At 49.5% G+C, this 142,643-nt stretch overlaps 1 protein-coding gene and 1 long non-coding RNA gene across 2 annotated transcripts; one reads left to right on the forward strand and one right to left on the reverse strand.

Annotated features, from left to right (window-relative positions):
- Window positions 1-291: 291 nt before the first annotated feature.
- LOC148056471 (uncharacterized) lies at window positions 292-68,181 on the forward strand. Its single transcript, XR_015703320.1, has 10 exons — window positions 292-451; window positions 8,273-8,436; window positions 9,082-9,302; window positions 10,464-10,702; window positions 11,231-11,347; window positions 11,760-11,844; window positions 35,939-36,053; window positions 36,224-36,302; window positions 67,280-67,387; window positions 68,021-68,181. It is a non-coding gene; the product is annotated as an uncharacterized LOC148056471 (long non-coding RNA).
- Window positions 68,182-81,366: 13,185 nt separating this feature from the next.
- Window positions 81,367-118,376, reverse strand: LOC104021321 (heparan sulfate glucosamine 3-O-sulfotransferase 3A1). Its single transcript, XM_087751143.1, has 2 exons — window positions 117,805-118,376; window positions 81,367-82,759 (listed from the first exon to the last, which is right to left on the reverse strand). Exons 1-2 carry the CDS (start codon window positions 118,374-118,376, stop codon window positions 82,141-82,143), a joined length of 1,191 nt encoding a protein of 396 aa, XP_087607269.1. The 3' UTR covers window positions 81,367-82,140.
- Between the last annotated feature and the right edge of the window lie 24,267 nt (window positions 118,377-142,643).

Here is a 142,643-nt window from a genome sequence, read left to right on the forward strand (position 1 = left end):
GAGTGCTACTTTGCTGGGTGTGCTGTTTAAAAGGGTCATTGGAGTTTTATGCTGGGAATAAGGAGCGTATGGACTCGGAAGCATGCATGGGTTTGCAAAAGTGACTTTGAAAGGTCTTTCAAGCTGCAAAGACAAGCAGTTGGGGCCTTTGGAAATGCCTGAGGCAGGGCTGTAGCCACACGCGAGTCCTCTGGACAAGCTGACATTGACTTACCGTCTGAACTTGCATTCAACATGCTCTTAAAATTCCCACTGATTTTCCTTCCCGCAGAAAGAAGCACTGGAGCTGAGCATCCAAAACCCGTCCGTTGTCTTTGCATTGCCTCCGTGAGCAGCAGCAGGGATGACAGCCAGGCAGCAAGGTGAAAAAAGACTCGGCGAGCCTTGCGGCACGTGGCTCAGCCTGACCCTTGCTCTGGAGCAGCTGAGGACGTCCAGGAGAGATTAGCAGGTATGAGAAATTACAAACAGAATAAATTTTTTGGAAACAAAACTGAGAGTTGCTGTGAGAGGCATTGTTAGTGGCTGCTAATCCACTGAGCGGAGGGAGGAGAAGCTCCAGTCTAGCCCAGTATAGAGTATTCCACGTTTCTGTTTTATGTCCTGTCTGTGCAAGTGAGGGGCCTCGTGCGCTCATTCCTATGCCGTTCCCGTGTGGCTCTGTCTGGATTGCTGCCTGCTTTGGCTTTATAAACAACATGGTAGGAGCTCAGTGCGTGATTATTCTCAGAGATATTATTGCAGCATTAGCTCCGTTTACTCGTTTTCCATTGCACAGCTCACGTGCAGGCTCCTTACCAAAGGATCCCGGGCCGGTGGCCTGCCTGGGTCTAGCCTGTGTGATGGGGCAACCCCAAAATCCTGGTTTGTAGACTGTTGCTACTGGGTGCAACCCTCTGTGTCCCAGAGTAGGGGCTTGTATGAGAGCAATGCTGCTGCAGGAGTCCTTCAGAAGAGTTTGAAGGACATGGGAGAGCCTGTGAATGTCCACCAAGGGACACCTTGTTTTGCAGTTGCTGAGCACTGCCAGCCGACTGCTGGGATTGGTGTGGACCTAGCACAGAAAAGACCTCTCCCTGCATCAGTGAGTGGAGCATGGGAGGAGGCAGGGAATTGGGATCAGCTTTTGCAACTGGAGACCTCTGATGGCAGTGCTGTTAGTTTGGGCTTCGTCCGTGAGTTTGGAGGGCAGCGCCTCTGGGCGAGACACAGCGTTATTGGAGGCTAGCGAGGGGTAACGCCATGAGCAGAGGGAGGGATGGGATCTGTGCCTGCCCATTGCACAGCTCAGTAAATCAGAGCAGGGCTGCACTGCGGCCGGGATTCCAGCGCCGTCTGGAAATTCTCCGTATGTCCATCAGCACCTGCACCGTTGGGGAGTCTGAACCTCAGGCTTCCAACCGGAGGGGTAAACATTTAGGACCTAAACCCAGGATGACAATAACCAGAGCAGAAACCTTTCCATTCCATTGCAGGTCAGGCCTGGTTTAGGCATTTCAACCCAGAATTTCTCTCCAGAGTTATTAGGGGGGCCATGCCTGCTCATGGCCCTTCACGTCGCCCCATAAAACCCTGCACACGCGCTCGGTCTCTGTCCACCCCCTACTTCAGGCTTGTGTTCAAGACCCTGGTGGAGAATATGTCAAAAAGGCAGACAAATTAGCCTTGTAAAAACCGGACTAAATTGATAGTGCATTTATTGCACTCTGATGTTAACCCTTGGTGTGCTGTACTGGGGGCAAGCACACCACGTGCTGTGGGGTTTTCTGAATGCCCTTGGCCTCTGCCGCTGGTAAGATGGGTGCTGCCAACTGCGCTGGCCCACGTGGGCTCGTGGAGATGGGGTTCACTACCTCCTGCCTTCTTGCTGCAGCGGTGTGTTGTAGCAGCGGTGGAACAGATGGCATTGAGTTTGTGTTGGGCATTGTGTTGGAGACCCTTGCCATACCCTGGAGGGGGCGCAAGCTAGATCAAACTGTGGATGGTTGTTGCCAGCTTTCCCCGTTGTGTGAAAATGAGGGGCACAGAAATCCAGGCAGAGCCTTGTGGGTGCTTAGGGACTGTTTAGGCACCACATCCCTGTTGAGACCAGTATGGGTTCAGGGAAAGAAGAGAGGAGAGCAGCTGAAAGTCAAATCCTTCTTGTGTTTTGTTCATCTGAAGCCCTAAGGACTTTGTGAGTTCGCTTTCAATATCTGTCTATTAAAGCAGACCTTTTTTCCATAGAAATTGCTCTCAGGTTCTTGATCAGCTCGAATAAGCACAATGCCTTCCCTTGTCAGACAGGCCCACTTCAGCTGTAAATCTGATGCTGAGAAATTAGATTTCTCTCCTGCTCCCGAGCTGTCATCAGAAGAGTAAGATGACGGCAATCCGTGGGGAGAGCTGAGCGTGGCATCGCTGTTATGCGTCTGCCTGTGCAGGCACTGGGCAGGGTTTCCTTGGCTCGCCAGAAAGGGAGGTTTGCCCTTCAAATTCTCATTTGATTTGTGGTGGATGAGCTGAAAGAGCTGTGGACTGAAACTGGGAACTAGGAGACGTTTAACTCTGCTGCGTTTGGCTCAGCCAAATGAGATAACCTCACAGCTAGTATTGCTCTTGTTTTAGTGGAGAAAAAGTTTTCCTCTTTCAAAAGTCCTGGAAGAGATGGTGTGGTGTCTCCTCTGTGCAAGGTGCTAACACGGTGGTGGTAACATGTCCCAGCCATCAACTGACCCTTCTTGTCTGGGAGCCAGAACTGTGTTTAAAACTGCTAAGGGATGGCTCACAGTGTCCATTATTTACTATGACAGACTGAGCACCACCAGCTGCTGATGGCCAAAATACCCCGAATCAGGCCCTCAACTCAAGAGACAGCTTATAAGAAGCTGGAAAAAAATACATTAATGCTGAACTCTTTGTTCTGCTTTTGATAGCCTTTACTATTCATGTTTTCAAGCTTTCCTCTGCAGCCGTAAAATTTAGAAGAGCGTTTAAAAAAATTAAAGCTGAGATTTTCTTAAAATCACATGTTTTCAGACGCAGGGGACTTGAGAGTAAAGCTCCAGATATAATCCTGAGATTTGGCAGTGCTCTTTGTATCATATTAAGTGATGGTCTACAGCACTCGTTAATTACTGCAGGCTGAAAAACAATTCCGGCTCCCAGCAGAGGTCTTCTGCTCATTCTCAGCATATAAGTTTCTCCAGTTCTTCTGGGTAAGAGGGAAATATCACTTTCTAAAAGGCGTAGGTACAAAATTACGCAGTGATGTAACCTGTATTTGGCTTCAACAGTATTTTTAACTGTTTTATTCAAAAAGTGAAATTTGAGTATATGCAACTAAAATGATCTACAAATCTGTTTCTGAATAATCATACAGGTAATTTGGTCTTTATAAGCCTCCATGTCTAATCCAAAATCTGTTGAAGACCAGCAGAAGAGAGCAGGCTGCTGGTTAAAGTAGGTGATAGCGATCTGGGCTTCGTTGATGGACACATCCAGGATCAATCCACATTTCTCCTCCCAATCCACTGCAAGCTGGGCTTTGTGCAGGTACCCAGGAGAGGCGGTGTTACCTGGCAGGTACAGCACCAATCTGAAAATAGCTCTTTTTTTAATGTTCATTAAAATTGGTTTATTTTTGGACCCTAGGTCAGTCACTCCCCTGCAGTGCTGTTCCCACTTGCACGCTCCAAATTGTCCGCTCAGACACCGAAGCGTTTGGGGCGGCACCTCTCTGTCCCAGGTCTGGCACGGGGGGACCCTGCTCCAAGCTGGGGCAAGGTTTGTAATTGGGCCGGGCTCCCTTAGTCTCCCTTAGGATGGATTTATGGCAGCTGAATACGTTGTCCTTGGCCACAGTGGAGACAATCCGTAGGTGCCATTGGAGATACTGTCCCATGGTGGTGGAGAGGGGCAGGACATTGCCTCCTGGGCAAGAAGGATGTTATGCTGCAGAGCTGTCAAACACAATTCTTAGGATGCAGAAAAGTGACGCTGGCCTCTCCTCCTTCTCCAGCCAGCTCACAGCCAAATCCCCATTATTTTTACAAGCATCCTCCACCTGCTCCTGAGCCTGACTCCACCATTGCCAAGGATCTGCACTGGCTGTCCTTCGTCGCTGAGCAATGGTCCCCATCTATAGATGTTGCCTTTTGCTTTTTGGCAGCATGCAGGGGAGCAGCGAGCTCAGAGCAAAGGCAAGAAGCATTTTCACAGCGGACCCCTGGCAGGGGGACGCCTCTTCTGTCCCATGGAGCTTTCAATACTGGAAAAGCTGCAGAAAAAAGGCGATTTATCTGGACTGGGGCTGGAGAGGAGAGCGTTCACCTGTTCCCCTTTTATCGTCCCTGCTTTTGCGCCACTGCCCGCAGCCCCGTCCCTGGCAGGGCTGACTCCAGCAGCCAGCGGGTTCGCGGGGCTTTTTCTCTGCGCGAGTGCTGACACGTTCCAGCAAGCTGCCACACAAACACAAACATCAAAGGGCTGGCATGTGTGTTTTCTGAAGCAGCTTTCTAGGTTTTACTGGGCTGTAAAATACAGTGATGAGGATATAAAAACAAAGCTGTGATGGACTTAGCAGAGAGCCAAAGCAAGCAGGGAGAGAAATGATGAAAATGAGAAAAAGGGTTATGAGTGAGGAATGATGTATCAGCTCCATGTCAGGAGGAACAGATTTTGGAATAACTGTGAAGAGCATAAAACTGGTTTAGTCATTAAGAAAAAAAACAGAAAAAGAAGAAAAAAAAAAAAAAAAGAAAAGGAGAAAAAAGCCTGATAAAAATGAATAAAGTAGGGAACTTCAAAGCATAAATTTCCCGACTGTGTGACACTGATGTTTTGAACAGTTGTTCTGTGTGAGATAGCAGCAGTGATTTTAATGAACTTTAAAGAGCAGTATAAATAGGAACAAACAAAGAAAGGCGATTGCATTAGCACAGAGCTAGGCACTGAGCTAATTGCCTGAACAGGATTTAAATGGCAGGTTATTATTTTTTTTATTTATATGTATAAACCTATTTTTCTATTTGGGCTTAAGAAAATAGAATAAAATAAACTCAAGCATCTCAATTTGGATTTTCAAGGGAATCAAATGCATGCTTGATTTCCATGAAGTACTTGAGCCGCCAAGCCAAAGGGTGGTGAAATGGGTGTAGCAGAGAAAGGGGGAGCCGTTTGTTGGCCTATAAGGGGGATGGGTGGGTAGGAGAATTTATTTCAGTTTGATGCACAATCTCCCTCTGATGTTTCAAATGGATTTCACAGTGCGGCTGCATGGGGACTCGGAGGATCAGAACCATCAGAAATGGGAAAAAACAGGTCACCTTGTACTTGGAGTGGGCCACCGTATTCTTATCCTAGGCTAGAGATTTTCTTATGCTTTGGATTTTGAGATTAGAGCATTTGTTTGTACTCAAGCCTGCTTCTTGCTTTTACGCGTGCTGTAGCTCAGGGCTAGACGCCTCCACTGCTGTCGGCAGTAGATGTGCAGAAATGCCTGCCAGGGGAGGCAAGGGTGCTTTGATGTACGGCAGCCCAATCCTGGCCTTGGATACTGGGAGATATCATTGATGCCTGCTTTCCTGGCTTGATAGACTCACCTGAAAGAAAATCAGCTCCATCATGGATCAGATTTACTTGTGGGTCTGACATTTCTAGTCAAACTTCTCTCACCTGTTCTCTGGTTGATGGCCTAAGAGCCACCACTGTGGAGACAGGGAAAGGGAGCCAGCCCTCAACATTTGCAATGCTGAAAGCATCCTGGCCTGTATAATAAGTGGGTTGCCTTGTTAGAGAAATTTGTGGTCCTTCAAGATCTGCTAAGGAAGTTAATTAAAAATTATAATCTCTAATTGGGTACATGACTGGAAAGCCAACGTCCTGGGTACCTGAGTGGTACAAATTCAGATTGCAATCACTGCTTTCTAATTCCCATCCCAACTTCCCCCTCGAAGACTCCAATGTTTTGACCCACTGCAAGCAGTAATGAGCTCATCAGCTCTCCCCAAGGCCATCATCACTCTGCTGCTTGTAAAATAGGTTTCTTCTGCACTGGGGAAGAAGTTCACACACCACAGCCACTGCTCTCACTGTCGCCTTTTGCCCCACGGTGCAGTCAGCCTGCCTCTTCGTGTGCCATTTCTCCCTGGAAGAGGCACTTGCCGTGCAGCGTATTTCTGTGCTGACCTGCTACGATCCTTGGATTGTTTGCCAAAACCCAGCAGCCGAAAGAGGGAATCATCTCTCTGATATGTTAACCACAACTCTGGTCGTGGGTCAGAACACTAGAGTCTGGAGAAAATCCAGCCTGTCTCCATCAGCTCTTCCAACTGCCGCCCCCCATCACCATTTTCCTCCTTTGATTAAAGAGCAGTGTGGATTCAGAAACCCCCAACAAAAGCCAGCCTTCAGTGGAAATGTGATTAATCCTCACTTGACTCCATATTTGTTTTAAATTAAAATTCTGGAGGAGTCCATGTGCTTTTCATATTTATTCTTCCTCACCGCGAGAGGGACTGGCCCAAGATGGACATTTCTGAGCTGCTCAGATGGCTACGTATTAGAGTGATTACAGTTATCAGCACTGAGGTTAAGGGATTTGGGTTAAGAAAAGAGGGAACTGGGGAAGGAAAAAGCAGAAGGAAGGCAGAGGAAGAAAGGAAAAATGCTTCAGTACCTTTGCTTGCAACCTAGAAACAGCTTGTGTTTGCAGTCCATTAGCTCCTGTTGCCTGCTTTATTTTTAGTGACCGTAGTCTCAGATACCAGAAGTCCTTTATAGCGTGTGCACAGTTGGAGGAAACAAGTCAGCTTAAAGCAGAAAAGAGGCCCCACGATTTTGCCAGCTTCCAGAAACCAGCCTGAATTGAATGCTTGCTCAAGGTTGCTGAAGGTTCAGAGAACATAAAGGCTCTTGCAGCGCTGATTGTAGAAGATTTAATGGGTCAGTCTGTTCTTTTTTGGCTATGCTGAACTGTGTGGTTCTGAGCCAGGCACTCTGACTTTTTTAGTGCCAAACCCCTGATACAGTCAGTGGGGCTGACTTTTGGGAAGTGCCTGGCCTTGCTTGCCTTGAAGCTATTGATCGCCCCTCCGAAGGTTTCAGGTGGGTCACTCAAAACGGGGACATCACAAATCACTTTTGCAGACCTGTGCCTGGGTGTGCTGCGCCTGGGTGCTTCTGTCGGCTGAGCCGCGGGTCCTCATGCCAGTTCAACGGAGATCATGCCCTGGGTTTTCTCATTAGCATCAGCAAGGAGGATTAGTTTGATATGGATTTATTCGTAAGGACTAAGCACCTTTCCTCCATGTGTCCGAACGGTGATGCGCAGCACTGACTTTGCTTTTACCTGATCTTGGTGCCATTCCGAGTAGGACCTGTTCACAAACCCCTCTCTAATGTTTCCATAGCAGTCCTACGGTGGCAGGATACAAAGATTTTTTTAATGCTATACTGAGGGACAGTGAGTTAAGAACAAATGATTTGTAACAGGAGACCCCGTCCACCCTCCTCCAGCCCCCCAACCTGTTCTGGTCTGCAGCGGTCGCCGGAGCTGCGGCTGGGGAAAGGCCAAGTCTGCTCCGTGCTCCGGGCTGAAACGTGCCCCAGACGGGTTGAGGTTTCTGCAAATGTAGGTTTTTCTGAGCTTGTGCAAATTCTGACTTTACAAAAGCTTGTAAATTGCCCACATTTTCTCAAGGACAACCATAAGAACACCCCCAATAAAATGCCTGCTCCAAAGTGGGAAAGGAGGTGAGGAATTTTTAAGGAAAAAGTTGCTTGAACTGTTTAACTTAGCTGAAGAATGTTATTTTTGCTTCTGTCCTCATCCCAGAAAGGGGCAGGTCGTTTTAGATATAAATTAAAGAGAAAATATTGCTGGAGGCAGATTGTTCACCTGTAAAATCTCATCTCAAATCATTTAACTTTGGCAAAGTTGTGTAAACAAGTGACAGTGAGAAGCATTCAGCAGCTTTAAAACTTCATAGTGTATTACAAATATTCATAGGCAATTACATCAAAATAACAAGTTTTAAAGAATATTAAGAAAATTTATGATTAGAATAGGCCAGAATTTAAGTTGCTGCCTTGTGTAAATGTACATAGGATTGCCTTTCATTTCATGGTCACCCACTATTTTTTTTCAGATACCCTATCAGAATATTGTCAAGTGTTCAATGGTAAGAGGTGAATAACCTGGGTAAAGGATGTGCTATCATCAGATGTTTATGCTGCTCCTGAGAAACACTCCATAGTTCACTGACAGTAGTATCTTGGGACTCTTTATCAGGAATGTAATAAGCCAGATATATGGCAAAATTCAAAACATATTTGGTTTGGACCTCTGAGATCTGGAGCTCTGCGATTCACTGCCAAGGCAAAGCTGTCCCAAAATTGACCTGAAGAAACTTCTTGCACGTTTTGGTGAGGTCCTGGAAGTTCAGAATAGCAGAGGTGAGAGGCAGCTTTCATCTGCTAAATGGTCTGTGCTTTTTTAGAAAAAGCAAACAGTGAAATTAATATTGAACCTGATAAATTCCCAAATATTTCATTGTCTCTTGCTCTTTTTTTTTTTGCAGTCATTACAATCCTTTTTGCCCCATGAAAACTGGGTCTGTTCCACTGGTCAAAACAAAGCAGTTCTGTATTATTCTGACACCAAAAACATAATAACAAAGTGAACGGAAATCAGATTTTCTTCAGTGGATTACTGAGAGGCAAATTTAAAATGGTATTACAAATAATACCTCATAATTACAATGGGAACGATGAGCACCCTTAATCATGCCTTGCAGCTATGTTTGTTAATAAGAAAGCAAAGTAGTGTTGTGACATTTTTCATATTATTTTTAATGTAGTCTACAGCTTTCAGGCCAGATTTTAAGATGGAGCAAATAGCCTTCATTGCCTCCAATATAAATAGACTGCTTCACACTGGCCAAGCCTCTGACCTTGTGTTGCTTTAAAAAAGCTCTTTTCCCCCCCGAAGTCTTGCAGTAGGGAAGGAGAGCGGATCTGTGGGACTCTGGGTCATTTCAATTGAAACTCTGTGCATTAATCATAGGTTTGACGCACTAAATATTTCTAATTAACATCCAGCTTAAAACCACATGTGCTTCAGCCCACGTTCAAACGCTCGAGCTGCACAGGTAACCTCAGGAAAACCACGAACAGATGGCAGGACATGGCTGAACCAAAAATCAGGCGAGGCATTTGTCCACTTTAAGCGAAGCAGAAGCCCGTGCAGCAGTTGTGATTTCAGGCTGCTGGAAGGGCTGTGTCCCAGCACCTCGGGACCGTCGTGCCCCGAGGAGGAGGAGGTGAGCATGTCCCGTCAGCGTGCGTGTGCCATCGCAGACCACTCGCCCCACTCGGGTCCTTGGCTGGTGGAGGAAGGTGCTCATGGCCAACGTGGCCAGCATCAATTTTTCGGTGGGGGGGAAGGCATTACAGTGGTCAGTAAGTGGGCAAGTGAGATCAGTAAGGATGGGGTTGTTGATATCTTTTTGGGTACCACCAAATCTTTCCCCTCTCTCAACTCACAAAAATAAGGTTTGCCGCAGTCAGGCTGGGAGCTTTGCTGGTCATACACCTGCTCTGGTGGTGAAGTCTGCCTCGTATCCTTTTAGTGCTTTTAGTGCTGTTCCTGGAACCGCAGTGTCTAGGGAAAAGTGTTTGAAAATTGCACGTCATTAGTATGCCGAAGAGGAGGTAATGTATGTAAAGCATTTGACCTCCTTCTGGCTCCTGTGGCTGGGACAAATTCCGATCTCATTTGCAGCAACGCAAATCCAGAGTATCTACATTAAGCACGTTAAGTTTAGTGGAGTTACTCTGAGTTTATACTACTGCACCTGGTGAATGGAAGATGTCACTAACAGCCTTTTTGTGACCCAGGGGAAGGAAGTAATGAAGGCAACCTGCAAATGAAAGGATGAAAACAGTTCCCGACAACAGGACTTTTGCAGGGGTGTGAAATTTATTGGGAGCTGCTGCATGCTCAGCATTTTTTAAAACCAGCTCACGCTTTTGGTGCTGGCAGTATGGAATTAGGAACCTTTCTATAGGCATCGAGTTTTTAAACCATGTCAAAGGCTACCTGGGGCCTACCTGGGGAAGAGGTGGATTATGGATTGATAGAGCAGTTTGAAAAAAGTTAAAGCATGGGGAAGGGTGAGTTACTCATTTCTCATTTTCCCTCCTTTTTCTGAGAGGGAAGAGAAGATGGGGAAGACTTGAAAAAAACAGAAAAGAAGAGAGGAATGAACACTAAAGCCAGTTTCATGCAAAATTAGTTGGAGGAATTAAATGGCCCACAAAATAATGTCACATTTTTTAATTCTCTCTCTGCATGTGTAAAACACTGGTGAAAGATCCACCACACATTTCAGTTTGTCTAGTTCCCCCCACACACTCCAAATCCAGTATCACGAACTATTCTCAGTATTAAAGAGTAATTTTATTTTTTTTCAAATATACAGAAAATTCAAAACATCTGGAAACTAAGGACTTCTTTGTGTGCAGCGTTTCCAGTCTGAATCCCAGCAAGCGCGGGTAACCTGTGCTTTCCTGGCGGTGGATGTGGCAGAGAGACCTGATTAACATGATGGAGGAGCCTGGCTCGGCTTTCGGATGCACCTTGGAGATGGTTGTGTTTCTTCAATGCTTTTTCATGGGAGACAGCCAGATGTAGAGTGTCAGCTTTCTCAGAAAACAGTTGGTCTGTCGCCCACATGCATTGGATGTTAATATATAGATTATGAAAATTTATGTTAATAAATATAAATTTATGTTAATAAATATATGTTAATAATTATATGTTAATATAGTATTTTATATATATAATAATATAATAATGTTAATATATAGATTGTGAAAATATTTAAGGTTCCAGGGAGAGCCTTTATTCATCCATGCAGAGAGGTACGAAGGCACCTTTGGCTGTGTGGCATGGTTTATCCATCTCGCTGGAAGCCTGTGTCCTTGTGGCCAAGAGGAGGGAAGAGTTGCTGTGCGGAGAGAGGCAGCTCCTTTGCCCTCGTGTGAATTGCTCTGGTTTGGGTCCCGGCAGCCAGACTCACGCGGACCCCTCACCTCGTCACTGGGCAGCCCTGTCTCTGCTGGGCACGTGTGGATTGGCAAAAGGAACTGTCTTTTCATTTGGCATGGGGGAATCCTGCTGTGAAATGAAATGTGGTGAGTAAGAGTTAGCTGATGAGGGCTGAAAGGATCTTTTCTCATTCACCAGGGCGAGACTCTTCTGCCTAAATGTAGATGCCGCCAGGTGACCAAATGGGCCCCAGCTCCCTGCAGACGGAGACCAGCCCTCCACGTGGTTCCTCACCTCCTACGGTACCTGCCCAGAGTAAGCAGATATTAGCCCCGAAAGTGCCTTTTTTTGTCTGTTTCACGTTTCCTTTCTTCTTCCAGGCTGTGTCTGTGGTCAGTCATCCTGTGTGCTGATTTTCTCCTCTACGTGTCATACCATGAGGTTTCATTTCGGGGCAGGCTGAGTCCTTGGCTGCTCTCTGCGCGCTGCTCAGGTCTCATTCCAGAAGCGTGTAAAGCCTCTCGTTTGTCATTATTAGACTTAATTTGGACAAAAATGCCACAGATTAGATCTTTCTTACAGGACCTGGTTGTCAAATAGTTTTAAATCACAACCTGGTTTGTCACTTTACTTTAGATTCTTAGAAAATCCATGCTGTGATTTACAACTTGGTAAGTCTGGGGAACGCACACTGGGATTTTCATGCATGCTATTGCTTTCTGTGCAGGAGGAAACCCATAGCTGGTGAAAAACTGAGGCTATGTTTATTAGGAGGTTCTCGAGCTCTTTCTGCATATCCTTGCTGATCCCAGGTAAGAAACATCCAGCTGAAACTGATGCAGGTGTTCAGGGAGAAAAGGGATGTGATTAAAAATATTTCCTGAGCGCCAAGGTAGAAGTGGTTCATGCTAAGCAGCACGATTCCTGTATCCCGCGGGATGCCTTGCCGTGTACTGGTGGAGCATTCCTCAGTGTGAACAGTGAGAGTGAGTGTGGGAGAAGGAGGGAAACGACATTAGCTTGCAATAATCAAGTGTATGAAAATTAGTAGGCGTTTGCCATGCAAGCGTTGTTTGACTGAATTTCCTCTTAAAGTGAATTTGACAAGCCTGGAAGACAGCATTACACACAAGTGCTTCTGTTTGCTCTCTGTGCAGCTATTTGCAGCAGCTGCCAAAAACTCGACGAGCTCTGGGCAAGGGTAAATTTCTTCCATGTGCTGATTTGTCGGGTCTTGTACTGCAGAACATGTCAGACACTGGCAGCTGCCCATCTGCAAAAGGGTTTGGTGGCTCCTGTGCCATCAGTGGGCTTTTAATGTAATGCTCTCAGAAATGAGGTGTGTCTGGGCTGGGCCCTCATTCGACCAGTCCTTTGTATTTTTTTACAAGGTTGTTATAATACACCTCCCTCTCCCTAATTTGTTGATTCAGTCGTCTTTCTTTACAAAGAAAATAAAAGAAAATAGTCAGCAGTGCAGAACAAATGACAGTTTACCAACAGCCTTCTGATGTTGAGCCAATGTTACGTGCTGGGTGTCTGGAGCAGTCCTCCAAAACTGAGCCAGTGTGCTCTTAAAAGAGGGGAGACGATTCTTCACCAGAAAGTAGAGTTGGTTTCTGCCTTTGCGGCATGATTACTTAACTGACTTCATTAACAACTACCTGATTGTGATGAACGGGAAACAACTCTGCCGGTCGGAGTCAGATACGGTCCAGCCTGTATCACAGACCCTGTAATTCTAAGAACTGAAGTTATCACGAGATGCTTTAACGTGAAGTATATTAGGAACAAGCAAGCCTGAGATCTTGCTGTGCTGCTGCCAGGAGGTCCCATACAGCTCTTGAGTTTATGTGAAGGCCACAGCTGCCAGGACTTAGTTTAAGCAGTTATCTCAAGGAAGTGATTGGCTCTTTCCTGCCTGTGTCTGGCCCAAATCCAAAACCACAAACAAGACTGAAGAAGTAGGTGACTGTGACCAGTTTTATTATTTTCCCTTCTGTGTCCATCTTGCTGGATTAGCTCGGGTTGGACAAAGCAGGACAAGGGCCTGAGCCTCTCGGTGCGTGTTGAAGGCGTTGTTGGAAGGGGCTCTAATGCTGACTAGCAGCAGACTGAAGAGGCTGAGCTTCTGCTGATACCCAATTAGCTGATTATCCCAAAGGGAATTGAAAATGAAGGTTATCTTTCAACTTGTGATGAGCTTCCAAATAAATATTCAACATGCATTTAATAAGACAGTTTTATGCATTATTTAAGTATCAATTGATGGGTAGAAGACAAAACACTACACTACTGATGCTGAGGTCTGAAAGGCAAGGGTAGAAATCTGGTGAATGAGTCATCAAAGGAGATTTGTATCACTCATTTTACTGGATTATTATTTACACAGTAATCATGAAAAGAATTTTAGCAAGAATTCATTTCTGCATTTTCATTGTTTGGGGATTTTTTTGTTTTTAAAGCATGAGATGAGCAGGGGTACAAAATGAATGAGAAGATTAGGAAAAAGGGGACGTCAAGGCAAGGGTGATCCTGCCTCCAGATCAGGGCAAGATTAGCAATTCTGGGGCCAGGGTGTAACTTTGTCCCTTGGAGTTTTGTGCCTGGTTCAGAGAGAATAACTCTCTCCTGTCAGGGGCTAAATCTTTTTCCTTGAACTTGGAGGGTTTGATTCTCCTCTTGCTCTCGCTTCTGGCATATTTCAGGATGGACTTTGCTGGAGGCAAAAGCCCTTTCTGAGAAGTGAATGTGTTATTGAAGGATAGTCCAGCTCCTCATGTGCAGTGGGAATTTTTAATGTCGTAGACACTCAAGGGAAGTCTTGACTATCACCTCATTCAGACTGGTGCTGGATAGATCTCGCAAGGTACAGAGCAATAATATGCCCTATTCACATGGAGAAATTGTGTGTGGCTGGGGGCTCCAGCGTGCGCTGCCCCAAGGACTGATCCCTCTGCTAGGGATATCTAACATATCTGACAGCGATGCCCGTTTTTGACCTATGCTTTTCCCTCCCTAATATTTTTGCTCCTCCAGTCCAGGTTACCCGAAACCTTGATGAGATGCTTTAGCTTGGTCCCATCCCTGCCAGAAACCCAGGACTTGGACCAACGCACCATGGTTTCAACATCATGGAAAGGTCATTGAAACTCTTCTCCTGTGGGATAACTGAGAGCAGGATCAGCCTGGCAGTCCTGGGAGACGCCACTTGGTTAATTAAATAAACCAGGGACCTCTGAGAGAGGAGCGAAAACAAGAGTGAAAGGAGGAGAGTGGGTTTTCTCCCCGCTGCGTCTCTGCCTCTCCAGTGCTTCGTTCTTCAGCTGCCCAGCGGGGCCGAGCTCCTCCCGGCAGCTCAGGGTAGGCTCTGTTTTCCTTAACACCCCCTGGTATTCCAAATATTATTTTATGCATTCTTTTTTTTTTTTTTTTAAAAAGAAAAAGAAAAGGTGCTAAAATAAAAGCAGAGGGCCTGTCCTGATTTGTGGTACTTCCTTTTTCAGCTCTCTCTGTTAACAAATTTATTAATCTAGTTGGGATTATTTGCCTTTCCTCTTACAAAATGTTTTTCCCTCCAAAGGAAAAACTGCCAATGTATTATTAAAGGAAGGTCAGATCCCAGTGCCCTTTTCCTTCTTAATTCAGTGTTTGGAGAGAAAACTTAAAGGGTGTTTTTTTAAAAGGATGCTGTTGAGAAATAAGAACTTGAGTTCAGTTTGCCTTTTGCCTTTAATTTTCCACTTTTCCCTCCCTCTTTCACTCCGTGCAACGTGACCTATTTTCTGTAGATATATGGTTTTCCAGCCTAATTTATCTAGTACTGAGTATTTGCATTTTCATTACTTTTAAGAAAGATTGTATCTCCATTTTAATTGAAAAATCACCTGTTTTATTCAAAATATAAATAATTGCCAAATGTTTTCACTGATTTTTATGGAGATTTGTTTTAAAGCCTTTATTTTGCATCTAATATTTTGATGCTCCCTTTAATTTGGTGCACATAGCTATATTTCGTAATATCTTTAAAAGATCTCAAGCATATCAAAAAGGTAGATTTTTCAAAAGAGCTCAGAACTAGAACACTGAATAATTGTTTTTTTTTACTTTTGGTTGTTAAACTAAAAAATGTTTCTTAATTTCTTTCTGATCACACTAAAAGGAAGATTATTCAGCAAAATAAAGTGAATACCCTAAATGTTTAGTCTGATTCATTTTGCTTCAGCTGCATGCTCTGAAACCATTCAAATCCCTATTGAAAAACTAAATGCTGATGATTTTTTGAAACAAATGTACTTAGGAAGGAAAACTTTAAACATTTCAAAACATCTTCAAAATGCTAAGTAGAAACATTTTTTCTTTTCCCAAATATACCTATTTTTTTTTCCCTTAAAGAAGTTATGGCCTCCTTCTTACCATGTAGTAGTTACCATGGGGTGGTTCCCATCCCTAGTTACTGATGGCTCCCTAAAACATCACCAAAGAAAAAGAGATGCCTCTGGAAGGTGATTCAACCCCTCTGCCTTTCTCCAATAACCATAGGGATAACACTCCTAAATTATGTTCCTTAACATGTTTAAGGCCAGAGAGGACAAACCTGGGCCTGTGGATGTACTATGTTAAGCACAGCGTATATTGTGAAGTGCTCAAAAGGTTCACTGGTATGTTTAGGGTGTAAATGTATTGCGTTACGTGGCAGAGGCATTGGGAAACAGTGGGGTTCATAAGTGACAGGCATTAACACCGTGAACAATATGTAGATTAGTCTATATTAACAACCACGTTCATTTAGATGAAGTTGATGAGCCAGCAGAGGAGGCTCCTCCACGGAGCGAGTGCTGTACCAGCGACCTTGGGTGGGGGCAGGAGAGGTCATACTGTGGAAGATGACAATACTGTCAAGGGCTTTTGATGCTTTTAAGGTGCTGCAGGTATGTATTAACACCAATCCTTCATTAAAGTCTAAGCAGGGTCCTTCTGTCCTCTTAATGAGGTATGTTTTGCTATTTCTGCTGGATACCCTATAATACCACATAGTGTTTTGTCTGGTGCGGGCAGTTCAGGAGTGGGTGAACTGATTCTCGCTGGAAATACTTAGAGATTCAGATAGTCTAAGGCATGATGGAAAATACTTAAACACAAGGTGTCGCATTTTTATTGCGGGATCTTTGTCTTAGTATCTGTAAAATGCGAGTTTGCTGCTTATTTTGGAAGAAGGGCTAACAGTGTTATCTCTGAGCATGCTAAGCTGACTCAGTGTAATGTAATTAATGAGGCCATCTTCCATTAGAGGACAGTGGTAAGAGCTATTGCTAATTACTTCATGGGCATCAGAGAAATGTTGCTGAAACAGGAGCTCTGCCTGGACGATGGTGTAGGAAGATGTTGATTCTTCGCAAGTCACCAGCTGCAGCATTGTGCGCTTTCGGTTATCGCTGCAGAAACTGTGCTGCTGCTGGCCATCGAGTGAGCCCAAAGAGAGCAGACAAAGCTGCTGCTGCCTGCCCAGAGCACGGCCCCCAGAGGTCTTCGTTGGCTCAAGGAGCAGGTCTTTGCTCACACCAACATAGCCTCTCTCCACTGCCAGTATTTCCTTCGGTCATGCTGGGACTTCTGAGGACAACCCGGGCCGCCTGAGGACAGCCTGGGCTCAAGCCGTTGCTCCTGAGTGAAAATGCGCTTGATGATGGACAGTTTTGTTCTTCGCAGTGGCATGAATGAGACTGGAAGGTCCGTGCTGGTAAGCTGATCCAGAAAGCACTGAAATGTGATACAGGGTGTTGAATATAGAGAGCAGTACTGGCTTCCCTCCATGTCAAACGCAGGAGAAAATGCTACTGTTTTATAAACTTTCCCCAATTTCCCCATAATTGAACTTACGAGTAGAGTGCCCTGGAAGAGACTCTTTATTATTCCCGCATCCATTTGTTCAGAGACATGGATGTATGAGTGCTGGAAACATCAAGGGCCTTATCTAACCTGACCTTCTGAATAGCAGACTATAAAATTTTGTCCATTAACCTCACCACTGAGCCCACTAACTCATTTCTGGCTAAAACATCTCTTCCACTCTTGGTCTGAAGAGACGATGTGGTGGATAATCCACCATTTCCCTTAATAGTTTCTTTTAACAGCTAGACTGTCTCTCCATTTAAAGCAGTAATTATCCCTGCTGCTCCTGTCATGTACCTGATCCACGGGTCACTGTAGTTTGCAGTCTGCACACATGAAGGTCAGGACTAGGCTGGGAGGTTGCTGTACGTTGGGAGGGAGATGGTTTGGGTAGAGGGGATGGTATAAAGGAAGCCTGAGGTGTAAGGTTCAGGTCTCAGGAATATGACCATATTTTGAGTGGCAGCCCTTAGCGCTGGGGTTTACTGGTGGCTCAGTGAGGGCTCAGGCCAGAACCAGTGCTGCTGTCCCGGGGGGATTGCAGGGATGTTGGCAGAGCTGGACAGGGTCCCGGGGGAATCGCGGGAGCTCTGCAGAGCATGGCTACTTGCTGCTTCAGCTGTGCACGGCATCAGGGCTGATTCAGCAGGTTCCTTGCTGGGTTGCCTTAGTCAAAGTAGATGAAAAACTACAGTGTTCCACCATGCCCTGCCTGGCTGCAGTGCTTTTCTGTCTTTGTTATCACAAGCCCTAAATTCACTCACAAAATCATTCAACTCCTTGTTTATCTGCTTCCTCAAGCTCCATAATTATAGCTGCTGCTGAGAGAGCAAAGCCTGGTTTGGGAGACCACCAGCACAGCCCGCGGGGAAACACCGAGCCCCCTCTGCGTCAGGATGTGCTTTCTGCAGGGTGGCTGTGTGAGTCAATGGACAGATGTGCCTTTCTCTGGGCTGAACAAATATGGCGAGGCACAGCCTGCTCCACGCTTCTGTAGCATTGCCTGAGCAAATGAGCAGCAGCCCGCTGGCTCCAGCAAGGTGAGCAATATTTCACTGGGGAAAAACTGTGAGTGAATATTGTGACAGGCAGCCTGGCAGCTGGAGGTTGCCTCCTGAACAGCTTTGGATTGACCATCTCTGTTTGCAGAGTGCGTTTTTTCAGGGCTTGTCATTTTTAAGGGCATTGATTTTAATGTGTTTTCTTTGGATGGCGATTTGACAGCGGTGGAATCGGTTCCAAGAAGGAATGGCATTCTTTGGACTTTCACCTCAGCATGCCTTGACTGGAAGCTCTGACTGTCAGTGGTACCCAGAGAGAGTTTTGTTGATGAAAACCGTTCCTTGGACCCCTCCCATGCAAGTGTTGAAAGAATGAGCCATTTGTTTGGAGAATTGTCGTCTTCCCCATGGACAGGTGCCATTTTGAGTGAAACCATCTCAAACACCGCACACAACTCTCACGGACATTGCACAGCACTGTGGCAAAGAACAGACTTCGAAGTTACAAACTGAGCAGAGATTGCCATATATTTGTGAGCTGATGGATAACTGACATCAGGAAATGTTTGCAACTGGTTGCTCATGAAAGCCTCTGAGGAGCTCTGGAGCCTGTGATTCCCTCCCTTCCGACAAACCCAATTTCTAGCAGGTTGGTGTTTGCAGCTGGAGCAATTTCACTGGGTAGTGCTCATCGGCAAAACACAAAGTTTATGACCCTACAAACGGCACGGTGGGTTTTGGTCTTCGCTTGGATACATGTTGGAAGATACCTCAACTGTAAGAGGGTGAGCCAAGGTCTGGATGAGAGGCAGGCTTAAAGAGCTCAGTCTTTAAGTTTGGCTTGCTGAAAATAAAGTTTGGAGGCAATGTGATCATGGTAGGTAATTCTCTGCACCAGGAGAAGATTTCTGATGTGTAACAGAGATAAGAAGATGGAAGTTGAGGTTAGGTTAGAAATAACACAACTGTGGAGCAACACAGTAATTACCCAGTGGAGCAGCTGACCAAGGCAAGGGGGAAATTCATTCTAGTGTGGATGCTTCACCTTGAACCTGGATATCTTCCTGGAAGGGATGCTGTAGCTCAGCCATTTGTGAGCTGGATAACATTACACACCGATGGGAAAAACGAACTGAAAAGCAGTGTCCTGGATCTTTTCACACACTGGGCAGCTTTCCCTCGTGTTACTGAGCTCACTGCAAAAATCGTTATTTCACTGCTGAAAGGCAGTAGCTGCTCTGGGCTCCGCACCTTTTTAAAGTTACTTTAATTGCAGTGCAGAGGGCTGGGTCTATGCCCCTTAAATGGAGAGAGCTGGTTACCTGTTGCAAGGACAATCCAGAGCACTTCAGTTTGATGCTATAAGTAGACACGTTCGGCCTCTCTCCAACATGTTAGGGGATAGGTGTGGGAAATACAGATATGTGGTGTGGCTGGCCAAATTGGAAATCATGAAGTAAAGAAAGAGTGATCATGCTAAACAGAAAAGTTGCTGCCTTTTTTTTTTTTTTTTGTCCTGGAAAACACAATAATATTGGGACAACTGAATTGTTTCATTTTACCCCAATATTTTGCTTCATTTTGGGGTTATTTCTTTAAAACATGATTAGCTTTTAGACGAGCAAACAAAAATGTCACTTTGAAACAAAACAGTGAAAAGTCTGGTTCTTAAAACTGGCAAAATGAGCTGGTTGTCAGCTCCGTGCCAGGTATCACCTTCACTCTCGCTCAGCTGTCTGTGCGTTGAAGTCTGCTTACGCCTGCTGATGAAGACCTCGGCGCAGCCAAGGCAGCAATGGCATCGAGTCCCTCGGGAGCAGGGTTTATACTGCACACGTTTCAAGGCTGTAGTGAAACTTCGGGAGTGCGAGCGATGCTGTGTGGCCAAGCAGGTGCCATCAACGCATCCAACAGTCGCATATGTACTTTCTTGGTGGGAGCAAGTGTTGGTTTTATGTGGCAGGACTGTCCACAGCCCCTGTTCCAGACACATGAGGCAGCAGAGCTGCACATCCAGGACTAAAAGCCATTTCTGTACAGTGTCTGTGGTGTTTTTCTCCTGAAAGGCTTAGCTATGATAAGGCAAGGTGGAATGGGACATAAATCACAATCAAATAGCTATGGTATGATGCTGTGTTTTTCCTCTTTCTCTTTGTGATATTCCTCTCAGTTCATCAGTTTTATAGCTGGGGCTTGGAAGGGCTCTGTGCCTGATTCTTGTTAAAAGTTGCAGATATCCGTTAATGTCGGGCAGCTGCTGTGGCTGTCATAGCATTTCTGGGCTGCAGGTCAGCGTAAAGGGATTTGGATAGCACGGTTCCATCTGAGGGGCTGTCTTGTTACTTCTGGTATATTGGATGACTCCTGGAAGCAGTTTTCCTGGACTATCACAAGGGTTTGTAATAAATCTTAATGAGGCACCCCTGCTATGATAAATCATTTGATTCTCTAGTGGGATCTTGGCTTATGGTCCCCAGGGGAGAGGGGAGGAACCCCAAAACCTGTGTCAAGACGGTGCCAGTGGTTACCTGGCTGTTTAACATCTAGCTAGAAAACATTGCAGCAGTCACCCAAAATCCCCAGGACGTTGTCTGCTGTTTGTAAGTCAGTGTTTACATCCCAAGGCAAACAACTGCTCTTGAATGGGATGCTTTGTTTTAACCCAAGTCCATTAGCTGGAGGGATTCTTCCCTCTCCCTTCCTCTTGTGTTAAAAGGATCCAGGAGGGATTTACAACAAAGTCAAGAGAAGAGGTGACAGAGCCAGAAGTAAAGCCCACCTGAAAAAACGCTGCTGCTGCTGCTTGCACTTTGTTGGCGAAAGCAACCAAGGCTCTAGCTGAGCACTGGTGCAATTGGGGTGAGACTTGGAAAACACATAGAAGGCAGCAGCTGTCCTCATGTGGACCTCAAACTGAACTAAAGCAAGCTGAAGACCAGAGTGGACCAGTTTCCCAAAGGCATGTGACACATTAGGCCAGTCCTGCACCTTCACCACCACCCCTTCCCCCTTCCTTTCCATGTTACGTGTTGTTCTGGGTGTTTTCTTACACCATTTTTGCTGTCAGCAGTAAGCAGACACATCCGAATGCGGGGAGATTTCCAGGCAAGGAGGTGCAGGAAGCACGAGGCAGTGGGCTTGGAGAGATCCCTGGGAGCTGTCAGAGGTGTAAATTAACATCATTGCTAATTTGCCTTTCTCTCAACAGAGATGGCAACACTCATGGGTGTCAGTCACTGGTATGATGGAAGACAGAACCTGTCAGAAACATGTCCATGTGGTCTCTCTGGCCAAGACACTTACAGGGTAATTTTTAATTCATTAGTGTACGACCTCTTGATTAAAACATTTACATGGTTTGTAACTAAAAAAGGTCCTAAAGGATCAGATCTAAAACCTGTTGAAGCAGACCTAAGTCTTTAACTGACTGCAGCAGGCTCTGAATCAAGCTTTGAAGTAACTGTTGATTTGGAACCATCTAAAGAGATGGTGTAAGTGCTGGTAAAATACAGGTTGGGCAAAGGTGATGGGGTGATAAATCCCAAGGAGAAGAGGTTAGGTTACAGTGATCTGCATTGCTTAGTTAAATGGATTCAAGCCAGCAAAATTATCTTAATTCAAGCAGCTGCTTTTCTGTAATCCTGTAAGTGGGTTAAACTTGTAGGATGGCAGAGATTCATCCCATTAAACTTGGGGACTTAACTGTGGCATCTAAGGTAGAGTGTCATCACCCTCAACAGCGGAGAGAGAGAGAGAGAGGAATGACCAGAGGATGATCTGCATTTTAGTGGTCTCACTGCTTTGGCAGCTGCCTTTCCTCACTCTCTGGATGAAGAGAGAGCTGAGGGAAGTGCCTGCTGTTTGGTGGGAGCAATCTGGATCTACAGCTCGGAGGCAGGGAAATGGAAAGAGCCTGAGAAATACTGTGGGCATCCCTGTCAGTAGGAATTCTAGTGAATTGCTGTGATTAAAAGGGCTGAGGTACCCTTGGATTTGTTTGGGGGATTGTTTTAAGATGAAGTCTGATAAATTTATGGAAGGGATAGTATGACAAAGCAGCAGAAGTCCTAGGGCTTGAAAAGCATAACAAATCTGTTGGTATCTCCAATGGGTTTGAAAAAAGATCAGATCCCTCTTTATTTGTACCATATTTATATAAATTTGGTGTTCCCTGGCTCCTTCTGTTCACCTTTTGAGATCAGGAAGGAATGGTTTTCTCCCTTGGTGCCTTATTTGGTTTCTGGTGGGCTGGGGGAGCTCGTCCAGGTCTCTGTAGCCCTGGAGCCCGCAGCATGGCAGGGGGTAAGCAGCTCACTTCAGACTTCCTGGTGGCATCACGTTCTCTGTGGTGCCCGACTGTTGCACTCAGTCTCCAAACCTGGGGTGAAGAGGGAATTTTCCATTCAGGTTCATTTGGTAAGGGCTGCAGGGGATTGCTTGGTAGTTATGGCATTTTTTTTTTTCTTTCTTTTTTTGGTCGTGTTTGTTTTGCCAGCCTAAATAACAAGATCTGCTTCCCATGTTCCCCTAAGAGCCATATTTAACAAATTGCCTGCTAATGCCCTCCGTGTGTTTCCTCGGTCTGAGGAGGAGCCCTCAGGGGAGAGAGCCTCTGCCACACCATTTCTTCCGGACTTCATGTGAGAGATAGGAAAAGAGACGTAAGGGGGTGATGGTAAATAAGGTCTATTTTGAAGGGGAAATGGAGTGCAGGCCTGGGGAGAGACAGACACAACTCATACTACTGGAATGCAATTGCTGATGGACTGGTTAAATTTAAAAGGCAACGGCCCAGGCCCAGATGTTTGAGAACTTCAGCATGGCTTGAAACTGGCATAGCAATAAAAGGGCTCTTGTTTGAAAATAGTTTCTTTGAGGTTAAAAAAGAACCCTTTAAAGTGAGCTGCACCATCTGGCATTGAAATCCATGGGTCCCAGGCATGGTGATCCAGTGATGCAGCTGTGGAGTGCCACCATCCTTCATGAGTGACAGATCTTCGCCTTGCCACTGTCCCTGTCCAGCACCAAGAGGGATGCAAAGCCTCCATGACTGGTTGAGCGTTGCCATGCTGCTATGGCTGTAGCACAGCATCTCAGATGGTGACGGAGGGGTGGCAATGGTCCCCGTAGGCAGGAGGAGGGATGTCGTTAATGGGGAGGAGGGGAAGCCACTGTGTTTGTCAAAAGCTCTGGCACCCCCTAACTCCAGGCAACCATGTGATAGACATTAAGTACAGGAGAGTCTGTAGCCATCCCATTTACGTCCCTTGCCCATCGTTAGGTCCAAACCAGACCCAAAACCACCTAACAAACTGAAATTGTTAATATGGAAGACGGAAAGCATGAAAAATTGCAGTGAGATGCCAGCTGAGAGTTGGGGCTTCTTTTTGGTGCCTTTAGTTGCAAATGTCCTAACAGTCCTGGGAACTTGGTAACACCTCCTGCTGCCCTTTCATATGCATTTTATTTTTTGAGGTGAGCAAGCTGAAGCGGTTGCAGTAACACGCTGAAAGTGAAGTACAAAGGACAGACAAATATTGCTGTTTCCTATGGAGTAATTCTCCATTAATGGTCCCTTAGATGCCAGGGAGGAGCTCCTTTGGTGATATTGCAGTAGAACTGTAAGGTCAGGCTCAGGAATTTGGCTGCAGATAAATGAGACCATGGCAGAAGAGGCAGAGCATGTCAGACCCACCTCCTACCGGTTGCCACAGACCTCCGGACTTACCGTGGCAGAGCTGCTTCTGCAGCCAGCAAGCTCCACTTTGAAATCGCAGCCTCGCCGAGGTGAGTGGCAATATTCCCATCGTCTTTCGGGGGCAGCACTTCGCCCCCACGCTTTCTAATGTGCAGCTGGATCTTTCCCAGTGATCCCATTAAGGCTCTTCAGGGAACAGCGGGGAAATTATGTTAAGAAGATAATTATAGAGTAGCCCGGATAAAAAGGCAGGTCAAGAACAATTTGAAGAGTTGGGGAATGACTTCAGTCAGCTGAAGAGGTGTCATAAGGTCTCTATTCTCTCCAAGGCATTTACTCACCGCCTCGGATGAAACTTTAGCTGCAGCTTTGTACATGCTTTTCTGGTTTTCAGTATTTCCCTGGCACAGAAAACTCCCCTTGCTGTATGTATACCAGGTACTGGCAGAGCTGGAGTTAGCTGAGAACAGTTGGATTATAGGATTTAGAGACAGATGGGACCTTTTTCATTATATTTTTTTATGATTAGCTCACAACATAACATGTGAGGCAGTCACGTATTTCATATTCACACAACAAATTATGCATCTAGTATGAAATAGCTCTCGTTTCCTTCTCTGAAATAGAGTACGAATTTCCATCTGGAATATATAATGTGGTTTCCATATGTACAAACAGAGACTTGTTACAAGTATCAAAGCAGAAAGAACGTTTTGGATGATAATGTGCTGTGAAAGTGTCTGTCCGGGGAATGCATGAGAGCCATCAGTTGATTCACAAATCTTAAGACAGAGACCTAGCTCAAGGGTGGGGTTTAAGCCCAGTAGGATCTATGAACCCTGTGCCTTCTGGCTAAGGATGCTGAATTTAAGACATTCTTGAGTGGACCGTAATGCCTGAAGTTCAGTCTACCCAGACCATATGAACAAAAGGTCAAACCCACTTTTAGATCTGGAAAATACTTGGTTTCTCAGTTTCCAGAGCTCAGCTTGGGTGGGTGCTGAGTGCCTGCTTGTGTGTAGATGGCAAGTGTGTCCTGGAGAGGGGGCTCAGGTTCACGCTGTCACCGTTAACCTCCTGCGTGGCACATCGTTCCCATTCTGGGGCCAGTCCACCACCAGTGCCTGGACCAAGCTGCTGCAAATTGTTGCTATAGGTCTGTTCTGGGAGCATCTCCTGCTGGTGGGTTGACAGCCCTGATGGTTGGTGTCCTTCAGCGTGACTGGCGCCAGTGCTATGCTGAGGCTGCGGAGAATTTCTACTTTCGTTACTTCCAAGTCAGACAGGCAGTCTGGCCCCGCTACAAGCCAAAGGTGCCCCGCTACCAATTTAACATCTTAGTTTCTGGTTAGTTTCCATTACACATAGAACATGTCACAGTTTTCACCTTTTTTTTTTTTTTTAACTTATCATATCCTCAAAGCCTGTTCCTGAAGGGTGAATGGATTATTTATTGCACAGTGCAATTTTGTGAGTATCTATGGAAATGGCATCTGGTCTCCAAACGGAGACCTTCTCCCCCCTCCAGGTCCTTAAGAGAACATGACAGTAATTGAGCAATAATGAAATGTTTCAGGAGGAGTGTCGGAAAGTTCAGAGTGGTGTGGGGGAGTTATAAATCTGGGCTGAATTTGGCTTGAGGAAGAAACCCCGTTATAAACTTATTAGCTGCTGACACTGTGCTTCTCTCACCTTGCACAAGATGTAAAGCTCACCTCAACACCGTCACACTGCCTTTCACTTGCACCTGACTCAAGGTGCTGCCGTCTCAGGCACCACTCTTTGCTTCCCAGGAGATCAGTAGCAGAGGGATCAAGCACACGCTCCCATGCATGTGATATGCTCTGGCCAGACCTTGATGTGTTGCTCCTACCGGGACAAACCTTCTTCTCGTTGAACTAGAGTTTGGATTGCTAATTCCTGCAATAAGAACCTGGGCCAAGCCTTTATAGGTGCAATCAGTACATCTCCCTTTTGAAGTAATTTGTCCCAAGAAAATATTGAAGCCGTGGCTTCAGTTTTGTCCAAGCTAGCTTTTGGGTACCTAAATGGAGACTTTTATCCAGCTTCGTAGTCCTCCATTGATTATTCGTGTTGTTTCTAATTTGTGTCTCTCAGAAAAGATTGCTCTTCCCTTTCCTCTTCAGAACGATTGATGGTTTTAGAAATAAATCTGGAGTTTCAAATTCCAAGCTGGGAATCTTTTAGCACTGGAAAGCTATTTCTGACATGTCAAATTCTGTCAAATTCTACTCTTATCTTGGAATAAGTTGCCTCCAGCTTTCAGCCTAAAATTTGGTGCCTTACCTAAGGAAATTGCATAGGCTGTTGCTACAAACAGTGGTGGGAAATTGGCACTTGCAAGTGGTGATTCATCTCGCCTATTTTACCTACATTTCTTGGGACTGGATGAAGGTGTGTGTTTCCATGGTTGGCAGAGGTGTCTGTGTGGTGAGTTTGTGTTAGACATCCCGCTCTGAGACTGTGAGGACGGACTTCACCTGAACAGATACAATGATTTGCAGTGTAGACATCCATATCTGAGAAGATATCAAGGTGTCTATCACCCATGCAGAGAAATAGGTACTTGTAAGGTGTGATTTATCTGGGCTGTCTAGCTCAGATGGAGAGGGGCATGCAAATATTGAATACTGTTGCTTAAAAATTATTTCTGACGTTGTCTAGGAATGTCATCAGAAGGTTTGTGTCTTGATTAATTTTTGACATCTATTGTGCAGTCATTTCTTGATCCGTGTGATGTGCAGTGTGCAGCAAGTGGTGGACGCTAATCAGAGTATTTTGTTAGTATGTAAAATGGCTGGTAAAAGCCTATGTACTTGACAGCTTTGCAATCGATCAAACCCGTGGTCCTATCAAGGAATGAAATCAGGTCTTCTTGACAATAGAAGGAAAATAATACGGTGCATCGCTTCCAAACTGGTACTTAGGTGTCCTGTATTCAGCCAGAATAACTCAGAAACATGTAAGGAGACTAAAAATATTGGTCTGACTGAAAAATATTTTCTTCATCTGGCTTTGTGAATCTTGTGAACTCTTGTTTCTACAGTCAGTGGTTACAAAATACTGCTAAGTGTCTTTTGGAGAGAGTTATGAAGGGACCGCACATTTAATTAATAGTGGTTGCATATGTCTAAAAAAATTCCTGCAAAAAGTGACATTTTTAAGGAGATCTCATGGTGAAATTGCTCTGGAGGCAAAGTTAGGGTTTCCCAGTTTCATATTTAATTAACTTAGTCTGACTTTTATAGGGCTTTGCGTTACGCATTTCGTTCTTCGGTAAACAAATGGCAGAAAATTAAAGCAGAGCAACTGCCAATGAACAGTAAATTTAATTGAAAAATAGTGAGTTGCCATGGGGTGCCGTAGGGTTCTGCAAAGATAACGTTATTTATCTTGGAGAAGTTCCTCTAGCATTTGTCAAAATGTGATATATAAAAGGAACAAAGGGAAAAAATACAACATTAGATAGGAAAGGGCTAAGGCCTTATTCCTCATCCTGAATTTCAGACTGGAGTTTGGTGGAGTGAAAAACTGATTTCCTGCGCTCCATGGCAGCTCAGTACAATTTCCATCTGATGCATCGCTAAGTGAAGTGTTGTGCCAGGAAGAGAAGTGACTGGAATTTGTAAGGTCCAGATGAGCAGGAAGGAAGATGAGCATCAGTATCGCAGGAGGGGAGAAACGTGTGAAATGATCTCGGTTCTTTCACGGTGAAACAAAAGACTAGATCTGAGTGCTCTCTCTGGTTTTCACATCTATTTCAAGGGAAATTAAGTGTCTGGAAGACAGAAGAGTGAGTCCTTGAATAAAGGTGCTGAATAAAGACAGCAACAAGATGTCTTAATCTTGGGTTAAAAAGATACATTTGTATCACCAGATTTGGTCCTCTTTGTGAAATACTTGAAATTCAATCTGTTTGAATAACTCTCTGGGCAGTGAGCAGCAAGAGCAAATTAAAGACATTGACTGACAGTGAACTTTTCATCCAGTTGACAGAGTAGGCAGAGTTACTCTGGATTTTTCAACGGAGTAAATAGATCTGAAGCCGAGGGTGCCTGCCTGTGGGTGAAGACAATGTCCTGGGCATCCCAAACCCTCCCTGCTAAGCTGTGGTCGGTGGATAAGGCCCCTTTCACCCTGCACACATTTCTTTGATTGCGATGTGTAGCAGCTCCTTTTTGCAACATCTGTTTTCCAAGCCCATCGTTTTCCAGCAGCTCCCACTATGCAGCAAACCCACCTTATTTACAGCCTTCTCATTTGGAGGGCTCAACAGAGCCCAAATTTGGCTGACATTTGCAAGGTTCCTGCTTTTCATTTTGACCCATTCTTGCTTTATTTTTAGCTGTTTTAAAATGACACATGTTTCCGTCTTTTAGGTAATGAGATGCTTTCCACTTAATTCAATCACTAGTTAATTTGATCCTCTATTTAATTTGTTCCAAACGTCTGGAAGCAAAGTTCTGTATCTTAAGTATATGTATATATTATATGTATAGCTTCCATCCTTTGCTCTGATCATTCTGCTTGCTCTAAACAAGCCTTATAATTCAATCTTAGGCTATTGAAACTTGCCATTTAATTAATAAGAAAAGCCAAAATCGAAGCAAGATAGAAGGGAAAGAAAAGGTTTAAGGAATGAGTCCTGGTCATAAAAGATGACTATGACTGAAAGTTGCATCATGGAGTACCTGCTATTGGCTAATAACTCTGTTAAGGGCTATCAAATCTGTGAGGGTGGGGATGAATTGATGGATAGCAAAATCTTTTAGGAAAATGTTAAGAATGAATGTGAACAGCCCCTTGCGTGGAACAAGATTTGAGGCTCGTGGTGATAAAACGGAACATAAAACCAAAAATGTTATATAGTGAAGTTTCATCTGTCACCCCAAGGCCTTTGGAGCTTGGAAATCAGACGGCGAGGGAAGAACGCTGCTGCAGCCTGTGCTAAATCCGTGTCGTCTCCAGCGCTGTCAGGAGCACCCGCCAGCACTCCATAAAGCTTTCACTTCCATCCCCAACAGATGCCCGAAAAACCCCTCACCAACCTGGTTTAATCAAACACTCACCTCAGTGATCAACCTCTGTGCTGGCTTTTCTGGCTTTAGTATCAACAGATCGGCCCATATGAGTGTCACATCCAGCTGGTATTTGGGGAGTGGATCCGCTTTCGGCTGCCAGAGCTGTATGTATTTGTGTGCAGGAGGAGCATGCACAGCCCGGCCCTTCGGCTGCGGTGGCCACAAGACGGGCAGTCTTGCGTAATGCTTCCCAGTTTGCTCTTGTGATCATCTAATGGGGTTTGTGAAGGCAAGGGAGGGCAGATGTGATGGGAACCTGGGGCTTTTTGGCCTTTGGGCCGTGTGGATTGTTGGCATGGGGTGGATTTTTGCACGTCTTGGTCAGAGTGGCGTAGCTGTGGGGCAGCAGAAGTCCTTGTCAATGAATCTTCACATTATTCTGCCAGGAAGCTGCCAAAAATCTCACCATGCAACTCGCTTATTTTCAAGGTGCTTTGCATGCTGGAAAGACTGAGTGTGTGCCTGGGTGTGAGCTCGGCTTGTGTTTCCCATGTCTGAGCAGTAGCAACTGCCGGGATGCTCCTGCAAGATGCCAGTTTGCAGAGCGCCGGGGGACGGAGGAGGTGATGCCCATGCGAAACAGATTATTCCTTGGCAGGGAACCCAACTTTCATTATTTTCCATTGAGAGGTGAAGGCAAATGAAAGCCAAGTCAGCTGGCAGCCCCATGAATACTGGGAGCCGCGCTGCTTCCCCTGCATGCGTGCCCTCTCCCTCTGTCTGCTGTAAAAGCACTAAGTGTGCTCTTCGCTGAAGAGGCACAAAGGTTGCGTGAGGTCTGTTAGGGGTTTTCAAGGCTGGGAGAGACTGTGGGTACGGCTGTAGCAGGGTTTCTTGCGCAGATTCTGCTGTTGCTGGCAAAAGAGGTTTCCCGCGTGCAGCTTTGGGTGGCTTCCTCCTGCCCACAGTCTTGGCCTGCCGCGGGTGGCCGTCCCCGCAGCAGAGGAGCACCTGCTGCAGCAGTGGAGCATGACGGCGTGAGGTGTTTGCAGGGATGATTGCAATGCTGGGACAGGAGGGAATTGGACGTCGCAAGCAAGTGAGAGGCAAAACCACCCAAAAGGCAAGGGAAGAAGTGGGGAGGTAGCGAAACCACAGATCTGGTTAGCAAGCAGTGACACGGTGTTGGCTGGGTTTCAGTTCCCCCACGAGATGGAGACAGCGCTGCTGGTTTCGGTTACTTTCCAACTGTGGTGCAGGAACAATTTGTCTTAATAAATTGCGAGGAATAATGCAGTGGGACAGAGCTCTTGAGAGGGCGTGAGGGTTTTTATGGGAACCACGGGATGAATATTAACAAACAGATCATGTCGTTATTGCTTACTCTTGGTTTATGACCTGGGCTCCATGGCCCTTCGTGGCCTCTGTGCCCCAAACTCTAAGCTGATGCACTCTGATCTCTATCGACCAGTTTCTTTTATGTTGTCTGTGGTTTACATGCTGGGGATCCATCGCTGTGCCGCAGCGTGGAGGTGAGCTGATCCCTCCATCTCACCAAGTAGCCACCTGGGGAAGCATGCCATTAGCGTGAGCATCAGCGTAACGAAACTCCTAACAGAGAGAAGAGGCTTTTTCCCTCCTTCACAGAAATAAAAGCATCATCTATGCTGCTTTCAGCTCTGTTGCTGCTTTCCTGAAGCCAAATGCTTCAGCCTTCCTCCTATGCCACTGTCCCTATGGACTGGGATGGTAGCTTCAGGGCAGCGCGGGACATCAGGGAGTGCACTCTCAGGAGCCCAGACAGCATTCCTGACTCTGCCACTGCTCTCCTCTGCAGTCTTGGTCATGTCACTTCACCGACGCGACGTGGGGCTGTGGTTTGGTGTGCCACGCACAGACAAGCCCAGGGAAGTTGTTTCTGGCAATTGTAATGCAGCTGGCAGGAGTTGGGGTTTTGCTGGATGCTTTGCATGCACTTCAATATAACTGGTAACTGGAGAAGCATAAGAAGCACAGGATCAATGTCAAAGATTGCCAACAGCAAAGGGAAATGTGCTGAGAAATGGCATGTGAATGCCAGCACTTTGGGGCCTTTATTTACGACAGTGGCTGGTTGCAGTAACAGGCCAGCTTGCTCTCATTCTGGCCTGTTTTTATCTTGATTTCAGTTGTTTGGTTTTTTTCCTTCCCCCCCCCCCCAAACATACGCTGTGTTCCCAAGTAGCACAAATGAGCTGCTCTTGTTTCTGCTGTTGTTGTGGTGTTGTGCACCTTGAGAGACCCAGCTGTGGTCCAGGGACTCATCCTGCACCCACCATCACTCTGTGGGGCTCTCCACTGTCCATGCAATAGGTGCAAGAGGAGACCCTTCATAAACATAAAGAGCCACCTTCTGTTCGTCTCTCATATCTTCCAGACCTGTCTCATCTGCTTTCACCTACATCTTAATCTCCCTCCTCTTCCCACTCGGATGGAAAGCAAACCTAACAGAAAAAGTGGTGCTAATGATCACGACCCCACTACTATTTTATTTCCAATTGGCAGCTCATGCAAGCAGCCCTATTTTCTGTTCTAATAGGAAACTTTATGATGTACCAAATTACCCTGTAATAGCCTGCGCTGAGTTGCCTCCTGAAAGGTAAACGATTTTGATTTTTTATGATCAGTTATTATTACTTTTTTTGCCTATTCCATAAAAAAGAGGGGGATTGCATTAAAGAGACCCTAAGGTTGCAAACCGGAGCCGCTGGGAGCCAGGTGGTGCCTTAGGACTGCTGCAGGTGTAGGGCAGCGCTGCCGGACAGCGGCTGGTGGCTGCTGGATGTCACCTCCCCGGGGGCCTGGTACAACCACGCTACAGCTGATAGCTCACCTAGACGCTGATGGGTGGAAGAAACCGCTTGGCAGGCACAAAAAGGGAGGTTTTGAGGGCATGCAAAGCCCAGGCGTTAATTCTGCATGTTGTGGAGTGCCATCTCATGGCTCGATATGAATTAACTGGGACTCCTGCAGCTCCGTACTGTCCACAGGGAGCCGGGGGCAGCTGCTCCTGCTCCCTTTAGGCTGGTGGCCCAGTCAGGGAATTATCCAGAGAGGCTGGCAGCAGCAGGAGATGGGAGCACTTAATCCAGAGCTGCTCTCCTGTGCTAGTTGCGGAGAGCTCCTTTCCTGGTAAATGGCTTTGTTATAATTAGGGTAGCTGAGCCCTTGCGCAACCCAAGTTGGAAGTGGTATGACTCTGGAAGTCCCGTTAGCATTTTCCACCGTATTTTGCAGTGGAGAAGCAGCAGGGAGGTGTGGGATGTGATCCAGGGAGGGATTAGGCAGGAAACTTCCCACGGGCATCAGGGCATCCATTTTATTTTAGCTGAAATTAGGTGCCTAAATATCTTTCTGGCTCTGCATGAAGGTGACTGCAAAGATCAGACCTAAATCATTTCAATGTCTGCTTGTATTTGTAAAAATATGTGATTTTGTAGTTGGATCTGGCTGGTGAACTGGAGACTTAGAGGAACTGGAGCAGGAAAGGTGAAGTCCTACCTGGTAGCTATTTGTTCTGTCCCGCGGTACGGTAAGAGCTGATGTTGCTCGCTGAGGAATTGCTGGCCCATATTGGTCTGTATCAGGTGCTTTTAATCACTGCCTGTAGCCATCACATTTCCATCAGCTGATGTCAATTCTGATAAATCTGACTGCAAAATAGGGAACGATTTATGTGAAAAAGATTTAAACTCGGTCCAGTGAATGCACTTTTCATTTTTTCATTATGCATATTTTTCCAGTAACTAAAAATTGTTTGAAAAATCTTCTGGATCTATCACCAGTTAGTTCAGTAGAAAAAGGAGATCTGTAATGGTGAAAAAGCAGTGATGATTTTGTGAAAAAATGATCATACACTTTCCATTGAAGTGCTTGTAAAAACCTGTGATTAAAAATACTGTATAGAATTCTGCAATAACAATTTATCTTTGGTTGAAAAAATGACATTTAAACACATCTATCTTTAATATCTAAAGCCATACTTAGAAGGTTGACCATCATTGCTGATTAGCGTAGCTGTGTGGAGGATAATGTGCTTTTGATGATGATGATGTTTGTTTTGCCTGGTAACACAGCTCCAGAGCAGGGCGGCCCCATTGGTGCCTGCTGCTCGACTCGCTCCCCCTTTGTGCACGCATCCGTGAGCGCCAGCGAGCTCGAAGACAGCTCTCCAATCATTTGAATAAAGGGGGATTTAATGGAGCTACAGATGTATTTATAGTAACTGCTGTTGCTTGCCTGTCTCAATAGACTGTCACTACGATCTAACAGCAAATCAGATTCCAGGTGCACTTTTTGGCACAGATGCCAAATGGGTTGGGTGCCCGTTTGTTTACTGGGCGCAGACTCCAGTGGCCCTGGGTGCTGGGACAGTCCCCAGGCTGAGCTGTGCTGGGAATGCTGGTGGCTGGTGCATGGGTGCAGGGTGGCTGGGAAATTGGACCCTGTGGGTTATCCAGAGGTGATTAAGAACAGCCAGCACTGGTTCCCAAGTGTCCCCACCTCTGCTCGGAAAGCTTTTGGGATGGCCACTTGGAAGGTGACAAGCTCCTTCTGCCCATCTGTTTATCTGGCTAATCCAAAAATAGCCCCTGGAAACCAGTTCCCCTTGGAGAAGCTGAAGATCCATTTCAGCATGTCTGGTTTGAAAATCCCTGCCCTGGCTGGAGCCGTCAGCCTCTGTCTGCTGGACTCACCTCGGTGGTTTTGGGAGGCTCTTGCCTGCCTGGGCATCCTACTTCACCTCCTTCAGAGAGAGCTTTGCAGGGAGCCAAGGCAAGGTGCTCTCCTCCTCCAGGGAGACCAGAGGGACCTCACAGCAAAAAGAAATAAAAAGCAGATCCTTGGCCTTTTAAAATTTAGTGCTGAGGGTGATGAAAGAAAGGGCAATAATTCTCTTGGATTCACTTACTGTCCAACTTTCGGAGACAAGATTACTTACTCTTTCCCTGCGGAGAGGGCAGAAATGAACAGCAGGTGCTCTGACAGGGTTTAGGCAATTACCCACCCCTGGTCTGGCTGTGTAACACCAGTGAGCATCTTTTTGCAGCTATAGTTATGCAGTCCCTACGACAGATCCCCTCCTGGTAGGGAGATGGAGTGGCAGAAAGCAGAGCGGGCTGGGAGCTGAGCCCTCTGCGTTCAGCAATGACTTTGCCCACTTTTAACTCATCTCTTTCTGTAGTTCTTTACACCTACCAACACCCTGCTTTGGTTTCTTTAAAAGCTGTCTGTTTATTATATGTGGGTGAAATCTGGTCATGCTGTACTGTTTATTAGTCCAAAACTGAGGTCAGGCAGGTTGGATTTCTTTCCCAAGTGCTTTTATAATATTTGTGTTAGCTGGGCAGCTAAGTGCTGTCAGATGTAGCGGCAATGGAGCTTGCTGCTGTTGAAATTTTTATGGTTTCATGCATTTTACAGCATCACCTGTCAGACTCCAGCAATCATGATGTCACCTGTAGTGGAATATATAAATTTGAACAGAGGAGACTGGAGCTAGGGGAGTTCTTCAGGAATCTGGGCTCCTTTCTCCCCTCCTCCTCCAGTGGGGAGGCTGGGAGGTCTTAAGGCATGGCAAAAGAAAAGGAGCAGACCTCTCTTCTCCCTCGGGCTTTGCCCCAGCCGTTCTGCAGGATCTGGGCAAAATCGCTGCCTTCACTCCAGCTGTAGTTTCCATACTGCCTCTTTGTTTTGCTGGCTGTGTCTCTGGGGATATGGTCTCCTGTATTCATCCGGAGGCATGGGAAAGGCTTGGGCGGCGCTGGGGAGTCTCCAGTGGCTATGCCCTTGTCTGGTACCCCATGCGTGTGGGATGGAGATGTCGGATCTGGCAGCAGAAGCAGGTGCTGTGGAGGCTGGCAGGGAAGGATGGGAGGAAGGGTGGCTTTACTGGGCGAGTGTTTAAGCATTTATGAAGGGAGCGATGGGAGGGGACTTATTCTCTGTGAATAAGCAAGGACTGCACATCTGGGGTACCCTCTGCCTGGTGCACTCATGGTCTGTGGGCAGCGCTGGTCTCACCGTGCTCAGCTCTCTCCTCCTGGGCAGTATTTGGTCTCTTTCCAATTTTAGTGTCATTGCGGTTTTGATTACAGTCAATTTACAACAGAGAGACCTGGCGAAAGCCCTCGGGGAGTGTGAGGGCTTGTTGAGTGCAAGTTGGTCAAAGCCTAGCGGAGGTTTGAGCTGCGTGGCTGAGGGCAGGGGGACGCGCTCTGCTCGTGGCATCGGGCGCCGGGATGGACGTGGTTCTGCATGTCGTGTGGTCCTGTCCTCAGATCACCCATGGTCCACATGCTCCACTGAAGGTGGGGTTCAGAGATTAATGAAAAGACTGGACAACAGGTCAAAGAGTGGCTCTGATCTGTGTTTTTGGAAGCAGGAAAACGATTGTGTGTTTTCCTGGTTCTCATTGGTTGGTGTAGTCTTTTCCCTGCAAACACTACCTTAATTAAGTATCAAATGAGCATTAGGATGATATTCCATGTGGCTTAACAACCCTAAATGAAGACATGTAGCCCTACTGCTGAGCTATAAACCCTCAGTAAAAATGGCTTAAGAACATACTGATCGGTTTTAAGAGCACTGTAACTGATACGCATCTTATGGTATCGTTAGGCCTCAATAAATCTGTTTCTAATAATCGCTATTTACTGAGGTTTCGCAACTATGCCAGAGGTACATATCTGTTACCTTGTGGTCCAGCCTCAATAAATGTGTTTTTAATAATCAATTGGTACTTCAATAATAAACAATAATTGCTTTATTAAATAAGAATTTGAACATGTTCTGCATTTCAGTCATACTGAAATCACCGTCTGTTTTTTTTTTTTCACTCTGAAGGAGCTTTTACTGACCAGCTATTGGTACTAGTGTGCACCAAACGTTACTGTTCCTTATAGAGCATCGCTGACTTTGCCTGATTTATAACTCATGACAATATTTCAGTGCTTTGTTTCTACCCTAGCCTAACCAGTCTATCAGTTGCTTCCAAGCAATCTTCCTAGGAGGTATGCTGCAGTCCCTCTTACGGATCATTAACTGGAAATGAACTTGGGACCTTTGGATATAAACACACCGCCTGATGCCATACAACCTAGCAGACCAACACTTTTAGTTGACAGTGCAAGTAATAGTGGTATGGGACTCTAATCCTTTACAGAAAAAACAATAATTGAAGAAGGAAGTTGATTTCTTGCAGTGCCATTGAGAAAGCTGTATTGTTTTTCAGGGCCTGCATCTCAGCCCAGGTCTTCAGAGCCAGGTGTTCCCATGGCACAAACATCCCAGCTCGTCTGCCACTGACTGCCCTCCCATGCCGTGTCCAGTGCTGCGGCATCACTGCGGTGAGTGCTGGGCTGGGGAGAGAGCTGGAACGCGTGGCCCTGTGCCTTGCTGGCCATACTACGCTGCTTCCTATACTGCGGTGCTCTGCGGAGAAGGGGGCTTTTGGCTTTGAAGTATGAGGAGGTTTGTCTCCTTCCTATCAGTGTCTAAAGCGAGTTTTCTTCCCAAGGCTGCTTCAGGATTCTGCTGAGTGTGGTCGAGCATGGCAATGCATCCCTGGACTTCAAGAGGCCAGTCCTGGACAGGAGGTGAGGAACACAAGCAATAGCCATGATTCACATTGCTCTATCCAAATACCCAGTTGGTTCATCTTGCGTCTTAAATCATCTGTGATTTGAGACCTTTACAATCTTGTGTACCATCATGCTTGGAAATACTCTGCCCTCCCAAGGCACAGCAACTGGTTGTTCCTGTACCTGCATGGGTGAGAGATGGGCACTGCTCATTCAGCATCTTCCACTTTCATTTCACTTGAGAAAAGCTTTGAATCCCAGTCCCATCCCTACCTTCTCAAATGACTTTTCAGTGTTGGGTTGGACCACACTCCTCTCCCCTAAATGGGACCTTCTGCAGAGCGTCTAGCCACACAGGGCCATTAGTGGCTCTGAGGCGGGATGAGTAATTGTCCCCCACTTTGCCACCCCACACAGCTCACCCCAGCGGGGCGAGCGGAGGAAGCATGCTGGTACACCCCCGCGGATGCCAAACCCCTTGATGCAATGAGAACCGTATGTGTGCGTCTGCGTTCCTCGCGTATGTCGAATGTCACATCCGATTAAGGCACATCAAGCCATAATGGGTGCAGAGTTCGATGCCTTTAATTAGTCCAGTCAAAGGCAGGAATTCCCTTCTGCCGAGTGAGGCTGCTCCCATGACAAGAAGATTAGCAGCCTCAGCTTGTGATCGTCGAACTCGGAGTTTTCCATCCCACTTTAAGTCATTTGCAATTTTCTGTTCCTCACGCTGGTAGTTTTGAGGGGCTGGTTTCATTCTGGGAGGGCAGGGGTCAAAGCATTTTGGTGAATGATAGGGAGCCCTGTCCCTGGCGTGTGTTTGGACGCGTCTGCTCCCTCCTGGACTACCTCTGGGCTAGGCATTCGTATGTCTGTCTGGGAACCTAGGAGTGCACCAGGACCTCTCTGGGGAGTGCTAGCACTGACAGGGGTGTCTGGTGGACATCAGCTGGCCCACAGTATTGAGAGGTGCAGTAATGAACACACCAAGGAACAGAAATCCTCCTGTTCAGCAGCACATGCCAACCATGAGCTGCTTGGGAGGAGACGTATCATCATCCTTCAGCTGTCTGCAGGAGGGTTGCTTGCTAGTAAAGCAGCTGGTAGGTGCTTGTGTTTGAGCAGTCCCGTGTTGCCGTCTGTCCCTGCTCCCGATCGATCCTGTTCAACCACCTCTCTGTCCTCAGGGTTATAAATTCCTGTGGGCAGTGCTGAGCCCCAGTGCTGTGGGGCCAGAGATCCACCGAGAGCTGCTCTGGGCTCCTGATGGCTGCTGCTGGTACCTAACAGCTAGTACTGGCTGTGGTGAATGCGGATGAAGTCTTGAATACCTGCGATGTGGTCTTATATGGTTTAAAATGTCCATTTCTAGGATGTTATTGAAAATCCCAAACCTGTGTGTCTTTCTAGGTTATTTTTTATGAATGTTAAGATTTCTTATGCCATTATATGTCACCCCATTACTGTAGTTAATATCAATAGAGGGGAAATATCTTAATTCCATATTTTGTCTCCTTTTTCTATCCTTTTGGTTTAAGCTAAGCTCTACAGCTCTACAGGAGCTTGAGTTTATTGTTTCTTTGTCAGAGCTGTAGAAAGGCTTTTGTGTCTGACTGCTTGTCCATTTTCTCTGCTAAGTACAATATTCCTCCCTGGACTCTTTGATATCCTGAGATTTTTCTCTTGCCACAGCAAAACTATTAAACTTTTGACTTCAATGGATCTTTACTTTGGTAACTTAATGCTGCCTTCTCTGAAAATTGAGTCCTATGCTTGCAAGTAACTCTGCAGTATCTCACGGGTCTACATGGAAGTGGGTCAAAGGTCTGGTTAGCAAAGCCTATTCCTGCCATCTGTAAATAAGAATAAGTTGTTTGGGAGTACACTAAATACTGTGGAAACGTGAGAACTAGAGATGTTTGGGTTATTGTTGGATTAACGGCAGCAAACTGAGATATCTGGGTAGAATTCTGTATCAGAGATAAAATGATCACTTGACAGACCAGCAGTCTTAAAATTTAAGAAATTCTTGGAGTTTTGGGACCGGGATCTCAGCTGATAGAAGCATAAATCACCAAGACCAATAAGCTCTTTCTCAAAACCATGCAGGTGAGATAGACACAGGCTGCAGCTTTTAGTGAAGTCGCAGAAAGCAAAGCGCTAGGGTTGGTTCTGCGCACAGTGCTAAGTGGTGCTTCGGGTTGGTGTTTCTGGAGACCCTCATTTTGTTATTTTGGGGTAGTTCATAACAAACACCCCAGGTTCTCAAGCTGGGGGTTCTCACGTGCCCCTGGGGCCCTGTGGCCACGGGCAGGGAGGGGATATGAGCGTGGCGGTGACTGATGCTTCCTGCCTGCGAAGGCGGCTCCATCTGCAATAGTCAGGATCCAAGATTTAAGGTCAGGCAGGATGAATCATTTTCAGAGGCTGGCAGGTTTCCAAGTCACCCCTATCCTGGATATTACCCTTCATAAAGACCACTGTGGTATGCTGCGTCCTTCGGTTGGAACAGTATTTTCCTAGCAAATTACTCCGTGGTGCACCTGGGATGCAGTGATTTATGAGACAGATTTGCATGAAGGATATACGCTGCATATATAAGGGGAAATCATACACGAGCTGTTTCGCTACAAGCTGGAAGGGGCTGCGCTGGCTGTGGAGGAGAGGAGAGCGAGGCGGCGAAATCCTGATCGAGCCATCCGGCCGTCGCCGATGGGGCCAGTGTTTAGTCAGGTGCAGCCCAGCTCGTGTGCATAACCCTCATGTTATCTTACCTTAAATAAAACTTTATTGGGACGTGTCAGAAAGAAAGGCCTTGGCTCAGACACCATGAAAGGGAAGTTTATTTAAGTAATTACCAATGAGGCAGTGGGTGCTTCCTGAGAATTAATGACTGGTCAGCTTGATGGCCTTTTCACGATCCTTGGGAAACGTCCCGAGCTGACGGCCTGATGGCGTGTAGGAAAGTGCAGATGCACGTCGGGTTGGGGTGTGATAGGTGGGCGACGCTTCTTTTGGTGACTCTCGGGAGAGCAGCTCAGCAGAATGGAGCAGTGGAGGTTCTTGCACAGCCTTGGGGGAATTCCGCGGCTCATTTAATTGCAGTGGCTTTGAGCTGACTTCCCGAAAGGTCTTTGGAAAGCTCAGCCTTAATATCCTCTGCCCTGGTCAGAGGGAGGTAGCCTTGGTTCTCCCCCAGCCCCTGAACTCTAGGGGACCCGCACTGGTTTACTCAAGCAAAGGATTTGGCTTGGTTGGTCTGAGACTGATCTTGTTTAGTTTCCGCAGCTTGTTACTGCTTCTCTTGCATTCTTGTAGAGGTTGCTTGGTTTCGTTCCTTTTCCTTTTTCAGTCCTGTATGGAAACCCCCTGAGCTTTCTAGTACTGTAATTGCCATCATTAATAATAATACCTTTAAATTTTTCTATTCAGCCTTTCTAAAATGTTTTCCTGACCATCATCATCTTTGCTAATTGCCTTCCTTCAGTGTCCTGAGGAAACTTGCGTTTTCTAGAAGTTATGCCAAGGAAGGACAGGGGAGTTGGCCTTTACCATCCAGTGGAGAAGACAGACAATTTTGAGGGGCCTTCTTGTGCTCAGAATGAGGAGGTAAAGGCCCCAGAACACCAGTAACCGACCAATTCAGGAAATATCTAGCCTGAGATGGGAGCTGGGTGCCAGCTCCTGCAAAGGGGAATGTAGGTCAGCCCCTACCTCACATTTGCTCATAGACAAAGGGGCCAAGTGGAGCAGAAAGTAATGGAGGGTTCCCCACATAATTGCACTTTGCTGTGCTTCTGCCATGCAGAGGGATCTCGGAGCCCAAATTGACAAGGCTGGGGTGTTGCACAGGCACGTGAGAAGGAAGAGAGCTGTTTTGGGCTTAGGAGGGGTGATCCTGCAGGCATGGGTGGAGGAACACTGGTGGATACAGGGTAGGGGAGTGGGAGCATGGGATTGGCGAGAGGTGCTGTGGGCTTCATTCTTAGCCGAGATGGAGCAGGAGAATTTGGAGAAGTCCTTTCCTGTATCCCCCAGAGCTGTATGAATCCCCGCTCATCTCTCCACACATGCAATGGCTGTTCCAGCTGCTTGTCCAATGGCTTTTTAACCCCAGACATAAACTGGCCTTAGGAACCTCTTGCTCTTGTGTCCTTCTAATCTGTCCCAGACAGAAGAAATGGCAAATTATTCTGGGCTTTTCAGACCATCAAAAAGGCATCTGCTGTTCCCCGCCCTCTCCCATGCTGCTTGAGGCTAAGTGGCCTGCCGCCAGCTGCGTTAATGATGGTGGTGTCGAGAAGTGGCTGAGATGGAGTGTCAATAGCCATGAACTTGGGTGGAGGGAGGGTTGTGCTTGGTTTAAGGTCTGTCTCAGCCTCGTCTCCTTGGCAGTACTGCTCAAGGACACCAGCACTATTCAGAAGTCAACTCCAGAGCAGTTTGTCAAAAGCCCTGGTTTCTAGGAAGTCCAGGGTGCCAGACCTGGACACCTGAGGTGGGGTGGCACACAAAGAGGCAGGTGGGACATGTTCTGGGCAGGCAGAACTGGGAAAGGTTTGCTGGTGGAGCCCAGCTTATGTTTCACTAGCAGGTGACTGAAACCAAGGCATTTCTGTGACACTTCAAGATTTTGAAAAATGATCATTTTCTGATGAATTGTAATGAAAATTTTCAACTAACTCTAAACCCAGGCTTTGCTTTCACCTAGACCCTTTCTTCTCAGTCTGTCGCTCCTTTTGGTTTTGCCCAGCCGGCAGCCTGCAGGATGCCGAGCGTTAGAGCTGAGGAATTGTTAGCGAGCAGGGTGCCCTAAATGCCAACAGCAGATGCAATAAAGAACTGTTCCTTTCCACTTGAAATGCCTGTTGCATTTGCCAGGCAGCCAACACTGTAAATTCATTCTGACTATTTAAAAAAACCTTTTAAAGCTTTTGAATGGTTTCTGGCTCATTTTGTAGCAATAAAACCATAGTGTCTGAGAGCCAGACGTTCAGGACCTTACCAAGTAACTAAATACAAGATACTTGGAAGCATTGTCGAGTGCTTAGGAACAAGATAATTGCACTGGCCCTTACGCCGTTGTTTGCATGCTCATAATCACTGTCTTGGGCTCTGTCTAGTGACATTTGGGGTTACTATGAAACAAAGAAATAGGGTTGGGATTTGCAAAATGAGAATCCCACCTGCTGTGGGGTGGTGGAACAATTGTGTGAAGAAAACAGGCAAAGAAGGCAAGCGAGGTGGTGAGTTTTCCTTCTCCTCTTGCTGCACAGAGCTAGGAGATCAAACCTTGCTTGTCTTGTCTGGTTTTGTAAGGACAGATTTCATCTTGTCCCTTCAGATGACTCCTCCGAAGGAGGCAGCATGGAACTACCCGTTTTCTCTCCTGCCGTGGTTAGGGTGGTACCAGGGCTTGCTTCCTCCAACAGTTATTCAGGTCTGCAGGTGTCAAGCTCCTCTGTTAGGGCAATGCATCTCTTCGGAAGGGGAAGTACCATATATGTGCTATGCTGATGTTGTTTTCTCTAGACATCTGCTCTTCTTTGGGTTGGAGACAGGATAATGAGCTAGGCGGACCTTTGGTGTGACAGTTTGGTCATCCTTCTGATCTTAGGTTGAGTGGAAATGGCAGATGTTGGCCCTCATCCTGGAACAGGAGAGATACTGAGCACTCATGTTACTTTGAGCGGAAGCTGTGGCTGCCCAGCAGGGTTGGGCCATCAAGGGGAGTTGCTGGAGGTCGCATGAGATCCACAGACTTGGTCTGGTGCTGCTTGGAACCAGCACCCTGTGCAAGGGAGGGGCCACCAGCCCAGGCCACCACAATACTTCTTGATGCTTGTTTTCCTACCTTGGAGATAACACCTGGCCTCCACTTTTCCCTTGCACGCAGGAACCTACGACAGTTTGGGCTGCCTCCGTCTTGATTCTCTTGTCCTGGGAATGGTGCTTACTCCCTGAAGAAAGTAGAGCTCAGCAGCTTTAGTTGGAGACTGCAAGACTCAATTTAGGCTCCCAGTCCACAGCATGGTTCTGCCTTTCTCTGACACCCATCATCATGGGAGCCCTGGGGACAGGTTGGTGGTCACAGGGGTCACCAAAGTGACTTGCTGGAAGGTGATTTTCCTCCAAGCGACTGAGCGCACAGTGTGCGTGCATGCCATGGTACCCAGTTTGCCAGATGGCTCCCTGGCATCCGTTCAGGGATTTTCCATGCAGCAGGGAAGAATATAGTTGGGAATGGTGATAAATGGTCTGTGAAGATTTGTCTGGTACCGTTTTGGTCTTCTGGGAACGAGGACCTCATTGCAGATCAAATGTCTGATCTTTTGCTGGCATAAATCAGCATAACTCTACCAAAGTTAATGGAGTTGTGCTGATTTACACCAGCTGAATTCATACCATAAAAAAAATCATTCATTTGCTGTGTCTCTTCTCCATTTTTCCCCTCTCCTTGGATTAGAAACGAAGTCTATAAAGCTAATATGGTCCCTGCAGCAGCATAACTTCCACAGAGTGTTTGCTTGAAGAGGTTAAAAGCCCTATAAACTGCTTTACATTCTCTAATAATAGAATGCAGATGCAAAGGGGAAGGATTTGATGGTCAATTAATGCAGAAACTATCCAGTGCTTTGCATAGATCCTACTCCCTGGCTTTGAAATACAATGCCCAATTAAAACCTTACCCAGAACTATACCGAGATTAAAAAAGTAATAGTAATCTGCAGCACTCTAGGTAGCATGCTGCAGTTTTCAGGGTGCCTCTGAGCTGTTCCTCATAAACTCTTGGATAAGATTTGTCTGGGTGTTTCCAATTGCAACTGCTCCTGGAGAAAAGCTGTGAAGTAGCATTCAGCTGGTGAAGCTGGAGAGAGGGTTATTTTACAGAGGAAAAGAGGAGCGGGGGGGTGAGGAAAGTGTCGACAATCCCCTGTGCATTCTTCTGAAAGGAAAAGAAAAAGATAGTTACTGTAAATGTTCTGCTCTTCGGCTGGGTTATCCTGCGGCCTCGCTGCCGTGCTGGGCCAGGCAGTGCCCGCAGAGTGGCTCTGGGGATGGGATGGGCTGACGCAGCGTCAGCATATTCCAGGAACTTAATTTGCAGTTGGGTTGAGTATCACTTGCTCCAGCTTTCAGGGGCGGATGGTATTGATGACCTGTCAGGACGTCTCTGCATGCGATGGTGGCTGCAAAGGAACGGGGTAGTTTACGAGCAGACCTTATTTGGCAGAGTGAGAGAGGTTAGGGCTGCAGTAGTGTGGATGGGATCTGGATTTAATAGTCCAGAAGGTGGAATGAAAGCCCTTCTCTTTCAGTAGTCCACACCACAAGTAGGAGCTGAAAGGGGAGAAGGCAGTTTGGGCAGCGAGGAGCACCGGCAGTAATTAATCAGGGTAACAGCCAACCCCTTCTTGGCTCTAGAACTTACTCAATGGTAAAAAACACCAATGTGGAAATATATCACGTTCTTTTAAGGGCTCTAGTAATTTACTTGCTGTACAGAGCAACAGGAAGGTGGAAAAGCAGGGCTCTCTGCATCCGAGGTACCTGGAGACACTTTCTTCAGGACTGAGCCTAAGGGCACGGGCTGCCTTTGCCAGAGAGACCTTCCCCCGGGTTGCTGGGTTGTCTGGACTGAGCCCACTCCTTGGTCAGCTCTTGCTGGCTAATGGATCTCCTCTGTATTAATGAGATGGAAGGGATGGGGATCACATCACTGACCTTAACCACCAAAAACTTGGGTAGCTTATACAGCCAGTTGTTCATCTGCCTGTGTGGTCAGTGCTCAGAGACTGTCTCTTCAAGGAAAATCAATGCATTTTATAGTAGAGATCCAAGGAAGGCCAGGTCCTTTCTCATCTCCTTTGATGTGCGCAGAGCAAACTGGCAACTGAGCAAAGCCAGTGGCTTGTGCAGGGATATGTGGTGGTGACTTCCCCTGGGCCGGAGCAGGAGGCATGGCAAGTCCATCTGCGAGGCATCAAAACCCTGATGGCAGCCCAGCATGTATTGTTATTCTCTCTCTGCTTCTCTTTTTCTCCTTTTCATGGTTTGTAAAGAGGACTGCAATATACAAAGTTTTTTTAAAAAGTCTCCAAAACAACTAGTAGAAAGAATAAATCTATCACAGATGGCCTAGAGCCTGTTGGGGATGGGGAGTCTTCCAGGTGGGTCTTCAAGTCCAGTTTAGACTGAAAGTTTCGATGTGTTTCTGTCTGAGCTCACACGCCGCCTTCTGCCCCTGGTTTTAGTCCCAGCTGCGTAAATCTCAGCACAGATTGCCAAGGTCAAGGGGAATTGCCCAAGTTTGGGAAACTAGAACTAAATGAATGGAGCATGATATGAAAGCATAATGGGGCTGATTTTTTTTATTGCAGGAAGGCCTCTCGACACCGTTCTGACAGCATAAAGGGTCATTTACATCTATTTTAAGCAACGTAAAAGCTTGATCCTCATTTACACATGTTGAAAAGAAAATATAATATGTACCAAGACTAAGCCCCTTCCTACTGCCAAAGTGATGGAGAGAGACTTTAGTGTAAATAAGGTTCAGGCCTGTTTTCAGTTTCAGCGCCACGAACGTGCTGGTGCAGGCACAGGAAAGATGCCAAATGTATTTATTTTGGCCCGGCGGGGTGTTTCTTCAGTTTTCTGTCTGCAGAAGAAAGTGAACACGCACGTTTTGGCTCTCCCTTCCACAAGAGCCACTGGAAGTGTCACTTCCCCCCTCTCAGGCGGGGACCAAGGACGCCGTCCCAAAGGCCACTCTACAGAGGATGCTCTTGTTGAGCAGGACCCGGGGGAATGGTGGCTGCTGAATGGGCACCTTTGTGACAAGGGTTGCGAGTTCTCTGTTTCCAGCTGCTAAGCTGCTCCCAAGGATTCTGCAGCAGCTTTAAACCAAGCAGAAACCAAGGATGCACAAGCTGACAAACTCTGTTTGTGTCAACTAAAGAAAAGCAGCTCTTTGCCGGCTGACGGAAATGGGCTCCAGACCTTCTCCTGGGGTGGAGGAGACACGGAGTAACTGCTCAAAGATGTGAGTAGTTTCCTAAACAGGATGATGATGACAATTACAGGCTGATAGAGGCTCAGTATTTACATCTCCTTAACTAGTCAGACTTTCAACCCAATCAGAGTCCGGGAGAGCATTGCTCTTCCCCGAGAACATTGAAGGAGACTGTGATTTATCATGGGGCACAGGGGCAAGTAGCTGATACTCCACAGAGGTTCAATAATACGGACCATCTGCACACAGATTGCGATGCAGCCTCTCCCCGTCCTTTTTTCTCTCCACGTAGGACAAGGGGCAGCCTAGATCTGAAGGGAGGTGCAATTTTAAGCAGGGCTGACGTGCCTCTGTGCCAGCGTGGGACGGATTAGAATTAGTTTCTGCTAATTTGCTCCACATGGAGCTTTCAGTTTGAATTCTGTCTCCCAAATTAACAGGCAGACCACCCTCTCGGTATCCTGACTGCTGTATTTCCCGTTGTGAGGGACGAATTTCTCATCCATCCCGCTTTGCCTGTGGTTCAGGCAGTGTCGTACTTGCTGCTCCAAGGGAAGGGGTATCTGTGTGTATTCAGCCTCCTGGGACCCCTGAGCTGATCCAAACCTGGGCAGTCATTTTGGAAAACAGTGAACTTTGAAGTCTGGGAGCAGGAAGGATGCACAGATCAGTGATTATTACCTCCCGATTGTTTTTATTCCTGTCTGAATCCCAGATTGTTCCTGTTCAGGAGGCAGTTCTTAGTCTCACTGCTCTTCTCAGCAGAAAAGCCAAAATAAGTCTTGCCAGAAAAGATCCAGGGGCTCTGATTTCTTGCAAACACTCGTGAAACCAACTGTTTTTGCAGAATGGCGTAAAAAAGAAAGCTAGAAGGTTCTGTGGCAGTCCTTCTTCTGCTAATGAAGACCACAGCTTCTCCAGCTGGGCCAGGCCCACAGGGCTGAAAAAGCTAAAGGCTACAGCACAGGCTTAGTTTGGCTGAGGGTGATGCACTTGCACTGCAGAAGCATCAAAGCTTCATAGTGAGATGTGGAAAATACCTGCTCAGCCCGTGAACTGATGGGGCCCATCTGTCACCCCGTGCAAAGGGTTGCACAGGGTGTATTTTGTGGGGTTTCAGTCAGTCCAAGGAAAACGCCCTAAATGAGATGGTGCCTTCAGGAGTCTGTTCAACCAGGCTTGCAGGCTGGAGGTTTTCCCTAAAGTTCAGCCTCCATGGTCCACTTCTCAGGCCCATCCGGCCAAATTATTTATCCCTGTGTCACCTGCTGAAATTTTCTGTTGACTGTCACAAGGAAGAGCAAGCCACTGGGCTGGCCTTGGCCAAATCTGGTTTGATTTTTTTCTCTTTCTCAGGATGTATTGACATCCTGTGTGCCTTTGCATGGGTAGTTTCAGTCTCTCTGTGGTTAGGTTCCTACCTGAAAAATGATATTACTGTAATAACAATCCCTCTCTTATGTCCACAACAGCTTGGGTAATTCTTAGCTTTGTAATTTCTCAGCGAAGGTCTGGACATTTCCAGTAGCTTCTGAGTCATTAAGAAGCTGTTTACCTGGAGCCATAACTATTTCTGATAATTTACACTGCGACTACGGAGCACTCTAGGAGCCCTATAGATGTTCAGGTGCCCCATACAAACCTCAGGTAGCACAGCTCTTGAACCAAAGACTTGTTGCCCATAATACGAGGCAGAATGAGGCCGAATGTTGAGCAGTGCTGGCTCCATTGAGCCCAGGCAGTTGGGTACACAGTGGTGGTGTGAACCCAACGTATCACCACTAAGGGCTGAATTTTGCCCTGAGCCACCCTGCCATGTGTAAATCTGGAGCACCTTCACTGGATGTGAATGAATAAACTCAAATGAATAAAGCTAAAGATACTTTTATAATGTTTTCACATTTGCCTGAGAAACAGTAACATTTCTTTCTGTTTGAACTTTCAGAGGGCTCAATATTTCATCCTTGCTTTTTAAGATTTTTGTTACGTTTTGATCCCAGCCTCGGTGTAAGAGCTAACTTTGTGCTCCTGGATTCTGCCTGTAATGAATGGTGTTTTGTGCCTTAACTGTAGTGATGTGTTTGCAGGCAAAGACTGGGGAAAGGAGGAGGAACAGAGTTTCTCTGTTTGGGCTGCTCCAAGCCGGTGTGTTGCAGAGTTCCTCCTGGTTATGGTCTATGTGAAATCTTACCAAATGCATCTGCAGGGGTTTTATAACAACCGTCACAAATTTATTACATCTTTTCAGCCAAGAAAGACAATCTGTAATGGTTCTAACTCAAAAGGTTTTATTTTGTCTTTTCCAAGCTGGCATACTTCTCTTGGTTATTTCAAAACAGGTGTCTTAGAAATTTACCTACATTTAATTTCTCAAAAGACTTTTTCACAGCCCCCGAATGAAACTAGACAAAGTTGGTGAAATATTTGATATCTAAGCATCTTTAAAACTTGTTTTTATTTCAAGTGGGGTGAACTGGTCTCTGTGTCTTTTTGTGAAGGCAACCTGAAATTATTTACCAGAGAAGCAAAGAAATCATTTATTCACCCCGTTCTGGGCTTTAGCTCTTTCCCAGGGCCCAACAGTGGTTCAGTCTAGCTTTCAAGTGCTTTTACCTCTGTTTGCCCTTCCTGCTAATTTTTATTGCGTACTCTTGAAGTCAGCAAAATAGACTTTCTCCATGAGGGAGTATCTGAGCCTGGGGTTTATTGCTCTTCCGTGATGACTGGCAGCAGGCATTCCCATGCAATGGGTCCAGCACGGAGGTGTCTCGGCAGATGACCGTTTCCCTGTGGTTTTCTTTCTTTCCTGCCTGCTGGAAATATGATGAAAATCTACCTCTCACGTGTAATTTGTCCTGTATCGCATGCAAGAGATGGGAATGCTCCTTGGGAAGAGGAGGAGAGAGCAGGTCATCTGCAGAGCACCCATCCATAGCACATGGGTGTATGCTCGAGGGCTCTGTGAGCACAGTCCTGTTGGGCAAAGGCATGGAGAGAGCTGACTCCTGGCAGACTGGCGCTCGGGAGGGCTCTCACTGGAGATGCAGAAAGCTCTGCAAAACTGTGCTTCATCTGGATGTTCTGTTCTTCTTGGACTTCTTGTAAGGAGCAGCTTTGGAGGTGTTCCCAGTAGGAGTGCTTGGCTGATACGGTCCATTCCCTGTCTCTCATCTGGACCTGGCCTTGTGACTCTGAGTTTAGTTGCTGAATCTGGTGTCACCTAGCTGTGGGTGCTGCCAGGGAAGTGTGGGCTGCTTTGGGGCTGTGGGCTGCTCTGACGAGTGGAAGAGTGGCTGGGCAATGATAGTATTTAAGTGACCTGAGTCCTGTTCCTACTACTGTCACAGGCCATCTGCTTAAACTCACTCTACCTCCCTTCTTCATCTTTAACTGAGCAGCATAATACTTCTTTTGTTTGTTTTTTAGAGCACAAACAACTCATGCAAGCTGGAAAGCCTTTACCAATAATTCCTAAACACAGAAATATGTGCCTGCAATGTGGCACTTTTTAGAACAGCATCCACTCAGATGGTGGAGAATCCATCACAGCCCGGGGTGAGTAATTCCAATGGCTCATTACTCTTTCAATTACAAACTGGCACCTTCCTTGCAGTTTGAATTTGTCTAATTTTGGCTTCCAGCCATTGGATGTTGATATGGCTTTGTCTGGTAGATTAAAGAGAGTTCTGCTATAAGAGATCTCCTCTTTAGTAAGTGCTCTTTATTGCTAATAAGGTACTTCTTCCTCTTCTTTTTGATAAGCTAAATTATTAAGCACCTTAAGTATCTCAGTGTGAGCAGCTCCCCTCCACCCCACAGCCCTCAAACTGTAATTGCAGTTCTTTCCTGAATTCGTATTTGGGTACCGTTCAGTTGCCTGATCAGCACATTGTGCCATTTGAGACATCTGTGTGGAACTGGCGGATCTGCCACCTCTGCAGTGGCACTAGATGCAGTTATCTGTGTTTAGGCACCTGAATCAAGCCCTCAAATTCCAGAATAAGGGTGTAAGATCCATCTCCCCTAACTTGAACCACCTACAGGTTTAGTAGCAGACCAAACCTATCACCTAGTCTCCTGAGTACATCTTGCTTAGTCAAAGTGCTTATGTGGTTTTCTGGTGACTAAGTCAACACTCACTAAGCTGCAGTTGCCCAGAAGGTGACTCTGGCCTAACGCGCCTATTCTGCTGCCCATTGCAGCAGCTGTGGAGCCCCTGGTATGGCTATGAGGTCCTGCTGGAGGGCAGTTTGGCAAGCTCACGTCTCCAAAGGAGGCTATCTAGGCTACCATCAATTTTAATTCTGCGGGTTTGGGGGAAGATGCCATGTTTGTGAGGTAGACCCATGTCCTGCTCTCCCAGTTAAATCTAGCAGGAATAGGTTGTTGATGCTGATGATTGTGGCCTCAGGGACAGTGTTGTGTCATCTTCTGTTGTTTGGTCCTGGGTGTCTTAGAAATTGCCCCAGTCTTTGTGTTGTGATGCAGATGTTGGCAGGGAATTTTCAAGAAGACTCATCAGCCATGTTCTGCACCCTCATGTCTACCTGAGGAGAACCTGAAGAATGTTATCGTTTTCTCATGGCTCTTCAGAATGTGTTGACTGGGGATGGTCTCTGTTTTAATGATGTTTTAGAGCTGTTTGACACTATCCTGGCTTTTCTTAGTGTAATTTGGGTTTATATACGGTGACTGATCACGTGCCAGGAGTTTTATTATGGACAACAAATCTCATTCAATCAACAGCAGAGACCAAACAGCCATTGTTTAACCTCGCTGCTTAGAACAACGTTGGATGACTCCAGGCGTACCAGATGGGACCTACCACCCTCACTCTGCTCTCTATGAGTAATCAGCAAGTGGATGGGCTGCAGATTTCCCTGTGAACTGTGCTGTGCAGGAGCTTGTTTCAGGCCCAGCTAGAGAGCTCTGCTGTTTAATATGGGATGGTAGCGTGGGAGGTCTTTGGTGCAGTCTCTGGTGAGTTGGCTGAGGTGGGACTTCGTATCAAGTCTTTGCCACCGTGCAGCCATTAGAGTGCAGTGGCTGAGCAGAGTAACTTGCTACTTCATGAGACCGTATTTTCCTCCGTGCCAAAGGTGTTTTCAATTGATCCAGCTGTAGAGAGGTAGTTAGTCCTCTGGGGCCTGTGAATCAAAGGCTCCAGGAGATCTCTCCCTTGTGCACTGTTGATAAACTAGTCTGTCTTCGGCACCTTATCCCAAGGCTCAGAAAGATGTTTTGGAGATACTCTGCTTGCAAACTCTCATTTCATGAGCAGCCAAGCTCTGTGGAGCATATCTAGTGAACACACAACTAAATGAGACATGAACAGCCTGATCACGGCAGGGTAAAACACACAGATTCATTGCTCAGGTGAGAAGGAAGTGCGGCAGAGCACCGAGAGAGCCTGAAAGAACAAGCGCGAGTGTGTATAACCCGTGGTGTGAAACCAGTGCTGTAAATAACAGGCTGATGGAAACCAGATCTGTTCTGCGTATGCTTCCCATTTCTACTCCAAAGTAAGAAACTTGTTTGCAGTGAAACAGTCATACATGGCCATGCTTTGGCCTCTGTTCCTTCCCCCAAGGCATGTGCCGGTCCTCCTGAGACTTTTAAAAGGAGGTTCTGGGCGTGACCTGGGAAAGGAATGTGCAGATCTCCTGAAAGATTTCCTATCGGCCACTACATGTGAGGGTAGGCCAGCATCGTTCATTTCGTAATAGAAATTATCTTTTTCACTTGTTCCTCCCTGCCCCCATTTTTACAAAAGAAAAATGGTGGGAGCCAAACTGACTTGTCTGAGGGCAGAAGATGGCTGTAAAAATAAGTACTGCTGATATCAACATCCAGGGCTCCACTATTAATATTCGATATTTTGGTCTTTTCAAGCTGCCAGTCAAGTAAAGTAGAGAAGGCAGGAATTGCCATGTATAAATGTCCTCAGTGCTAAATACTACTGTGAGCCACCAGAGTAAATAAGTTTGTTTCTCTCTTACCTTGTATTCATGTAAATCACCACGGCTGGTGGAATTAAGGCTGCGTAAGCCAGCGTGAGTGGGAAGTGGGGGTGCCGCTGGCTTCAGGGAGCGTGAGGAAAGCTGAACTTTGGCTACCAGTTTTCAGGGAGTTAAAGAGAAGGAAGCATATTCCCCAAGGCAAACAGCAGAGACCCATTTGGAATAAATCTGCTTGCTGGCTGCACTCCTCGTTCTGGCAGTCAGCTCATTTACAATTCAGGCCAAGTTTTGCACTATGGTCAGCTTTTACTAATAAAGATCTAGCATGGTACCTTGCTAATCTCATTAGATGGAGAGGTATGTTTTGGTAGCGGTTTCTGGGAGAGGACAAAGAGAGAAATACGTTTAGCAATTCCAGCTCGAGCAATTTCTGTCAGATTTTTTGAAAGTATATATATGTTACATAGCATACATATATATATATATGTACATTTCTGCTCTTTCTACTTAAATCTCCCACTAAAAATAGTGGTACCAGAGGCGCCAGTTACCAGTCCCCAGGGATAACTGCTTTCCAGGCTATAGGGACTTAGAAGGTCCAACGGTGTCATTGCTTGTGGCTGGGTACTAATCCACAGAGGTCTTGGGGTCCTTCTTATACTTTTCTTGGAGTTAGACATACTGGCCCCACCGCTGCCATCAAAGTCCAGGAGAAGCTGTGATGTTAAAGCCTGATGATTTCAATGCCTTGCCTAGTGCTTCATTGCCAGGGTTATTTTCAGTGATGCCAATGGATTCCCCCCCCCCCCCCCCCCCTTCTGAACTAGGCTTTAAAAATCTCAGGAATTGGGCCAGTATTAATAAATGGCAGCTCTTTCACTTGGAGTCCGAGGCATCGCCTCACCCTGCTGAGCCAGGCTCCTCGCCGAATGGGAAAAGGGGAAAACCTGGTTCTCTCTCCTTTTCTGTTTTGTTCCTGGGTCGTTGTGGCTCAGGGCTAGTTTGTGTGAGCCTTGAAGTGCTCTATGGATCGATTGGCTTCCAACACAGCTCCTTGGGACGTATCGGCAGGCTTTGCTCTACCCTCTTTCCTGATGCCCTCCATGGTAGCATTTGTCAGGGGAGCCTCAGCCGGGGTTTTAAAACGGGTCCTGAACTGAACATGTCATTGCTGTCCTCCACATTTAGATGCTGTAACTAATGTGAAGAGGGAAACGTACTGACGTCGTGGGATGCACTTGATTAATCAATTGGTCAAGGCGGTAGCGTGGAGGCTTTGTTGCCCCTTATAAGGTTGTTCCTTCCCCTTCCTCGTGTCACAACAAAGATGTCGTTGTGTTTTGCTGAATCCTTCCTTGCTTGGGGCCAGTCATTTATCAAAAGAGATTTCCATCTTGGACTAATAATTCATCTCTTACTGCAGCCCTCGCTGCTCCGAGGGCCCATTTGTTTCCTCTTATCACAGTCTAATTATTTGGTGAAGGAAAATTTCTGACTGTCTTGGGGACAGCGGCTGAGAGTTCAGGAGAACCTGGCTCCCAGGTAGGGAAGTGCTTGTGAGCGTGGGAGAGGGGTTTCCAGGGGGTCAGACCCCGTCCGTGGGACTGCTCCCGCGGAAGGGAGGACGGTGCAGGAATCTGGTGGGTTCGACATGAAACGCAAAGTCTCTCTCTTTGACTTAACTTTCCCTTTGTGCGTTTTTCACAGGCGAATGCTCCCACATGCGTTACGCCCACTCATCTCCCACCGCCCACTCGCTCACTTTCTCACACACAGCCATACTCACACTCTCACACATACTAATAAGAAATCCTGTAAATTAAGGTGTTGTTTTTTTTTTTTTTTCCCCTACTCCCCTGGAAAACTGGGAACAAAAAGAGAGTAAGAATTTGTATTCATACATACTTGGCCAGCGCTGGGATTATAGAAGGGAGGATGGGTGGATGGATGAGAAGACAGTAATCACAGCAGCATAATTAATAATAATGACAGAAAGGCATCCTGCTCCTATTAATAGTGCATGCACAGCTTTAATCAGCTCTATCCACCATCCGATGGGAGACTTCAACTAAATCAGTCGCTAGTTTCTATCAGAAAGGTTGTTCTGACCAGATTGATGGAGGGATCCCCTTGGTTCTTTATTTCAAAAAAGGACAAATTATTAATTTATTATTAATTTCTGCATCTTTATCTGACCCAGGATAATTTCTTTGTTTTTTTTCAATGACCCCAGTGCAGCTCTGAGGCTGTGGAGGATGTGTCAGGGAGTTCCCCATTCCCTCTCCCCCAGCTGGGCACCCCCTGCTCCTCGATCCGCTGCCTCATGAGCTCAGTGCAAAGCTCTGAGATGGCCCTGGACAGCCAAGCTGGGGACAGAACTATTAATAAGGGCAGCAGGGCTGTCTGCAGTCACTGTGCCACCGCTGTCTTTGTACCACCCTCATTGCTTTATAAAGCATTTTGGAATCACCTGGAGCATGAGAGGTGCTCTATAAAATCAAACTCCATCTCAGTCTGTCTTGCAGCCGTTCCCCTACTCTGAAAGCAGCAATAAATTCAGCTGGGCTAGTAATGGTCAGTTGTACCACTTCAGAAATTTTCTTTAAAGAGAAGTTCTAAAATCTCGTTGGTTTATTAAGCATATCACACGTATGAATTGTCAATTGATGTATTGCATGCAAAAGATAGTGAGTGTAGTAATAACCTTTCCCAGCATTTCATTTTGAAGCCCCATTTACCTGAATCGAGCTGCTTCCAATAAATATTTCACATGTTTCTCCTCCACAAGTGCGCTTACAACTTATGAAGCAAACACAAATGTTTTAATTCTGACAAAATGAGCATCCTTCATGCACCAGCCTCTATTCAGCACATAGTTTTGTGGCTAAATGGCTTTCTGATTATCATGTCCCAGGATATTACTTCAACTGAAGTGATATGAAATGTCATTAAAAAGTAATGTTCCTCTGCTTTGACAATCATATTAGTAAACATTGGAGGCTCTGCAGGTTATATGTCAGGCGGGCCGACACTAATGGGTTTATTAACATATACAGTAGCACTTTGTCAAACCTCCCTGTTAATCTAAATTTGCAGGTGACAAAAAGGAAGGGAGGGGAGAGGAAGATGATGATATTTAAATACTGCTTAGGTTGGACCACAAGTGAAAGAAGCCAGGAAACTCCGAGCAAGGTCAGCTGCTTGCCCATGCTTGCCCAGCCCTCGCTCCTAGGCAGAGGTCTTCTCCAAGCTGATGGGAACAGAGGTACCTGTCCTGAAGAAGAACAAGTGCAATGCACAGGAAAGAGCACAAGTGGATTTGTTTCAGGGTTGGGGGTGAATAGGTGCATCCCCGTCCAAGCCAGTGGGTTTATGGTGCAGGAGCAACCGGGCTGGGGTCTGTGTGAAAGTCAGGGTATCTGAGTAGCAAATACAAGAGGGCAAATGGGGTTACAGGGACAAACGGGTTATCACGGGGACGTCAGGGTCCCAGGGACATCTGCTCCGAAGTGCATAAAGATATTTGTGCCACCTATAAACTAATGCTTGGGGAGGGTCCAGGCAATGTTGCTGTGTATCCTGGGACATGGCACCAAGTAGTGAGGCTGTGTGGCTTTTTAGAAGTGACGGAGGGCCGAGACCAGATTTCCACCAGGATTCAGGCAGGGGAGGGATGGATGTCTGAGCTTGAGGAGGGGATGTGCTCTCTTGATGTCCCCAAAGGATGGGACAGAAATGGGGAGGGGGAATTTCAGTTGCTGCTGCTGGGTTAGCTGGTGCTGAGCCCAGCCCAGCCGGTCCCTGGGCAGCAGCCCTGGCTGGCCTGCCATGGGCAGAGGGGGCCGCACACCGCCGGGGAGGCTCTGGGCGCCTCCGCAGGAGCCCCTGCGGCGGTGGGGATGCCGGCCGGTGGGTTCGGCTCCCAGGTGAGCAGCAGTGAGGCGCAGGCTGTGCTCTCGCTGTTCCCTGCAGCAGTGAATTTGGCCTGTGGAGAGTTATTTACCCAACAGCTCCAAGTGCTTCCCCTTGGGATGCCAGCTAAATACCTATTTCCAGCTTTGTTCGAACAACACCATCTGCTCGATTGGCCAGAAGCTCTGCCAGCATGTATGATAGAGGTGGCTGGAGGCACAGAGCAAGCGAAACGGGGCCGTGGGGAGCGGCCCCAAGGGGATCTTCGGGGAAAGCCTGTTTCCACATGGGGAACGAATTGCATCCCCGCACCCACTGCCTCCTCCTCCCGACTGGCAAGACTTTGGAAGGGTTGAGTAACAGTGGCAAAACTTTGTGTAGTGAAGCAGATTTCAGGGCTGCACAGATGCCTGGCTTGTTCCAGAACTGGGGAGGTGGCACTGCATCGTGTCCCAGGTGCTGGCAGGGTGCTGGAGGTGGTCCCAGCTTCCCATGCGTGTAGGGAGTAGCACTGTGCCCTTGGGCAACCCTGCAATAACAAAGCGGTGTGCACAGGGCTGGCTGCATCGCGTGGCCCTGGCCAGGCCTTGCAGCGAGGCGGGAGCCTTACGGACCCCACCAGGTTTGGGGAACAAGAGGCATCTGAGGTTTCAAGTTGTAGAAGACAACCCCCCCCCTCTCTCCTCAAACATCCTGGCTTAGAGAACCACAAGCTGTTTAAAATCATTTCTTGAGCTAGTTGAGAAGAAGGGAAGTTGGATGCTGAAATTTGGGGGCATGGTCAGACTTCAGTCCCCAGGGACAAGTAGAGCCTGGAGGGACCTGCTGTCACCTCTGAGCATCCCAGCACACACCGAGTCTTGCCCGTTGGGATCCGTCATGTATTTTTTTCCTGCAGAGTGGGACGATACGGGTTGATATGTGGCAGAGTTGTCAGACATGTTTGTAAGGATGCTCTGAAGCAGCAATTCCCCTTCCCCCTCTGAAAAAATAACTGGACCTGATATGGCTGCTCAAAGGGACCGTTGACCACAGGTCCCAGGGCTGTGTTCGTCTTCTGGTTCTGCGTTGGGAGAAGGTAACAGCTGAGTTGGGTGTTTCTTCGCACCAGCTCTATGCTCACTACGGGGTAAGCAAAGTCCGTGCCGTGGTTTTTATTTTGGGAGCTGGGAAGTGTAAGTACAGTGGGACCTATTCTTGTCCGAATGACTAAGCCTCCGCCAGCCCGGAGCTCTTCATCTTGGCAAACAGATGGTGCGTGGAGGAAAAGCGATGCTATTCACTGCCCTGAAAGGCCTTTTCTTTCTGGAGCGGTGCCTTAAAGGTACAATGGTTTGGTTTATCAGGCTGAGCAGTACTGGGCGTTCAGGTGCCTTTCGGGGAGTGACACAAAATAGGGCAGAGTTGCAACCATAGCCTCGGACGGGTCCTGCCTCGAGGGGCCAGGAGGGGCCCGTCCTCCCCTGGTGTCAGTTGGCTTCATGTGGATATGGAGAGCTCGGCCGCGGGGCAGAGCAGTGGGGCTCGGGAATCCTTTGGGGCATGCTAAGGAGCAGACGATGTTTCTTGGTCCAAGAGGGAGCCTCCGTTCCTGGAGCCACTCGAAGCCCTGTGTGTCCCGGAGCTCGGCAAGGCTGTGTTCCTGGTATGCAGATGTGCCAGCCGCAGTCGCTGTCTCTCACCAGCTCTCATAATTTTGGAGACTGGAAGCCTGAGGTTAAATTGCCAAGCTGGACTGCAGCTGGGCCCGTGGCACAAACACCCTTTGCGAACAGGCATAGGGCTGCTAATGCCCACACAACCACACATGGCAACTTCCACCCAGGCTGGCAAACCCACCTATTCCTTTCCCTGCCTGGCAGCAGCACTTCTGGATCTGCAGCCGCTGTCTTCACCCTTTAAAGCCGCTTCAGCAGCAGGCGAAGCAGAAGCTCTGGGCAAGCTGGTGCCTCTGCTGCTGGGAGTAGTGCAGAGAAATTCAGGAGCAGAGTGGGGAACATCACCCCAGAGAGCTTCTCCTCCCCTGCTCCTTCCCTCCAGCCCGCAACCTCCCCCTGCATTCAGCTTTCCTCTGCACCTCCTCCTGTGACTCCAAAACCAGGCTGGCTGTGCTGCCACAACACATGTACCTGCGACGGAGGAACGGGCGTTACAAGCCCTGGGAGTGGATCCTGCCAATCTGGTGGTTTCTGCTTCATTGGCAGATAATTCCAGCACTGACAGAAAAAGCATTTGCTAAAAGCAGGAACATAATGGGGTTTATACAGGATGCTTTGTCCAGGCAGCTACTGGAGTTAATAAAACTCAGCTTGGGCTCTGTAAAGGTCTGTAGCGCTTAAAGTCTGAGCTTTGCTGAGCGTTGCCAGGCTGGGAATTTGGGGCTGGCATTCATGATTGCTGTCCAATACTCCATGGAGAGCTGTGGGAGTGCAAAGGGTAAGAAGGACTCGGGGTTGTGTGGGAACAGCTCCTGAGCGTCCCAGTTCATGTGAAAATTGCAGCCAAACAGGCACAACCGTTCTTGCCTGCCAGCCAAGGAGTTTGGTTGCTGGCAAGCAGCGGGATTTTGGATCCCTGTTTTGCGACAGCACTGCAGCCTCCCAGAGGATTTCTGTTTTGGGGGCTCATTATTATTGTTTGGTGCATTTGTCTTAATTTGATCTCTTCTAGCTTAAAAGGTCAGCAAGGCCCAGTAGCAAACTGCTCCAGAGATGAAGAGGGGGTATGGATTTTTAACACCGCGCTGTCGTCCCTGCTCGTGCGATCCCGTTCCCGGTGCCCAGGTGGGACGTGAGCACAGGGTGCGGGTGCCAGTCTGCACCCACCCACCCAAAATAGCCAAAGGTGCTCACCTGGTGCACTGGGAACTGCTGCCTGCGCTCCCAGCTGGCAGTCATATCTGGTGCTCATGAGCTTTGAATTTCTCAATATAACCTAAAGGCAGTGGGAACTGAAGAGCTGCTGAATTGGTGGTTTATTGGGGTAGGGATTTCCTCCTCTTTTCTAGTCTTTTCCTTCTTTCCTCCAGTAACTGCAGTGGGGGAAAAAAAAGTTGAAGAAAAGGGAGGAAGGGCCTGGAGGCAACAGGTTAGAAAACAACTACCAGAAGAATGAGAAATGGCGTTATTTGGAGAGCAGAGTTATTTGCTTTGAGATCCAATTTCTTTTTTTCTCTGATTTTTTTTTTTTTAAGAAAATGGAGAAGAAAAATCATTTTCTCAAAATACCCCCTTTTTTGTTTAAAAACTTAAGACAAACTTTTTGTGTCGCCTCTGCTCAGGATAGAGTTCGCAACTTAATAACCTTGTTATGTTACAAATCCTGAGACTTCACGACTCCTGCACTAGTCCATCTGCCAAGCAGAGAGCATTTCTTGACCTTTTAAAGAAAGCCAGAGATAATGAACCATTTGGACTGTAGGATGCCCTGGCTGCTTGGAATAAAATCAGCATGGCTGTGAGTTTTGGAGAGGAACAAACGTGCAGCTCCGAGCCAGCAGTGCGGGCTGAGAGTTCGCAGTGATCTCCGACTGCAGTAACAGCCATAAACTCCTTTAAAACAGTTAATAAATCAGAGGACATGGGCAGAGTGAGATCTGGGCTTCACAAGAGCTTTAGAAAGTGTCTTGAAAGGTCCAGAGAGGGAGGATTCGACTGGCTGCCATTGAGTTTGAACTTGTAACTAGTGATTTTCTCCTTCAAAAATCTCATCAGCTCTTGAGAACTGCAAATATTGAAGAGGCTGATGGTTGTTGGGGGAGCTGGATGTCAGACGCTGCTGTCCCTGTTACTGACAGCGTTGAAAATGTGCAGTCTGTGCTACACATTTTGCGCTGCAGATGTTGGAGGTGCAGTGGTGAAAGATGTTGCTTTCATTGCTATTTTCTGTGGTGAGTTTTAGTTCTTTGAAAATGGAAACCCGAAATCTTGCAGCTTCGTGGGTGTTGTCCAAGGTCGGGTGTCCCGTCTTAGGTCAGAAACGTTCCCTGGGGAGCACTGCTGACCCCTGTTAGTGAAAGGGCCCTTGTGCATCCCAGACGATGTGGCTGGGGAGTAGAGACCAAGCACCCAAACTGTCCTTCCCGTGGCCCACTGCAGCAGCGCTTCAGTCGGGCACCTCCTGACCAAACCCTGAAACCGCTGGGTCCAGCTCCCGTGGGCTCGGCGCCGAGCAGCAGCTGGGGCTCTGCCAGTCTCTGAGGGCTCCCGGGGAGAACGAGAGGACTGTGGGTCTCTGGTCCTTTCTGGAGATCAGCAGATGTTCGTGGATGATCCTTTCTGAGTTTGTTCGCAGATGATCCCTTCTGCTTTCAGCTCATCAGGTCTCTCCCACTGCCTGGGGGATTGCACCAGGGCTGTGATTTTCCTGCCCTTCCTGCATGTGGTCGCTTATGCCAGTGCTCTCTGCTTAGCCCAAGTGGTTATGCTCTTTTTAGCTGCTGGCTGAGTTACTCTGTCCCTTTTCCCTGCATTTTTCATGGTCTTTCCATCTTTGCAGCAAGCCTAGCGCAGGAGCGCCAAGCTCCTGCCTGGCACTTCTCTTGCTCTGCCTGCTGTGGCTGGGTGATGTTCCCAGGTCCAAGGTGCAGACCTGATTCTGCATGAATTCCCTGATGATGGGGATGTGCACATGTGCAAGCCTGGCACAAGACAGGGCTGGCAGGCTGGCACGGACTTTGCTTCCACAACCTCCTTTCCATCGCACCCAACTCGCTCTGCAGTTCCAGCAGAAAGGATGTAGAAAGCTTTCTGGGTGGAGCAGAAGGGATGGCTAATGCGCTCCAGCCCTCGCCTTGCTGGTGCCATGGAGAAATGCATGATTAATCTGTTTAAAACATTACTGAGGATATGTGTGCTCTTCCTATGCTGTGAAACCAGAGCCAGAGCCTTGTTCTGTACTTCTTTTAGGGAAAGATGACATAGTTGGTCTTGATTAAACCATTAGTTTAATGTTGATTAAACGATGGTTAAATTATTCATGTGTCTAGGTATTCATACGATACATAAGGAATTTATTGTATTGGGATGGGTTGCCATGCCCGGTATTAAAAACTTGCTCTTGTGCTCACTAGCAACTAGCATGGCAAAAATAAACAAATTAGATGGTAGGGAAAGGACTTTCTACATTACCACTGTAGTATAAATGGAGCTGTCATTTAAACTGAAATGGCATGAGATTTATGGTGATTTTTAGCCACAGATCGCATGTCATAGCCTGCTTTCCTGCCAAGGAAACATGGGTAGGCTTGCTCTCCTCTAATGGGGGTTCCCAAAGCATTGCAGAATGTGGCCACCACCGTGGTGGTGGCGAAGAGCCAGGTAGGACAGTCTCTTAGTGCCATAATAAGCAATCATTTAGCTAAGGGAAACCTCCAAAGTGAATGTTCATAAGGAAAATCCCGGGACTGTTTTGGTGTCTGGCAGAGCAGATGAAACTCCAGGCTGAAGGGGTTTCTCCAAGAGATCTTCCACTCTTCATACAGTGTCTGCTTTTTTTCTTCAAAGCTGAAAAGTTTGGCACATGTATAATGCACCTCACACTGCTGGAGGTCTGTTTATACTGGTCACTGAAGGGTTGTCTTGTTGCTGTCATCTTCAGGAATAAGATGTGGACATTAGACATGGATGTGCATGAGTCTGCCCTGACACCCAGGCTGGTTCCAGACCCAGGGTCAAGGGTGGTTGGGTCAGGGCAACATCCTCAGTGCCAGTGACCTGCGAAGGAGCAGGTTGATGGAGCACTGCCTTTGCGTTCCCCTGCAGCTCCCTCCTTTGCCATGCAAAAGCTGAGGGCGGGGAAGGAAGGAATAAATATCCTGCTGGGATGGCCTCAGCCCTGCCCGCTCTGTGGCTGCACGGAAAGCTGCTGTGGGGCAGGGAGGTGGGTGCTGGGGCCCCACGGAGGGCAGGGAGGAACGGGCACGGAGGAGGAGCAGGCAGGTGGAGAGGGACCACTTCGCTTCTGCTCTGCTAAAAAGCGGTTGAGGTGAAAGCTGGTCACAACTAGAGGGGTCCAGGCACATTTTAGAGAAAAATAAAATGACTGTTTTGGAGTGCAATGAGTTAAGAGAAAGGATGATGTGGTGTGTCCGAGGAAACAGTGAACGCCTGAGATGGTCCTTCTAGTCCTGTGTTGCTCTGGTAGCCTCCAGGAAAAGCTTCAGAATTTTGATGAAGCCCCAAAGCCTGAAATTTTGAAACGTTGTCACAGAGCCCTGTGCACCACCCTCCTTACTGGGATGGGCTCCCGTTGGCGTTATGTTCCTGGGGTGGTGCTGCCAGTGGAGGGGAGGCAATGAGCCCTGAGGGGTTGGGGCATGTTGGGGGGCCCTCTCACCCCAGCACGGCTCTGCCTCCATGGCTTCCCAGGGCCCCAGTTTCTAACATTTTTCTTCAGGGCACCAAGGCAGGTTGGACACTGGTATGTTGTCCTTATTGTCGATCTATAGACCAATAGATCCTGCTGGCCAGGTGAAGGTTGACACCTTGAGATACATATGGGCTTGATTTCATCCAGCTTGGGTGGACTTGTTGGGCAGCAGAAGGTGTTTCCTAAAGTCTGTGCCACTAAAAGAGTTTGGAGGGCCTGGTGGGGCCCCAGGGAGTGAAAGACATCTTCCCATGCTCAGTGCTCATCTGGCAAGCTCAACGTGTTCCTCAAGGCCATTTTTTTAGGCCAGCCTTTCTTGGGGGGCAGAATCAGGACTCAAAGCCATGGCTTACTTCAGCTGAGGGTCCCTACAGCCCCCTTGAGACTTGGGGGGGTCTCATCCCTGGCAGCTGGAGGTGTTGGGAGAGGACTGGACTGGCTGGGGAGCCTGAGCCTCTTACAGCTCCCCACCTGCCAGCTGCAAAACATCAGGTTTAACCAATCTCCCCCCAAGTCTTGCTTTTGCACACCCTTATCCCAGGCAAGAGGCTGAACACCAGTCGGGGTCTCTCCCGTTGCCTTCTTTCAAATAGCATTTCTCCCCCTCCACCGGGGCTGAGTTTCCTTGCTTGCATCCCACCAGGATACATCTCCTGACCCCAAATCTCATACCCAAGTGCAGACAGCAAGACCCAAATCCCCCAGGGGCTGATAGCAGGGTTTAGAAAGCCCCATGTCTCCCTTCGGCCGTCGCTGGTGGGTGGGAGGACGTTAACTCAGCTCCTGTGTGGACGCTTATAAAAGGAACGGTGCCTGGGGAGGCATTTGGTCCTCGTTAGCTGACGCTCGGTAGCTGTTTTGTCATTTTTCTTGTTTGTCATAAAAAATAAATACTGTTTAATAGATGATCTTACAGAGCAGGTTTTGGCAACAAAATAGACCGTGTCCCATTATAAACTTGATGTGTATAATTTAAAGCAAGATGGAATATAAAACCATTTCCAGCTCAGATGAGGGAGCGGGAGACACAGATTTAGGTCTTGATTGTGCTGAAATGAAAAACAGCACATCCTTGGATAGTGTATTCAATCAGGCATTCTGTTTTATGGAGTCCAAACTATAAACGGCCTTTTTCAGAATAATTAATCACGTTATTTATTTTTTGGTTTGAAAAGTTTGGGGAGGGGATTTCTTTCATTCCTTTGTGTATTTTTAGAGATATCGTATGCAAAAGAGCAGCTCTAAACACCATAGAAGATTATTTGGAGACCAGGGAGGACTTTAAGGGGATGTTCCTGGCAAAATCCCACCAGTTAGCAGAGATTTAAGGAACACCCTGCTGAGCCCTCAGGAATGCCATTCCTCATGGGGAAAGCTGGGCTCTGGAGCCAAGGGCAGGGATGTGGAGCGGTGGTGGGAAGGTGAGTGGAAGCGTCAGTGATGCAGCCAGTGATGTGCTAACCACCTCTACTCTCCAGGACCAGTGTTAAGAGTGGGTTACTGGGGGCTGGTGGGGGTGTTCGTTAGCAGAGGATGCTCCATGTCTGACCACTGGCCTGCAGCATGCTCACCTTCCATCCAGTTTGGAAAAACCTGCCTATTGCTCTTGCTTAAACTGGGCAGTTAATTCTTACTGGGATTAGAAATGGGACAGGTCTCCGCTATCAGCACTGTCTTCATCATCCTGAAGAGCTACGAGCAGAGGACCCGATCCCCCACCGCCGTAAATCAGCACAGCTCTACTGGGGCTGGAAGAGGGATGCAGATTTCTGCCAAGGAAAGAGAGATCCAAAGTGCATTTCCTCCATCCTCCCGTTGCGTAAAGCAACACGGCTCCTCTGGTTTCGGAGCAGTGGGATTGCCGTGCCTCAGTCTGCTCTGGCTGCTCAATTCTGATTTCAGCAGAGCCAGTGTAAATCCAAAACAGCTCTAGGGAAGTCAATCAAGTTCCCGGAGACTCAAGGCTAGAGGAGATTGGAAAGTATTCACAGCTTGTATGGAGCTGTCGACATTATATATAAAAAGCTGGCTGAATGCAGCAACAATGTGCTATAGGCAGGGCGCTAATCTCTGTTGTTATTAAGTTTCCTGACATTTCCTATTATCAGAGCTTCTTTACAGTTCTTTATAGGACTGAAAAACTTTAATCTTTTAGGTTGAAATGCATCACCTATGTGCCATCCATGACGCAGGTAGTGCCACTGGGTGAAATCTTGCTTTTTCTTGATTTTCTTAAGAGCTGGGAAGCTGCACAAATCCCAGCTGTGTTAATAATAGCAATTGATAAAGCTGCAAAGTCTGGCACCCCAGAGGAGTTCAAGCCAGCATTCCTTCTGCCTGAGCCACCCTCACTTGTGCCACACTGCCCCTGTGGGTGTGGGTTTTAATACGTGGTTACACACTGCTTTCCCCACGGGACCCCGCCGCCCCTCTCGGTCAGTAGGAGCTGTGCCGAGGAATGCCGGGGCGAAGGCATGTCCGAGAGATGCAGTAGCAGAGGCAGGACCCCATTCCCTAAGGCCAGCAGCATCTTGTCTTAACCATGCTATGTGGAGTTATCTACTCATGCCTGGCAATAAATAACCCACCAAGTCCCATAGGAAACCTACCCTGCTTCTGTAGCAAGAGGCTATACGCTAATGTACATGTACAAGAAGGTGAACCAACGTTTTTTTGAGCTGGAAAGTGGCATGTTTTACTGGAAAACCAAACCAGTTTGCTTTGGCTGTCTTCATGGCAGCTGTACTCCTGCTGCCGTTCCCTGGTTGGGGTACTTAATGCCGGAGGTGGTGTGGCAATATGTTGGAGCTGAAAACATATCGGCTTCATGCCAAAATAATTCACTTAGGGTTGTTTGGCTTTTTTTTCCAATGAAAAAATCAAAATTTCCTCTGCAAGATGAGACATGATTTCAGTGGGGTGGGGGAGGATTGAGTGGTGGTGGTGCGGGAAGAGGAAATAACTTCCTTTAAAAAAAACCAACAAACTAAGAATGACTTTTCCTTTGCAAAATACATTTTATGACACCTTTTTCTACCAGCCCTAATTTTGAACAGTATTAGCAGTTTGGTGCCAGCTTGATGAGTGCTGGAGCAGCTCATATTCCTGTAGGAAAGAGGTATAAATCCTAGCACCGAATCTGAGGCTGGCAATGGGCCTTTCTCGCTGGGACCCTGTGGACCAAGGTACCCCTGGTGCGGAGGCAGGAGAGGAGGCCATCTCAGTGGGATCAGTGCACAAAGCCGTGGTCTTCTCACAGCTACGTTAGAAATACAAATCCTGCAATGAACCATTCAAGCATAGAAATGCATTTTGGCTATCAGATGGCTGATAAAGTGTGTGACTAGAGAGCTGAGGTAGTGATGGGATTAGATAACAATCTCATTTGGAGAGAAATTGTTCCTAAAGGGTTTGGTTTGGGCTTCCCACATGTTGCATTGCAAAGGCCTACGATGTCATGTTGCGTCTGCTCAGGACTGGCCACCTCCTGTCACCAAAGATGAGTTGCAGGACAGTGACTTACGGGGAAGGGTGACCTTGCATTTCAGATGCAAGGCTTGAATTCAGTTCCTGCATCTACACTACAGTTTCTCTTGCCCACGTGTTGGCCTCCTGGTGCCACCAGCAAGGCACAGAGCCGCTGTGGTGTCCAGGGGTGGGACCTCCCTGGACCCATTTGTGTTTTATTAATAAGCCAAAAGAGAGCTGCAGGCTCCAGATGCCATTACAGCTGACGAATGGGGTCAGGGTGCGTCTGCATCCTCTGAGCCTCTGGGAGCTCTGGCCGTTTGTCATCCCCAAACCCAAAGAGGAAAAAACACAATTTTCAGGACATAAAGAGCAGAAAAGGTTTTACTGCTCACTGGTTTGCTTGAAGCAAGCAGATCAATACCACTTGATACATAACTAAATAAAATGAAGCCAGACCCCAGCTTGCTGGATCTCCAGGGATATATTTTGTGGCTGAAAAGGCGGCTTTTCTCCTTGGAAATAGCACTAACTGTTTTCCCTGTTTTGTGAGTATTAAGGGAAAGAAATGATAACTTTTCTGTTCTTTGTGGTTTGATCTGGCTTTTGTTGAATGATAAACTGAACGCTGGTTATCAGCACTCGAGCTCCTGCCCCTGTTGCAAGGCTGGTGCAGTGTCACTGTAGTTGCTTGTCCATGAGCATATTTGATCCCGAGGCGTGATGGTGGATAGAGGATTTGCTGTTGGCCTCACAGAAGGAACAGCTGGTGGTTCACTACATTCCCAAGTGAAATTTGTGGGAAGAAAGGAGGTCTTGAGCAGGTGTCTTCTGTGGAAAGCATTTGTGAAAGTGAAATTTTCCAGTTCGGTATTTTTTGGTAGAGTTTTTCTTGAAACATTTTGTGGAGTTTTGGGCCGCTGACTGGCCTTTCTCCCCTACTGTGGGACTATTTTTCACGATCAAAAACCCATAATTTTCCTTTGGGCTCTTCATTCTCAAAGTGCTGCCCAGAGCATGGCCTTCTCCTCAAACTACACAATGGCTTCCTGATGGAAAAATATGTCCTCCAGCCTCGGTAGTGAGAAGGACCTACATGTTTCTTTCTGTACAACTGTTCCCGTGGAGCTTTGAGAGGAGGATGGCTTACCGCCAAGTGAGATCTCTCTAATGTTGACAAATATGGCTGTCTTTTGGTGGATCTAGAGACCTTCCCAGTGTGATGGAGCCTCCAGCCTCCACCTCCTCAGCTAGCAGGGCTGCGGTGGCTGAGCTGCATCCCTGGGCACTGGCTCCGTGTCCTCCCCACCCCGCCAGTGCTGCACGGAGAGGTCATCAGGGACCTGAGTGCTCTGCGATGATGGAGACCTCGTGTTTGTTTTCCCTTCTCGCTGGCGAGCTGTGCATCTCCTGAGGAGCAGTGCAGGAGCAAGCAGCTGGTGGGAACCAAATGGTTGTGCTGAGGTAATGACAATCTCTGGCGTATGAGCTCTGAGAAGCTCCTCTGTTATGTGCTCTGCCCCTAGAATGAGTAAATAAAAGCCTCCTCATTTATTCATGATGCAAATACCAACTGTGCCTTCAGCTCTAGGATTTGTTGATTATTTATTTAGAGCCTCTTGTCTCGGAGGCACTGGCTGTTTGCGTGCAGGAGGCATCTGTCTGGGTTTATTACCCACAAACAGACATTTTGCTTCTTGGGCTGTGGCTGCTAATGTTTTTGAAAGCCTGCTGTGGAAATGGAAATCCTTCCAGGGAGACACAGATCCCCTGGTCCTTCCTCTTCAGAGTCAATAACAGCAGCTCATGGTCCCACCAGCCTCTCTGAAAGTCCCCGCTGCACTGTATCCCGCTCCTACGGAGCAGCTGAACAATGAGCTCCTTTGGCCACGAAGGTTTCCACTGTGATAGCATCAAAATGTGATGCCTAAAATCCGGTTGCCGTAGGTCCTTGGCCTCAAAAAGCTAAGGGGAAGATGGGTAGGAGATGGGTACAGGCAGGCACAGTATTTGGCCTAATATACTAGTAATGGTTGCTTGGGACCTCCTTCCTCTCTCCTCACAATGGGAGACAGTGTCGCTGTGTACCAGAAGTGTTAGATTTGTCTTGTTCCACAACCAGGCACAAAAAGAAGCTTTGTTGGGTTGCCGGAGACCTGGGGAGTGAATCGGCCTTAAGGTGTCTTTCAGTATTCCCGGTTCTTCTCAGGTTGGTGGCTGATAAAATTTTGACACTTGGCTTTGGGAAGCTAATGACACTCATTTGATAGACCCTTCTCAGGTCATCCCCTTGGCTTTGATAGTTGATGGAGCACAAGTGCTTCTGCAGAGAGTGCAGTGATCCATGGCATGGACCAGACCTCAACTCCAAAGCTTTGGTGAGTACAGTCCTGGACAGTGTTTTCAATGAGCACAAAGGCAAGGTGGGAAGGGCTTGTCCCAGCAGGTGGATGAGGCCAGAAGCATTAGATTATGATGAAGGAATTCTGTCCATCCCCAGTGGTCGCAGTTGTCGCACCATCATGGGACTCCGGGAGGAAAGGCACCGGTGGCTGGCCCTGGCCCGTTACCACTATCTCATTATCCACCAAGTTATTCCTTGCCAAAATGTCTGTCTTTAATTACCCTGTGCAGGAATCCCTTCTTTGGAAAATGATGCCACAGTCAGAGTTTTAGAGGAGAGAGCTGATTTTTTGAGATTTCTTTTCAAAAAGCTGTATTTACCTTTTTATTTGACTGCCTGTCTTGCAGTCTTATGGCCCGTGGGCAGGAATTATGTTCTCAGTACCCCCATGGTTTGTTTTTGCAGGCTAAAATCATTTACATCCACTAAGTCTCAGAAATGTGAGGCAGAAATAGAAGAATTCCTACTCTGTAGTACAGCTGGCCAACCTGCGAGAGAGGACGATTAAATCCAGACTTAGATGATCAAACTTAGGCACCTAAATGAGTGACCAAAGGCTCTGCTCCAAGCTCAGATCATTGTAGGTCTTGGAACTCTTCTCTTGCAGACTGAGAAAAGGTTGCTGTTAAGCCAGATAGATTTTGCTTGGCTCCTTCACTCATCGCAGGATTTCCAGGGCTTTCCAGGACTTCAGCCATTCTCACGGGTCTTCTCTGAATCCTCCTCCAGCTTTTCAGCCTACAACTCAAGGTGTGGAGCTGCCTAGGACCTTACAGGTAAGATCCAACCCAAATTCTGGATAGCTTGTGCAGGAAGCCACCCCAGTGGTTAGTAGTGAAAACCATGGCTAGCTAGTGATGAAAAGTCTTTTAGAGCTTGCAAAGTTGAGAAAAGGGAGGATGTCTAGGAGCCCCTGGATGCGGAGAAGGCATTTAAGGTTTGAAGTGGTGTGGCACTCCTGTAGCAAATAAGTGGTGTGGGTCCTGGACGGACAAAAGGGGCCCGATACAGATAAACAGCAGAGTAGTAAATGTTGTGCCTGCTCTGTGTGTGTGTGTGTGTGTGTGTGTCCCCAGATGCGTACACATCTGGAGTGATTCTGGGAGGTACTCAAATACCGAAGAAACCTACAGAGATGCACAAATGGGACCTTGGCGACTATCAGTGTCTCACCTGATATCAGCTGAATGGAAGGAGAGCTGGGGATGGGCCTCGGCTTGGCAGCGGGGCAGGACACAGCCTGCGGCTGTTTTCCACGGGCAGCTGTGATGCATAGCCAGAAAAACCCTGTCCTGGTCCAGCACCGGCCACTGGGGCTGGGGTGGGTTCTCCAGCTGCTTCGGTCTCTGAGTTTGGACTCAAGCCAGAGTGAATCTCATCGGGGGGCTGGGATGAGGAGGGGGGGTAACAAACTGTTTAGAGGGCCATGAATAGCAGCTTTCATCAGCTGTCATTTCCCATTACAACTGGCTCAACATGGAAATACAGCGCAGGGCCCTGGGAGGAGAGGTTCTCCCTGCCTTCCGAGTCCCAGCCAGCTCCATCCACAGTCTGCTCTGGCTCTTTGGAGTCTGAACCTTTCAGCTTGAAACTGCTGCAGTGACTACTAAAGGGCTGGCTGGACCCACCAGCTGCAGGACACTAGCTTGCCCCTCGCTTGACGGCATGGAGAGGGGGTCAGAAGTGATGAGGACCTTGCTGTGCTTGATGTGAATTGATGTGGATGATGCACAAGTACAAACCCTTGCAGACTTGGAGGAGTTCTGCAGCACCTAACCTGAGCGCAAGGATGCCAAGTCCACGAATCTTGAAACAAGACCTTATGTATAGAGAGCATTCTGCCAAAAGGTAGCAGAGGATTTGATGTAAAAACAGAAATACGCTTCAGTTGCCTTGGAATACAATATCCTCCTGAGTTGGCTTGCTTATCGCTTCACAGAGATTAGCTGTCCACCAAACTACCAATACCTCCCAAACTTGGCTGCATTTCAGTGCTTGTGGGATGTAGTATAAAAAGAAAAGGAGGATGATTGAGTGTCTCTGTTTCCAATTGACCGTGGTGCAAAGTGCCTGAATCTAAGCCTGAGGATGGAACTACACCCTCTGTGTATGGATGGTTGTAGGATTCTTGGTGTCATTGCTGGTTGGAGATGGGTGTGGTGGTGCTGGAAAGGAAGGTGAGCTTGGAAAAGGAATTTCCAACAGGGAGTAGCCAAAGGAAACTGATAGTTTTTATGCTGATAAATTGGAACTGGGATTACAAAGGCAGAGAATAATTCTTATGCTCATTCATTTGCTTAATTCTGGGTTCGGGTGGTTGGTACAGGAAAGGATGGTGGCCAAGGACTGAGCATGGAAATCCCCAAAACCCATATCTGACAGAATTATTCACTTTTCTTAACTGTGTGTGCGGGCAGCTCTGAGGAGGCAATATGCCGAGCGTGATGGCTGGTGCTTGCCAGTGCCCAGAGACGCTGTGGGTGTGCGTGGAGGGAGAAGGGCTGGGAGGAAGGAGGAGGTGGAAAAGTTGCATTGCTCCAAGACCGAGGTGGGGATGGAGCAGAGAAGGGGTGGGAAGGACAAATAGCGCTTCTGCAAGAGCAAGCCTTACAGAAACAGCTGCTATACTCCAGTTCCTCAGTGTCTCCCCACCTGCAGCTCCCTTGAACCTTCCCTTTCATCCCTTCAATCTTTATTTCATTTGATTAATAAAAAACTTCTTTCCTTCTCTCAGCAGAGATACTGGAGCACAGCCCACAGGTTGGGAGTGGAGGGAGGGAATAGCTGCAGCTTGGCTTCTCCTCTCTGACCACCAGCCAGCTCCCTATCTCGGGATGGATCCAGCAGGAGCATGGGAGCTCGCATCCAAGAAGCCCCGGTGCTCTGCCAGGGCCACACAGGTAGCAAAGAGCCTGATAGAAAGTCAAGTGCAACATCTGGGAGTATTTTTTTTTTTTCTTGTTGCCTCCCCTGTATTTCAGAGCAGTAACTCTCTGATGTGCATGGAGGGTTTGCCAAAGCTCAAAATGCTCCAGTCTCCCACACGAACACCCCTGTGTGTGCACAAACGCACGCCTGTGTCTGTCTAGGAAACCTGGATCAGTGGACAACAACTATATTCTGCAGTAATATGTTGCCTGTGAGGCCCTGAGGTCCTTTGCAGGAGAACAAGTAGTAGGCTGTTCTGTTTGGCTCGTTGTTCAGCCCCCGTGCTGCCGCCCCAGGGCAGAACAGGCTGGGGACTACTGATTCAGGGACTTTTCCTTCTCCCTTCTCCTGCATCCCCCCTCCCTAAAAGTCTAACACTGCAGCTAGCAGATAAAGGAAGACGAGCCAAAATATGCCTGTGAGATGGAAACAGATCCAGGCAAGGGGGAACTGGCCTCCCTTGCTGTTCATCAGTGATGCCCCACAGACTGCCAATTAATTTGCTTTCCCATCTGCATCCTGGACGGTCTCAGGCAGTGGGCAGCTTTGCAAGGAGTGGGAATGTGCACTCAGGCTCTCCCCATCACTACAAGATTGAGGGGCTGGAGCGTGGCCAGAGCAGGGCAGCGAGGCTGGGGCAGGGTCTGGAGCCCAAGGCTGGGGAGGAGCGGCTGGGGGAGCTGGGGGGGCTCAGCCTGGAGAAGAGGAGGCTGAGGGGAGCCCTCATCGCTCTCTGCAACTGCCTGAAAGGAGGCTGGAGCCAGGGGGGGTCGGTCTCTTCTCCCCAGTAACAAGCGATAGGATGAGAGAGAACAGCCTCAAGTTGCACCAGGGGAGATTTAGGTTGGATATTAGGAAAAATTTCTTCACCGAAAGGGCTGTCAGGCCCTGGCACAGGCTGCCCAGGGCAGGGGTTGAGTCCCCATCCCTGGAGGTGTTTAAAGGATGTGTAGATGTGGTGCTTAGAGACATGGTTTAGTGGTGGACTTGGAAGTGCTAGGTTTATGGTTGGACTTGATGATCTTAAAGGTCCTTTCCAACCTAAATGATTCTATGAGCCCTTGCCTAGCAGCATGGCTCTGGTCTGGAAACGGCATCGCTAAAGGGCTGTGCAGTCTTAACAGTATGTTTGTGATGGTTTTTCCCGGTGCGTGTACAAGCTACTGAGGGCCTTGGTGGGATGGAGACAAGCAGAAGCCTTCCTGATAGCCAGTGCTCAGGCAGGGAAGCAGGATGCTGCTGGGAAGCAAAAGGGAAAACAGAGCCTGTGGGAGAGGAAGAAAAAGGCCAAGGCAGGCTTGAGATATGGAGCATGTTTAGGGCAACCCTAAGTTGGCCACCATGGTCGAGGATAGACAAGTTGGCTTCCTGAGCCCACAGAGCCCCATTCCCATAACTGGTTACTTGGGGCCATATTTACCCCCTACATAGCAGTGAAAAATGATTTAGTTCTCACCTGTTCTGTGTTGGAAATCAAGTATCTTAATAGGAGCCACAAACTTGGAGAAGGGGTTAACCCTTATTTTCTTGTCCAAAGGCCGATCTGGTGATAAAAGTGTTGATTCCGTAGCTGGCAGGGACAGGGCTGCCTCACGCAGGGCTCCCTTGCTGCCCGCTGGGCAGTTTGCAGCATCGTGGGTGCCCAATTTTGTTTTCTTTTGGGACATTCAGGAAGGAAAGTGCAGAATCCCTTCTTTGTGCATTCAGAGGCAAGGATTTGATGCCAAGGACGGGCTCATACAAAACTTGGCTTCAGTTTTGGTAATGGGCTCTGAATTCTGCTCTCATGAAACCGTCGGTAACAGCGAGCCTCTGCCACCAGGCAAACAGAGCCACGGATTTCACGAGTGGATTTGAGGCAAACAGTTGCAAACCTCTATCTGGACGCTGCACTGTTTGGTGTTTGCATTTCTTACTGGTGCTGTTCCTGTTCCTGGTCTTACTTTGCATTATTTATCCTGGTCTTTGGTGGCTGTACCCAGGAATGGTTACAGAGATTACTACAAAATTTTAAGAAGTCCAGATCTGTAAATATTTTCATGAATGCAATCACAAAGTAGAATTTGGTGATTGCAAAGTGTTAACAATAAATACTGGTTCATGAAATAAGCTCATGCCTCAGATCTGTTGCATTTCAGGAGGAGCAGATAAGCATCTAAAATGCAGCCAGTAAAGTTTGTTAGTAACTATTTTCAACTTCTTTCTTCCCGAGAGATGTGTTACCCAGCCTGGCAATGGGAGTACCGCTGTGTGACTTGACTAAGTAATCACTAATACCAACAAATAGCTTAAATAGATAATTTCCTAACAACAGAACTAGCAAATTATGTTCCTGTGAGCCATCCAGCTGATAGATAGTGACAGAAGTGAAAAAAATTATTTCAGGAATTAATTGTGAGCAGAGGAGTCTAGTGTCAGTGGTGCAGGAAAATGAGACACGAGACACGAGAAAAGGAAAAAAAAAAACCTACAGGAAAATATAATTTAAACATCCACAGAAGACATGCAAATGCAGCCATTTGCTCAGTGAGGGGCCTCTGGATTTTTCGTAATGAACTCTAATGCAAAGAGGAAATTAAAGAACTCTGTTTTCCCCTCTGCCCAGTTGCAAAGCGTCTGTGTGGGGAGCGGGGGCCGGTGCCAGGGAGGAACGCTGCAGTGCACGCCGACGGGGGAAGGATTGGGCCAAGGAGGAAAGTTTCTGCTCTCAGGCTGACAAACAGTACTTGTCAGGATTTTTTTTTTTTTTTTGACAGAGTATTCTTGTTTGTTGAGCAAAGCAAACAACGAATTCAACAAAACTGAAACTTTAAGCGGGAGACCAGCCTGGATAAACTTCTTGACCAAATAATTTTGTTCTTTTCTTTTTCTGAAAGGGTCTTCCAGGATGGTCCAGTATCTGAGACCATTTCTTTTTTGAAATAGAAACATCCAGTTTTCTAGTCCATAATACTTTTCATTTTGAATTGTAAGCTACGTATAGCACAAATGAGGCTTCTTTGCTGAAGGTTTGGCAGAATTGAAACCAAATGTTTAAAAAGTTATCTATCCAAAATACTTGGCTTGACTGAACTCAAATGACTGTTGTTTTTTAAAAGCTGTAAACAATATTGAAATTCTGACTGTTTATCCCCATATGACTTGAGGATTGTTTACAATTTTTAGACATTTTTCAGGAACTAAAATCCTGTTCCTCATGTATATTTATGCTGGCAGATGCTATCTAAAGGACAGCTCAGGTCCTTGAAAAGTAGAAGCATATGACAATTTTCTCTTTAGTAAAGCTGGTAAAATATGGGGTGTCAAACCAGGATGAATTCCCCCAGCCAGTCTGGCCGGCCAGGCAGCAGTTGTGTCCGGGCAGCGGTTGCGTTAAAGCAGGCTCCTCTGCGGCATTTCCCTCCAGAGCGCCGGTGCCGAGGGTCCAACGTGCACCGCGAACCCCGTGAGCTCCCCGGCTCCGGGGCGCATTGCGTTTGAGAGGGATTTAGGTGGTTGAAATGTGAGACTCTGACTTTGGATGGACATTCCCGCGCTGCCTGGAAAACGAGCCGCAGCTTCTCTTTGACCGAGGTGGGATCCGCAGTCGGGATCTGGCCATGCAGGGGTGTGGGGTGCTGCGTCCAGGGCTGGGCTCCAGCTGGAGATCAGTCACCTCTTCCATTAATAAGCTTTTCTGAGGCAGTGAAAGCCCAGATTTGATGCTGATGGCAGATGTGATGATGTATACGGGCAGTCCATTACTACACCAGCAGCATCTTCCAGGCGACTCTTACACGAGTGTCTGCTCAGGATGACACGGCTTGTGCCAGCTGGGGTAACCGCCAGCCAGGGAGAGCTCATATGGCACCTCTTGCTCACCGAGACATACGGGGCAATATCCAATTTATAAGGGCAGAGCTGGCTGTGTCCTGAGCCCCAGCCCTGCCAGCAACTCACATGGCCTAGTAGCCATAGAAATAATTTCTTTATTTAACCTTGAATCTTCTCATTGTGGAAAATGGAGGAGTTTGGTCTCAGGCCAATACTGGTTTTGAGTTAGAGGGAACCACAGTGATTTTTTTTCTTAAATCATGATGTAGTGATGCCGTTGGTTATATCTTTATAATTCCCGTGGCAGGCGGCTAGAGGCGTGTCTGTGGGACAGGATGTGCCCCTGAATTGGGGTCCTTGGACTGTGGCTTCACATTGGACAACAGATCCTGTCTGAGCTTAGCAGACATGCTCTTTTGGTCAGAAGAGCTGATTGAAAAAACAAGTAGGAAATGGCTCCTGGCAATCCAGCAAATCCTGTGACGCTGCTGAACTGATAATGTTTCGGGAGGGCCCAGGCTGGATGCTCTCCTCTGCCTCCACCAGCCCTGCCCAGCCCTGCGCCTTGCTGGATCCTGCCCTGACCGCGGTGGGAGCCTGTGGGCAAAGCACAAACCCTTCTGCACACCCCAAAGCCATGGGGCCCGGGAAGCCGCTGAGGCTGTTTCGCACCCGCAGAGCCCCAGTGAGCTGCAGGTGAGGCGGCGTGCAGCTGCAGGCGGGTGGAGGGGCAGGTAATCAGATTCGTGACTGCGTTTGCCCTGTCGATATGATGCACGCGGCCACTTTCCTCTGTGCTCTTAAACTTGTCTTTCTTGGGAGAATTTTTTCACTCCATTGCCATCTCTTCTGTGCTCAGCCATGGGGGGGTCTCCTGCAGCGAGCAGTATAGAAAATCTATTGATTCTGTTCCATAAGCCCTGTACAAGGGAAGGTAAGTGCTCCCCAGCCAATACCTCTCAGTTATTTCCTTTAGATGTTGCTCACACGCCCTAAATCACAGCTGTTGGTGAAAGAACAAAAGAAATGAGCTGGAGAAACTGTGGCCGAGCAGGTCTAATCCTGTCTACAACATCACCATTGCCCTGCTGTTAATGGAGGAGCTCACAGAGGCCAGGTGCTGGTGCATCTGTGAAGAAGGACCCTCTGTTACCAGGACTGTTCTGAGTTGCAGGAGAGGAAACAGCAGAGAGGTTTGGCAAGGGAGACGTACTTGTGGCTGATAAGCTGTGTTTGGAGGTCCTCTGCTGCACTGAGGACCTCAGGTAACACTCACACCAGCAAATTTGGCCTCCAGAAATTACACCGTTGTCTTAAGAACCATGAGATTATTATTACCATTATTATTCCTATTTAACGATGCTGAAATGCAGGTGCTGAGTCTTTCTTGAAGAGCTTTGCTTGGCTCCCAGCAGCTTTCACCGTGAGCTGGGCTGTCCGTAGGGCATTTCTTGGTCATTGGATTTGGAAGGTCTCCGGCTGAGCGGTGCGCTTGAGGCTGAGCACAGTGCTGGCCTTCGCAAGCAACTTCACACCCGGATAGACAGTGCATCCAAAGCTGCGTTCACACGGTGCGGTACTGAGCCTGAGGGCAGCGGCGGACCTGAATTAATGAGAGCTTTCCCGGCGGAGCAACGAGCTGCACTGCCTGCGGGATGGAGCGAGCTCGAGCAGCGCGCCAGCCCCTGCGCAGCGGTGTGGACAGGCATAAGATGAAGGAGGTATAATTTTTTTCGAAAGCCATGGCTGGCCAATGTCTTAGGTAATAAATGCTATGAATTGAGGAATGCAGCCTTATTACTGCCTGGCGGAGGGGAATTCATTCTGCACATTGGCTTCTCCAGAGTTTTCCGCTCAGGCGTCATTGACTCCTTACCACCACATAGATATTTCTGTATTTCAGCAAAATTCCCCACTTCTAATCTGGATAGTCCTTGCTGGGTGGAGTGCAAAACCCACATTGTTAACTCCGGATAACAGTAATTAAAAGAAAATAAAATCAAAGGTGCTCAGAAAAGAAATGGAACATTTTTCTGTGGAAGCCAAAAGATTATATTAAACTTCAGCGGTTTAATAAAATATTATGAAGTTTGGGAGCATATTTTCCCTGGGACTTAATCTGTTTATACATCTAAAAAAGTAAATAGAATATCACTTTACTTGACCACACAGAAAACCTGATATACGGGGGCCGCTCCGCTGTATATATTTCTTGGTGAATTGCTTCCACCTCGGGTTTCACGCAATGCACCGTGAGCTGGGTCCGTTCCTCTCCTACCAGGTCGGGGGAAAGGAGGAATTCATCAAACTTGCTGGCAAAACGCTGGGGACGTGGCAGGGCCAGTGATGGCTCAGGGGGTGGGCGGATGGCGGGGGGAGCCGTGAAGACCTGACTTTTCAAGGTTTTTTGCAATCTAGAGAAAGGAGCGTGACGTTAAGCTTGCTGGAGAAACATGAAGTGGAAGATAAGAGGTCGCAGAAACGATGTCAGTGATGCCACTGGGGAGCTCACAGCAGGCAGAGCCCCCCCGGCTGCCATGGAGTGCGTTAGGTTTAGGAGACTAAAAGCAGACACAAGTGGGTAATTCTGTGTTTTCCCCTTTTTTCATAAACCTGCCCGCCCTTTCCAGGTTGCTGCCGCCAGCAAAAAGAGAGCACAGCCTCTCAGTACCCGTAAACTTTATTAAATGTGTGCTTTTTCATTCTTAAATTAAATTAAAATCAGTCTGTTTCATACTGAAATAGCACCAAAGGGAGAAGAATGACAGTATCACCACGCAAAGGGGAGGGAGGAGAGAAAAACCCAGAAACTGTTATATACGAACAAGAATGTTTTTAATGGTTAAGAAAAGGGGCGATTTTTTTTTTTTTTTCCCCTAACCTGGAGATCTAACATCGTGTATGCTAGTGTGTATGCGGGAGAACCAAGGAGGCTGAGGATCAGTGTTAGTCAAAATAACTCGGTGCAGGGTAGGCACGGCCAAATCATTGCTGGAAATTTGACTTCTTAGTGCTGCATCCCAAAGACCACCCCGAATACCACATAGAAGAGTCTCGTACATGGCACATTGGTGTTTATATTCCTTTTAACTGTGTAAATTATTGGGTGGCCACATTTCCTTAGGATTTGATTAAATTCCTCATGACACGAAATCGGCGCCAACTACAACGTGGACGCAGCAGCCCGGTCCTTGCCCTTCCAGAAATTGCAGCGATGCAAATCGCAGCAGCAGAGGGGCCAGTTTTTGTCTTGCCAAACTGCACTGGTAAAGAAAAATCCGTTTCTCTGAAATTTTCCAGGTGTGGCCAGTTGAAGCAGGGTGCAAAGAGCCTTCCCACAGTTTGGGTTTGGCTGAAAGCAGCTGCTGCAGTGGGCTAAAGGGAGATCTCACGAATTGGCCTCTACAATCCTGTGCCAAAGCACATCACCATCAGTGGAAAAACCCCTGATTTTTGCAGACTAAGTGCAATATATTTATATATACATGTGCTCAGCACCCCTGCATCAAAGCTTACGGTGGTTTCTGTGCGCTGGGGTTGTGGGGCTGGGCTGGCAAGGTGCCGTGCAAACCCTCTGCAGAGCCACTGCCTGTTGACCAAGGGGCACCCGTGCAGTGCTGCAAATGGGCATTGAAGGAGATATCTCCGTCTGCTGAAAGATGAATTTGGTGCTTGATGTTGACAGGATGCTTTAGAAAGGGGTGTGTGTGTTTTTTTTTTCTTTTAAAACATGTTATAAAAATCTAAAAGTTGCATGGCATATAAGCCTGAGCTTCATCAGTGCCTAATGGCACATTTGATTATTGAAACCAGAAGAATTGTAATATACCTAGTTAGTTTCTCATTGTTAATGTATTGATTTTTCTGCTTTTTTTTTTTTTTAAAAAAAAATCAAGTCTATAGGTCACTGTGCTGGTTTTGGCTGGGACAGAGTTAATTTTCTTCACAGTAGCTAGTGGGGGGCTATGTTTTGGATCTGTGCTGGAAACAGCGTTGATAACACAGGGATGGTTTCGTTACTGCTGAGCAGTGCTGACACTGAGTCAAGGCCTTTTCTGCTGTCACCCCCCCACCAGCGAGGAGGCTGGGGGGCACAGGGAGCTGGGAGGGGACACGGCTGGGACACCTGACCCCAGCTGACCCCAGGGATATCCCACACCGTATGGCATCATGCTCAGTATGTAAAGCTGGGGAAAAAGAAGGAAAGGGGGAACATTGGGAGTGATGGTGTTTGTCTTCCCAAGTCACCGTTACGTGTGATGGAGCCCTGCTTTCCTGGCAATGGCTGAGCACCTGCCTGCCGATGGGAAGAAGGGAATTAATTCCTTGTTTTGCTTTGCTTGTGCGCGCGGCTTTTGCTTTCCCTATTAAACTGTCGTTATCTCAACCCACCGGTTTTCTCACTTTTCCGATTCTCTCCCCCATCCCACTGGGGGGGGAGCGAGCGAGCGGCTGGGTGGGGCTCAGCTGCTGGCTGGGGTTAAACCACGACATTCACTTTCAGTTTTATTTATAGCTACTTTTGCTTTCCTCTCCTAATACACATGCTCAGTATTGCAGGCCTAGGAGGGGTGCAGTTTTCAATAGTTTACTTCCAATTCTTCTTAGGTTAAAATAATCTAAACTTCATGGCTGGATTTTAAAATAAGCCTAAAGAGTTTAGAGGCTTAAATGTTATTAGAGTTCAAAGCAATTTGATTGTGTGACCTCTTTTTAAAAGCTGTTGTTCATACGTGGAGGGATTTTCCAAAATACTTATGGCCCAGATCAAAAAAAAATCAATTACAGTCTCAGATCCTGAAATAGTTTTACTAGGTGTGCATCGAGGGATTCAGACCCTCAGAAATTAGTGGAAGGAAAACATTCAAGTATTTTGGAGAAAGTATGCCTATGTAGCTGAGTTCCATGTGCTGGGAAGAGTTTTTTAAAGGCACATATGATAGTTAGTCTTGTGTACACACTGAAGCTGTACTGATTTAATGACAGTGATTTGGTGGCAGTTGTAGAAACTCATTTGTATGAAGGTGCTTTATATTGCTATAGCTAATTCAATATGGGAAGAACAATCTGGAGCACTATAAAGCTCCTTTATACTAGTCTGAATGTGACCATATGAGAGACAATAGCAATATAATTATATTGATTTTTTTAAATCATACTCTTAAGTGATATTTATACTTGTCAAAGGCATGTACAGATTAGCCCAACCTTAAGTCTCCTTGAAATACCGAAGAAACGACATGCTTAAATCTTCTTTTCAGCTTGGAAAACCTCAGGTTTTGTGCCTCGGTAGGGCTGGCACTGTTCGGTTGTGCCTGTGAGCGAGTGACGCCTTGTCCTCGCCGCCAGCTTGGCTTTTGCACTTGGATGGGAGAGCACAGTGCGGGAGGGATGGTGGCCATCTCCCATTCCTGCCCCAACAAGCCTTGCTGTTAGAAACGTTTTCCCAATAATTAACCCACATTCTTTTGGCTACACCTTAAGCCCATTCCCCCTTGATCTGGCTGGCAGAGAGCAGATTGCTCCCCTTGTCTCCAGTGGCACTTTGGGGAGACCATTACTGAGAGCCCAACACTTCCAACTTCTTCCGATTTGGGAGCTTTGAGGTCTAGCAATGAGCTGCAGAGATGCTGGGGGGCAACATGACCCCAGGAAGGCAAAGCTGCTTGACCATCTCTGATTTTCTCATGTCATCTCTTGCACAAACACTGAGGGGCTGAAGGGAGGCAGGTAAGAGAAAGGGCTGTTGGGGGTCTGTGTGATCCCTCATCAGCCTTTCTGCTGTAAGGTGTTTGCAGAAGGCAATTACGTAAAATGTTTAGCCAGATGTGGTACAGAACATCATTGCCAAAAAGGGGCTTAAAATGGGACATGCTGGAACAAGAATGGTGGGAAGGGGGTGAAGGTATCAGTGGAGGCAGCAAGGGTGGCACTGAGCCATGCCATGCCAGGACAGACTGCTGAGCAGAGCCTGGCTTTGATGCCACCAGCCCATCACCACCACTCCACCAGCCGGGGCACGGAAACCTGAGTGCAGGTCAGGCTTTGGGGCGACAACGGTGGGAGAAGGTCCTGGGGCCTCACAACACTAATGAAATGATTTTAATTACCTTGGGAAATGGGCCTTGCATGCAAAACCACGTGGTTTTTTGTCTTCAGGGGATAGGAAGGACCCAGGACTCTGCATCCCTGGGAACGGAGGGAGGCACGCAGGGCTGGGTAGGAAGGAGGTGGCTCAGGCAGCCAGGAGGGGACGTGGCTCAGCCCCTCCAGTGGAACTTGCTGCCGTGAAGTTCAGCAGGTACCAGGCTGTTTTCCTAACCTGTCAAGCAGGACGGCCCAAGGAGGAGATGGCTCCCTCTTGGGTTAAATTGTAATTTCAGAGACAATTCTCTTTGGACTCCTTGAAATCTCTGCTCTGCTGTGGTTTTATTAAGATCTTGGCTGGTGTGCAGGCAGCCAGCGAGCTTGGTCCCCGGGCTTCTTCCTAACCAGATTACCAGGTAATCCCTCACTTTGTTTTACCCTGTCAGGGGCTTTTTAAAGTTAGACTCAGGAGAGGGAGCATCATCGTGTTGTGTTTATACAGCACCAAGCGATAATTAGGTGCTCCTATAGTCCAGAAAATGCTGACGATAAAGAGCCAGCAGATAAATGAGCCCACAGTAATACAAGACCCTGCTTCACTAATAGATTTCTGTTGCTGAGACATTTCTACCAGCCAAAAAAGGTGATAAGGATCAAAGCAAAGAATTTAAAGCTCCTGGTTATTGCAAACAGGAGATTCGTTTTACCTGACAATTTTTAAAGCCCTGCAGAACCAATGCTCTTGTTCCTGCATCTCCCTCGGTTCTCCTTTAGGAAAGGACAAGAAAACTTCCATCATCTTCTCCTCATTCTCTCCCCTTTCTGGACGTGATTTTTGTTCCATTTTTTCCCCAAACAAACCTTTCTCCACTGTTTTTCTTTTAAGACTGGTCCAACTTAAAACATTCTTCATTATGGCTTAAAGGGCATCCACCAGACACTGTGAACTTGCTTCCTGTGTACGAGCGGTGGGATGGTGGGTCCCCATCACCTACAAGACAGGTTTACCATGAGCATCACCTCAGTGTGGACCTTCCTTGGCCACCACGCAAATCCCTTCCTGTGGGCCCCCCTGGAAAAGCGCTATGCTGCCAGTGTGGCAAAAGGGGTGCACGTTGCTGGCAATGGGGAACGCTGGTTTACAGCCAACTCCTGTGAATGAGGCCTTTTGACTACCTGGCAGTTTTCATCAGAGAGCCAAAAGAATCATTTGTTTTCTTTCAGTTTGGGCTACCAAAATTGTTTTGTCTCAAAACAGAACAAAGGAATATTGGTTTTGGCTTCTATAAGATGAAAAATAAGTTTGGTTGATGAAAAGAGCTTGGTTTGGGGGGGGCAGGAGTCAAACAAAAATTGCATGAATTAAAAAAATTTCACCAAAGGTTTCACGCAATTAAAAAAAAAAAATCCCCTAAGGTAAGGTTTTGAAAGGCAAATTAGATATTAAGCCTCTTTTGTTTCGTTGTCAAAAGTCATGAGGTCTGGTCTAAAACGGCATTTGCAAGCCAAAATCTGGCTGACCTTCCAGTAAGGCCCTGAGCTCCCCCAAGCACCCTGTCACTTCTGGAGGTGAACCTCAAGACAACTAAAACTTTCTGCCTGCTTTTTTCTTACGGAGACAGTGCTAAACCTTGGGCCCAGCGAAGGAAGTGGCCAAGCTGCAGGCAATGCCAACAGGACCAGGCTGCTGTTCACAGCCTCCTTTTCTGGTTGGACACATCACCTCATCTCCCAGAGAAGAAAGAAAAACAAAGCAGTGTCAAAAGAACAAAAAATCAGAACAAACCATGTTTCAGCACAAGTATTATTTTTTTTTTCTGTATTTCCCCCCTCTACTGATAGGTAAAAAAAATATATATTATATTATATTTTCCTTTTCTTAAATTATTTTTTTCAGCCTCAGTCCCAGCCGAAGTCCTGCCCCGTCATCTGGTAGAACTTCATGTTGAAGGGCCGGTAGAAGTCCCGCAGTCTCTGCACCACCTCCTGGTCTATGTCAGGGTGGGTCCTGCCTTTCGTCTTCCCCAGGCAGTGGGGTTTGCTGCTGCCTTCTGCCTTCTTCAGGCACGGGAACCCCTTGGTTTTGTTGAAGTAGAAGTGTTTGTCGGTGATGATCCTCTTGAGGCCCAGAAAGTCCTGGACCCTGCCCAGCTCCCCCGCGGGGTCGCTGATCAGCCTCTCCCCGCTGATGAAGAGGATCTGCCCGATGGGGAAGTAGAGGAGCCAGTTCTCCAGGTGCTTGGCGTAGATGCCAATCTGGATGGCGCTCCACGAGGTGTCGATCAGACCTGTAGTCCTGTTTTTGAAGGTCAGGCTCTCGAAGGTGGGGATATCGGGCTTCTTGGAGAGCGTCTGGGTGTAGTCCGAGATGGCTCTGGTCACGGGGTCCCGCACCACCACGATGAGCTTTGTGCCCTTGGACATGGAGGAGATGCGGGCTGGGGCCTCCTTGGTGACGAAGTAGCTGGGGGTCTTCTCCATGGTGATCTGTCCCTCCAGGGTCCTGGGCATGAGGTCCCTGAGAGAGGAGAGAGGGACACGTTAGTGCCGAATGCCCCTGGGCAGGGTGGGGGGAGCTGAGCGGAGGCAGTGCTCCGGGGATGTCCTGGGTACCAAGGGCAGGATGCTCCAGAGCCTCACACCTCCAGCCCAGCTTGCTTTCCTCCTTGCGTGGATAGTCGGGAGGCTCTGATTCAGCAAAGAATCTAAACACACTCCTGATTTCCCACTTCCTTTGGCTGCCAATTTACCTAGAATTAGATCTAAACCTGTTTTGCCTATTTAAGGCCCCCTTCTTGAGGGGGATCTCACCTCCCTTCTTGAAATGGCACTGTAAAAACAGAGCACATCTCTACAATCGGAATGTCCTGTCCCTTTAAATTCCTCCCTGCCCACACTGGGGTTTCCTGCACATTGGCTTAAATTCCCTGGAATAACAGTGAATTTCTGGAGTAACAACACTCCCTTCCTGCAGGGCACAAGGGATTTTCAGGGGCCAGGATGTAAGACTCTATCTTTTGGTATTTTCAAGGTGGCAGCAAGCTGATGTCACATAAAAATGTGCAATATCAGCCCCCTGACCTCAGCGATTTCCTTCTTCCACCCAAAGAAATCCTACACGCAGGCTGCTTCGGGAAGCTCTCCCAGCTGGGAGCGGGAAGGGGCCTGGGGCTCGGGCCAGGGTCCATCCTGCTCCACGGTCCCCTTGAGAGTTCAAAGCCCTCTGGGGCGAGGCGTTGGGTATCATTTGCTAAGGGACTGCAGGATTTGGCCACAGGATAACCTCAGCTCCTCCGTGTTAAACAAGGCAAGCCAGGAAGGCGTGGGAGCCATATGAGCGGCCGTCCGTCTGCTCCTCCTGGGCACTCTCAGCTCCTCTCCTTGCTCCCCCTTGCCTGCCACACCACATCCCATCCCCTCACATTTGCATCACCTCATATATCACCCCCGGACAGGAGCCAGCGTCGGCAAAACATCAGTGATTCACACCATCATCATTTGGTTACACAAGCCCATCCCTCCTTCCAGGCTCTCAGCAGTTTTCCTCTGCACAGCTTGGTCTCCTTCCAACGGTCCGGTCGTTCCCGGGGGGAATGGGAGATGGATGGGCGGTGGCTGCAGCACTGGCGAGGTTCACCGCTGTGCCACCAGCAGTTCTCATGGCAACTGCAGTCCCAGGTCCCGAGGAGCAGGGACCTGCATCCCCCCCCACCCCTGACCCCTCGGCTTTGACCTCACCGCGGCTGCGACACCCATGGGCCATGATGAACTGCTCCCTGCCCATGTTGCTGTTACCGTCTCGCAGCAGCAACATCTGGTTTGCAAACCTGTGCAATATGCCAGCAAAATTAAACTCATCTATCAAAAAAGCAACAATGAAAAGCCAACAACAGCTAAAAATACCAATAACAACCAAACCCCAGGCTGAGTCGTTATGTTACAAATGAGGCAGCAAGGACTGACCCTTCCTAAAGCAATTCTTTCTATTTGCAACCATGTGACGCCGAGGCTGAGCAGACAGGGTCCTAGAGAAGCCAAATCTTTGCTGGTCTCTGCTGAGGGTTTCTGTTTGGGGGAAACTCCATGAATTAGGGACATTCAGGCTGGAGAAGAAATGAGCTGAGGGGTATGAGAGAGCTCTCGCGCATCCTGAAGGATGTGAAGACATAAAGGCAATTGCTGCTGACACGAAGGATGGAGACGTGTCCAAAACCAGCATGAGGATGCCCCTTGCTGAGCAGACGCATAATTCTACAGTGGGATTTGCTATCACCTGATGCTGCAAAAGCCAAAAGTGTAAATGGTTCAGAAACAGACTGGCCAAATTCACAGTGGATGAAATGAGTTGGTGGCGATGAAATGAGTTGGTGGCGATGAAATGAGTTGGTGGCAATGAAATGTGAGAGTCCAGAGCCACTTCAGCTGCAGGGAAGCCCCAACTGGGATGAGATAACAGGAGAAGGAGCCCTACAAACCACCAACTTTTGTACACTTCTGTAGATACCCGATAGCAGCCACCATCTGGAAGAAGGCACTGGGCTGGACGGCTCTGTGCTCTGGCGCAGTGCAGCTGTTCACATGGTTTTTTGCTCAGGGCAATCTCATGAATCACCTTTTCCCCCACGTGCACCAAGCCCACATTTCTCAGGTGTTGTGTTGTTGCCCTCTGGTTTGGAAACTCCACAATGACTGTGTCATCTAGAAGCACCTGAACCCCCAAAGGGGCGCAGGAACCAGGTCGTACCCCCCTTCCCCATCGCCTGCCGGCTCAGTCCCCAGCTGATCCCTGCCCCTGTAACGCAGCCTCCTGCAACTGCAATTTGCTGTTGAGCAAGAGCAGGAGCTGCTGAACCGGCAGCAGGGCAAGGGCAGCAGGAAGGCGAGCTGACTTCTGTTTGTGTTTTGATAAGTGTTGAAATCTCTGCTGTGTCTTTCCAAGGAGGCGATTAACCCCTTTGGTGGCAAGGCTGCGACACAAAAGCTTTCTTCAGCGCCTAGGAATGAGCACGTACCTCTGCTGCCAGGGCCGGTGGGCAGGGACATGCCAGGAGCCACAGGGAATGTGCTACCACAGCTTTTGGGAGATTAATTAATTACAAAGGGCATCTTTCATGGACGTAAACAGTTGCCTGGAGGCCTCCCTGGACTAATGGCATCTGGGTTTTATTGCAAAAGAGCCACTTGAAAAGACAAGAACCACAAAAATGTTTTTGGCAAGAGCAGCCACCAGTGGGCCCTGCCAGAATAAATGGATTCTGTTATTTTAATTTTAGTAGAGCTTGGGGCTTTATTTAATTACTTAATAGGGGAGGAAGACTTTCCTCAAAGGGAGCATTTCGGCTATGCATGCATATTCATATCTGGCCTTTTCCAGGTCTGTACTTTCTTCCCAGCAGTGGTGTCCAAGACGGCCGTTCCCCTGTCCAGCCAAAGCCCCAGAGGTAGCTCTCAGGGCTGCTGCTTGTAGAAAGGTTGTGGTCCCTTCCCTGCCCCAGTGGGCTTTGCAGGACTTCACTTTGGTAATGCAACTGTTTGGCTGTGTCCTCCCTCGGAGCTGCTGCAGCAAACCCCCAGCACCCGGCCAGGGTGGGAGAGGCCCAGCTGCAGGGTTGTTACTGCCTCGGAGGGCTGGGCTGGGGGTGACGCTGTGCAGGGGCTGAGCACCAGGAGGTTACAGGTCCCAGCAACGCACGCGGTGCTCCCGGTGCACCCTGGTGTGCCTTGACATCGGCACTTCACTGCTGGGGTTGCATAAGGACATACCAGTAACAGTCTCCCAGCCCTCTGCTGCTCCTGGTGTGGGAACTGATCTCTGGTGTCATGTTTATTATGGCTTTTCTATCTCTTTATTGATGGTACAATGACACCTTTAAGAAGCTTGACTTTACATTTCCCAGGGCAAGGAGGGTGTTGGCTCAACCCCGGAGATCAGAGTCCACAGAGATGCCACCTGTCATGTCCCTGTTCTTAGCAAGAGTACGACTCTGGGGAAGAAAGCATCACTTTATGTCAAGAAACCAGAATAACATAACGGGATCCCTCCTTACAAGACTGAACACCCAAGCATTGAGTCTTTCTGGAACGTCAGCTTGGCAGAATGGATGCAATGATACATGGTGGTGGTGGCTGGCACCAGCCTGCACTGGGTACCCCCCCCCCTCAGCTCCATCAGGGGATGGGAAATGGCTTAAAGCAGCTGTTTCACCTCAGCTGACTTGTGCTGCTGTCGCACCAACTCAAAGCAGCAAGAGAAGCTGGTGATTAGTGAGAAAACAAGAATTGGTTGTTCCAGAAATGAGATTTTGGGAGGGGACAGCCTGGTTCATGCAGGACAGGCAGCCCCGTGCCGCTGTGTTTCCTGCAGAGGTGGGAGCTGCTGCTGGTGTTGGGTCCAGAAAACTCAAGGAGAGCTTGCTGTGTGAAGGCCACCTGCTGCTCTGCTCCCAGCTGGACCAAGCCATGTCCTGCCCGGGACCTCCTGGGCTCCTTTGCAGCGTGCAAGGCATTAAAAGTAGCGTGGATGGACTTGCTGCAAGGCTTTCCCACATAAACCTAGCCCAGCTCTCTCCCGAAGGGAGGCTGAAGTCGGCAGACAAGGGCAGCTCTTCACCAGGCCTCACGCCATCACAGCCCAGAGTAATAAATAAAGTTGCTGTAATTACAGCGATCAGCCCCACGTGTTTCTGGCCTTTAGTAAAACCTGCCCCAGTCACGTGCTAAGGGGGCATAACCCCTTATAACCCCAGAAGATGAGTGCCTTCTCCTCATAACCCCAGAAGATGAGTGCCTTCTCCCCGGCAGTCCTAGTATGACTTTTTTAAAATAATCAGCCTATCAGAACCTGGGTATCCAGGGTAGAGGGACTGAAATCCAGATCATCCAGAACCAGGTGTGCCAGCCCGATGCCGCAGAGAGGAACGATGGTGTCACCCTGTGCTGCCAGGGTCAGCACTGCCCTGCGTCGGGGCAGCGCCTCGGCTGTGGGGTCTTGCATACCCTTCTCCATCTGAGTGCATGGCCAGGTCTACCTCAAGCTCATCTGCAGCAGAAAAGTCAGTTTGTGCACTGCCTGAAATGGCAATTGCAATATAACTGAGGAGGAGGAGGATGCAGAGAACAGGTTTGGCCCAGCACAGGGGGATGCAGCTTGCAGCAACGCAGCTCCTCGGTGCTGGAGCTGGGAACAATGCAAGGCAAATGAGCAGCGAAGGAGAAAGATCAGTCCCCTGCTCACCAAATGCTGATGTCCTGGTCCCAGCACCAGCAAACTGGGGGTGGCTGAGATGCGGGCACAGGCTCAGCATCCCTGGGGCAGTCACAGCTTCGCTCGGTGCCGGAGAGGCGAGCAGAGCGGGTCTGCAAGCACCCCAGCAAACACGGCAGAGGTATAGCCTGGAAGTGCAAAATCACCATCGACCAAGACCTGAGATGCAGAAACACCTGCGGCTGGGGCATCTGCATGGCAGTGACAGCTCGGGGACATTGCTTGTGTCCCTGGACCCCTCCAGCGTGCTGCTGGGCTGCCCTAGTGCTCTCCCCACCCGTCTGCAGCAGCACGGAGGCAGCGAAGGAGGAGCTGCTGCCGCAGAGCCGCCTCCTCTGGCACGCCGATGTTTACCCTTATCTTTGGCTGCGTTCCCACTGACCTGGCCGCAGCCCCGAAAGGGCACGTGCGCCGGGAACTATCTGCTGGATTAAGGATGGGAATGAAGCAGAAACGCGAAGCCGGAGTTCCGCACAGCCTGTTGACACAGAGCTGGGCTTTCCCAGAGGTACAAAGTCATGAAGGCGCTGGTGATTTTAGCTATCATCAGGATCTTTCCATTACACAGCCTGCGCGTTGCAGCGGGGCTATGAGACACAGCAGACAGAAGGGCACTGCTTACCCCCTGCACCCCAAGACACCTTGCCCGGACAGCCTGGGCTGGGGGACACCTTGCTCCAGCCTCCAGGTGCCTTTTCTACCTGAGCCAAAAGTCTAAACTACAGGTCCAAGCAGTGGGATACACACAAAGAAATGGTGGGGAAGGAAAGCTCCCGGGCAGATAGAGGAGAATCCAAGGAGGCTCACCGGGATTTCTCCATGGCTCGAGGTGAGCTGCCGTGAATGCGATAATAAACACCTTAGAGCAAGCTTCAAAGAAGAAACCTGCCCTCCATTACTTTTGCCCTGGTCAGCATAAACCCGATGCAGTTTGGTTTTGCTGCAGATTCAATGGCCTGGGTTTGGCCGGGGTTTGGAGCGCCCCAGCCTGCGGCAGTGGTGGGAAAGGAAGTCTCCTGTGGTGGCAGGTGTTGTTATTGAGGACGTGCCGCCGAAGAGGTCATCGCAGGAAAAACCCTATCAAAGAAATACTGCTCTTTCCGAAAGAGCCCAACAGCTCTGCAGTCAGCTGCGGGACCTTGCATCCCACGGAAGAGCCTTTCCGGCAAGGAAGGGACAAATCTGCTCCCACAAATGTAACATGGGGTCATGGGGAGGATCGGCCACTCTCCCACCAGCAAACACCCGTCCTGAGGCCTGCCTTTGCACCACGAAGTGACAGCATGGTTAAGAATGAAAGTGGCTTGTTAGTGCAAAATTATCTGGCCTTTGTGTATGGGAGGAAGAAAAGAAAGAGGAGAAAAAACCACATTCCTTTCACCTCTGGGAGCCAGCAGCGTTCAAGGCTTGAGAGGGACCCCCCTCCATCAACCACGCGAAAAACCAAGCAGCGACTGAGCTGGGCGCTGGCACTCTCCTGCCCTTTAGTCCCTCTTGATGGCGTTTTCTGCCTCTCTCACAGGTGCTATGGCAAGGCTAGGAGAACAGAGCAGAGAGGGAAAATTAACTGGCGAGGGGGCTTATTTCACCTCTTGCTTCTCTATAGAAATGCTGCCAGAATTTCTGTCTCCAAGACAGGGCAGGAGTGTGGATGTAACACAGCTGGCAGTCCCACGGGAAAGATGGAGCCTTCTCCAGCACGAAGCTATCAAACAAGGAGGATGGAGAAACTGAGGCACAGCAAGCACAGGGGCTTGATGCAGCCTCATGCCCCGAAGCAGTGTGCATTGCTCCCTGTGCTACTGCAGCCGCCAGCAAGTTGTCTTCTCCTCCTCCCACCACCATTTCTCTTTTTCTTCCAGATCATTTTAAGTAGTGATTCTGCAACAGAAATTTCTAAAAAAATCAAAACTTGCTATCACAAGCAGTTGCTTTTCCTGCACCCTCGAGCCCACACTCCCAGAAGTACCATTACAGTGTGTACAAGAGATTGAGAAGAAAGATGCTCTGGCAAGAGTGATAACTTGATGTAAGCGGTAGCATGTATGTATATATAAATTAAAAAACGCTGCCTAAAGAGATGGATGTGTCACTCCGATGAGGCCAGTGCCTTAGCCCAGGGGCTGTGCTGCCCTGGCAGCTCTAGCAAGGCTCTAAATTTGCTTTGATGAGCTGCGAGGGCATGTTGGAGTTAGTTGAGCCTCTTGCATTGCCTTCCTTTAGCTGTCAGGTGAAATCAATAAATAGAAAGATGCATTTCAAGAATCTGATAGAAATTAAAAAAAAAAACAAACCCTCCGAGAAAAGCTGCGGGACTGAGGAAGCTGAAAGGAGAGTGGCAAAAGATCAGAGAGGTCTGGAAGGAAAACAGAAAATCACTCATTGCGTTGCTGGATGTAAAATCAAGTCCAACTGACACCATATTAAAGGGAGACTCTTGCCATTCCTTCTAATGGAGGATGGATTGGGCTGAGGCTGGAGCAAAATAAGAGGCAGGAATGGCCCTGGGAGGGCACAATGAAGACCGTGGGTTTCTCCCATCCCTACCCATCCTGCTGCCGAGATGTTTTCCTGGATAAAGATAACACTTTAATCCAGGTGTTACCAGGGGGACCTACAACACAGCCGTCATCTCCCAGAGGACACCTGCAACCTCGCGAAGCAGCTGTGATGGAGTCAGGGGCCTTGGGTTTTCTTCTGGCTCTGCTCTTCTGTCCCCACTGAACCACTGCAAACCGTGCAGGATGAGTGCATCACCTGCTGGGACAGTCGTGGTTCTGTTCCCTTGGTCGTGGTCGGAAAGACGCCCAGCAGAACTGCTGGTCCCTGGGTTATTTTGCTCCCCAAGATGTGCTGAGGAGCCTCCTGCCACCTTGGCACACTCCCTGCGCCCTGCTCAGCGAGGTCTCTCCCAGCACACAGGTTTTTTACTATCCCCAAGGCTCCAGAGGGGTTTAAAATCAAAACATACATGAAAACAGGACCTTGTTGCGTTGACGTGTGCTGGGATGAAAGGGCAGTTCTCAAAGTACGTGGGGTGTATCATCACTTTTAGGCACTTAGGAAATACTCCAAAATCCAGACCTGGCAGCAGGCAGCCAGCACCTTCACCTGCGCCGGAGCCCGGGCTGCAGGGACGGCCACTGCTGGGTGCTGCCAGCACAGCCCTGGCCGCCGGCATCGCCGCAGGGATAAACGTGGCACACCGTTAATATGACACCTTCCCGAATAAAACGCTCCCGCAGAGGCAGGGCCTCTCCTCCCCCCACCCCCCAAATCAGCCCGCTCTGTGCTGGCTGCTGGCCACAGTCAGCAGTGCCGGGAGCTCCCGAGCTCATCCTTACGGCGGATGCCGGCGTTTATTTGAGCAAGTCTTGGTATTTATGTATCTCATTACATCTGCAGCCGGTAGCATCTGTTTCCATGCTGTATATGTCAAGCAGCATCTTATCAGCGGAGCTGCTTTCCCGTCCCTCCCTCCTCTCCTGCCTGTTAAGCTCCCTCCAAAGTTTAGGAGATGGCTGACAGCCTGACACAGGATGCAGCCAGCACCCATGGTGCAAAGCTAAACTGCAGCCTGCAGGGCCACAGGGACCCCCGGACATATGCCCTGTCCCCATCCAAACCCCCAGCAGCAACCAAAGCCAAGTGTCCCAGCCCCAGGACAGGGTCTGTCCGGGGCAGGGTGCGACAGAGGGATGAGGCAGGCGGCCGTGCCCATCCAGACATCCGTGCCATGCCATCAGGCGTCCTGGCAAAGGTGTCTATGAGCAAGTTCAACCCAGGGGCTGCGCCAGGCTCTTGTGGGGTCCCCAGCAGACCCCCCCCCCAATTGCACCATTGCTGCATGCTGAGTACCGCAGGCAGCTCTGCTCCCTGCCACCAGTGGGTTCAACCACTTCAGCATTTAAGAAAAACCACTCCAGCAATCTCACTGCCTCCAAAACAGGGACTTGGACACTGAGCTGTCAGCACCATACCCACAGGAGTAACAGGGTCACCCTGTCCCAAGGTCACAGCCAGGAAACCTTCTCCTTCCCGAGGAGATGGCAAACCCATCAAAGAAAGGCTGTGGACAAAGTGGTGTGTTTGCAGAGGCCGTTGCCAATACCTCCACAGGCTACTCTCCATCCGGATCTCGGGGCCGTGACCTCGCTCAGGAAAAGCAGGAACAATCCCCGGCCAAGGGCAGGGCGGCTGCCGCCCCGTGGCCCCGGGGCCGAGGTGACCCGGCAGGAAGTGGAGCTGTCCCCAAGATAAGGGGCTCATTCTGCCCCCGAGAGCCACCCGTTCGAGCAGGCGCACGGGTGACTTCGCATCGGCTTCCCCAGCCCTGGAGCGATGGGGCTGTGGGGTGATTGAAGGGGCAGGGGAGCATTTGCACGCAAAGAGGGGCTGCACGGGAGCCTTTGCTCAACAGCACTGTCCCCCTGCTGTGCTTTCAGTGCTTGGCTCCTACCTCACTGCTACCCCCTGGGAAGGGAGATTGCACTGATCAGAGCTAATTACCATGTGCAAGCCTTCTGCCTAATTGCTCTGATTAATTATTGACGGGCAGAGCATTGAGGGCAGCAGGTAAGCGGGGAGCCCTGTGTTCAGGCAGGTGCCCAGTGGCCTCCTGGTGAAGGCAATGCTGGTGGTGAGAGGCGATGCCGCTGTCCCAGCATCCCATGACTGGTCTGGGAGGAGGAACCGTGCCGAGAGGCTCCCGAAAATCCGTTGTGCTGGGAAGCACATCTGGGCATCTCCCAGAGATCGCCAGTGCCTAAGTGCTATCGACAAGCAGAAACTCTCTGATGCCATTAGCCGTGCAAGCCATTGATTTTCTTTGCTGGAACAAGAAACTCATCAGAGCTGAGGCAATCACGGGTGGCACCGCTGCTTCCTCCAGGCTGACCAGCTGGGGTTTGGAAAAGGGGCGTTTTGTAGTTGTTTTCTTTCCAATAGCTAAAAAGCCAAGTCATCGTGGCGCATTTCTGCATCCGTCTGGGAGGATGCTGGGTCCTGCCCGGTGGCATTGCCGGTAAATCCCAGCTGTCCGCCTACCAGATGCAGATGAAGAGCTCCGGAGCCATTGGCCATAGACCCCTTCGCCATGTCTCTGTCCTTTGTATGGGAATGGAGACATCACCAGGCACCATCTAAAGGAGCTTTCTCTGCTGGGCTTGGGGATGGCTTCGTCAGCCATCTCTGCCATCGAGGAGTCCTGCAGCGGTTCCCCTTTGGCCTGGCCAGCAGCCTGCTCTTTAACCCAGCCTTAGAGCTCCTCTCAAGGCACTGCCAGCAGCTTTAGTGAGTGCCGTTTTGGGGTGTGCCATGCACCGGGGAGCACAAACCCTGCCCTTCCTGAGCAGACCTGGACCCAGCACTCATCACCTCCGGCAGTGGCCACATGCATTTTTTGATTCCCCGTGTTTTTACATCTCAGTGGTCTCTCCAGCACCACGTACCTTCTCTGGTGAGAGCTTAACCCCGGCAGCGGTCGGGGCTCCAAGCACAGGGCATGAGCCGTTTGCCAAATCCCTGCAGCACCAGCTAATTCTTACAAGGGAGTAAATCAGGCCCACAGTGGGCCCATCATATTTCCAACATAGCTCCCAAATGAAAAGTGATTCCTCATTTCCCCGATGGATTTGCTTGGGTAAATTCAGGCTTCTGGTGGCTGGTTCTGTTGGCTTTTTGGTGCTGTTTTTTGTTGTAACTGTGGTGCCTCTTAATGAAAGTGGACATGAGTTCTGCTCTCTTCTACAGATGCCTTTATTATTCTGCAACCGGCTGATTCCCCTCTATGCTGTACTATGCCAAAGGAGGATTTTCCAGCTGAGACGATGGGCACGATCCTTTTACAGCCTTGCACCCTGCCCTTCTCCCTTGCAAGTGCACAAAGTGCAAATCAAGAGTTCCCAGTCCCACTCCCACCGCACATGGGAGTAAGTCGCCGCTGGAGACGGGTGGCAGAGGACAGCCGGTGCAAGGCCTGAAATGAATCCTATGAACCCAGCACTCACCCAAAGCAGCAGGTGTGCTGAAAAGTGCATGCCCATTTGCCCACTGCATGGCTGCGCCGTGGGGAGGGAGCTCACAACCTCCTCCCGTCGCACAGAAGGATGTGGAAGAGTCGCAGCCTTCGTAGGGACAGGCATGGCCTTCAGCCTGGACCTCACTCTCCTCAATTCTGATGTTAAAATAACCAGCTTTGGGACTTGCATCGCGATTCTGAATGTGCACTGCATTTTTTGTTCGTGTTAAAGCTGCGCCTGTATGGACTGGTCTTTCCCCCCGGCTAGTACTTGAACAGAGCAGGAGATGGCACGTGCTCTGAAAAGCTTATGGAGTGAAGAGAAAAGACTAAGCGATGAGAAAAAAAATGGCATAAGTGACCCAGCATCTGATATAATTAAACCTCAAGCCTGTTCTTCTTCCCTAAGGACACCCCTGAAGTCTTACATGCGTACATCCCCCCCAAACACCCTCCCAGGTGCAGCTGGTGGCCTCAGAGGGACCAGAGCTTCACCTTCCCCCATCCGGACCCGGGTGAACCCTCTTGATGGGCGCAGCCTTGGGGTCCCAGGGCAGAGAGGTTTGTACCAGGGAGAACATGGAAAAAATTCAACCCCCAAACCAGTAACCACCTCACATCTCTCTCACTCGAGGATCTTCAAGACCGCACATTTCAGCCCCGACTAAGCAAATCACCTTAAAGAGGCAGGTTAAAGAACTGTTTATTATTGGAAATGTCTCCCTCTCTAGGACTCCTTTTTTGATAAATTAACTTCAGCTTCATTACTTCATGATATATTTCCCTTGACATTTAATTATACTTACCCCAAACACATTAAGCCAATCAGTCTGAACAGCTTCTTATTAATATGCAAATATCTCCTTTGAAAAGCCATGAATCTCTGCAAAATCTCTTCAGGCTTCAATTAGGCCCATTTGGGAAGTTGGGAACCCCCTAAAACACCCTCCTGGTCAGAGGCCAGAGGGGACTGGGGAGGCTGGGGAGCCCAGGCCCACAGGGACACCCCAGTGCCTGGTTTTGGGATGGGAGAAAGGGATGCTGCCATCCACTAAAGCACCTTCACGGGCCTGGAGCCACAAAGATGGGAGGTTGAATCCTGCAAACCAACACGGTGTTGGCGGCTCATCGCCATCCCATCCCTTCTCCATGGAGCTGATGTTTCTCCTCTCCACCAGCCCTGGAGATGCGGTGATCCTCTGCTGCGGACCACAAAGCCGCCTCGCTGCAGGGGAGCTTCACGTGGGAGCCGCAGAAGATGCAATGAAATCTCAGCCCATTTTTTAGCCAAACAAACAGGAATGCGGTTCCCCTGGCGCCATGGGCAAACGGGACGTGATTTGCATTAGGCAAATAAACCGAACCACACAATTAACCATCTGCCCTGGAACAGCTTTTGGTTTTGCTCACTTCCAGCCTCCCTCTGCTCTCGTATCCGTCTGAACACCACAGGATTTTCTACTCGGAAACCAACGGGGAATAAATTCATTGAATCATTCCTATAACTGGAGAGAACCATCAGCGCAGGTACTACAGCCCCGGTGGCCTTTGGCCTCCCGGCCGTGTTTCCCATGGATTACACCAACGGGCAGACCGCAAAACTGCTTCAAACCCTTCCAGAGCCTCCAGTTCCCACCAAAAGCCTTTACTTGCTAAAACAAGATGATTTCCTGGGAGCTGCTGAGTGCCGCAACATCTTCTCGAGAAAAAGTTACTCATTTCATCTTACTTAAAAGGAGGTTGTAGTTTTTAAAAAATACGATTCGGTCTAATTTTTTTTATTCTCTACAGTTAGACATTAAGATCGGAAATATATTGCAATCAGTGTACTATATAAATAGTCCAATTTTGGAAAACAGCTCTCATGAGCAATAAAGAAACCCAATTTACTATGCACTATAATAAAAATATCTCTTTTAGCATATAAATCAAACCAAAGTGAACAGATAAAAAAAAATAAACTCAACCCCCCTGGTTTTTGCCGACAGCGCAGGCAGCTGGCCCTGGGGAAGGGCTCGCCTGCCCTATATAAATACATGCAAGAGCAAATCTGTTAAAAATTGTAGCCACCACTTTGTTTTCTAAAGGTCCCAGTTTATCCTTCGGCAGAAGAAGGAGGGCTGGGGAGAGGCCGGCGAGAAACACAATCCTTTCCTGTATAAACAGTATAGCCTGTGCTGATTTTAAGTGCATCATATGGCATGTATTTTATGTGTGTATATAGAGAGAGAGAAAGAGAGATTTTTCAAGCCAGCCAGAGACAGAAAGTGATCTTATATCATCTAATACCAACAATCTTACTTGGACTTCTGGCAGTTTTCCTTGCAGTCGTCCCTGCCACCCCCCTGCCCCTTCCCCCACGGGCTGCCGGTGCACGCTGCCGTCTGCCCCCATTATTTTTCACAAAGGCATATAAATCACTGTGGAAACTCTTATTATCTTATTTTCCCTCTGCTTCCCTCTTGTCTGTTTTGAGAAAAATTAATGCATTTGTCTCCAGAAAAATGTGCAGTCTCTATAATTCAGTTTTAAAACAAGCACAACTAGCAAATGGATAGACCTCGGTTAGAAGACTCATTTTTCATGCGAGTAATTGAACCTTTCCCTTCGATTTTTCCTTTGGGTGTTAAAGACAACTGATGCCTTCCTGGAATTTGCTGAGGTCTAAGAAGGGTGGAAAGACAGACAGACAGAAAGAAAAAGCAGAAGAGAGAAAGAGAGAGAGAAAGGAAAAGAAAGAAGAAAAAGATGAAAAGAAAAATGAAGATAGAGAAGAGAAAGAAAAAAGAGAAGGAAGGAAGGAGAAGGAAAGAAGGAAAAAGAAATGGAGAAGGGAGGAAAAAAGAAGGAAAGAAGGAAAATCTGAAGCATGTCTCAAAGCATTGGCTGCCTCTGTAGAGGAAACTTTGGGGAGCCCCAGGAGAGCATTCCGGCCAGGATTGTTCCAAAAGCCAGTGGTGCTTTGGTTTGGAAGGCTCCTTGCCACCCGGGCTGGTGAGAAGAGCCATCCCCAACATGTACCCTGATAACCTCTGCCTTAACTTGGCCCTGCGCCCCCCGCTCGGCCACCGGCAAGCCTGGGGACTGACAGCCCCGCTGTGTCCTGCAAGCACCCCAAGCCCCAGGTGTGGCGTTGGGGGGAGCACCCTGCATGGTTAATGCCAGCGGTTTCATCCTGATGCCTCTTTCTGCATCCAAAACTCAGGGAATCGCCGCTGCTTCCCCCCCACTGCTAATGTCACCCACCCCTAAACGGGAATGCAAATCAACACAGTTGTCCGGACAAAGTCCCTCAGACAGCGGCGTGTTTTTCCAAACCACAAAAATCACAGCCAGCTTTAAAATAATCCCCATCCCTTGCTGCAGGGCTTCTGTGCAGAGCAAGAATCTCCCCTTAAGAGCACTATGTACGACAAGGGCTCCCAACAAAACGATGTGCATCCCTGCCGCAGCCCCCAGACCGCATCCTGATCTCTTATCAGCTCCAAGGCCCGATTCACCACTCACGCAAAGGAAGTCAAGAATAATTCCAGAAAAGCCACAATCAAGTGAGCGCTCGGGCCAGCAAAGTCTATTGTTCCTTTGTCTCTCACTATATTATCTCTGTCCCCTGGGAGCTACATTATTGCCTGCAATATATAATGTGATTTGCTTGTTTTCCATGTCTGCCTCATTTTTCTTAGGCACAAACACAGGCGTACCTTCAGCCATGCACACTCACAGCAGTGCATGTGTTCTTCCCATGGAAGAGAAGAATGGGAGAGGAGCTAGGGCAGGAACCGGAGCAGGAGAGAGGGGCGGTTGAGAAGCTACAGGCAATGTGAAGGGGAATGAAATATTGTCTGGAAATCGGAAGGATAGAGAAAACCACTGAATGGAGGGGACTAGAGAAAAAAAGGTGTTTCTCCATCCTCCTTCCCTCTGGAGGAGCAGAAATCCCGCCAGATCTCAGACACCAAAAATCAGGACCTACTGAGTGCAGGAACTAAAGTAGCTAAACTAAGGAAGCTGAAGCCCAAGGTAGGGAGATAATATCCGAAATGGGCAGTGGGCACAGCAGGCTGAGACCCACTTGGGCCAGACAACTGCTCCCGGCGAGTTTCAGACACCCCTGCGGGTTAACAGCCCAGCTGCTGGGGTTTGTTGGACTTTCTCCCCTCTCTGCAGAGACAAAGGGTTCCATCCTCCAAGATATTGTTGTGGAGTCCTAAACAATTCAACAGCAATCATTAAGTTTGGAGAAATACTGTGACATGCCCTATACTGCTGGAGATGCTTCACATATAGTTGTGTGTGTGCATGCACATCAACAGGGAGCTTTACGGAAGAGCCAGACACCTCAAAGGACCCCCCTTTTGAGAACAGAGGTTGTTTCTTAAATTATGCTGAGAAGTGAATTCTTTTTATGTCACTACACATTTCCTCCTGCTGCAAGGCCAAAAAATCCTCTATCTGTATTACAAAAAAGGGGGCCTGACCTCAGGCTATGATCTAAAATATACAGAGTCACACAAGTTTACCCTTGCAGTCATTCTTCATCCTTCCCATGCCAATTCTTTGTCCTTCCGCTAAACGAAAGTTTAATGGCTGGGAAAGGGCTCCCTACTCATTCCTGGAGCAAAGCAGTCAAGTGCAAAGAGGGCAAAAGTCTCCAGAAAATAGAAAGCTTAAAAAGATTCCTCCTAGCCTAATTTGCAAGTTCTGGGCAAGGCAGGGGCTTGTGCTGAAGAAACTGCACTGAGCAATCGCAGCCTGGCCTCCTCCAGCCCCGCAGTCTATGAAGGGATTTTAGCCACAGCTCACAAGGTCACGCATTAAGAGCTCTTTTCTGTGCTCAGCTATTCCACCTCCTCCCAGGGAATGCATCATTGTCTAACCCGGTATCAAACAGCGTCATCTGACATATTTCAGGATGTTTTAGTTGATAGCAGATCTAAATTTCATGAGTAAATTGTACAGCAAGCGGAGGAAGAAGAAGTCCCAGCGTCCAGCTGACGTCCAGCTGGTCCATACATCTGTGCCATGCTCACCTTCACCTCACTGCACAGGGGAGGGAGTGGGGACGTGGAGGCTGTTGCTTGGGCCTTAGTGTGACACCAAGGTTTCTAAGAGTGAATCCAGCCCATTAATGTAAAAAAAAAACCAAAGAAAGAAAGAAAGAAAAGTGCTCTCCAGACTATGAATGGATGAAAAAACCCAAACAATTAGTGACCTCAGTGTCATGAGTCAACTTGAGCCATTTGGATCCAGGCCAATAAACCCTCATCTTCCTCACTCAGCACCAAACTGGCATGGGCTGGGGGTTTCAGATCAGCTCCTGAAGATGACCCCCAGCCTCTCGTTTTCCAGGGCTGCCCTGCTTAGGAAGACCAACCCTCCTTCCCCCTTCATTTCTCAGCATCCACAAAGAGAAGAAAACCCAGCCTGAGCGTGCTCCCTCTTTCATTGTGCTCCCCTGGGAAAATGGAAGAAAATGCAGGAAAAACTGGCTAAGCCCCCGCTGACACTCCTAACAGCAGCAGGGATTTCAGATCCACGCTGGCACCATGGCCCACCACGACAGTCGGGCATCAGCCCGTGGTCGGGGCATGGGGTCTCACCTTGCAGGGCAGCGGCACCACTGGCAGCCTTGGCATGGTGTGATCTGTCCATCCCAACATGGCGAGCCATGGGGGGACTTTGAAAAGTGATCCTGTCTCTTGGGAGCCCAGGTCTCCCCAAGAAGCAGCGAGACGTCTGCTCTTTCCACTTTGGAAAGCCCAGACAGGACCCCTGGAGATGAAGATTTTGAAGCGTGATCAAAGAGACTCGTGGAGATAGCAAGGAGGATTAATGTTTTTGCAAAAGCACAGTGAAAGCTTCTTAGTTATTCCAGTGGGGCTTTTTTTCAAAGGGGCCTAAGGGAGTTAGGCACTTAAATCTCACTTGGATCCTTTATTTAGTTTGCAAATCCTGCGCTGGAGTAGTGCAGAAGTGTGACCCCTGAAGCATTACTTTCCGAGCGTGTCTGCTTGAGTGAAAAGCTGAATTGATTCTGGCTGCGTTGGTGGCCTCCTGCAGCTGCTCCTTCTCTGCATCAGAGGGAGCGAGCTTGCTGGTGGAAACAGTTGAGGGTGCAACGTCTTTAAAGAAATAAATACGGGACCAACAGCACACTGAAACCTTGTGGGCTGTGTGTTCAAGTGAAATCGCTGAGAGCGGCTCCAGGTCTGATTCCTTCCACACAGGTTAATTCTGGACATAGCACGCTGGAGGATGCTACTTGTGGCAGATCCAGACTGTGAGAGCAGCCTTCCAGCTGGGCAAGCAGCGTCACCAGTCCTGTCCACTGGGTTTCACCACGATCTCTAAGCAAGCTGCACGAATCACTTATTTCATGAGTTTGGTTATTTTTCACTGTTCATGTCTCCCTGTACTTCTTTTTCTCCATTGCCAGCCTTTTACAGTTAAAAAATGTAGAAAGAAGACCCAGGGGGGTTTGTTCTCCCAGATGGTTGCATGTTCACGGTGTCTTAATCATTCCCACCACCACCGCTAATGCTATCGTGGAGGGTTACAGCTCCAGGAAAGCAGTATGTGGAAGCCGGAAAAAAAGCACAAACAATAAACAAAGAGCCTGTTCTCATGCAAATGTTCCTCACGACAATAATAATAATAATTAATAATAATAAAAAAAAAAGAAAAGGGCAGATGAGAAATGCACACGATGGTCCGGCCGCAGTGAATGCTTTCCAAGCCTTCCCGCCGGCTCCCCCGGTTTTCATTTCGTCTCCCCCATCACCGCAAACCGGACAGGGAGCCCCATCCACAGAGCCCCTGGCACAATGCAAACGGGTTCGGTATTGTCGGGAAACATGGCACGCATGTGACGTGCTATTGTCCCTAATTTGATTAATGAAGCGATCGCGCTAACGGGGCATTCCACACCCCCCCCCCCCCCCAGCACCTTGTTACTAACCCATGCCAGGAACTTCTCATCAGAGCATTAATTCCCCAGTACTTGCCTTTCCCAACCTTGTCAGGTAATTGTTTATGAAAAGATGAATGTATACAATAATACCGGGTGAAGGGAGCTGATGTATGTGGTGTTAATGAATGAAATAATCAGTTTGGTAATAACTGGCATGTGTATTTGTCAAAAGGGAACCAGCAGGACATTAGCATTCTGCAGCCACCGAACCTTTATCTCCTGGGTTTGTGTTTGACAACCGCCCCCAGATAGTCCACGAATAAAATACAGAGTAGTACCCAGACATAATTAAACTGCCAATGTGGATGTACCTAAATGAACTTGATATCTTAATGACACTAGATAGCATGCGAATAATGAAGGCGGCATGAAAGGGATGTGCATAATGAACACAGACATCCTGGCTGTCGCTGAGGAGCCACCCGTAGGGACCGTCCTCGCCGACGGCGGCTCCTGGACCTCCTCGTTAGCACGCAGGGCATCGCCTGCGCTCCCATGCCACGCTGAGGGGACCCGTGCTGTGGCCGTGGGGCTCATCCGCGCCAGCCCTGACGACAGAGTGCTGCCCCTGTGGGAGCAAGGGCTGGTGGCCTGCAGCGCTGGCCGGGCTATGGCCGTTTAGGACAGGGCGGCGTGCGGGGACAGGGGTCTCAGACATGCCTGCTAGCACATCTCACCCTCCGTCCTCCAGAAGTCCCTCCTCTGCCCCATCCCTCTGCACCAAATCCTCACCGGTCTTGCTGCATCTGCTCCCCCAGAGACCTCTGGCATGCTGTTGTGCAGCACAGACGTGATTTTTTAGGAGCACTTAATATGATTAAATTCCCAGACATGTTCCTTTTTAATTTTTTTTCAGCATGGAGATTGTTTTCCAGCAGAGAAGCCGCTCCCTGGGGATGGGCTGCACAGAGGAGCCCAGCCACCGGATAGGGAACATGTCCCGACATAACTCAGCAGCACGTCCAGAGCCACAACCCCTCCTCGTCTCCATCATCCACAGACACCAAGCCAGATGTGTCCTCCCCCAGCACCCATGGGCGCAATCCTCCCTCCGGAGGGTGCCGGGCACCCCCGACAGACACCCAGCTGTCCCTACAAAGCCACCCCGGCATTAGGCTGCTGCTCGCGGGTGTTTGCTCCTGAAAGGCAGGTTTCAGCCTCCTCCTTCGGGGAGGCACCGCGCTGGGTTGACACGCCACGCCGCTCAGAAGGTAATTGCCACTTATTGCTCTAATGGCTCCAATTTTAGGAGCAAATGAGCGATGTACAGTAAGTATCAGTCTTATTAAAGAAATAATAATGGGAAATTAGAGCCCGCACTACAGGGAAAGAACACTCCCCTGGTTACACAGGATACGCCCGTGCTGGCATTTGACAGCAGCAGAGTCCCTGCCTGCTGCTGACATAACTCCAACATATTTGAATACAATAAAAGTTCAGCGTGTAGGAAAGCAGCCGGCTCAATACGGCTCGGCTTGCTTCGTAATGACTGAATCGACTGGTGGCTCAGAAATTGCTGCGAAGCCAGCATGGGAAATATGAACTGAAATAGGCCCTATCTCCCTCTAAAAAGGAGATAAGGAAAAACCACTTAATGAAAATTAAAAAGTACAGCAGGTTTGGGGGAAAACATCTTAAAAACCAGCAGACAACACAGCCCGGACCACCACAGGGAGAGCCAACGCAGAGAGCAACCTGCTGGGGTTGCAAGGCATGACCCAGGATGAAGTATTGAGATGGATTACAAAACACAGAATCATTTGGGTTGGAAAATTTTAAGATCATCGAATCCAATAATTCCTGCTTGGGCCAGAAAAAGGGAAAAGGTGGCACCAGTGTGGCCCAGCCTGCCCAGGCATCCCGGGGAGGTGACGGGAGGGACCTGGGTGTGTGCTCACCACCACCATGTCCTCAGCAATGCCAGTTCCCATTAGAAAGATGCAGCCAAAGAGCTCTGGGTCCCAACCAGGTGAAACCTTCAACTTACTGCACTCTGCCTATTTACCCCCTCTGAATATTTGGCCCTGACTGCCAGTGATTTAACCATTGCTTCCTTCCCAGGAAACACATCCCTGTGGTGCACCCTCATTAGACAGTAATGGTAATTTCATTAGATTAAATAACTCTGATGATCCCCAGAGACCCACAGCACTTTAAACATAGAGCCTTGGAGTTAGAATTACTGTTATTTAACATTGATTAGATTACAAGGCAAATCCAATTTTTCCCCTAAACATATGATGGCTACAATTTGCCTAGCGGGAGATGTTAAGGATGGCATTCCTGGAAATCTGTGCTAAGTGGCGGGGACCATGCCTGAGTCAGCATTGTCGGGGTGACCTGTCTGGGTCTTGTGTCTGAACGTCCTTCTGCAGAGAGCATGAACAGGGCTCAGGGGGTGTCCCCATTGTCTCTGCTGAAGCTGGGGGGTCAGCTGGACCTGTATCTGCCACATCGGCTTATCGCCCCCTCCAGCAGGAATATCCCCAGGAAATAATTGGGCCTCTTTGACCCATGGCCCTGCCGTGGCTGAGGCCGTTAATCACTCCTTAAAGCTCCCTCCCGACTCTTTTCCCCCCCGAGAGCCCCATGGCCCGTGGCTCCCAGCAAGGGATGTGCCCCTGGGCTGTGGCTCTGCCCACGGCTGCTCGGCAGGGGGTGCCTGCTGGGAGAGCAGGGAGGGAGAGTGCCCGGGTCTCTCCCTTCTCCTCATCCCCAGGATCCCATTGGAATCTGTTTTAGGGCTCTGGGGACCTGAGGGCTCGGAGTGGGCTGGGAAAGGTTTGCCAGGGCAGGAGCAGGATCATCTCAGGGCTCCACTCCTAAGTACAGGGGTGTGGTAAGTGCCCCCTCCCTGAGGACAGCGCAGGGACAGGATGGCTTTCAGTGTGCGGTGCTCTTTCCTTCCAAGCCCTTTCCTACAGTACGCCACACATTTAATGCCTGGCTTAGGAGATCAGCCAGGACACAGCTTCCCCTGGACCCCTTTGCTGATGCATCTTTGGGAAGCCAAGGAATCAAACAACTCCTAATTCCTCACATTGGGCAGAGCTGCCTGTGGATCCAGGGATGCCAAGCAACCCCAGCAGCCGCAGGCAGGCAAGAGCACAGCCCACTCAGACAGACAGACAGACAAACAGACTCCCACAAGAGCAGGCTCAGCTGCTGGTGCACAAGTCACTGGTCTGAAAAATCTGGCTTTATACTGGAGATATGTAAGGAAAAGGGGATGCTCTAGGAAGAGCTGGCTCCCAGCAACCAAGGTGACCAGGAAAGTGACCATGAGCAGAGGCCAGACCCACCAGGGCACCCACCTGGGCTGACCATGGGCTACTCAGCAGAAGCTCCCAGGGATGGAGGGCAGAAAGACGCCTGCCCCATCCACGCTGAAACACCCAGTGGGCTCCAGTCTGGATCCAGACTCCTCCATCCCACTCACCCCTGGATGTCCCCAGGGGGGTGATGGCCAAGAACGCCCCTGGGAGCAGCCAGGGTTGAGCATGGCTCTGCAGGTCACCCAGGCTTAGGCTCCTGCATCTAGGTGTGGGCTTACACCACCTTTTACAACGCTGCTGGATTTGGCCAACGAAGCCAAGCACTGCTTTCAGGGCTTTAATAAAATCCAGAGCCGCTCATAATTTTAAGCCAGATTTACTCCAGAGGAAACACACCCAAATTCTTTCCTCGATTCTGCGATCACTGCCCCTGATGCCTTTCCCATCTACCTTCCCAGGGCTATAACATGACTGAGCCCAAGCAGCTCCTGAGTGAGAGCGGGGCTGGGGGCATTGCTCTGGGGTGAGAGCAGAGAAAGCAACAGAAGCATGTGCTGGGGAGATGCTTATATTGTCCAAAAATAAATAACAATTTAAAAATCCAGTGCTGCAATAGCATATTTCTCATGTACCAAAGAATCCAGAGGTACACTAGGAAACCAGAGGTTTTACGTCTGGCCTGAGAAGGTTGGTGGGTCCCGATGGATAAATCAAGCCCATGGCTTCTCCTCTTAGCTGCTGCAGGAGACTGCCTGCGATGCCGGTGCCCGGCTCCGGCAGCTGGGGAGGCGAGCTGCTGCCCCACTGCACCGCCTGGCAGAGGCAGGCAGCAATGGGGAAGCACCGATTTCTTCCTCCCACCTCTGTTTTGGGGCAGGCTGGAAGGGAGGGCAATGAATGCTGGATTTTACTGTTGTAAAGCCCCTTGAATAGCCGGGCTGCAGGGATGGGTGCGTCAGAAACGGGGACACATCCAGGCATCAGCTGCAACCCGGCAGTTCGCTGTCACTTGGCCAGACAACTCAATTGCAATTACGAAGCAACGAGCAGATGAAGCCTGTAAAACTCCGAGGCGCAGCCCACTTGAAAACCCACAACTCACGGGTTGGCTCGCCAACCCCGGCCGCATTGCGCCGCGGAGGCAGCGGGTCCCCACGATGTGACAGAGGGCTGCGACCCCCCGCGCAGGCAGGGCAGAGCTCAACCTGTCCAAGTGCCAAACGAAGCGGCTCCGGCGCCTCGGCGGGCTTTGCTGCTGGGGCTGACCCTGACCCCTGGCACTGGAGCTGGTCAAACTTAATTAAATGCTGTGCACTGCATCTGGGTCAGGCCGCGAAGTCCTTCCCCCCATCTCGGCCCCTTCGGAGGCTCCTGGGCTAACCGCTTGCGTGTCCTACTAAATTTTTTCTTTCGGAGGCTCTTCCAGAGGATTTACTGCTGCTGGAAGGGAGGGCGGCAGAGCCAGGAGCAAGCAGGCAGAGCGGCATCACGACTTGTTATGAAGGCAGCTCTGGGGGCTGAGCGCCTCTGCCCCGAGCCCAGCTCCTGTGCTGGGCTGAGCGGGATCACACCCCATGCATGCGGCAAAAACATTTAAACCTGACGTGACTCTGCGTCCGACCCTCTGCACATCCTCTGCATCTGCCTGTGGTCGGAGCAAACAAAACCCGGAGAGGCGATGCTGGAGGGACGGATCCTGGTGCTCACCGACTGCAGGAAAGTCAAGTCCCATCCCCCTAGGTGCACCTTTAGCAGTGACCTTAATAGTTAGTGAGTGAGCTCATCACAATTACCCCATTTCACAGATGCGGAAACTGAGGCACGGGACAGAACAGGCCCTTGCTCACCACCACCCAGCCAGGCTGAGTGTGTCCCAAAGCCTCCTCGCCGCCCTGGACACAACACAAGAGACACGCAGCACACATCATCTGTGCAGTGGCAATGCCCACACCATGCCCAGGAGCTCAGCTCTCCTGTCATTGCAGGTGCACAACAAAATCCTATCATCTCCTGCCCTAAGGAGGGTCCAGCTTTCATACCTTCACCTCTTTGCTACGAAATGGAGGGATTGCTCCTGCCAAGCTGGCATTGCTGGTCTCCTTGGAAAGATGAGTGCTGGCAGAAAGTTTTCCTTCCAGCAGCCCCAGCATGCAGCTCTGCGCTCCCCCTCCCCTCCAGCCTGCCCCGCACCTGCTCCCCAGGATGATGCTTCCCCCATTGCTACCTGACCTCCTGCCGCAGCAAGCAGCAATGCAGCCATCCCCGCTGCGTCTCTCCTGGGGCACATATTGCCTTCCAGCCATCCAAACCCACGGATGGGCTCAGTTTTTTTCGTGCTTGCTCAGAAACCTCCAGCAGCCCTTTAAACCCAGGCAGGTTTGCATGGGGCAGAGGAGCGGGGCTCATGCCCTCCGTCCAGGCAGCAAAACCCTCCAGCAGATGGGCAGAAATGAAGAGCCGGGGCGGCAGTCGGAACTTAAGCCACTCCAAATGTTTGCAAAGCAAACATCGGTCCCAGCGGCGCTGCAGCAGCTCAGGCCACGGGGCTGGGTCGCTGCCAGCCCCCGCCTGCTGCCACCGCACAGAGCGAGCAGCCTCGGGTACCTTAGAAGTGCATAAATCTGAAAGGATGCTTCAGAAAGTTCAGCCGTGATTACCCAGCTCTCACCAGCCTACAAGTGATAAGAGATATCTTTCTTTTTTTCATTGCATCTGGGATGAACTAACACAGTTACACACACATCGGCTCTTCAGCACAAGAGTTGACGGGGTGCAGGCGTTTGGCAGTCATTTATATCGAAATTACCCAGACCGTGGGCGCAAAGTGCAACGCTCCCTTCTTCGCTATCAACCGCCGGCCATTCGATGCCAACTGGAAAATTCATCCCCTTCCAGAAAGTGTATTTCTAACCAAATAACACCCATCATATTTCCCCCGATTACAGCCACGTGAAGATGAGCCCTGGGTCACCCTGGGGTCCCCCTGACCTGTGCCAGCAGCAGGAGCAAACCCCTGGGTCCCCAGCCAAGGCTCGGGAATTCCCTCAGCTGGATTTTGCTTCTGGTCGCTCATGCTTAACAGCTCCTGATACATCTTTCTTTGCTAAGCACTTCTGAAGCCCTTTTAGAGCCTTTTAGCCAAAAACCTCCCATGGCAGCCAGTTTCACAATTTAATCTCACACTGTTTGAGAAAGTCCCTATTTCTGCTTCTTTCCAACCTGTTGCTGATAGTACAGATGGAGACATAGAGGGATGGCCGCTGCCTTCTCACCACCCCATGAAATCTCCCTCTCGGCAGTTTCTGGACCCAGGCTGCAGGGAGAGCCTTTAGCAGAGCTCAGGAGCTCCCTTCCTGGGAGAGTTTCACAGCTCACGGCCACTCAGTAATACAGCACATGAGCGCAGGGGAGGGGGAAATGTAAGACGGACAGTGAGCACCCAAGGAGATAAATATGCCTCGGTGGGCTTGCAGATGCAGCCAACCCTGCGACAGCAGAGGTGCTGGAGGAGCGATGGCCCCCAGCCCAGAAGCAAGTGGAAAGGACTTTCCCAGCCCATGGTAAAGCCAAGTCATCTCTAACGCGTCGGCAGAGCAAGAAACCCAGTAAACCCCACGTGAGCTAAGGCTGCGGGGAGAGCTGCTCACTGCCCCTGCGGCCCCGAATGCAGCTGGGCTGGGGAAGAGCGAGCACCGAGGCACCAGTACAGCCGTGTGCACGCATGCTTGTGCTCAGCATCTTCCTCCTCCTCTTCCTCCGTGTGGCCCTGCCCTGCTGGGGAAGCTGGTTGGGACAGGGCACGCAGGGCAGCCAGACGTTGGCGGAACCAACACGCACAAGGCGGGTCTCACCGAGCCCTGCAGAGGAGGCGGCTGAACCCCAAACCACGCTCCTCTCACCCAGCCCTGCATGCCACTACCTGTGCTCTGCTTGCTGCATGCAGTGAGACTTGGCTTTTGGTTTTTTCCTTCTTTAGAGATGATGAAGGAGCTAACAGCCATTGTCACACAGGTACAAGACTGATAAATACCAGGTAAACATTTATAGGCAAATATTAATATTCACACAGTGCAGTTCAGCAGTTCAAGAGGGCAAGAATATTGCACAACATTAACTTTATCCCTTGCCATGACACGCAGCTTTTGCACAGAGAAAAAACCAAATCCTCTTGCAGACCAGAAGAAAGATCACTTTCCAGCCATCAAAAGCCAACCGCCCCGAGCCCTGTGGTGGGTCTCTGCCAGCAGCACGGTGCCCAGCAGGTCCGTGGATGGGGAACAAAGACAACTGGAGCCAGTTAAAACTGCAGAGTTAATTTTTAGGGGCAGAGACTAGAATTACCTGAGCTGGAAGTTAGCCCGGACGCGAGGATTACCACCCTCAACTCTTGTAAGAGGAGTCAGGGGAACTTTCCATGACCTTCCGCGCAAGGAGCAGGTTGAGGAGCAGAGCAGAACCGGGGGGTATACGGCTGATGCCAAGGGAAGCTCAGCACGCGCCAAACACCCATCGCCGATGCTCGTACCAGCCAGCCTCCCTTCCTACCATGGTTAGAGGAGACCAACGGCAGCACGGAGTGAGATGTCAGGAGGTCCCATGTGCTAAGCCTCCCTCTGCCAGAGGCTCTGGGTGATTTTCTGCCCATTTCCCCACTGGTAGCACAGAGCATCCTCCATCCCACCGATGCTGCTGATGGCCATGGCACTGAACTAACCCAGGGACTGGCTGCCAGCCCCAGGCAGGACGGCCATGCCACAGCTCTGCCAACGCCTCCTAACAGCAGGGGTTTGGAAAGCGAGAAACACCACGGCTCAGGCCACTGACCCAGCGCTTGTGGCTCAGAGGAGGGAGCTCTCCCTCCCTTCTGCCTTTGGTACATGACGCAGTCTCTTTCTGCCATCACCAGTTTTACCTATACAAATCACAGTCCGTTAATGGCACAACACTAAATGCACCCCTGGTAACCCACTGCCCCCCCCCCCCCGTCCAGGCCCGGGGACCCTCCATGGGCACAGGGCCAGCAGGAGCAGAGGAAAGCTGTGCCTTGCTGCACTGGGTGACCCAGGGTCCTCCCAAACACCTTTTTATTGAGGCTTAAAGCAAAACTTGGCAAGGCACAACCTGGAGTCCAGCAATGTTTGAGACCAAAGGGATTTAAGGAGCAAATTTCCAGCCGGGGGATGGACTCTGGAGCCAACAAAGTCCAGATGCAAAATGGGGAAAGCGGTGGCTCCAGCTGGCACGTTACATGGGCTCGGAGCACATCAGCACCGTGGGGTCGCTGATCCTGGAGCATGGCCACCTCCTCAGGCTCTCTGCACACCACTTCTCCCGGGCCATCGCATCTCCTGCCTTTCACTCGCTAACCCTGCGCCGGAGGGGTCAGGACACAGAGCTTCCCCCAGGTGGGAAATCCAGATGTTTCCTCACTTGTTTTACTCTGAGCTGGAACATGCCAACGCTTGGGAATTTCTCCCCAAAAAGGGCTTCCCAAACAGTCCAGTTCAGACAGTGCAAAAGTGTTTAAATAATGTTGAAAGATGCTGGTATATGGTACTCAACATTATAATACAATACCATGAAAGCAGAAACAAAATGTTAAAGGATGAAATGCAACACTTGAGAGCCCAAAGATGCACACGTGAGCGTACACACACACACAAACCATCAGATAAACACTGAAGTCAAAACAATTAGATTTGATATTTTCCCATAAAAGGCTTCCCCAGAGAGCACGGGCTGCAGGAGGGAGCCCTTTTCCAACGGGCGATGTCAGAACAAATCAGGCTGGCTTTTTTAAATTTTCAGCAAAAAAAGATCCTGCTAGAGAGATAAAAACAAATAAATAAATAAATAGCCAGCTTCCCATCCTGACGTTGCGCTTGAACCTGAACATCTCTCACCAGGGGAAGGCATGGGAAGGTGATTGTGGTCAGACCTGATCCAACTGTTTACATCCCAGTTTCCAGCCACTGGATGCGCTCGGGAACTGGAGCCAAGTGGTGCTGCTGGGGCAGGGGAGGCTGCTCCATGTCCCGCTCACAGCCGGGAGCTAGGCAGGATCCCACTGAAGTTGCTGTGCCAGCATCCACGATCTGCACGGCTTTGTGCAAGGACGGTGTCCGGATGCCTGGAGTTGCCCAGGTGGGATTTTCTTAGGCGACGCTTGGGCACAGCTGCTTGACAGTGGGGAAAACAATTGCACGAGGTTTCCAAAGCGATGGGAAGTTTCTCCTCTATCTCCCACCAGAGACGTACCCGGCAGCAGCCTCGAGCCTGGGGGAGTTTGAGCAGGGATCATTATATCTCTGCAACAGATGGTGTTGCAACAGAAAGAGTACATTATGAATCTCCTCACTTCCAGGAAGCAAGAAGGATGGTCTTGCCATGCATGAAGGGAACTGGCGATTTCTTTTGCTGAAAGATTTCCTCCTGCAGAATCACATCATTCAATGAAAGAAATGCCAAGAATAATTCACTTCCTCGAGCAACTCTATTTATATTCTCACTGCGGGCACCGTCCCGCTCATGTACCCCCTGGGGAGTCGCAAGGGCTCAGGAGGGCACAGTTGGGAGGTTAACATGTTTAACTCCAAACCATGAAAACCTGAATTTCGCAGGAGTTGGATTATGCAGGAGACAGGCAGACACCAGCCACTGTCATGGTCCCCGGGACGGGCCCCGTCCTACAGCCTTTGCGTGACCAGCCCCACCGACCCACACGGGGCTTTGTAATGGGGTAAGACCCCAGTATCCAACCCCAGCAACGCAACTTTAACTGCAACCTAATCCACTTCCCTTCCATAATACCTGCATGTAATGAGAATTTGCAAAGATTTATGGCCACAACAACCGCCCCTGCTCCCCCTCGCCAGCCACTGCTGTTTCCCTGCGAAAGCAGTTTGGGTTACCTCGATGTTCTCCAGGGGAAAAGCATAATTAGCAACTCAGGAGTTTTAATGCCTGCGTCAGGGAGGGGGCTCACGGGGGGTTATTCTCAGGTTTTCTGATCACTTGTTGTTTGCTCTGAACTCTTTGGAAAGGCACCAGCTCTCTTCCCCCTCCCCAGACCTAACTGCTCTTATTATAGACTTCAAAAGGTCAGGGTGAAATCCTAGCTCGGCTGCGGTGAACAGACATATTGGTGGTGATGGTGCGGCCAGAGCATGGCCCCCGACCCCAGACTCGATGTAATTACTCCCAGGAGCCGCTCCGAAGGCAGCAGAGCCGATGGCAGGAGGACAGGCCACGTGCATAGGTGAGGATTTGCAAGATCCGACCTTAAAGGAGGACTAGTGGTTTAAGTGGGGTGAATCTGCTGCTTCTCTAAAGAGTATCACAATTCTTGCCATAAATGGGCTCTCACCCCAGCCAGCTGGAGCTTTGCACTGCGTTTCACGAGACCCGGCTCTATGAATTTAACTGACAAAATCTTGGACAGTCAAGGCCATATTTTGAAGATTGCTCATCACCAGCAGGCAGGGCCAGGGGACCCCCAGTTTCCAAGCACCCCAAGCCCAGGCAGAGCCATGGGGTGGACGAGGAAGGTGCCGATCCCCTCCAGCCTCCCATGCCCCAGGGACCAGGGCATGAAGCAGTACTGAAGAGGAGGATGGAGTCTATTGACTTCTGAACCTCCCCGGTATATCCCCATGCAGACCACAGGAACTGCCAAGAGAAGAATCCAATAAAATCCTAAGTACTTATTTTGATGCTTTCTAATGGGAAGGGGGTTGATGTCTCCTTATACGCCAGCTCAGGAGCTCACCCCATCATCAGGGACGGACGCGAACCCTGGATATGAACTTCCCCATTAACAGAAAACAGAAGTGATACGTATAGATGTAACATGCTTGAAAGAGCCACTAAAAATAACCACCCTTTGGGGTTTATTAAGGAGTAAGAAGGGGAAAGAGCCCAGACCCAGTTCTTTGCAGTTAGATCTTGCGAGGGGTGTGTGTCTGGATGGTGCCACCCCTGGCTGGTGCCATCCATCAGGTGAGCACACTAGATGGCACGCCACCTTGCCCCGAGAGGACAGTGAGCCGAAGCTGTGCCAAGGCTGCAGGACCTCTGCCAGCTGTTCCGGTGGGGTTCACCTGCTTTGGGTGTTATTTAACCCACAGCATAGCCCAACAAGCTCAGATTTCACATAGCACCTCATCTCTGTGCTGGAGAGAGGTGCCACAGCGTCACAACCTTGCTGTCCCACCCCTGCAGCACACGGCAGCGACTTCCCTCCCACTTTACAGATCGGCAAACTGAGGCACACCAAGACATCTCCCCAGCAGCAGGGTGCCAACCTTCAAACTATTTCAAATCTTTACCGACCTGCCTTGGAGTATCCGAGTCCGATCACACACAAAGGCAGCAGCAAAGCACATGAGCACCAGAACCAGTTACTGTCTTTTTATAACAGACCCAATGACCCCAGCCCTGATCTCATCAGCATTTCCAACAAGCTCCTTCTCCCCTTTGCTCTTCCCCAGCAAGGAGAGGTCCCTTCAACCATCCATAAACCCACCTCATCCTCCATCCTCGACACCAAGTTGACCAGGAGTGTTGATCTGCTGGAGGGCAGGAAGGCTCTACAGAGGGATCTGGACAGGCTGGATTGATGGGCCCAGGCCAACTGTGTGAGGTTCAACAAGGCTCAGTGCCGGGTCCTGCACTTGGGTCACAACAACCCCATGCAATGCTACAGGCTTGGGGAGGAATGGCTGGAGAGCTGCCCGGCAGAAAAGGACCTGGGGGTGTTGGTTGACAGCCGGCTGAACATGAGCCAGCAGTGTGGCCAGGTGGCCAAGAGGGCCAATAGCATCCTGGCTTGTACCAGGAATAGCGTGGCCAGCAGGACCAGGGAGGTGATAGTGCCCCTGTACTGGGCACTGGTGAGGCTGCACCTCGAGTACTGTGTTCAGTTTTGGGCCCCTCACTACAAGAAGGACATTGAGGTGCTGGAGCGTGGCCAGAGAAGGGCAACAAAGCTGGTGAAGGGTCTAGAGCACAAGTCTTATGAGGAGCAGCTGAGGGAGCTGGGGGTGCTCAGCCTGGAGAAGAGGAGGCTGAGGGGAGCCCTCATCACTCTCTGCGACTGCCTGAAAGGAGGCTGGAGCCGGGGGGGGTCGGTCTCTTCTCCCCAGTAACAAGCGATGGGACGAGAGAAAATGGCCTCAAGCTGCGCCAGGGCAGGGTTAGGTTGGGTATTAGGAAAAATTTCTTCACCAAAAGGGCTGTCAGGCCCTGGCCCAGGCTGCCTAGGGCAGGGGTTGTGTCCCCATTCCTAGAGGTATTTAAAAGCCGGGGAGATGTAGTGCTTAGGGACATGGGTTAGTGGTGCACTTGGCAGTGCTAGGTTAACAGTTGGACTTGATGACCTTGAAGGTCTTTTCCAACCTAAACCATTCTATGATCTCCAATGACTCCTTGGCCAGGAGACCCACACTGTCCAACCAACCAACACACTCTCCACTGTCTTTGCGCCTGTCTCAGCCTATCTCCACCTATGGTTTACAGTGAATTACCTGTGCTTTGCGGCCAAGATCATCTTTTGTTCCCTTTTTATACAGCACCTGGCACCATGAGCTCGGTATGGGGAGGTGTCTGATTACATGGCTAATAAATAAACAAGGACCTTGATCCTCTTCAGCATGTGGTTGTCCAAGGCTGCAATTTTCAGAGAAACTGCTGCAGGCTGCACTTGATGCTATTAGTAATTCAGATGTGTTTGGGAGACGAGATGTTCCCAGGACGAGGAGCAGGCGCTGCTAAACCAGACCTTCCCACAAGCAGGCGTGCACACAGCAGGGAGCGGAAAAACCCAAACTGGCTCCAACTCGACGTTCAGTGGCACAACCCATGTCCTGGGCTGGGCACACCCTGAACACAGTCAAAGACCTGGTGTTTCTTGCAGAGGCTGCAAGGATGGCTGAAGAAAGGTGGGGGAGAAGATCACTTTAAGGCAGCTACTGCTACAGCATCTCCCTCCCACAGCGCGTTTTGCAACAAGGCCTTTCCTCCTGATGGCCATCTGGTCCTGCTCCACCTTTCATGAATTGTACTCAGTCTCCCGAAGTCTCCCCTGGCATCATCCACACACTCCTGCCCCCCACACCTACGCTCCCATCCCCACGTCCACGCTTACAAAGCACTCGCAGACTGCGCTGCTGAATTACCGTGACCACAAAACCCCACGGACCTCCAGGCCATCCACTGCTACAGGAGCGGCCCGGCTCCTCCATCCCCGGGGCTCCGATTTCTCCGTGATTTGAGGCACAGAGGATGGGAACCAGCACAAGGTGGGATGCAGCTGCTCACAGCTGCTGTAAGCATGTGTGTGTCCCCTACAAACCTCCTTTTCCTCCATCCCAGACCTCTTCAGCAACTGAGACATTCTCTGTTCCCTTTGACTCAGAAACATCAGTGGTTGCCTAGATTAGAAAGAAGGAAAAAAAAAAAAAAGGCCTTGGAGAAAAATCCCAAGAGGACATTAATTAGGAAACAGAACTCCCCAGCTCTGGAAGCATCAGGGAGGAGCGATACTTAAACTCCCAACCTGCCGGAGTAACTTTGAATCATCTTTCATCTTCCCCTGGATCGGGTGTAATCTAATGACATTAGCTTGGCTTCGCTCTAGTGAAATTGGCATCGGTGCTACAGAGGCAGGGAGATTAAAACATATGAAATAAATGTTCCTGGGGTGACTGACAGTATAATGACATTCCAACAGGCAGCTCAATCAGCGTGAGACTAACAAAGGATCAGAGGGAACCAGCCAGACTCGCAATATTACCCGCAAATACAGGTATTTTTTTTAATCCAGACATTTTTTTTACTTGACTGGCTTAGCCCCTATTCTTGGGGTTTTCCCCAGGCTGTATATGGCTGTATTCGGGGTGGGGGATGGCCGTTGAACTTGATTACAACCCATGCTCACCTGCTATTGAACTTCGTTAGCTCCATAGCCTTGTTCAGGGCTGGAGCGGAGATTTCTGTGCTGGGAAGTCAATGCGAGCTTTGTGGGCTGCCCCCTCCCTCCTTTTGTCCCTGTACGAAGAGAGGACTTGTAAACCCGAAACGGAGAAAGCTGCTTTCGGCAGACAACTTGCCTTGATATTCAACCCACACACGAGCACACACGGAGGTGTCACGCTTACCAAATTAAATCACTCAAATTGGTTTTTTTTTTTTATAAAATCAGCCTCTCGGTAGGACAGCTGCCTTCTTACCCAGGCACAGCGCAGGCTATAAGAGGCGAGCGATTATTCCACTTGATTTAACGGACAGCGTTTGCGATTGGTTTCGTGCATTGTGTGGCACCCCAGTAGGCGACAGGACTTTCACGTGCCAAGCCTCTGCCTCGTGAGCCGCTGCCCTACAGGTACCACCATCAAACTGGCCGCTTCGGGAGCATCATCCTGCTGCTGCAGCCACGGCTCAGCCCCTCTCCAGCCTCACGCCGCATAACGAGCAGCTGTTTCGGGAGCTGCCGTTTTGTTTCCAGGAGGAATCGGGGTCTCCCTCATGCCCGAGACCCCGCAGCCACCCTGCCACAGTCCTGGCGTGGCACCCTCGTGATAGCCCAGCAGCCCTCCAGTGACAACGGCATCGGCCGTGAAGGCTGGCTGGCTCTTCTCCGTCTGCACGCCTGCGTCGCTGCAAACGGCCAAGAGCTTTTTGTTCCCTCGGACAGGGCGCTCGCTGCCCGCGCCGGCTTCCTGCGGGCGCTGAAAGCAAACCCAACTGTTTATACCTTGTAATGATGCTGTTTAGTCTGACTGCTGGGAAACAGAAATGCACGTGAAACCTAAGCCTCTGATGCCAAAGATAAGAAATCAGGACCCCTGGCAAACATCTGGCCGTTTCCCCGGCACTGAACCCTCATCAAAGATTACAACAAATGCATGGAGAGAGACAGACTTTTTTTTAAATGAGTACTTATAACAGGCTGGTAACTGGTTACCAGCGGGCTGACACCGCAGCTCTGCCATCACGCCAGGACTCTGCGTGTTAATAGAGATTACTCATACAAGCAAAGCCAGCAAGATTAGGTCTCAAAGGAATAATCCCATACAAAGAATTCACTGTACCTCAGCCTCCACAGGGCTAATAAAAAAAAATAAAAAAAAAAAAAGTGAAATTCAGTACATCAAATACCAGAACAAACAAACTGCAGCAATTAATGGGAGAGCTCATGTACCAAATGCTAAAACATAACGATTACACAAACAGGCTGCAGGGCAGCACCTCGAATGAGTAAGAGCTGCAAGATCAAGACCAAACCTCTGGAAAATTAAATCCCCTAGACCGAGGGCTGTACTATGCCCCAAATGCCTGCGGCTCCTCTGTCTAGGTCTGCACTCCTCGCTCAGGCACCGTTTCCAGAAGCGGGTCTATCCCATTGCCATCTGCTCCTCAAGGCTTCGAGAGCATCTTTGATAAATGAGCTTTTCTGCATATCCACCATAAATTTCAGTAGATGCCACCCCAAAGCCATGTGTTTATTTTTCGAAGTCAAGACTTGATTAAAGTTCTTGAGGTTTTTTCAGATTCGTTTTTAATGTTTCCTTTCTGATACAGGGTCAGCATGTGGAAATTGGATAAGCGCACGCTAAAAATATAATTCTGTAGACAGCTTCAGCCCACACGAAAGGAAATCTTTCTTCTCGGAGAACCCACACTCTACTGCCTGCAAAAACCCGGCGTGTTTCTGACACCGGCGGATACACAAGGAAGCTCATCGCTTCCACGTGTTAAGACTTTTACATAAACACTCGGACCGTCAGTACTATCCTACTCCACATTTCAATACTGGCACCGCAAGCTGAGCCAAAATCACCCTCTCCTCTCTGCTAATAGCTGGGCTTAACTTGAAAGTAAAACAAGCTCCGGGGGTACCTGAAATCCTCTCCTTTTTGCTTGTTCATTCAAGAAAGCCACAAACACAGAGACACTCTGCGAAAGAGCAGTTTCGCCCCCACCCTAACCAATCCTTTCCATGGGAATCTGCCAGAAGACGCTCCTCTATTAACTTTAAAACACACAAGGAAAACAGCTAAACAACATTAATGAGAATCCTGCCCCTTGGCTTTAATGTTTACCGTCTCATTTTAAAGGGAATACCTTTCATTTGGTTTAATGAAACACTAATTAATTGAAAGAAGAACCCCATCTATGTTTTTGCTTGTTTCCTAGGCAAGGTGAGCGCGTAGGCTGCGCCCCTGGAACTGGCATTTTGGGTTATTCATTACTGGGCTGCTGAAACACTTGCATGGGAAATAGGTTTTTCTCCCCTCATCGAATATAGGAAAGTGGCTGCACCTCTGGGCTGGGAGTCGCGGGAGGTGACGATAGGATGCTTTGCAAGGGGAGGCAGCCGGGGCTGTGGGGTGGCTCATCTGGGAGTCAGGATGAGCCACAGGTTTTGCAAAGCTACAGACGAGCCAGGGAGCAGCAAGATGTTGGGGGGCCTGGGCTCCCAGGGTGGGGGGTGTTTAGCTCTGCCTCAGCATCCCCGTGCAGCCCCCAGGGCGATGGGCCACCCACTGCTCTTCCCACTGCCCCCCTCCGCCCTGCAGGCAGCACCCCGGCGTGCGGGGAGGCCCCCCCGGGGGGACCCTGCACCGGGGCAGGGAGAGGAGGGGTGGGGGATTAGGGGCTGGGGTGGCGGGGAGCGGGGAGGAGGATGCGGGGAGAGAGAGGGGCTGGGGGATCTGGGAGCAGGGACGGGAGAACGGGTGGAGAGGGGATGGGGGGGGGAAGAGTGTCTGGGGAACCGGGAAACGGAGACGGGGGCCGGGGGAAGCGAGGCTGGGGGATGTGGGGAGCGAGAAAAGGAGGGGCGGGTGGGTCTGGGGACCGGGGCCGGGGCTTCGGGAGCAGCGGGGCGGCGAGGAGGGGCGGGGGAGCGCGGCTGAGGGTAGGGGAGACGCGGGTGGGCGGCGGAGGGGCCCGGCGGCCAGCGGGGGGCACTGCCGGCTCGGCCACGGCCCCGGCCCCGCCGCGCTGCCGCCGCCCGCCCCAGCCCGTCCCGTACCTGTACCAGGCGAGTCCCCGCTCGTAGTTGCGGTCGAAGAAGTGGGGCTCGGCGCCGACGGCGCGGACGTCGGGGTGCACCCGCAGGAACTCCAGCAGCGCCCGCGTCCCCCCCTTCTTCACCCCGATGATGATGGCCTGCGGCAGCCGCTTGCTGCCCTCGCCCAGCAGCAGCGTCAGGGTGCCGGGCGTCCCCGCCGCGCTGCCCCCGCCGCCGCCCGAGCCGCCGGCCCGGCTCCCGCCGCCCCCGGCCGGCACCTCCTCGCCCGGCGCCGCCTCCTGCCGCCGCCGCCGCTGCTTGAGCCGCTGCAGCAGCCGCTTCCGCCGCGCCGCCGCCGCCTGCCAGGGGGGCAGCTCGGCCGAGCCCCCCAGGTACCCGCCGCCGCCGCCCTCCTCCTCCTCCGAGGCGGCGCCGGCAGCGATGATGGGTCCGGGCAGGGTCTGGCAGCGGTCCGCCAGGCAGTAGAAGACGTAGAGGGACATGAGGAGGGAGCAGAGCATCACCAGGAACTTCTTGAAGATGCTGCGGGGCAGCGGCTCGGCGGCGGGGGCGGCCGCCGCGCTCACGGCCATGCTACCCCGAGGCGGCGGCCGGGCGCCCTGGCCATGCTCCGCGGCCGCCCCCCGGCGCGGCCCCTCCGCGCAGCGCTCAGCGGTGGCGGGGGGCTGCGCGCTGCCGCATCCCCGGCGCGGGGGCCGCGGCGCGGCGGCGATTCAGGGGGGCATCCCCCGCGGGGCGGGGAGGGGAGGGGGGCGCCGCCGGGGCCGGCCGGGGAAGCGGGGCCGGGAGCCCACCGGTGCTGGGGGCTCGGCGTGGGGCTCCCACGTGCGGCGCCCGCCGCGGCAAACTTCGGCGGAGACATCGCCGGGCGTGGGGCGGAGCGGGGCGGGCGAGGCGGGGCCACGGCGCGGCGGGGCGGGGGGCAGAGCCGCCCCCGGGCCGGCCCCCGTAGGGCCGCGGGGTGCGGGTGGTGGGGCGGCCCCCGCGGGGAGGGCGCTTCCGAGCCCCTTCGGGAGGAGCGGGGTGCGGGGGTGCCCCGGGGGGTGCGGGGATGCCCCGGGAGGCGTTCCCGGGGGGTACCAGGGTGCCCGGGAGGAGGTCCCGGGGGGTAGAGGGATGCGGGAGTGCCCGGGGGGTACCGGAGTGCCCAGGAGGCTCTCCCGGGGGGTAGCGGGGTGCCCGGGAGGCTGTCCCGAGGAGTAGAGGGATGCGGGAGTGCCCGGGAGGCTGTCCCGAGGGATACCGGGGTGCCCAGGAGGCTCTCCCCGGGGGTAGAGGGATGCGGGAGTGCCGGGGAGGCTGTCCCGAGGGATACCGGGGTGCCCGGGAGGCTGTCCCGGGGGGTATTGGGGTGCCCCGGGAGGCTGTCCCACAGGGTGTGGGGATGCCCCGTAGGGCAGAGAGGAGATCTCAGTTCCCTACAGCTTTTCTCTGGATGCTGACTTACTTGCCAGCTGCCCGCTGGAGCTGCGGTAGGAAATCCACCCTGCTGCCTGCAGACAGGCTCATTTGTCAGCCGAGCTCCGCAGGACTTTTCGTTAAGCGTGTGCAGTGTGATGAGACCGTGATGTCCGTTTGTCCTCACTCCATCCACGTTTCTGTCCGTCCACTCAGATTTTTGAACTACCCTCCCCCACCCCTGCTATCCCTCTGGTACCCGAGCACAAATTCCTGATTTGCCCAACGATCATATCCACCCCTACATACGCAAATACCTTTACATGGAAGAATAGTCCCCCTTAAAATCGGTGAAACCACTGACATGCGTGTGAAATATATTTGCGGGCTTACAGCCAACAGTTACACTAAGCACTGTACTGAATGCAGCACAGAAAGACCCGAAATCAGACTTTTCCCCGCTCACTTGAACAAATTACCCCTAGGCTGGCTGCAGAATCTGGCCCACAGTTGGTAAGAGATATCTACAAACACAACACGATATTGCTCTCAGAATTTGCTCTTCTCCTTTGAGAGTACATAAAATGTGGAAAGAGCTATCAGCTTCATGCCTCGGCTGCCTGATTCTAAAGGCTTCATTATTTCATTGCCTGTGGGAATGTCCTTTTAATTTGAAATGTTTGTCATAGATTATAGAATTTTTAAACAAACTTGCACATGAAACACTTGACTTAGATCTGTTTTTCCCCCCCCCCCCCCCGTTTGGTGTGGACCTAGCTGAGGAATTAAACTTCAACTATGGGAAATAAAGCTTGTGTGTCCACAAATTATAAAACGAAAAGGGGGGAAAAATTGCAATGAATAATAATCAGCCATCTGCAGAGCTGGCTGGCTAATAAAAATGTGTTTCCAAATAGTAAGCAGCCCAAAACTAATAACAAATGTTATTTGCAATGAATTATTCTATTAGATCTTCTCCTAACCTTATGACATTTTTCCTCTCTAACAAACTTATCTTGAATATATGGATTTCCAAATCCATACCCACCCCAGCTGCAACACAACCAGATCACTTCATCTAAAATTAGCGAGCGTAATTCCAACTCGGTATGTTTGGTGACTTCAGGATACTGTAGCGTTTCAGGTATTTCAGTGCTTCAACATGTAAGTAGACGCCTGGTGTGATTTACAAAAGGCTATAAGCAGGTTAGGCCCCTAACACCTCTAGGCAACTACTTACATCATTAGGAACCTAAATGCCTTTATAAATCTGCGCTGTGATCCGAAGCTCATTGAAGTCAATGAAAAGACTTTGCTGACATCAATGGGCTTTGGAGTGGGCCCTGTGGAAGGAGTGCGATCAATGCGAAGTGGTTTGATTTCTTTATGCTGGTTATTATGATACTTTTTTCCTAGACACTTAGAACAATGCTACATTTTCTGTTTGAATAAATGGTCATTTCAAGCAGAGAAAACAAGAAAAGAGAAGTGAAATCAGTGTGAAAGAGCACAGAGGGATGATGTGTGTGTATCCGCTGTGATCGTATCGCAGGACTCACATTTGCTGCTTTTTTCCTGGAAATACTGGTGAGAATCTCAGCTTTCCTTTAAAAAGTCACTAGTTGCCTAGGGAAAATATGACCAGAGTCTATTTAAAAAGTTTCGGTGTCTAGAAAGCAGTAAGCCAAATATATCTGTATTTAAAACAGCCTTACGATATTTAAGGCAATCTTGTGATTTTTTCAGAACCTGACTCATCGTTTCTGCCTGCCAGGGCTGAAGGCATCGGGGGCTCCGGCAGCCAGCAGCGGCTCTCTGAGAAGGAAGGTGTCTTACCTGGTAGAAAGGGCAATACAGGGGAATAAAATAGCGAATAGTTTCACCCCTCCGTACCCCATATTGCTGCGGAGTCTGCTAGTACAGCTGCAAATATGAGATTCCATAGAGGTTTATTAGCAGGCTGGGTTTGTCCTTATTTTTAGATGAGGTTCTCTCGGTAGAAAGACCGTTTGGTGAAGGCTGTACTATAAGGCCAGAAAAACTGGGTGGCTGACGTCATGACATCCAGTTCTGAGACTTTACACCTCTTATCTGTTTTAGCCCTAATGCAAAAATAACCCTTCTCAGGCATAACATGTTTTGTTTTTTTTTTTTTAATGACTTAGAGGCTTGGAGCAAAAGGTGCTTTCCATTTTACTCAGCCTCTTACACAAGCGACTTAACATTTTCAGTGCAGCCTCTTTCTTTTCCCCTTAAATTTCTGCCTCATTGATCGACCTAGGTATTTCAAAGCCTTTCACTACACCCCATCGCAGACACCAGCATGCCTTTCCCGAAGCCTGGCAGCAGCGGGGTGCCTCGGGGTGCCGGGATCCCCCGGGATCCAGGGGAGCTCCGTGTGCCGCAATCAGCCTCGCCGGTGGGCTGGCAGGGCGGAGGCGAGCGCAGCCGGCCGAGCTCGCGGGGCTGCGCATCGTGCCCGTGACTCATGGCTCGCTGGCACCGGCCCCGCTGCTGGCATGGGCTCAGCCCGGGGATGGTCCTGGCAGGCTCTCCTCTGTGGTCCTGTTTGCACTCGTTCCTTACCTTGCTCGGTTGTTCCTTTCTCCTTTTATCTATTTATTATTTTATTGCTTGCTCCCCTCTTGCCTCCCCCCAGGAATGCTCCGCTGCACAAGTCCTTTCTGGTTCCACTTCTGAGAGCGAGCAGGGCTCTTCTCCCAGCATGGCTGGTGTCAAAATCCCCCTCCACCGCCAGCAGCAGCCCATTAGCAAGGTTTCCTATTGCAAATGGGCTGTTTTGGGATGCCCTTCTTTTGGGGTCCCTTCATGGGGCACCGAGGAAACAGCCCTGCGTACCAGGAGAGCCCTTTGGCAAGCGAGTCTGCAAAGGCTTAAACTCAGCAACTCAAATCCTCTGTCGCTTTGGCAAACAAGAGCTGAAGACTTTGCTTCCACCACCTGATATTTCCAGGTGCTCCCGTACAATCGGGAAAGTGGAAAGCTTCCAGCTCAGATGCCTTGTGCATGCACAGCCCGCGCCAGCCCCACTGGGATGGCTGTATTTTTTCCCCTTTCCCAGTGACCCGTAGCATAGATGGGATCAGGGGTTAAACTGGGAGTATGGTGGAAAAGGGACCAGGGGAGCCCGAGGCTAGCACAGCTTAACAAGTGATTATAAGGTCTGAAGGCAAAGGGAACCACTGCCTGTCAGGAAGCTGCTGCCGAAGAAAACATCCCATTGTACTGGGGAGATGGAGTATGGGACAGAGGAGAGAGAAACAGATTGATAACCGAGGGGCGATGTGACCCCGCATGGGCTCCTGCAACAAAAGCCCCTTCATCTAAAATGAATAGGAACAATAGCTAATGGGGACAGGCCAGCAGCAGCCCAGGATCTGAGAGGCCGGAGGAGAGGGAGGAGTCAATGGCGGGTCCTGTTTTACCCAAATCCTCTATTGATCTCGGTAATCTCCTGGGCTTTCCCCCCCTTGAAATCACACAGAAAGTTCAAGGACTTTTTGCCTTTGGATTGTAGGGACATGCATTGTCCTCGCGAGCCGGCGGGACCAGCAGCCAGCGAGGTGTGGCGTGGGGAAGGCTGGTGGGACGTGCCCCAGAGCGGGGCTGGGGTGCCTGGGATGAGCGGCCGGGATGTCCCCAGCCCCAGGCTGGCAGCGGTGGCAGGAGGACTGTGGCTGCTGGCCTCATCCCGGCGCATTCTGGCTCCCGGGTGGGTTCCAGCTCCACCGAGCTTTTTGGGACAGAGAATGAGTGGACGTACAGAGCCTGGCACAGCGGGGTCCAAACTGAGTGCTCCCGTATCATTAAAAAAGGAACTGTGGTCTTTCTTTTACGGGATCTGCAGAGCCCTCCTTAGGCACAGCATGTGCTGAGGGTACAGGGCAGCGGCGGAGCCATGCGAGCACTGGGAATGGGAGCTGCATCCCCACGGAGCATCATCGCGGGGGCTGAGCAGGTAGGGGCAGGTGCTGGAGACGTGTTGGAGAGCCAAGCAGCATCTCTAGGGAAGGGGGATTTGTTGAAAAGGGATCCTGAAATATTGAGCCATAGACACTAAAAATGTAGGGATGGGATTTTTCTTTTGGTTTTAATTTTTTTTTTTTTTGATTGACAAGAGTATCCACAGGAAATATCATCTAGATGAGGAAAAAAAAAAGAAAAAAAGAGTTTTGAGGGAGTATTTTCAGCCTGCACTCGCTTAACCTGACAAAATGACTCGGCCTGTTGCAGAATATGCAAAGCCTGCACCCAGAAAGCAAACAGACCTGCGAGCAGAAAGCGGATGAAATCATAGTCCTGCTTTGGCTGAGCCAGGAGGCAATGTGTCTCTGTACCTGACGTCTGGACATGGCACGCTGTCCACCTTGTATCTGATACCTCCTGCCCAGCGGGGATGGAGAACAGGCCAACTTGATTAGAGAGCTGGCACAAGACGTGAGGACATCTGGGAGGCCTCAGATCGGGAGCATGAATTAATAAGAACCAGTAAGAGGAGGAGACTGAACGGGATTCAGAGCCCCGATGGGAGCTCGGGGCTGCCAGCCGCAGCTGCCCGGCTGCTGCAGGCAGGGTCCTGATTTCTGGCCCTGCCCTTCCCAGTGCGGCCACCATGCTCAGGGTGATGCTTCTGCCGTAAAGGAGGGGAGAGCACGGCCTGGAGCGGGGCACTTCGTCATGTGCAATATAATCTAGGGGGCAAAAGGGCTGACATTTAAATGACCCCTGTTTGTCCTTCCCCAAGATATACAGGGTGATGATTTATCTGGAGAGCCTCCACAGCTCGTTAATGGCTCAGCCTGCCATGAAAGCAGCTGCATCAGTGTTTCCCAAAGCCTGGAGCGGGCGATGGACCCTCCAGGGCCAGCAGGACTGATCACGCCTCTCCTCTGTTTGCTGAAGCCACAGCTCCCAGTTTTCAGTGGCCCACCTCTGGGGCTCATCCATGGGCAGGTCCAGCAGAGGAACAGCCCCATGGACCTCAGCTAGTGGCACTTACTGCAGCCAGCATCCTCAGGGGACTGGCACTGCGTTAGATGCCTCAGCCATCTAAAACACACAGGGCATGTGGGGTACATTGCCAGTCATGGGCAACATACCCCACGGGCAAGCAAGCACCCATCCTGTTTGCCTAAGGGAGGCTGTTTGCACCATGATAATGGCTGCAGCCCCAACAGTGCACCCCGAGGGCAGGCAAGGACCCCTTTACACCAGGCAGGTCAGCACCGTGGGGCCGTGGTGGGAGCTGCTTGGCTGCAAAGGGCCGTGAGCCTGAAGAGCAAGTGCGTGGAGAGGTCTGGGAGCTATATTGAGGGGTCTGGGTGCTACATTGAGGGGTCTGGGTGCTGAGCCCAGCTCTCATCTTGGCTTTTATCAGATTGGGAAAGGGATTATGCCATGCTGGGTTGGCTCAAATGACACCCACCCCTCCCCAGGTAGCAAGGGGCTGCGGGAAGTGACGGATTGCCACCTGGAGAGCTGGGGCAGGCGGCAGAGATGGCGATGCGCCGTGCTCAGTACAAATCTGCACACAGGGGAGTCGCACACCTGAAGCGAGCTGTTACACCCAAGTGCACTTATGCATCAGCAGCTCTCATCCATGGAAGAACCACTCTCAGGCTAACCCAGCATCGGGAACGTCCTGAGAATAACGGCGTGATGCCCTGTTTACACATCCATGCCTAGACCCTGCGGTGCAGGGTGTGCTGTACGGACACCCCAAACAGCGGGTTTGTTAGCTGGGCTGGTGAACCGAAGTGACGATGGGCTGGCAAACGCCAGCATTCCCGAAGGTCCTCAGCCACTGCAGGCAAATATTTACAAGAGCTCTCCAAGGGAAACCCATAAACTGCTCCCTGGTATAGCTTTCTGAGGATCACTCCAGACAGCTATATTAGCTGGAACATGAAGTAGTTACACTCCTGCTGCTCTTCCAGTGCTTTTGAAACAGATACTTGTCTCTTTTATTACCTTTGTTTGTGTCTCGTTTTATTTGTGCGCTGTGTGCTTCATTGTGCTGGGTTTGATACAGTTGTGACTGGCTATGGGTTGGAACAACAATAAATACCTTCCAGGCCTTTTGTGCTTTTTAATATTATTCTCTACTTTAAAAAAAAAAAAGCCAAGCCAGACAATGAAAACAGTACAGGGAAAATTAAACCCTAAATCTGCATTTATGGTTCTATATTAAACACACAGGGAAGGCTGGTTTCAAACTGTTGATAAAACTTTTTTTTTCTGTTAAAAATGTGCTTTTGGGGAAGGTGGCATGTTTCGTGAAGGAGGGTTGGCTTTGGTGAAGATATACTTGGTAAGGTCTTCCCGGTCCAGGATGGACATGCCAGCTGGAAAAAATGACCCCAAGGGCTGGACTGGAGACAAGGCTCACCCTAAGTGGAGATGGGAGCTGCCCGTGCTCACACCCTGGTTCGCTTTGGTCCTTGTGAGAGAGCGCACAAAGCCTTGGCTCTCTCCAAAAGCTTAACCAAGGGGCTCTGAAATTAAGGCCAATCTTTTCATTGACTTTACTGGGTATGAAGCAACGCTTGGAGAGCATCAAGGGCTGAACTAGGCTCCCGAAGGGCTGGGACAGGACAGGCGTGATGGACAGAAGAGCCAGAGACCCACTGATGAGGGGCTGGCTGTAAACCCCATGAGCTTCTCCCTTCACAGTGGGTTTTACGGGATAACTTGTCCTTTGTACAGCAATGGTACAAGTAGGGGTTGAAAGGAGAGGTGGCGATTTGAGCCTCATGGTTTGCTCTTTCCATGTGATCCCTTTGAAATATCCCACCTCCCTTCAGGTGGGCTGAAACCACAGCTGGAAATGACTCGTCCAGCAACAGAACCTGAGCACGGAGCCCCACGATGCTCCCGGGGTGTTTGTAACACCTAGAAAACACCGAGCCCTATGGTGTAACCAGCAGCACCAGGCAGAGAGGGGCAATGGTGTACTCCCAGCAAACCAGTGTCAGAGCCAGCAAATCGTTAGGGGCTGCCGAGGGAAGGGCATGGGCTTTCTCTCCCTCCCCAGGAGACCCTGTGCTGCCGCTGCTGCTCCGTCCTGGCTGAGCGGAGCTGGTGACAGCTCCACTTATTGGCTTTGCTGGGCTGAAGAGAGCACTTTAAAAGGAAGCAAAGCAGTAACATCGCATTAGTTCCTGCTGGAAGGGGGAACGAGGGACACACATTCCTGCCTTGTATGGGAAATTTGGCCTGCTTGCATCACCCCAGGAGTTTGGGCTGAATGCTGTATTCTTAGCATCCCATCCTCAGACAGCCCGCGCTCCTGCTAGGCAATGCTAAAAAACACTGCCAGCTCTGAGATGGCTGTGCTTCAGCGGCGGGTGAAGTCACGCCTGGATCACTCGCTGAGGCTTCGAGATAGGGCTGGGTGATGGCCGAGCAGTGGCGACTGCTGCGCTAAACCCACCAGAAAAATCCTGGGGGGGGGGAAAACCTGCCCTGTTGTGTCTGCACCCACCTGCTGGTGTGCACCGCAGTGTTTACAGGGATTCACACCCACACACCAGCTCGCGGATAAGCCCATTGCCCTGCTGGGATGAGGTCTGGCTACCGCCGGAGAGGGGTGCGACTCACGACCCCGAGAGCCAGCTCCCCTGGGGAGCACCCGGCCGGTGAGCACGTCCCAGGCACTGGAGGGTTTTGAAGGCAATCCCAGGACTGAGCTTTTGACAACTTGGGAGCACAACATCCCAGTGTCATTTTAGGCCTAATTTGCATGTACAGCACAGCACCGAGTGTGTAATTATTGAGCTGCACAGGCAGTCGTCAGCTCAGCTGTTTCAAAACACGATCTTTAGTGCTTCACAAAACATAAGCAGACACCTTTCCCTCGACGCAGCTGCATGTGAAGTTTGGCTAAGAGAAGCGGTGGGGTTGGGTAGAGATTAGACGGGTCCACCCAACCAGCCTCAGCTGGACAAGCCCAGGGAGACGTGGTCACCTCCTCTACACAGGGCAGAGGGCTGAGACGAGGTCGGGTTAGTCTGAACATGTTGATAACCAACAACGGCTCTTCTTGGTCTCCACATCTGCCATGCACTAACCAGATCTGCCATTTCTCAGCCACCCAGCTCCCCAGACTCCACCTTCCCACTCTCTCTACTCTCTCCCTGGCCTCCATGTTCACACATGAGCCTTTCCCTCTCTCTTGGGAGCTGTCAGAGGCATCAGCAGCAATATGCTGGCAGGGCTCAGCCACTACTGAAGGCGGGAAAAGCTCAGGCTTGAGGTTCTACTTCATTTTGTGAGCTTAGGTCCCAGCTCAGAGGTATCCAGATAGATAAAGAAGGGAAAAGTCAAGCTCAGGATCCAGTGTGTATGTGTGTGAAGGGATGCTCTTGTCTGTGTATAAGCATTTGCGTCGCATGCACGCACAGGAGAGCAGACGGAGGTATGGGCATGAAAAAGGTTGTGGGGAGCATCTGCATGGTTGCAATCTGCAAGCTCTATGCATCTGCATGTCATGCATATTTTTCAACGAGGGTTGTGTGTCTTCATAGGTTTCTCTGCATGGATGTCCGCAGCAAAAGGGCCTCACACATTTTTGAAGACCTGTCTATGTCTGGATGGGCGTCCCATGCCAACAGACAACAGTAACTCTGTAGTTCCAGAGGAATGATGAAAAACAGCAGAGAAGACTGAGCATCATTGTGCACCTGCATCACTACCAGATTTCTTCTCCCACTGGCCCTGTTTCCCCATCCTGTGTGCTGAACAAGGCTGTGGGGATGGAGGTGACGGACACCCCATGCTCCTTCCAGCCTGGGTTCAGCTGGAGCATGGGCTGTGTTTTTGGCTTGCCTGTTTCTTTGCAGCAGTGGATTTTTTTTCTTTCCGTCTGCTAATATCAACAAAACCTGCCAGGGCACCTCATCACCGGAGCTTCCTGAGAGCAAACGCGACATACTTGGAGCATGCAGTCAGCTTTTCCAGCCAGTCCACACGGCCGGCGTAAACTGTCTAAGTACCATCAGAAACCACTTTATAAACTCTGGATGGGGAGGAGATGATTGATGGCTCCACACTGGACATGACACAGCTTCTACACTTCCCTGTATTTATAATATTTGTGTATTGCCCCTACCTCAAAGCTTGACAGGGCTAGTCCCATTCACTTAGAGATATGAATTTGGCACAGCCTGACATAAACTCCATCGCTTCGGGCCACCAAGGGAGAACCATTGTTATAAACTTTCTCCCCCCGCACCCTGCTTGGCCCCTTTTTTCCCCCCTTCCAGTCGCATTATTTCTTTACAAGCCAACAAGAACAGAACCAAATGTTTCACATCTGTTCTCGCCGTCCGGCCATTTGCATGAGAATCGCGGTCAGTGTTTCAATGAGCACAGCTCACAGGCTGGCAATGGGGATGGAGCCGGCCACCACTGCCACCTCGGGCTCCTGCCAGATGTCTGGGCTCTGCACAAAGGAGATGGACCCACAGCGTTAACAAATCACCTTCTTTCAGGATCTAATCGCTCTAGAGATATGTCAGGTGATTTTTCTTGCTGGATGGTGTCATGGAGCTGATCCTCACCCTTGGATCAGCCCTTTTGAACCTCCTATTTAAGGGGTTTGGTGATGGCAGTCTTGTTTTCCAACACCGCCTTCACCAAGGAAAGGTGGTGCATCGGTTAGGCTTAAGGCAGGAGTGTTTTTTGTTTAATCAATCGGTAATCATAATTTTAATGGTAGATCATCTCCAGTGATATGGCACCACTGGGAAAGGTCCTTGAAAAATATGCCCGCATTTCACAGGAAGTCCCCGTTCAAAAAAAAACCAAACCCAAAATCTCCACTAATTCACTCTTTTTCTGCTTGCCAAAAGCATCTTCCTCCCTGCCTGCTCTTCCCCTGCATCCCCTGCCCTGCCTCTTCTCCAGGCCTGTTTGGCTCCTGCCCCTGCCCCGAGTGCTAGTGCTGGCGGCGAGACTCGGGGCTGCGATTTTTGGAAGCTGCTTGTTCTCTTTCCAGACAGGCTGGGCGTTATGAGCTGCTGGTTGACTGATGCAGCGGTGGATGAAAGACTTGATGTTGATGTAAGCTGGCAAAACCACCTTGGAAATTGTAGCAGGGAAATGTAGCAGTTGAAGCCCCTCCATGCCATCCACATGAGCTGTCTGCATCTCCCTCCCTGTTTAGCTGATGCTCTTATTAACCCTCCAAGCCCTGGGGTTCTCCCAGGAAAATTAACGTGTAAAGAGAAGCTTTTATGGCATCGCAGTCCGCAGGGCTGTGGCTCTGACTTCCAAGCAGCTCTGTAGAGCCCTGGCAAGGGCAGCTCAGCCTTCGCATGGGGGATGTTGTGTGGCTTGGTGCTTTCAGCTCTGCTGGGACACTTGCACATCCTAAACGCTTTAAGGTGGAAATCATGCTCCAAAATGAAGATTATCCCAGGTGGTAGTTATTGAGTACAGCCTGCTGGGTCTATGCACAAGGCTGTCCTGCCTTGGGATGGTAAGCTGATATCCATGTGCTGGCATTCGAGGCCTGTCTGTGCGGTTCGCAGTCATTCCCATGAGCTGGGAATCACCCCATGGGGATATCTGGGAAAGGCAGGGTGGCCTCACGGGAGCAGGCATCTGCTGGGGTCATGATCCCCAGCTGCAACATCCTCCTTTGGGCCTGTCCAAGCATTTAACTGTGTTTTGGAGGACTCCCAACCACAAAGGCAATAGATTCTGTATTGATCCAGGTCCCTTCAGTCAATAGCTACAAACCACCCACAGCCATGGCAAGGTCCTTGCAAGCAGAAAGGGCCGCTCAGCATTATGGAGAGAGGGCTGGGCTGGGGCGCAGCCGCATTAGGGGGTAGTGAAGCCCCACGAACTACACTGTGCTCTGAGCCCCTGGCTCAGCCCCAGCCCCGTCAGGGTGGGCTGGAGATGGTTGGTCCATCTGGACAACTTGCACCGACTTTATGCCCATCTTGACCTCCAATCCACAGTACAGGCTTTGAGAAAGGCTGTTTTAGCAGTGCAAAGGGCTGCATTTACCAACTCTGTACACTAATGGTAGAACAAACAACGGCTAAAGGACTGGCACTGTGCTGCTCCCCCACGCCTGCAAACGCTGCTGCGTCCATACCCTCTGCTTACCTGCAGCAAAGCCCCAGCAGCTGTAGATGTGCTGCCCCGGAGCAATGGCAGCGCATGGGAAAACAGGCAGCCCCAGTACCTGCCAGTTCAGGGGCAGCTGGCAGCGGAGCTGGATGCCCTCAGCATCCTGAGAGCATCTCCACCAGTGTGACAGTGGTGATCTGGGCAGAGAAGATGGAACACAGATCCGGCTTCTCTACCACCATGCAAAGCTGCCCGTCCCAGTGCTGCCATGGCTGTACAGCCCTACCAGAGCCAGAGCTTGTGCTGCAGGCATGGAGGGTGATGCGGATTTCCCTGCTTGGACGTCATCTCTATAGGGCGCAGCTGGATCGGTGGGTCAGAGCAAATCCGTGGGGGGATACGTCCTAACATACTCCCCTGTGAGCACTCCCACACTTTAATATCACCACGTAGGAAGGACAGCATTGGGAAAGCCAAGCAATCTGCCTGCGTGTTCAACTGTAAAATGTGGGACAGGCAAGAGGGCAATTGGCATTGACGCCACTAGCTTTATAGCAGGGAAGGAGAAAATTTCAGAAGAGAGCATAGGCTGCTGGCTGTGTAAGCGAGAGGGGACAGCGCAGGGGTGCAGGTCACCTCCTCGTCACAGCTGGGGTTCATCGAGCGCAGAAGGCGCTGGCTGCTCCCATGCTGTGTGGTCCACGCCGCAGGGTTCAGGTAAGCCGGTCCACGACACTCAGACACCAACTATGGAGGTGGTGGCATCTCTCCCAAGGTTTCCCCATCCATCACAGAGAGCAAGGTCTCACTGCCATCAGCACTCCTGCACTTGAAGCCCACTCTGCTCCGTGGGCTGGGTGTCACTGGCAGATACGGGTGCACAGCCGGGGACAGGGCTTTCTGTCCCAATCTGAATGCAAAAGGGAATGAAAACAGAGTATGCCGAGACAGGAGAGGCATTTTGGCAGGGGATTGCTGGTGTGTGGCACCTGTGGCCAGTGGCAGGACCTTCCCGGCATCTCCCTCAGCTGTGCCCTTCACTCCCCGGCTGGCCCACTGCTGTGATGCATGCTGACCTTTAGGGACTGAGTATTTTTTCAGGCTGCTGCCTGATGGGCCAAGGGCCTGGAATGCGCCAGGGGAATCCCTTTGAAGCTGACATTTCTCAGCAAGCCACGTTTTCTGCCTTTCGTTGGAGACGTGTTCAGAAAGGCTCATCTATGCTGCCAGTGCCTCGGACTGTCCTCAGCTCATGTGCAAAACTTTGCCAGCTCCCAAGGCTCATGTGCACACTCCGTTGGGCATAAATGATAGCATCAAGCTCAGCGCATGGGACAGTCTCTGTCTGGTCTGTTTTGCATCTTTGTGCTTGCAGCGATGCCATGGGACTGAAGCTTCTCAGTGTAGCTGCCCTGGGCCGATGCTTGAAAGGATACGGGCAGGTATATGGCAACACAAAAGCAAGTCCCTGAGACATCTAGAAGACCACTATGAAGAAGACAGGAACATGGGCATTTCACTAGTGTCTTAGAGCCCAGGTCAAGAGCTTTTGCTGTTTGGGCTCTGTGGTCCCACCTGACAATTCAGATAATCTGTTTTGTCGTGTTGCATCTTGGGTGTTTGAAGAGAGGAGGCTGTGGGCGATGAGTCTGCAGCTGTCATGGGTCTTTACCTCCCTCTGCACAACTGCTGGAAACACCCTGGGCATTGCATCTCCCTCGCCAAGAAAACAGCTCCATCCTTCCACCTGCCCCAGTCCTTTCTCTTTCAGATGGTCTGCATTCAGAAGTCCTCTTTGTCTTAAAATAAAAGTAGTAGAAGCAGCTACAAGAGTCATCTACTGCATATTCATGTTGATGGTGATACCTTAGGTGGCCTCCAAGTACCTAAACTCCCCTCTCTTGAGCATCCAGTGAGAGCAGATACTGCAGACTGGGAAGTTGTTGAATCTCATGGTAACGTTTGTATTTATGTTTAAAAAAATAAATAAGGTAGGTTCATTGTAATGGATGCTGGCTGGAAGCAGGAAAGAGGACGTGCAGTATATACTTGTGAGCACAAGAGGGAGAGCAAGGAAGGAAGAGAGAGGGAGGACAGGAACGAAGGAAATGGACTTGATACCTGTTTGTAAACTAAGTCAAGATTAACAATAATTTGGATAGTCTTGGATCTGGGCCTAATTTTACAGGTTTTGCAAAGGCATGTAAAGAAAAGACAATTCCTGCCTGGAAGAACAAGCAGTTGATGGCTCTGCTCTGGCGGTGATTTACAGAGTCTTCACTTTACACATGCCAGGAGCCCAATTTCCACCCGCATAAACCTAAGCACGAGTGAGGATTTGCAGGCTCTGGGCTCAGCAGGTTAAGTCAAGGCTCTGGTTTAATCCTACTTATGACAGTCAAGGCAAGTCTTACCCAAGGAAAAAAAAAGAAACCCTGTCTTGTGAACTGACTATTTTTATTTCACTGCTTTATATTTTATCTGCTTTACTCTCCCATTCCCTCTCATTGCTGTATTCAAGCAGACATGAAAATGATTGCTCCAATGGTTTAACTGATTTAATAGAAGTGATACAATAGAGAAGAAAAATTGAATGCTGGGGTTGGTATTTTAAAAGACCAACTCAGCGTTTGCTCCCTGGACACAAGATGCTTTAGAGTAACTGAGCAGAAAGTCTTGTAAAAGTCCTCTAGAAAAAAGGGAGCAATGGTGCAAAGACGACTGGTGTCTGCCAGTGACGGGGGCTGGCGTCGGACAGAGCCGGGCAGGACTGCCCTGGCAGCAGTGCAGTCCCAAGGCAGTGTTCACCAGGCAGCGGAGTGCTGGATAGCCTGATGAGAGGTTTTGAGAGCTGTTTAGCAACACTGAATTGGGACTTGAAGCAGAATTAATTGAGCTCAAATTGCATCCTCCTAGCAATCCGCTAATCTGCTCCAGCAGGAGGATAATGACATCTCGAGAAACCAGCTTCAAAAATTGAAACTTGCCGAGTTTTAACAAATGGGTCGTTCAAAAAGAGGATTAATACTTGAATATAAAATATTGCCATACCAAGACTTTTGTTCATATGGGAGTCTTTTGCCTCCAAATGGAAGGGGGGATCTCAGGAGAATTTGTGAGCCACATGCACTTGCACGGGCACACACACACACACGATTACGCACCCAAAAGCACACAGAACCAAGCTGCTGTCATGTCCCCAAATTACTTTTCTTAAACCGTGTTTATTAGTCCTAGGCAGTTCTTAGCATGCAGGAACTTTAATAAAAGCTCCTTTCAAGCAAAGACCTCAAAATGCTCTGCAAACAGCAACAAATCAAGTGTCACATCATCCCTGGTGACACGGGGACAGCACTGCAGCCTCTGGGAAATAAGTGGTGTGTGGCAAATACACGGCAGAACCAGGAACAGAAGCCAAAAGTCTTTTTGAGTCCTGCACCCTCTCCCAGTTAATTTCATTTCTCTCATTTTCTGAGATATCCGTCACTGGGAGACAGTTGAGAAAAATGGGATTTTTTGCTCTGATTGCAGTAGCAGCCCTTTGGGAAAACGCCCTGTTCACAGCATCTACGTGCAGCACGGTGGGGTTTCAGGACTGCTGTTCAATCCAACAGCAAATGGGTTGGATTTTTGGAAAATATTGCTCTACCTTCCTCACTCCGTGGCTCCCGTTTGGGTGCAGCTAGCTGAAAACATCGAATGCCTTAATGCCAAGTAACTCCCTTTGCACATCTGCTTGAACCTCAGACCAGCACTTGTCTCTGCAGGCTTCACCTTGTTCCCTAATGTCTCTCTCTTTGCTTAGGTTTCTGTGTTAATCTAATAAGACAGAGAAGAAGCTCTCCACAAAGTCTTATCCATCACCCTCAATTTACATATTATTAGCATGGGTACCCATAGCAAAGCAAATAAACTGTAGCAGCTTGTTCTCTCTGTTGCTGTCAATAATATTGTTGTTGCCGCCGACCCAATTAGACGCATTTGTCGGTGCTCAGTAATAAGCTCAGAGCCAGTGCTGAGGTCTCTGTCTTTCACCGGGTGGCTCACAGGCCGCTATGAAATATTTATGAACGATCTTGGATGACATCTGTTTGCTATTTTGCTGGTGATGTTCCCAGCAAGCGGCCGGCCTGGGGAGCACACGCCGGTCCTGGCAGCACGGGCATCAGGTGAGCCCTTGCTGGTGGATCAATGGGAAAAGAAACAAAACCAGGGTTCAGCCACTCCATCGCAGAGCAGGTCCTGGTTGCCGCGTTGGAGCATGGCCCCAGGCTGGTCCAGCCATGTGCGGCTGGAGAAGCATCACCCGGGATGGTGTGTCTGAGGCTCAGCAGGCAGCACTGGGGACACCGGGGCTCCAGCCCAGCCCAGGGCTGGTTTCCTTCACAGCAACGTGCTTTTGACTAGCTCTGCTTCTGGTTGTGTGTGAGATGTGTCTCTTCATTGGATGGTTGTAGGAGGAAGGGAAACTTTATCTAAGATGCAAATACTTGAAGGGTGAGCTACTTCAGGCTTGGCCAAGGCAGTGAAATATGGCCAAGCACCTAAGTGTTTGGGCCAGGAATGAGAGTTATGCTGCTGGCACAAATTTGTGCCCTGTGTTCCCATGTACGGTGTCCTGGGCAAGGAGGGGGTGGTTGGACCCCATGCCCATAGGAACCGGATCCATCACTGGGGCTGGTACAGCATGAGCCGAGCAAGGAGCAAACGTGGAGGAGATGTTGCACCTCCACTGAGCTCAGCCAAATCACCTTGCTGGCCACAGAGTAAAAGTCTCCACAGCAAATCACAAAATGCCCTGATCATCCAATGCCCCAAAAATGTCATCATGATTGCCTGAACACTATCACTTAGAGAGAATTCAGCTCACCTTGTTTTAACCACTTCATTGAGCCCCCTAAATAGCTATTTATTGCTCTGGGCTTCCTCTGCAGTCTGCAATGAGAAATTTGCACCTAAATCTATGCCTGAGATGGGACTTACACTCTGGAAATGCTTGTTTCTCTTTGGGGAGCTGTGCTCCCTGCAACTTCCCCAGGGTACAATGAACACCTGTAATGCTTAGTAGGATCCACAGCTTGCCATACAGTTTATCGGTGTTGTTAGGTATCTGACGACTGTTCAAAGGCTTCCTACCTATTCTTTGGTGGCCTGTCCATCATGAGATGGCTGGCAGCTGCCCAGCGTGGGCCAGAGCTGTGCTGTCAAGATCCCCCCCGTGGTCCTGCCTACCCAACACCCTTCTATTCCACTGTCCCCCTCCTTCCCACAAGGCCCACAAGTGACCATGTGCTTTAGCCAAGCCACCAGAGCAAGCTCCAACCCTTGGCAGGGAGGGGAGGAGGGTGGTGGGGGAGGGTCAGTGCCCCGGCTGGAGGGGCAGGGTGGATGCATGCTGTGCCCAAAAGCCACACTCGTGGGACTAAAGAGCTGCCCAGCAGAGAGGCTGGCTGGGCACATGCCAGCCACATGCCACAGCTAGCAAATACCCCAAATTATACCCTTCCTGTTGCAAGGAGAAAACAGAGGCTGGGCTGAAGCTGTAATTTGCACAGGAATAACAGGGTGGTTGTATTTATATCATATGAGTCTGAGTGCAGCTCATTCCTCAGAGCTCTTGGTACCACCAGCACTTTCTCCTGAGACCCTGTCCACACCCCTGAGTCTACAGCCCCTACCCCCCCAAACCTTCCCTGAGGTTGCACTGGAGCTGTCAGCAGCAATACTCATTGGGACGGGAGTTAATGACAGGGATCTTCATCCCCCATCTGACATGCTGGTGACACTCTGAGGGAGGTGTTAGCTTGTCATTGGGTAACCCTGTCACCACCATGCCTTTGAGAGATGCTTTCCTGCAGGACAAGCCCTGGCAAACCCCGTAATACTGCAAATGTCTGAGGTAGAGGCAGTGCTGGGGTATCTATGTGGGCACCAGGGACATGTCAAGGCCCATGGAGTGAGCTGGTGTCAGAGCCAGGACTGGGCTTGGCGCTGGGGACCTCAGGCGGGGGCAGCCCTGTGCACCGCGGGCGTGCGGGGCGGCGATGCACGGCAGTTTCCTCTGGCAATATAAAGCCCAGGGTCTTCTTTCTGTTTATCTCAATCATCTCAAGTGTGGAAGGAGCAAATGGGCAATGCTGGACCTAGGATCAAGTGAAACGACCTATGAAGAGGTACCCATCTGGCTATTCCTTGGACTGAATCTCCCCTGGGAGCCAGAAAACCTCTTGGTTAAAGACTTCCATGGTCACTTTTCTTCCCAGGACTTTGCTGTTAAAGATGCTCTTCCCCTTGCTCCTGAGCTCTATTTATCCACATACGAGTTTTAGGCTTTGACTGGCTCACGGACTTGTGTGGGTCCTGTCTGTCTGCACATGGAGGCTTTACCAGGAAAGTCCTTGGTGCTGGCTCTGGGGGCTTTTGTGTTTTGAGCACCCACCACTGCAAGCTCCTCCAGTATCAGTCAAAAAGTCAGGAAAAAATAAAAAAAAGAGCAAAGGGGACACCCTTTCCAGCAAAGACGCTCTGGTTGTTTTCCAGGCTTGGCAGGAAGGACCCACCACCTCCTCCTACCCTCCAGCCATTCCATGGAGCTGTTTTAATTAAAGCCTGCACAGACACCTTTTCATGTCTGCTCTCCAGCCCGGCACTTCCTCGTGGTGACTTTGCTCACGGCGGAGGGTGCCACTGTTAACGCTTTGTTCTACCTGAAGTATATGAGGACTAAAGATAAGTGGAAATAATTTTCCACTGAAGGACATCAGTAAAATGTATGAAAACTGCCTGTCTCTGGACCATCTGGCTGCTGATAATACAATATTAATAACCACAGTCAATTAAGCTGGGCCTCCCTTGGGGAGCAGGGTTTCAGTTGGGCAATGTCACAAGAATTGATGTAATCCAAGTTCTGATGCCATTGATAGCAGCTGGCCCCGGAGCCAGGGCACCCGGGGAGGTGGCCAGGCACATGCCCAGCTCCCCCAGGAGAGCCGCTGCCACCGGCAGATGCTTTGCAAGGATCCCTGAAAGAAGAAGTGTTCAAGATGATCTGCAGGTGCTTCGGGAGGCCAGGCTGGAGCACCAAAAGCCTCATGTCTTAAGAAAGCCTGGAGTGGAAAAACTACTGAGGGCTGATGGTGGGCACTCTGTGATATGCTGGAGGGGGACTTGGATAAACGCACAGGCAGATGGGAAGGGGTTTCCACTCACTGGGTTTACCTAAGCTGAAGGGGATATCTGTTGTGGAGATCCCTCATTATGAGCGTGGTCATGCCCAGTGGTGGAGTCACAGCTGCTTCAGAGCAGACACAATTGTCCCTGCTGCCATCACTTGTAAAAACCCTTTCTTTCCTCCGAACCAAAGCTTTTTCTTGTTTCCTTTAAGGTTTTTAAGGCGTTGAGGCTTGTGACTTGACAGGGCTTCACAGGCAAGGGATGAGCAGCCTGAGGAAGAGCTCCCTCCATGATAAGAACATTTGCCACCTTCTGTCACCACCCAGCACTGTCCCACACCCCGATGCAGCTAAGCTTTGGCACACAGCTTGTCCCTTTGCAGGGCTCCTGCTTTCCATCCAAAGCTCTTCAGGAATCCAGGAGCCTCTCCTGCTGTAAGATGGATTTTTTTTTGTGGTTATGGAAGAGTTTCACCAGAAAAACCCATGGAAAATACCAAGAAGAGAGGTAGGTCATGCTAAGGATGGATGAACACTAAGATACTCTACTCACTAGGTCACCCATGATACCCACAAATATATCCATATATATATATATATATATGTATATATGCACCCAGGATATATCTGTGTGAGCCAGATAAGGCCCACGTTCCCCAGCAAAACAACGTCAGCCCAACAGCAGCTCCCCAGAGAAGTGGTTCTGTGGCTTGTCAGGAGTCACCGCTTCAAGTGTCACTCTGGGAAGCACCTCTGCCGGGGAGGACGGTGTTTTCTGGCAGAACATCCCTCCAGGCTTTTGCACACAGACTCCAGGAACAAGTTTGTAGTACGAAAGAATCTCCTTACCACCTCCTGGGCAAACCCCTCATAATCGGCGATACTTGCTACAAAATTGACATGAAAAGCACAGTAATTTAGCATTTTAAGGAAGATATAGCTAGGTATGGCTAGGATTTTTTTTTCCTTGATTTTTTTTTTTTTTTAACATTTCATGACAAATTTGAATTGGGAACCATTTGGCTGGAAAATTCACAGTGAGAAAATTTGGGGCTTTCAAATAATACCTTTGCCAGCAACAAAAGATTCATTGTGATTGACAAACTTTGTCATATGTTAGTTTTGCTCAAACTTTTGATATCTAAACTTTTACCAGGTTTGACAAGTACTGCAAAAAATGTGAAGTCTGAGGGGCACGGGGGCACGAGACCCTCAAAACTGGAAGGGATGAGGAAAGCTCCCTGAGTAACAGAGCAGCAAACATGCCGGTGTTTTAATGCAGTTCAACGTACAACTTTTCTTGTTGCTTCTACCCATGGAGTTTCTTGGGCACCGAGGAGAGGTGGTGCCATGGAGAGGCAGGAGCTGACACAATTGGGATTTATGGGACGGGCGGCAACTCTTCCCAATGCGCTTCCCATGGGCCAGCCAAGGGGACCCTGTTTTGGGAAGGGCCAGGGGCTTCCCGTCTGCGGGGGGAGTAGACGGCTCGTGTCCAGCCTCAACTCAGCGGCTGACCCCATACAGGTCAGCCTTCTGCCTCTTGCCTAATTAGTCTGTAATTACACACTTCCGAATGGAGGTGCCTTTGCGTGAGCATGTACCGCATACACTGCAAAGAAGCTCTGGGCATGGCTGGAGCCATGTCCTAAAAAACACATTAATAGTCAACAGGAGGAAACAAAAGAGCAAAACTAGTTCAGGTGAGTCTTTATGCACACCAGTTTCTCGGCAGTACCTTCCAAGGGAGCTGAAACACCTACTGAAGTCAGGCCAAAGAGCTATTAAAAGGAAAAAAAAAATTGCTTACATTGAAAATATATTGTGTGGTTCATTTAACAACGGTTAAAGCAATTTAGAGCCATCAGCAGGATCAGAGTGAGGGATTTGCTCTGTTTGATCAGACAAATAAGCCGTGACGCTGGATGTCTCTGCCTACAGAAGTTCAAAGGCTGGGGCTTCTTCTGAGACCCCCTCTCTGCTCTGCTGAGAGCCTGGACATGTCCCATGCGGGGACAAGCGTTTCTTTCCTGACCACCCCAGGCAATCTGCTGCCACTATGCTTGTACTCTAAAGCATAAGATTGGATTAGGCTTTTCTTAGCTTGCCTCACTCTGAATGTAGTGTTGCCAATTTGTATGATTTTATGCCAAGCCTTGTGATATTTGGGATTTTTCTTAGAGCGTCAGTTCCTGGAATAAAGTGATTACAGAAGAACCTCATCAGTTATAAAAGTACATTCCTGTCCCATGTTGTTACCAGAAGGGCTGAAATAGGGAAGGAAGAGCATGCGAGGGGGAGCTAAAGACTCCTCTTCCACCACCCAGTTTTGGGGATTTGTGTTAAAGCTCCTGCATGTTTTTACATAGCGATCTCTGATCTCAGAGCATCTGGAACAGTCCTGGTCAAATTTTCTACCTATTTGGTGCATTCATAGGGAAGCCTCATTTCTGGAGCAGTAACAAGATCATCAAAATGACCCTGCTGGTCCTGACCAGGCTGAGCTCGTCCAGTGTCCGGTCCCTAGGACAGTGGCATTTGCCCCGGACGCTCTTGCAGCCTCAGTGATCTCTGTCTCGGAGACAACCTGCGCTTTCACCTAAGACCATCTCCTACAAGGACTTACGGTGCAACAACAGATACAACCGTGGGTGACAATCCCACATCTGCTGAAGTCTCTTTGCCGTGGCTGTTCCAGGAGGATAAGGACTGTCCAGAGGTTACCTTGGTCTTCTGCAATGAGGGTGACCTCCACGTGGTTATGAAGATGCTGAACCACTGGGATAAGCTTTATATCTGATGAACTCACTTCAGTGCTTCCTTTCAGACATCTACTCTTTTTACATGTCTCACTGTAAAATGAAACACCCCCAGTCCTTTCAAGATGAGTGTGTTTTTCCTTGATTCAGAATCACTTGAGTTACTTTTGGGGGCCACCAAGTTAGTGACCTAAAGGATTTTAGCTGATCGCCGCAAGCTTGCCTCTCCTGGCCCTGCCACTGGTGTCCCAAGCCCCGATGTCACGCAGCAAATGGATAATGGCAACCGTGGAATCCCATTTAAAGACAAGCCTTGTTATTTGTATACCAATTACGATGTTATGGATCAGGGTAAAAGGTGTTTAATATGTTGTAATTTTTAGGCACACTTGGCTCCCATGTTTATTGGGGCTGTTTGTAGCAACATGTGATATGTGCTCACTGTGGAAGTATGTGGCACGCACATAAAAGCAGCACAGATGTGCTGAGAAGCACCAGGGAAGCTGGGCTGGCCCGCGGCGTGGGGAGCAAGTGCTCCTGCCTGCAGCGAGGGCAGCGGGAGAAGGGAAGAGAGGGCAGGAAAAGAGATAAACTCGTACCTGCTGGGCTTGCTCCACTCAGCTGCATCTTACTTTTACATAGTGTTTTCTTTTGAGGTCTCAAAATCCCATTGCACAATATTGTAAAAATGTCATAAAATATTTTATTGCCTCGTACAACTGAAACGCTGCCAAAAGCCTTAACCCCTGAGCTGCCTCCTTCCCGCAGATGCCCAGTGTGTCACTGATCAGGAGCTGGATCCCTTTGTTTTGTGGCTGAACTTTGAGGAGGATGGAGGGGGTTTAGGGGCTTGGAGGTGAGAGTTGCCGGATCACTGCTCCAGGGCAGTTAGTCTCTAAGACTGATGTTAGCTGATTCGGGGCCTGCCCATGCCTCTGTCTGGGGATTTCAGCTTGATCAGCATTAGAGGTGAGATCGTTCCTGATGCTTTCACTCCTCACCTTCTCCCTCAGTCCTGCAAATACCAATGGAAATGTCATCACTGCTCTGCAGGTACCCTGGGTGCGTCCCACTGCCTTGTTTCGTGTTGAAGCCATCGATCAGCCATAAAAGGACTTCTGGAAGCATCTGGAGTCAAATCACAGAGGTACGGGAAGTGAAGGACCAGCCCTTCCAGTGAGGCCATGGCCATATGTTGGCCCTTAGGAGGTTGATGGTGCTGCTGGATGGGCGAGCTTGGGAAGTCACTTCTCAGCACTGGGCCTCATTTTCCCAAGGTGTGCATGGGGACAAACAGCTTTATTGACCTGCTGTGTAAAGCTCTTGGAAATTTGGTGGTGAGGAGACCGTGGTATCAGTGTTTACGAGACTGACGGTGGATCTTTTGAGGTCAGTGGTGACATGGGAGTGATATTAGACCCTTCCCTCATACTGGTTCCCCAAATCAAGGAGCAAACTGGACAAGGCCAACATGAGAACAGGAGGCTCCTGTTCCTCAGAGCATACACAGAAAGAAAACCTGACCCCTTGGAGCATGGCTCTAGAGTCCAGCTCTGCACAAGGTTGGGTGTTTCTTCAGTCACTTGCCCGGTGATACCCAGCCATGTACCACGAAAATGACCACCTGGCTACCCCATCCCTGCTTCGACAGACGCTGTCGTTAACTTGGGAAATATTTCACATCAGCTGGAAAATTCCAGCGAGCTGGGGAGGCCAGAGGCCTCTCCTCCTGCAGATGTTGGGTCTGTGCTTGCCAGCAACCAGATCTTGGGCTGAGTTTGTTATAAAGAAAGAGCGAAAATTAGCCAGCTGTTCTCAGTGGAGATTTTCATCCCTTTTTCTCCCCCTTTAATGAAAGAAATAATAACTCCACGAAAGGCTCAGGCAGAACTTATTCAGGCCCAAAGGAAATTCACCTTGCTCAGAGGTATAGATACCAATTAATTTTCACTTAAAGCCTATTTTGAGTGGTACTTCATGGGTGTAAATCTTTCTTCTGGTGTTCATACAGAGGTGAATTTTCAATCTAGTTGTAGCCCTGAAGGGCAAAATCCAAACTACCTCTTCTTTCATAGTTTCCAAGAACACAGTACAAGCAATACCACATTTTCTAGCCTTCCTGGGCTGTAACTAGGCTGTGGTATTGAGTCATGGGCTAGAAGAGTCCTTAGGAGAAGCATTTATCTGCTGTAATGAATCTCAGGATAACTCTTGGTTTGCAGGCTGCATTATCAGCGGTGCCTCCCACCCTCTTCCAGCTCCTAAGCCAGCCTGTGATGCTTCATGTTCCACAGACACTGCTGGGATATTAATAAGGGACTCTTAACACAAATTTCCCTTGAGTTTGTGCTAAATCTCCCATCCCAGAGGCCAGCGAGCTGGCTGAGATGTGCTGAGGAAGAAT

The sequence above is a fragment of the Nipponia nippon genome, unplaced genomic scaffold (genome assembly GCF_047370975.1).
Source record: "Nipponia nippon isolate SJK-2023a ecotype South Korea unplaced genomic scaffold, ASM4737097v1 scaffold_14, whole genome shotgun sequence".
In the NCBI taxonomy this organism is placed as follows: Eukaryota; Metazoa; Chordata; class Aves; order Pelecaniformes; family Threskiornithidae; genus Nipponia; species Nipponia nippon.

Excerpts from the sequence above, each read along its gene's own strand:
- LOC104021321 (XM_087751143.1), bottom strand. The coding sequence starts at position 118,376 with ATGGCCGTGAGCGCGGCGGCCGCCCCCGCCGCCGAGCCGCTGCCCCGC. Across the intron at positions 82,760-117,804 it reads CGGGGACTCGCCTGGTACAG|GGACCTCATGCCCAGGACCC; the intron begins GTACGGGACGGG and ends CTCCTCTCTCAG.